We start from the raw sequence: 116,758 nt of genomic DNA, 5'->3' as shown, positions 1-116,758 counted from the left end.
CTGCAAAATGTACCACCAAACCTCTTTCAAAACTTTTAACTTCTATACTCACAGCTGTCAAAGAGGGTTTGCAGTCCTACCACAACACTTTTTACTACCGTAGTGGTATTAATTCAATGTGGATCCTGAAAAATTCGAAAGATCTTTTGGAGACAATCAGTTCAAGACTACTATCAGAATATAATAGCATTAAAACCTATGATTTTTCAATACTGTATACTTCTATTCCAGTTAAAATCACGACTTAAAAACATTATACATCGTTCTTTTTTTAAAAAAAAGATGGTACACCTAGGTACAAATATATAGTTCGTGGTAGAGATTCCTCATACTTTGTAAGACATAATTCCAAATCATCTTCCAAATATACAGAAAAAGATGTTTACCAAATGCTGGAATTTTTGATCGACAACATATTTGTTCAGTGTGGTGGACGCGTTTTTCAACAAACGGTCGGCATTCCAATGGGAACAAATTGTGCTCCTCTACTTGCTGACCTATTCCTTCACTCTTATGAGGCTGACTTTATAGCTAATCTTATCCGAAAGAAAGAATATCGTTTGGCTAGATCCTTTAATTTCAGTTTCCGCTATATAGATGACGTATTTTCTTTAAACAATCCTAATTTTGGGGATTTGATACATTGTATCTACCCCAAAGAACTTGAGAACAGACACTGTGAAGTCAGTCTCATATCTTGACCTACACTTAGAAATCAATGGAAAAGGGAAACTATTGACAAAACTTTACGACAAACGTGATGACTTTTCATTCAAAGTTGTCAACTTTCCTTTCATCTGTGGCAACATCCCTTCAGCACCTGCGTATGGAGTGCTCATATCACAAGTCATACGTTATGCCAGAGCTTGCCGAGACTACGCAGACTTTTTGTATCGCGATAGAATTCTAACAAATACGCTTCTGGAGCAGGGTTATGTTGCTACAAGATTGAAGTCAACACTACAAAAGTTTTATGGTCGTCATCATTAACTCATGGATCGTTACAGCGTATCCATCTGCGCCATGGAAACTGATTTGTTCAACGTGTCATAGTTTTCCTTTCCTCTTTCGTCTACCCCGGACTTGACGTTTAATGAGCAACTCGGTGGGTGTTTCTAAAAAAGCAGAGGACGCTTACCCTACCGGTGCACCTGGTCCATTCTCCCAGTTTTTAATGGAATCCGAGTTGCTCATTTGCTTTCGTTACTTTGTATGTATGATTTTAGTTACTTTTTGTTCTTTGTTGTGTATGTTCATCAACACACACATTTTGATGCAATCTCCTGTAAAAAAAATTACAAAGTTAAAGTTACGGACACAGCATCCACAATGACATTAAAATTTATTTCATTGTCAATATATGTCAGAAATTTCTAAAGATTTACTAATCGTAGTCTGTCCATATTTTTAATGTCAATGTAATTTATTGTAATAACTTACATGATATTTCATTTGGACTATTTCGATAGCAAAATCAGAAACTTAAAGGGAAAGACAATGTTGTGAACGTCATAAATATCGAAGGTAATCTGTTGAACTGTGACGTCACGAAGTCGGTTTGTAAAGTGAAAGTTAGTAGCTAATTGATTACGATGTCCGAAGAAATCGCAAATTTGGGACTTTTCCCCTATAATTTCAACCCAAAATAAATAGAAGAAGAGATTGAGTCACAACATGTATTAGCAAATGTCAGACAGCATCGACGATCAACGGGATTTGCAGCCAGATGACTAGTACTTGTAAGGAAATCGTATGGCTACTTCCGAAGAATGTTCGTGTTGCTGGTAAAAAAAAACTTTTAGAACATTTCTCTTTTATCATTCGTGCAATCGTAAGTCTGACAAGTCATCGTGTTTTAGTGATAAGATATACATGATCGTAGAAATATTTACGGAATATTCTTACATATTATTTGCAGTACTTGTATCAGTACAAAACCAACTTAGTGACGTCACAAGCCAATCGGAAGCTATCGGTAAAAAATCAATAAAATCAATCTGATCTTCCTTCAGATAGAAGAGTTCTGCAAGATGGCTCTATTCTTATATTTCAAGGATTTCGAACTTTACATAGCCTTGAGCATTTTATAAAAGCGCATTTTGCATTAAATGTAATTTATTTTTGTTTATGTGGGTATGATTTATCATAAGAGCCCAACTTAATGCAAAGGTGGTCTTTCCCTTTAATTAGATGGAGAGATATATTTTTTTTAATAAGTCTCTTGCAGAATGAATTTAAAATAACAAATACGCTAAATTTAATTGATTTGTACCTTGCAATATTTAAAAAATACATTGCAAATAAATTTTAAAGTTCATGAAAAAAGACATTATAAATATATATATATATATAGAAAGGTTTGAAAACTTCCCAACGATGTTAGAACTGTCAAATTTGCGATGCAAATTTTTGGTCGTTCCCTCCGCGGGACTCGAACTGGTACCGCGGTGACATCTATGGCATCACGGCCTGCACAAAGTCCAGCGCCCTAGACCACTCGGCCAGCTAGGCTATATAAAAATATAGCTTCCACTGGCCGCTCATTCCTCCTCGTAGTATTAATCTAGGGCTGTAACTTAGTACACGATATATGGTAGTACGGGACAGTTCATTCAGATGTTATTATTTAGGATAGATGATCAAATTAATGATGCATGTCACAACAAATCAATATTATACAAACGTCTCAGAATGTGAACTCTATTCGCTACACTGCTCCATTGGATCAAATTCATACAAGGAAGATAATAGAAACTTATTGAGGGTCTGAAAAATTTCCAACGATGTTAGAACTGTCAAATTTGCGATGCAAAGTTTTGGTCGTTCCCTCCGCGGGACTCGAACTGGTACCGCGGTGACATCTATGGCATCACGGCCTGCACAAAGTCCAGCGCCCTAGACCACTCGGCCAGCTAGGCTATATAGATAATATTGGTGATGTTAATTAACTATTGTATACAGTTCATATATTTGTCAAATAAAGTTCCAACACAACCAGAAGTTCCATATTAATAATTCACTTGTACTTTCACGTCTTCATAGACGATCTTCAGGTAATAAACTACAGTAGTATCTAAGTAACATTTCAGTGACGTCACAGATATAGAACGACTCAGTAACGTTATAAATAGAGTTAAAACGAAACTGAAAGTGTAAGCTAATACATATAGTAAAAATTGAATTTAACGTCCGTTTAAGATAGATTTAAATTTTTCAATAAACTTTCGTTCTTTCAATTCCCTTAAAGTGTCTCTCGGAGATTTCATTTTATAAAATGGAAAAATAAAAAAAAATTTCCACCGCCACAAGTTTCAATGTGTGCACTCAGCGGTATTTGTCTATATGCGGAATCTCTGACTTGTTGACGGTGTACCCTCATTCGTTCTGATAATGCATTTCCAGTCTGGCCGATATATATCTCTTCGCAGTTCGGGCATTTAATACAATATATTAAATTGGCACTTTTGCAGTTCATGTTTGCATTCGTATAAATTTTTGTTCCATCCCTAGAAGAAATTTCGTGACCGGAATGTATGTGTTTGCAGATGCCGCAACGTTTGTCTTCGCATGGTGACAATACGGGATATTCATCTCCTTGTGAATCAAACCTGGCTTTGGTTAATAAACGTTATAAATCCTGTGGCTATCGCTTACTTTGGATAAGGGTATTAGGAGTGATTAAATCCTTCAATATTTTACTTGTGTAAATATTGGTAGGTTATGTTTCGCTACATTGAAAATTTTCGGATTGGCAGGGTTGTGCTTTACGACAAAAGGGATTACATCATCGTAATTTCCAGATGTTTGTGTCCTGTTGTTTGTAGTCCGTAAAGATTCTATTGGTATTTGCTTCGCACGTTCGATTCCATTTTGTATAATATTTTGTGGATATTTCTGTTTTAGAAGAAATTCTTCGTCTTTGATCTCTGATATTTGGATCTTTAATTACAGTGCATATTTTTCGTGCCAGACAGTACGGGATATTCCATTTCGTGTGAGATGGGTGGCATGATTTAAAATTCAGATATTGATGGGTGTCTGTATTCTTATAGTAAATATCTGTGGTTAGTTTGCCATCCTTAAGTAGCACTGAGATGTCCAAAAATGGTAATTTTGTATTACTGACTTCTTGAGTAAATTTAATCCATGGATGTAAGTTGTTAAGCATTTCCGTTAATTCGGTTAGTTTGTCATTGCCATGTGTCCAGATTATAAAACAATCGTCAAGAAATCTTTTCCATGATTTTTCAAAATCTCTTGTGAATTCTAGCCCATACTTTTTGTTCAATGTTGCGGTACAATTTTTGCTCTAAATAACCCATGATTAACGTGGCATTAGTGGGAGCAAACTTAGCGCCCATCGCTGTTCCTTTTATTTGTATATTATTTTTAATGCCAAAGAAGAACGAATTGTTTTCTAAGATAAGTCTGACTGATTCTAAAATAAAGTCTTTATCGAATCTATCTGGAATAGCTCCTCTGTGTTTTTCAAGCCAAAATTTTACGGCTTCTATTCCGAGATCATGCGTAATGTTGGTATAAAGACTTATAACGTCGTACCTAAACAAGAGTGAATTTGGATCTGAGTTTATTTAAGGCATTATTTTATTATAGTTAATTTACATTTTTTGGTCGTTCCCTCCGCGGAACCCGAACGCGAATTATATGAATGTTGAGAAATGTTCCCTATTATCTCACAATTGAAGAGCTGAAATACCATGATTTCCCGCAATACGTCTGCTCTTTACCTTTAATACAAGAAAAAAACCAGAGATTCCGAATGGAAATGGTACGACTGGTACTGAATATGAGACTTACCATATAAAGTATTGAATTAGCAGGGAACCAAAAATATGGCGGGAAATCAAGGTATTTCAGCTCTTCAATTGTGAGGTAATAGGGTACATTTCAAAATATCCATAGAAACAGGATGGCGGATAAACAATACGCTCAGTGCAAAATTCTGGTAGGAAAAATAAATTTGAATTTTTTTCAATCTCGGAGGTAAGAACGAGAAATAATTGTATGAAAGTTGTAGTACAGAACGACATGAATTAAATGGCAAGTTTTCAAAGGAACTTTTGAGTAATAAAAAAAATAATCTAAAAAATCTGCAAACAGGCTGAGGTGAATTCGACTATAGATGTGTTGGCTCCAAAGTTGACAGGACCATTTACCTCAATAAAAGATGGATCTTCTAGTGAAAAACGTTAAACCATAGTCCTCGATTTATAGGGGCTCCATCGTCAATTTCCTGGTCGGAATCTGTATCGGAAACCGCTACATTAGAATCTATATCCGATCCAAAATCAGACACGCCATTGTCGGCCATATTTTGTAGATCCATCTATACTATGACGTCATATACGCAACGACGTCACAATGCGACGTCGTCATACATTTTCAAACATACAGTAGCGGTAGGACAACCGGAAGCCCCTGTGAAAATATCTAATCACAGGTGGTTGCTGAGGAAGCCAATATGGCCGCGTTTTTGAGGAAAATTTTGGGACCCACATTTTTCCAAGTTTCAAAATTTAATAAGATAACTCAGACATAATGAATATGTAACATAAGAGTATTGTCATATATACACATTAAGTACTACATTCAACGTAATAAAATAATAATATGGTATTCACAATAACAATAGACAATATAATTATGCACGGTTTCAAAATAATGCAGCTATTCTTTTTATAAAAATACAAAGTCGTTTGTAAACCTCAACGTTACGAATTGATAGAAAACTTTCCATTTTAACTAAACTTGGATATTTGATATAGCTATCTGGTAAAAATCTATTTCTCAGACTGACAACTACTTCAGATTGACATATAAATAACAGATGAAATTCATCACCAATACCATTTTCACATAGAGAACAAAACCTTTCGTATATTTTTCCACCTTCCTGTTTCTACAGGAATTCTCAAATTAGAAACTCTAAAGTTTGTTAACCATACTCTATTTTTTTCATTCAATCGAATTAGATATTTCTCTAAACTAAATTCATTTTAAAAGATTTATAAAACTGTCCCCTAGAAGATGTTGAAATTTCATTATTCCATCTTGCAATAAAAGGATCTGATAAAATCTGCTTAAAATACATTTTTTTTATAAAAAATCTGACTGATTCAGAAAAATATACCCAAGACCAGTATTGTTAAATAACGATTTTATACAATTAACCCATTATTCCCAGACTGTTACTGCTTAGATAGAAAATCGGATCTGCCTGCTAGAATATCATAACATGGTACATCAGAGAGCTACAACTAGGTCAGTATAAACTCAGTAGCATAAGAATAATCTTTTAATATCTGACTAAAATTGCATGCCAAAAATTAGTATTTTTTTTTTATTTGGCAAAAATCGAAGCGACGACGTTTTGTGACTCGTAGGGAGTATTTTGCAATGAAATCTTCTGATTTCAAAGATTTTAATGAGCCCGTACTCGCTTAAATCCTTGAGGTAACATTTTTTTTTACCTAATTTGAAATATGATCTTTTTTACGAAAATGTACGGGATTTTGGGACCGTCATGTCAGGAACATTTATTTTCACCTTCTACCTTTCCCTTAAATGTTGTCATTTTGTCAGTGAGCGTTAGGTATCTTTCCCATGCAACTAAATAACTTGATAGCACTGAGTCTATCAGTTTTCAGTGGCAGATCCAAAGTTTAAGGTAAGGGGGCAAAAAAGATTATTGACAGGATCACCGGTGGTGATCATGAAGTAAGTGTTTTTCATGATTAAAAACACAATTTTTCAACAGTTTTTTTTTCTAAGGGGGGTCTGGTACCCCTGGATCCACCATTGGTTATGGGTGCAAGTATTCAGCTAATGGTAAATATTTTTAATGCATTGCATGAATTTGGATTGCAACTACACACATTTGACACGAGTGGTGTATACATGTACATGTATTTGTAGACACTAAACATATTTATTTACATGAGTTAAAGTTTGTCAAACAGGGATAAATGTCCGTTAACCCTCCCCCAATAAAAAAAATAATGGTAGTTCCCTAAGGATTTCAAAACTATATTTTATTGATTAATCCTTTTTTGTAGGATATTTCTTTGCATTTTTCACCAAACTGAAAAATAGAAGGCAACGAATGGTAGAAAAGGCTTATATGTATTTCCATTAATGTGCCCCTCTTAAACCTTGCTAGCAAGGTATATACATGTACAACTAACTAAGACGCCTTATCCTATTTGAGGGACAAAATGTTTTGGATAACAGCTGGTCTCCCTCTAACTACCATATATCTCATTGATAGTTATTTTTTTATTTTTCTCAATGATTATCTCAACTTCTGTGACCTTTCATTACAAATTAAAAGTTGTGAGAATAAATACACAGCACAAACATTTACACATCTTTTCACAATTATTGTTATACAATAAGGGGAAACCTGACTGAAATTGTACTGCATAATTAGTTCCTCTTATAAAATGAAATTTACATGTACATGTAGGTGAAACTCCATATCTAAAACCTTTTTTCAAATAGTTTTCCTAGCAAAATTGAATGCATATTGCATTTGATTAACTGAAATATCTAAAGATGTCAATACTATAATAATTAAATATGTAATCTTTGGTTAAGTTTTGAGTATGTAGCAGAAAGAATAATAAATAAGCCTATTTAAATTTGGCTTAATTATATTTACACTTCTCAAATGTACACTGTTCAATAACCTTTTATATGACTATATATACTAGATAAATTTAAACAAAATGCAAAGTGTTTGTTGAATTTACCATATACTTTGTAAGGGTCTGGCATATTTTGACAACTTATTTAAATTAAACTTTCCCATAAAGAAAGAATAGTGATATAGGATTTGAACATTAAAAACAATTAAAAGCAAACCTTCCAACATAAAAAAAGTGCAGAGGTTGGTTATCATCCCCATACAAAGAGATGAAAAGGGTGAATCATGTTTGTCAACAGCCAAATCTTGTATTCTTTAAATTACAGAGCAGATACATCATTCAACAATAGTTTTGTTGGCTCTCTCTCACAGCCTTACATGGTGGAGCTGCCTTTCTCTGGTTTTTGTTTTAACTTTAAAAGCATGCTTTGTTAGTTTACGACCATAGGTATTAGGATGACATTTGGAATGATCAGCAACTAAAACTATTTTACATACTGAGGTACAGCATGTATGAGTGTGTTTTACCAGTACAGTAAAAGATTTGATTTTTTTTTTAAATAAATGTTGTCTACAAGTTTTGCTTTGTTTTGGTTTTGTTTTGTTTTTTTTTTTGTTTTTTGTTTTTTGTTTTTTTTAATAAATCAATTTTAACAAAAATAAATACAAAAAGGTGGCAAAACATGACAATATTTACAAGTAACTGTAAACAATACTAGGTACTGCATGACACATGAATTGACTGATGAGAATATTCCTACATACCTGTTGGAACAACTTTGTCATAATTCAGGCTGTAGAAACAACGCGTACTGTGTCCATTTTAAAAATTTAATTAACCGTATGTTCGTTTTTCAAATCTATACAAGAAAAGTATATAGACAACTTTTAAAAGATCTAAATTTTCAATGGCGTAAAAATCATAGCTTTCAATTAAGTGGGTGCAACACAGTAATCGCTTAAACATGACATTGTCATTTTCAACATCATTTTCCGAACGGCCAATACACACGAAATAGCCCAGACGTCGCGGAAGGTCACTGTTCAGGACGGATCACATTTTTGGTCTAAAATGCACTACCGGTTGTCCTACTGATGTATCCGTTATTTTCCTAACGTTATACATGATATGTTAGCTTAAAACATGACAGTTTCAGCTTTATTTATTGTTTTAGTAAAAAGTTGTTAAAATGACAAAAAAATCGTTTTGGCGTTCTAGTGGTAAACGACAAAAATGTCGCTTTGGCGCGGAAAGTTTTTTTTAACTTCGATTCCGTAAAACACACCAATTTAAGTCAAGTATTACTTATTTATGCTTTTTTTTTTTGGTTTCTGGCTTATATATTTTGATTAACGACCTCATAGGCATCAATCATTTTTATGAGGGTGTGGGCTGGGGTTATTAACCCTTTGACTGGCAGAGTTTCCTCTAAGAGAGTGCCAGACGTATTTTCAAAAATGTTTTCCGAGCTGTAGTTCTATGACCTTTCGTCGTGCAACGATTGTATGACGTTACAATGCTGCCTTAATAAGAGGCGTCAAAAGGGTGGAATGAATACCACTCACTTGTCTCCGATTACCATTTTTTTAAACTGCTTTTCCCATGATAGGAAAATATTGACGGGGCAGCTAAGCTAAACATTAAACATTAAATATCAATTACAAAATGTGAACGTAAATGAACAAAAAGCAAACGACACTGCCGACAGGAAAGAATAATATATATATATAGAGAGAGAGAGAGAGAAGCAAATTTTGGTCGTTCCCTCCGCGGGACTCGAACTCGTACTGCTGTGACATCTATGGCAACACCGCCTAGCTGGTCGAGTGGTCTAGGGCGCTGGACTTAGTGCAGGCGGTGTTGCCATAGATGTCACAGCGGTACGAGTTCGAGTCCCGCGGAGGGAACGACAAAAATTTGCTTCGCAAATTTGACAGTTCTAACATCGTTGGGAATTTTTCAGACCCTTCTATAAGTTTACGTTATCTTCCCGGTATCAACCTGTATCAATTTGATCCGATGGAGCAGTGTAGAGAATAGAGTCGTCACATTCTGAGACGTTTTTATATATATATATGCTACCGACTTTTGTAGTAGACTTTTAACTTAAATTGTACATTTAATATTTTTTTTTCGAAAAAAAAAACATAAGAGGGGCAGTGAATATTATCGGACAAATATGATTTCTTGAACAATACATTACTGTTCACCCGTTACATATAAAGACAATATTTTATTTAGTTGTCATCCAATGTCCTCTCTCCATTCAATAGAAGGTTTAGGAGGAGTTTCACCTATGAGCTACAAAATATATGTAAACTTTTATCGAAAGATCTCTCTTTTGCAGGCATCCATGGTCAGAATTTCACTGCGTCTTACACACAATCACATGTAATGCAGTAAATAAGGACTTCTAGTGCAATTAAAACATTGGAAGACAGACATGATACATGCATGGCGAGTCCTTCCCATCACACCATTTTTTTTTTTTTTTTTTGTGTGGGGTGGGGGTATAACTAACAAATCAAGAAAGCTTTTGACCGATGTTAAAAATACATTATTCTTCAATCGCTTAAATGTCCAATCCATTTAAAATACGGACAAAGACAACACCGATTTGTCTTTTATTGGGCGAACATTTAACATTTTTGTTTTCGCCAAAAGCGTGATTATTGGGATAGAGGCGATTAAGTTTGACAAAAAATGGATGTTCAATGATTAAAAAAACTTACCATTTCTATCATTGCTACCACTTTATTTGTGTCTTGTGTTTAGATATAGTACGTACAGTTGTTAATCTTATTGACTTATGTGAAGTAAATTATGATCTGTGTATGGAAGCCTATATCGGCCACTGTTTTTAATTAAAAAAAATCAAGACAATATGTTGAAAATTCAAGTTTAAAAAGATTGGCCAATATAGACCCCCGTATCTGTGTATCCATTGGTGTTATTTTTTATTTTATTTTATCACTTTATACTCTCACTCAACGATATTGAAACTACTTTGTCCGTCCGTCATCCCGTACGATTATCTCGGTTCTCAATGGATGGGTTTGTTTCAAAATTTGGTGTGGCTTTATAAAGATTAGGCATACGTTGAAAGTGAATTTGGTTGAACTGCGATATCAATTTCCTGTACGAGTGTGACATGCCTAGAGCAACACAACGCCTGTGGCATTTTTTGGATGAAGGGATTAGGACTAGACGCGTGGCCATCGGTTCTGTAGAATAAGTGATAATAATAAAAAAAATATTTATTTATTAATTTATTTCTAGCATCTGATACTTCAAATAACTACTGAATTGAAATCGTAAAAGACAAACAACTGATTAGAAATATAGGTTCATGTTAGCCAAAGATCATATATTTAAATGAATGCATGTACATTGTTTATTGAATTCATTTAACTTCATGACTAGCCCTAAGGGGTATACAAGCATTTCATAAAAAAAATATGTTTTAATAATTATGATAACCAATACATGTAACATGAGAAACTCCTTGTTGTTAGGCCCGCCAATCATCCAGCCAAGTAAATTAAAAATTGATGAAATGACTGACGAACTACCAATATTTTCTTTTATGGACCCTCCCTTTTTTAGGCTCTCAATGTCACGTTTCGTCGTCACAAAGGCCTTGCTACCGTGACGCGAAGGAAACAACACGTTTTTGACGGGGCCGATGCATCGGCCCTCTGGCACTGAAAGAAGTATTACTTTGGGCCGATGATCGACCCTGTGGCAGAAAACTCGTTAAAAAGAAGGATTTCAAAAAATATATTTCAATATCCCCCCATTATTCAATGAGGGCTGATCAACTAATTTTTCTTAATTCTGAAATGAATCATTTTCACGCTCGTGCGATATATATATATTTTTAATACAACATAGATCCCAGCCCCACTCTCTAATTAGTGTATGACCAACTGATCTAGACGCAGTCAGCCTTATTGGCTGACTTCGAATGTACTCCAGTGGTGGATCCAGGAGCGGGTGCAAGGGGTTGGCACCCATCTTTTTTTATTGGAAAATTTGACATTTTCATGTGTAAAGAATGACCTAGCTTCTCCCTTTTTATTTCGAGGATTCCCGGCTGGCACCCTCCTTTTCAAAATGTAATCAAGGAAATCAGTATTCTAGCGGAATCAAAAGAATGTAATCCGGGTACAAAAATCAGACATGGAAAACAAACACACACAACAAAGAACATAAAATAACCAAAATAATACATACAAAGTAACAAATGTAATTGAGCAACTCGGCCTCCACTAAAAACTGGGAGCATGGACCAGATGCACAGGTAGGATAAGCGTCCTTTGCATTTCTAGAAACATCCCACAAGTTGCTCATAAAAAGTCAAGTCCAGTGTAGACAAGAGAAGAGAGGAAAACTATGACACGTTGAACAAATCAGTTTTCATGGCGCAGACGGATACACAGTAACGATCCAAGAGTTCATGGTGACAACCATAAAACTTCTGTAGTGATGATTTCAATCTTGTAGCAACATAATCCTGTTTCAGAAGACTAATTGTAAGAAGTCTAGTGCGATACAAAAAGTCTGCGTAGTTACGGCAAGCTCTGGTATAACGTATGAGTTAGGATATGAAAACTCCATACGCAGATGCTGAAAAGAAGTTGCCACAAATGAAAGGAAAGACGACAGTACGGATTCATCGCGTTTGTCGTATAGTTTGGTCAATAGTTTTCCTTTACCAGCGTAGTCTCAATGTCTGTATTATCCTTTGTCTCAAATTCTTTGGGCGCCGGGTAGATGCGTTGTATTAAATCCCCGAAACTTGGATTATTTAACGATAATATGTCATCTATATGGCGGAAACTGAGTTTAAAGGATCTAACTAAACGATGTTCTTTCTTTTGGATCAGATCAGTTATAGGGTCAGCCTCATAAGAGTGAAAGAATAGTAGAGGAGCACAATCTGTTCCCATTGGAATGCCGACCTTATGTTGAAAAACGCGTCCATAACACTGTACAAATATATTGTCAATAAAAAATTCTAGCATTTTGAAAACATCTTCGGTACATTTGGCAAAGTGTCTGGATTCGCCCCTGTATTCTCTGTAACTTTTATTTACATGAATATTAACATGAAAATAATAAGAGAGAGTGAATATCCATGTGATCACTAGTACCGAAGAACGCCTAGATTTAATGAGTGTGCGGAAGACTTAGTTGTTCCGCCCACGAGTTGTATCTTAATGACACTTATGATTATATTTTGGTTATTCATAATAACAAATTGATAATCCTATTCATAACATAGGTTTTCTCCATAATTTAATGTTATTTCTACACAAATTTTAAATTTTGTGATCGGCGGAATGATATTCGTATTGTGACGTTTTAGCGAGAGAAATGAATTCATTTCACAATGCGAATTATCATGTTTTCACACATTAGCATTCGATAAATAGCTGCTTTCTATTAAGTACCACATGTACTACATATCGATATATTATATGCAATATATTAAAAATGCACGTATAAACAGATTCCCAAGATTTAATCAATGATATCATATGTGTTTACACAACTGGTTATAGTTCATGTTGCAATAGTCAGAGCTCAAATGGTAATTGTAAACACGGTAGTTAGAAAATATCACATGCAACCTAGCGCACCTATGCGATTGGTAGTTTTGAAATGTTGTACGAGGACTTGTTAGAACCGATGATGAGACGGGAGAACCATTCTGAGTCCAAAACCAGTTTCCATTTTCATCTCTCTCCATGTCTGTCCAATAGTATTTATCTAAAAGAATGAATTCCGATATTTGAAAACCAGAATGTAAATCAAGGAAACTATCATGGGTCTAGTCGTTAGGCATTTGATAATATGACTGTATTCAATTTTTTCCAACGGATTTGTACTTTTATTTCAATTTTATTTTTCAGGGCTACCTTAGCCGTATACGTATATCGGGCTTCTTTAAATTTTCGAACAGGGAACCCTACTTCTCAGTATAGATTACTGATAAATTGACAATTTTGTTGTACATAAATGACAAAATAAACAAAATAACTTTATAAAAATCCATTGTCTTTAGTACTCTTCTCGCTTTTATAAATGACATCACTTCTCTATGTTAATTATGCGATTCATCTGTATATAGCGTTGGTATACTTCTCACAAAAAATGGTATAAATCGTTTGTTAACCAAATCTGTTTAACTGTATTAGGGTCTTCTCCTAAACTAACGATACACCGAAGTTTTCGACTTTAAGACCCGACTGTTTGCTTATTCCTAATTGAATGATTTACTTTAAGACACACGGTATTTATTATATCCTTGACATTGTCCAACCATTTTTACCATAGCTAATGGCCCTGTCCACTACAACATGTTAAACATTTCTAAACTTGTTGCCAAGGTTTTTTTTAAAGTTAGTCATACGACAGACGTACGCCAGAGGTACATGGTACAAACTTTCAACGCTATATAGTAGTTTCTCGCGCGTTGTAATGTGTTTGATGGACACGATATATAGCAAAGCTCGACTTAGATTAGACGTTTCGGGGTCTTTGTAAGTAGCGAGTAATGGGTCTACCTCTTCCTGCAATTCTGCGTGACTTAATCCATGACAGCTTTAATTCAAGAACTTTAAAGAATATGCTCCTACATATGCACACACATGAGTCGATTTCCTTAACTATAAAAAGCACACACTTAACAGGTTTCTCGAAATGGAAATACGAAATACAATCTTATGAGGCTATAAAGTGCCACCAATTAGTTTTAACAGTGAGGACATTCATACGGCTTATACTGAACTTTATTGTTTTAAAATAATCAATCATAAATAAAATACAAGCAATAATGTGAAATACAAATGAATTTAGATGAAATTTCCCTCCACGCAAATTTCTGTGAAAATCAATTACATCCATGCTAATTTTTTATTACATTCTAATACAAAAAAGTACGGGTAATCAAAACCAGTTTATATGAGGCCTCCTGAAGGATTTCTAATAAAAACATATTTGGGATTGAACAACGCACGAATCAATGATCATAAGCTTCTGTCTGGTTTTAAGGCAGAGCTATACTTATGTTCAGCACCGGTGCGTTATATTTCCGGGAATCGACATGAAGTTTCCGGAGATAAATACGTTTCCGGGATTTGAAATGTACGTTTCCAGAAAAAAAGACATTTTTGGGGGAATAAAAAAAAACCAAAAAAACCCACTAGTTTATTTAACAAAAATGTATGTGAAAAGTTACTAATAATGCCCTCGTTTGTCCACTATTCAACAACGGGAAAGTGGAAGTTGGATATTCATTTAATTTTATTGAAACAAAAAGTGTAGCCTGAGTCAGCACTAAATTCACCTCTAATGTGATAATTTAATAAATTTACTAAAACGTAAAAATTAAAAAGTCGAATGTTCAATTAAACACTAACGAGTGACTTTTATAGACTGTTCCTAAATATCAGTCCTTGCAAAGTTCTTGTACCCGACGCGTCGTTATAATCTACACTGTTATCGATATTCACAAGTTGGCGTATTAATTCCCATTGCTAGGGGGTTGATTTCATGAGCTAGATCAATAAAATTGCAAAAAGTTTCAGAAATTTTATGGGTATTACTAATGAACTCAAATCCCTGTGACGCAAAAATAGAACGCCCAATTTCCTGAATTTCAATATTCATTAATTTCGGAAATGAAACTTTGAATTTTCTGAAATGTAGAACTATTTTTTTTTAAATCCCGTAAACTTAAAGCGCCAATAAACGCCAGAATTATGAGTTATCCGAATAAAATTCTTGTAGCTCTATAAGGTTTTATGTTTGTTGTTAAAATAATAAATTCGTCATTTCAAATAACTTGTTAACTGTTAACAAGCTTTGCGATAATACAATGTACCTATTCGATTCTGACCATAATGATGAGCAAGAGTGTCCAGTACACTTTTCACCTCCTCCATAGAACTAAAGCTAGTCAAAGTACCACAATGTCTTCTGCAAAAATACTGAAATAACAATATTGATTACTATTACCGTCGTACTGCCAAAAGGTTCTTCAGACTACTATCAAAGTCAAGTACTAGTCCACCATACATCTGCTATATTTTTTGCACGATATAACGAGCAAATTGTGCATCTGCACCTTTGTACAAAGAAAGAAAAATGTATAGGGAAACAATGGCATTAATCCATTAATTGCATAACACGAGTTTTTGTTTATTTTTTTCCCGTGACATACAGTATAAAACAGAACAACAGTATGCATTGGATAATGTTTTGGGCCGTTGTCGTTTAGTGCTTGAAGATGTTCATAAATCATTCCAGACATTTTAGTATACAAATCATGTGTTGTATTGATAAATCGGTTCTGTTTAACACATAATACTGATCTGACGCACAGAAAACAAGTTTGATTACTGTGGATGTGGGTTTATAACTTTAACTCATCCGATATCTCAAACTTCTCCTAAATATCTATATTAATATTACTAAAACAATAAAGTTGAAAAAGATAGCACTTTCAGTATATCTGTTACTCAATGATTCCTTTTTTGAAAAATGTGTTGAAGACACTGATCTCCTGTTTACGTGTATGTACACAGTATAGCTTCAAAGGGCAGTTTTTATATGCATCCCACTGATATATTTACGAAGAACTCGATCGTCCCATGCGCAAATTTTAGGAATTTCTGAATAAAAATGACATTTTAGGCAGTTCGTGTTACCTAGGGGTATACAAAGCGGTTAGTTAATAAGGTGGTGAGTAAATTTCCTTTTTGATATTTTCTATTTGTGTTTCGATAGCTAAGTCAACATTGTTTTAACACAAGTAATGTCTATATTTTTGTAAGAGAGACCTTCTTATACATTATCAGTAGCAACATTTTAAAAAATATAAGCTAAACGTCGGTACCCTCTCTTCGTGTCAATAGTATGGGCAATACTCCCAAGAGAGGTTATGCAAGTAAAAGGGGTATAATAAGATGGTCATAAACTGTTGTATATAACTGCTATTTTTCGTTTTTTTCTATATTTGCGTTACAATATATAATTATGTTCCCCCAACGAAGTTGGTGGACATATTGATTTTACTTCTTTACAAAAATTCTTCTTTTTTCTAACCTTCGTCTAGTCTGTACATCTCCTTAAATACAGCTAAATGGTTTGAAACCAAACTTGGCACAATGTATATGTGCAAAAGGTTTTAAAATTTCGAATCTGGCCGCCATTCAAAAATGGCCGCCGTCCAAACTCCAAAATGGTAAAAAAAAAATCAACAACAAAAATCGTAGTAAGTTCATACATATGTACTTGGTTTAAAAATTGGTCATCACATGGGTTTCCCATCGACCATATCAAAATTTAAAAAGTGGCCGCCATTCCAAGATGGTGGATATTCAAAAAAAATCATGGAGTCATAGAAACTAATTCAAAATGCTCCTGTGACAATGATGGAGCTCGGAGACAGCGTAACAGTTATATCTAGTTTTTATATCAATATAAAATCAAAGACTGAAGTCTTCAAAGTCGCTAATCGTCAAATATTCACTGTCACTGATTTTGGCATACATTTGTACTTTAAACATCCGAAATGGTATAAATGCAATATGCTCTGAAATCGAGGGACTTCTGCAAAAATCGAGGTTCCCTTGAGATTATTGCGTACTCTTTCGTAACCGTTATGACCCGAATGGCTGTATAAATATCGGTGTACTGATAATATATATAACCTTTATATAATAAATTGTAACGAACGCCAGTGTTTGAATCGGAAACTTGGTAATTTTACATAAATTCAGTGCTAACCGATCATTTTATCTTTTAATGTAAACTTCCCGTTTTAATACAAGCAAAAACACGAATAGACATGTCTATGATATGTTTTAAAAAGATTCGTTGTAGCGATCTATGGGGCGCTTATGATATTGACAGGGAAACAGTTTATGAACCAGATTAAGCAGCTGGCAATGAATATTCATTAATATCGAGGCGCGCTAATGTATATAACCTATAAAGTCTTGTGACTAGCCTCAGTGTCTGAATCGGAAACTGGGTAATGTTCAAAGCTAACTGATCATTTCATGTAAACTTCCACAAGATTTTCCGGTAATTTTGTTCACTTTGTATTAGCACAATCCATATTTGCAAACCATTGCTTTTTTGATACACACGTCTCTTGCCGTTATATCACAATTATGAAATAAGTTTGATAAAACCAGAACTATAGCTTATTTACTGATTGAACAATACATGCATTTCAGTGATTTTTGCATTCAATTCTGTCTGGAAATCATTTTTTAACATAATATTAATCCCATTTTGGGCCATATATCAATCGTGCAAATCGGTTTATAGAATGGTAAATGTCGGTCGGGCGGGCGGGCGGGCGGTTGGGACAATATTTTCGTGAACTTTTTCTCAGCAACTATTAATCACGTCTCGTGATGGTTTTTTTTAGTTTGCACATGCTATAATAAAATCGATGAATAGAAAGAAACAAAATGGTTTTCAACAGATTTTTTTTAGTTTATTTTGATTTTTTATTAGACCCTAGCCTGTTTTTTTTTCCAGTTTAAGATTTGACATGCACATGATCATACCGATAATCGCATTGATCTTACAACAAGCTTAGTCCCATTAGTTTTGAAAACAACACTCTTTCTCACGATTATTCTGTATCTCTACATTATAGTAGGTGTTATTAAGGGGACAAAACTCGCAAAGCTTAACAGTAACTGCAAAATCATCAAATTTCATTTTCGCATCAACTGAAAGTGAAAATGGCCTTTGGGGTCAAAGGAATTAGTAACACAAAAAATATTTAAAATCTCAACACAAAATATTAAACATTAAACCTTACTAAAAAGTTCCTTTCACATTTTCGTTTGCTTTATACATCTATAATACACCCTACGAGATATTTTTATTTATTTTCCAGTATCTAACGATCCAGTATTGATGACATGGGAGATAAATATTCACATTGAGGCTAAAAATAATACATTAACTCTGACTAACTAAAAACTTACAACTATATTTTCCCATCTTTAAGTTTCTTTGTCTTCTTTTCCTTTGAGATGAAACATGTCAGACAAAGGAAACATTTATAAGAAGTGAACATTCCATGCACTTTAATGTACACCTTTCAGCTTTCTTTCAAAGTTATAGGATTTCAAAACTTAAAGAAAGGGATTCCTATAGAAATCGTATTCCGTGTAATTCGTATTTGTAGGATTCTGTTTTAACTGAAGTCCTGAATAGAAACATCGCACTAATCTAAATAATTATACATTAGTTCCTAATTATAATAGTTAAGTAAAACAAAATCAACAAAAGCATTTGATATACCCCGCCTTTGACCCATCCACATCTACTAAACTAATTGTAAGCAATTGTGATTGTGAAATGGTATGATGCTGTTGTCGTGCATAGACACTTTGTTTTAGTTATTGGATAAAACAGTGGGCATGGACCGTAGGTCCATTGACGTTGAAACTGACCCAATAAATATTCACGGTTCTACAGTATTAAGAATGCTAAAACAGCCAGTTAAAAAAGAATATTCTTGGGAAACGGGATTCGAGCGGTAATCAAAAGAATATATTCCAAGGATAAAGACTACATAGGGAAAAAAAAGGACAAAGAACATAAAATTACAAAAAAAGGAAGAAAAAAAGAAGGTATATGTTTCCAACCCACAAAATTGATTTTGCATTTTATGGCCCCATCCGTTTCCCTAAAGGAGGTCAAAACAAACATTTCATATAATTTTATAAAACCGCTTAAATTTGTAATTAATTTATTTTATGTTGTGATGCTGTCGTTGTTAGATTGATACACCAGTCTTTATAGACGCGATGTACTATGGTAAACCGGTGTCCCTCCGTCTCGCATTTACTTTATACGCCCAATAACTCAAACATGCTGTCATTAATGTTTATGAACTTTGGTGAATTGTTTCTTACTATGGAATTAAGATCATTAATCGATAAAACCTCCTGGAAGTTGAGGACTTTAAGGGATGACACCAATTCCAAATAACCATTAGCGGGAAAGGTAGAAATAGAATCATGGATAAAATAGAAAATGTCGTCGCCAATATATGATATACATAAATCATGACTTTCACACACATTGTATCACTGATTTGGCAGAACTTCCTGCTAGTGATCGACGAGAGGCAGCTTAGGACATCCATGTCCAGATACTTGACGCAGAAAGCGACGAAGAGGTAAAGAAAGAACGGCCTAACCGATCTTAAAATGGAGAGACCTCCAGGAGAAACTGTTCACGATCATAGAGGTTCGGTAGATCAGAAGAAAATGGGGGAGGAGTCTTGTCTTGACGCCGGATAGAAACGGGAAACAGCTTAAAGAATTGCGTGCAATATGACGAGGGAGGACTGGGGACATTCCGGCTGAGCAGCTGGTCAGGGCTGCGGCTAATCAACTATGAAATGAACTGGACTGGTTTACCCGTGGGTCGATGGGAAGGTCGTCTTAATCGGTGAGGTAAGTTTGCATGCGTTTGATGGTTTTCAGTGTCACGTGTAGGTACTCTAAATTCTGTAATGTCGTGAGAAACTTCATCCCCGGATCGACATTTGGGAAGAAATTGTAGATGACGGATTGCTGCGTCTCATTAACATAGCTTCCACAGATGTTGTCGGTGTGTTGACCAGAATGCTGTTGATGCCGATAATCAAAGTTTTTGGCTAGTTTTTGAGTGACTCTCAGCGTCGCGCGATTGTCACCGCGGCTGATTTTGGCTTTGTATTTATGGAGCTCCAGTTTACGCTCGATCTCATCGCTGATCTCATGAATCCCGAAGAAGCCGGTGCTTAACGTGATGCAAAACCAATTTATATCCTTGTCGGGCGAACCCGAGGGTACATTTGTAGCGCACTCCATCGACAAAGATGTTGTCTCCGTCAAAAGTGACGGATGAACCCCCGATCATGATGAGTTGTCTTCCAACCACAGTCAAAACGTATGGTCTGCTTGTGGAGTCATACTGAGCTATAGATACTGATTGGTGCATACCCTCCTTTACCGATCCAGAACATTTATGCCTAGAGTTTGGTTGGTTTGCTCGGCCTATCAATTTGTTTTAATCCATGCCGGTAGTTTCAAGTATTGCCGATGTTTGTCAATTTTGACGCGAAGTTAGGGTTTAATCAGTCTTCTCCGAGGTCCAGTGTGGAATCTTTTCCTCGATCTTCAGCTCCATTTTCCAGAGAACTTCAACCAGGTCCATACTCTTCGTGATGATATGGTTTCCGGGGTGGAAGTGATTCTCGTTTTCGCCGCTTTTCTTCCCCATGTGATTAATATTTGCAAAAGTGCAGTGCAATACCAAGCTTACCTTAGCCCCTTCAATCTCCAATCTTCGATGATTTCTATGCATGGCAGCCCGATAGCTCAAGGAAGGTCTGAATATCCTCGTCGGCTATGGTATTAATCTTCCAGATTGTAAATGACACTTTCAATGCTTTTTGTGGAGGGTGTACTTCAATCCCCGGCCGCATCCCTTTCCCTCCTGATTTTTCCTCTATCGTTTCGATCAACTCGACTGGCTGATATTTCTTCATCCTAGAGTACTCTCCGAAGCGGTGCTTTTTGGTGATACATTCTTTTGATTAACGCTAACCTTGTTTCCGTTGATTACTCTTATTGTATCCAGGTGTCTCAACCCCTGCAATCTACCCGAAGAACTACTTCGACGAGAAAGATCAGCTGCGTCAGCTTTGGATCCCATTTGATTAAGCTCTTGCAAACCAAGCCCACACCTTCTCACATGTAACTTTCCAATGGGAGTGTTTTTTTTTCTCCTATTAGAAAGTTATAAATGTCTGCCGCATGCTAGGTTATTTCAAAGTTGAAGAAGTTGCACCACTCTTCTTTGCCTTCTTTATTTCATAGATGATAAGCAGTTGCACCAACTAGCTGCTCCGCCAGAATGTCTCGCTTCATCCTATCACACAACCATATCTTGAACTGTTTTCAATTTCTATCCAGCGTCCATATTTAATTCTCCCCCACTTTCCTTCGATCTCCCGGACCTCTGTGATTTCTCAGGGAGGTCTCTCCATTTCAATTTTACGATTGGTTCGGACTTGACCGTCTTTTCCTTCACTCTCTCCTTGCTCTCAGCTAAAAGTATCTCGACAAGGTTGTCCAGTGCTTCCTCCCGCCTGTTGCTAGCAGAAACTTCTACTAATCGATGTATATAAAGTATGCGAAAGTCATCAATAAGTCATGATTTGTGTATTTATCATATGTTTGCGACGTTCTTCATCGTATCCAGTTGTCCTTTTCAATCTTTCCAACTTATGGTTCTTTGGAATCGGTTGAATTCCAGGGGGAGGGGAGATCATTAAATGGTGTAGACCGAGGCCCTCAGCGAATGTGTTCCTTTTTTTTATTTCAAACGTTGCTTACTTTTGGCAAGTGTGGCATATTTGTCATATCTATACAAGTTTATGCCACGCCCCCTAAACAAATTACTACTATTAAGTCCTATATTGATTTATAAGTTCAAAGTTGACATTATTATACTGAATCACTTTATGAAGATCCTTGATGCATTTTTCTATTAGATTTCAGATATCTCCTACATTTTTTAAAAATTATAATGGACCAAAGGGCCACATCCAAAATAAGACTTTTTAATCTTTTTATCCGATTTTGATTTTTTTCCTTTGGATTCCTTTTTATTAGCCCCCCCCCCTTTTCAATCAGATTTCAGATAACCCTTATGGTTTTCGAGTTAAAAACGACCGCCAAAAAGCATTTTTAAAAATATTTGAACCGATTTTTATTTCTTTTATTAGATTCACTATCAAAATAAATAATGTTTTAGTTACAGGGAAAAAGGAATGGTCGTTGACTTTCATCCTTAAACAACACTTTGTTCACCTTTAATTGAATTTCAATGTTGTGCTATTTTGTGTACTAACCAGTTGGTGTATGAATAATGATCCGAAAGTCCTCATGCTAAGTGTTTCAAAACTGATATTGTGTCCACACTTGTCCCAAGTGAACTACTGTCGTATCATGAAGCGCTCCGTGAAGGCCTGATTTTATTCTTGTAAGCTCCTCTATAATTTAATTTATTTATTTTGTCTCAAATATATAATCAAAATTTAGAGCCTTATCAAGCTTAAACTTTGTACCCATTTTTTCATATATGGTCATGGTTCCACCTCTGCAAGCGTATCTCGAAAAGGTGAAGTTGCATGAACCTTTATGAAAATTATAAAACATGTTGCCATACCACAAAAGACAAGCTGTAATTGATTTGGGATGTTTTTACCTAAACCGTTTAAGTATTATTTTCATTGTTTGTTTGTTTGTTGGGGTTTAACGTCCGAGCAGCAATATTTCAGCTATATTCAGACGATGAACATGAAATTGATGATAAAATGAACATGAAATGATGATGAAATGAAAAAGGGATGGGACACAAGGACAATGGGGTCGACAAATTTTGATTGCCACTGGAAATAGGGAGAGGTGGGTAGGGTCGGGGAATTTAGCCTCCTGTGGCGGAGCCCTGTGGTTCCTACTCCTATCGAATACCACAGCAGGGTTCTTTAATGTGCGAGGAACGTGGCATCTTTCCCAACACGGTGCACCACTATGGTTTGCGGTCAGGTTTTCCGTATTATAGCCTGACAACCCCAACATGTAACACGCCAGGGGTACCCCATTCCACCACCTGGGGCACACATCCCAGTTGCTCTGTGAGCAGAGCGCCTAGCCCCCGGCTAGGTTTCTGAGCACTTTTTAGTCGCCTTATACGACAAGCTTAGCGCTGCTGCAGGCCTATTCTTTTAACACCCGGACCAGCACGGGGCTTATTTTCATTGTATCCGGGCAATCACCTGACTATAAGCGAATGGATCTATTTGAAATTGTACCCATGCCATCAATAATGGGAAGGTCGGGATCGATTTTGATGACGATATATATTCTAAGCCAAATTTCCTCCTTTGGCATTACCAGTCTGGGTCAACACTTGCCCCTCTAGCAACACCAATCTCTCTCCACACTTGACCCTCTGGCAACACCAGACTGTGTCCACGCTTGACCCTCAGGCAATACCAGTCTGTGTCCACACTTGATAAATACTTATAAGATAGGGTGCAATTGAAATTGGCCATAATTACCTTCGCAGATTCATGAGTTCTTGTATTCGATGAATCAAGATAACATGTGTGGTTGGTATATCTGTTGTAGTTATATGGACAATGATTTTGTTGATAAGCTTCGTTGTGGTGGCAACCTGAAATCAAATCCAAAGTCGATAACTAGAATAAAGGAAATAGCAGAGAAAACGGAGACGTGTCAATATTATTCACAAAAACGTCTGTGTACTTTTTTGAAGGCGCGAAATCAGTATACCGTAAATTCAAATTAATGTCCTGACGCTTGTTTCTATTTTAAAGCTTTTCCATCTTAATCTTATTTGATGACCTAGGACCGCTTCCTGGTGCACTACATATCACTTCCCTAGCTTACTGAGATGTAAATCTTTGACATATCGAATATACCATCTGCGTAGGAGATTGTCAAACTGTTTCAAGCCTAGTTAATAAACACAACATAACACTGGCATGTCATGCCTTTGTATATGGATGAATACTTCATTGTATAATTTTTGTAAAACCGGTCAATACTTGCTGCTTGGAACTGTAGGATAAGACGTTGATTGGTCTGTTGTAACTGGAACGGTTGTTGTCATAGGAACGTCTTTTGTTTGTGTCACTGCTGTTGTAGTTTCCGTAGTTGTTGTTGTGGTGATCTGGTCTTTCAAAGGACGAGTATTACACCTATCACCGGAACAACAATACCCGGCAAGGGAAAAATCTCTTTTACCAAATATGTGTACTGGGGTGTTTTGGAGGTCGTCGCATTTCTAAAATTTAGCCATAAGTGTATCTTTGTGTCTTTATATTGTTATATTACTTTTAATTTGGTTTTCTAATATTGTCATTGTTCTGTTTCCGTTGTTCGTTTAATGATTTCATTTGCTCAGAAATGAACACAAACTAATCTATGAACAATGGACATGGTTCATACCTGCATGCGCTATACGCATAAGAAGAAATATTAACCGAACGAACGAAAGGGGTAATTCGCATTCAAAACAATGTATGTTGGGTACACAATAGCACAAAAGACACATATCGCATTCAGGAACTGCGAACTACACACCGAATAATACAAACAAACAAAAAAAAACAATCAACCAAACAAACAAACAAACAAAACAAAAAAACAAAACAAAAAAACAAAACAAAACAAAACAAAAAAAACAGGGACCTCAATAAAAACGAGAAATCATGTACGTCTAGCGAGAACCAGACCTTTCTGCTCTTTAAAGGCAATCGCAAAGCCGGTTAAAGAGGTAAGAATCTATGATGATGGATGTCGTTGGTCAATTTGGGACGGACACTAAATATCGGTTGATCAATGACGACCTTAGACCTAGAATGACGATTTTGCTATACGAGTTGTTTTTATCCTTGACCTCATAATTTTGAATTCTAGTCTAGAAAAAACTGGTGTAATGGTTTTAACACCTATTAGAGTCTCTAGAACATAGAAGTTGGTGCTGGGACGCATGTAGCCAGAAATGATGAAGCAGTGTGATATTTATTTCCATGGAGTGAACAAAGGTCGATGGACAAAATTTAAAAAAAAGTACGAGATTGAACAGTGAACATATCATTTTATACTCAGGAAAACAGAGTAACATTGTGACAAAAGAGACAAAATATATTGCAACAGTGCAGCTATAAACGATCGATTGATAACAGCTATGTTTTACCAAAATATTTGTACGCTGACCATATTACAATACCAGGCCAAAAAAGAAAAATGATTCGGATGAAAAACGATGACACGAACATATATGAACTGCTTCAGACGATTTCCCCCAAGATTCTATTTCACTGTATACATTATAGTCATCGAAGTGCATTAATTTGTTCAGAGAACACAGCAGTTTAACTAGTCATAGGAAAACATTCGAAATTAAATCGGTAAAAAAAAATATTTGATGTTGTCTTACTAACGACTGTGAATTATAGCCACTATCTTTTTGAATAAGAACTTCCATAACTAATCTAAAATCACAATATGATGATACTAACTCCCCGTGGGCAGATGCATACGACAATCAATATGTGATCAGTACACTATTCTTCTGAAGTTAAACAGTCTGAACTCAGAAACGTCAGGAAGAAGTGTGTATACCTCTATTAAACATACTAGCAGTAGTAGGCTAATTGAAGAAAATCCTTAAATCAATATCACCAAAGATTCCAATGCATTTAAGGACTCAGAAGATCAATAGATAATATATTACTTTCAGTTAAAGGGGCCAAAGTATGGTAGATCAACATATCTTAGACATTAACTAATAAATATTTTAACAAACTGATTACGCCAAAAAAAAAAAAATAAAAATAAATAAATAAATAAATAAATAAATAAAAAATAAAATAAAAAAAATAAAAAAAAAATAAAATAAAAAAATAAAATGTTTACGAACCCTGAACTAACCTGTATTCCAACAAAACCAACAACAGAATTATTCAATTGACAATTTTTTCGAGTAAAGGTGTTGGTGTGCATGCTAAATAACATATTCTTACTTGTTGATCTATACATCCTAATTGGACTGCAGGTCGAAAATCTAAACCCAATTTTTCTATACCATAACATTTCTGAAATATATTATTATATAAATTTTCCAAAGTAAAATGTTTTTGTTTGTACTTTTACCCGAGATTTTTAAAAGACAAAATATTATGTACGAAAATCTCCAACTTTTGACAATTGGAACTTTTGCAATTTACCTGAAAAATATTCTTATACGCTACCGTGCAAATGAACTCGTGTAACATCGAGATGCATGTGACCGTGATTAAAAATCAGTGCTTGTTACTTTATAACTATTGATGATCTATATTTCTTACAACGGAATCATGCCAATGCAATGATTCAATGCTCCTTTTTGTTCGAAGCATTTAAGACTGGAGCCATATGTTCACATATTCCAAACTGTATTTTTTTTCTGCTGATCTTTAACTTGATTGAGATAGACACACGTAGCAACGTTGCTTGTATTTCAAGTGAGTGCGGAGTGTGTGTAGTATATTTTTCACTAATAGAGTTATGCAATGATTTTATTCATATTTTCAATAACAAAAAGAAAGTCAAAATTTAAACCATCATAACTGTCTATAAATAAAAGAAGTCAAATATTAAATGTTTAGCAACAATAAAAGTTTTGAATCAGCAGTTTTCGTATTAAAATTGCATCTCTTTAAAAACTAGTCCATTGTTTAGATATAAACCATGAAGGATATAAATGGTTTCCTACAAAGTGTCTTGAGTGAGTATATCTTTTAAGTTAAATACAATGGATTTATGGCTTTATACTAGTTTGTATTAGAAATACTGTTCTATCAATACCCGTAAGTCATGTGTTTAGTGGATTTGCTACATGTCGCTGATAAAAATAGTTTCAAAGCATTTCTTGACTATCAAATATTTATAAAGAACAACAAATAAAATTATAGTTAACATTCAAGATTAGTTTTACTCATTTTCAAGAATAAACATGTGTTACAGATAAACTCACAGACTATTTATTAGTTTAGTTACCTTGCCAAATCCACACACTGTCGTTTCTAAGCACTTATCCGGACTTGCTACTTCATTGCAGTTAAGACATGTGACTAAATCAAGGATAACTGATTTTAAACAGTGGGCAAATGTGACAATTGCAATGATTTTAAGTAGTCAATTCATTTAAACACTTATAACAGCACTCTCCGGGTTTACTTTATGACAATTAATCATATATGCGTCAAAAAGGTATGTTATTGAAGTATATATATACAACGTCTCAGAATGTGACGACTCTATTCGCTACACTGCTCCATCGGATCAAATTGATACAGGGAAGATAATATAAGTATAGAAGGGTCTGAAAAATTCCAAACGATGTTAGAACTGTCAAATTTGCCAATTTTGGTCGTTTCCCCCGCGGGACTCGAACTCGTACCTTTGTGACAACACCGTCTGCATTAAGTCCAGTCTAGATAACCGCGGTATGTAAGAAATAACAATTATGAGCTTTGCGATATTCTCTCTCGAAAAACGAATTCAACGTTTCTTGTTGTTCTTTTTGTGATTACTTAATGCTGTTTTGTACGTTTTTGATATACGAGATGTAAATGATGCAATCATCGCAAGATTTCAAAATAAGGAATTTGTTTTTTTTTTTGTCTGTGCAATAATCATTTGTTGCTTCCAATTTTAATTTTCATCTTTCCGAACCATGCTTAGTGAACACATTTGCAAGTTCAAAATATATATGCATAGAAAAAATGTCTACAGATTTTACATTTATTTTTTCCTACATTTACTCACAGCATTTTCCGCACATTTTCGGACAGATATTAGCAGCAATACAATCATCTGTACAAGGGTCAGTCAAGTAGAGAGAGAGACGTGTGCATACATCATCGTTTTGATTGGAACAGCTATTAGTATCTAGATGAGGGGCTAGTATGTGACATAACATAGAAATTAGTGTCAGTTTTTTTAAGTTTAGAGGACGGAGCAATAATACTTATGTCCACTTCCCTCGAAATATCAACTTAAGAATTTAAAAAATGAACAAGTGAATGAAAATGATTTATAACAGAGGTCCTTTGTCGGCTATAATTACTTGGACACTTCCGATTAATTTGCTTTAGTGTGTCACTTAGTATTAAAATTGTGTTCTAATCGTAAGTCATGTCCTTTTTTTTTATTTTTCTAAACTAGGCTATAATAATGTTTTTAAAATCCATCATTTACTTTAATACATATTTTTAAAGATACCTGTATATGTGTTGTTTTGCCCAGAAGTAAGTTGTAGTAGAGTAGCTGGCTTATTATTACATTTATCCTGATTACAGCACCCAGCCTCAACCCTCCCAACGTTGGTCCCTGTTGATGATGCGTACTGAAGACAAGTCTGAAATGTGAAAAGTTTAGGTTTAATTCATGAAATTGAATAACTGTATTAAAACGTAAAAATTTTGAAACCACGATGTTAATCATTTGACAGTGTCCTTGTTCAGATTGTTTCTGCGTACTGAAAAGAAAACCTAAGTGTTACAAAAAAAACAAAACAAAACAAAACAAAACAAAAACAAAAACAAAAACAAAACAAAAACAAAAAACAAAAGAAAAATTGCAATTTATGTTTCAATTGAGAAAATGGGAAACCATCTGTAAAAGACAAATGATTATATTTAGATATTTAGATTTTTAATTTAGTGCTTACTAAAACACATAAAATCATATATGATTTCCTAACTCATGCATAAGCCATTATCATTTGGTCCAAAAAGTCTCGTGAAAAACATAGATATCATATGTTTATTATTACTGTTTTTTTTTGTGTGTTTTTTTTTTTTGTTTTTTGTTTTGTTTTTTTTTTGTTTTGTGAATGAATCCGAAAGTGATCATTAACAAATGATTATATTTCATGATAGTACTAAACATACAGTGGGCGCAACGCGGATTTTAATTTCTCACCTAAACGCGTTAGAGGCGGAGTTGCGTTGAGAATTGTGCCTCCGCGGCAATCACCGTTTCGCAGTTGAGTCGCGGCTGAGCGCTGGTTGATAATCGGTGATGTGATAGCGTTGAGAAATGATTTATCGTTTAACCAAAATATCCATTTAACGTAATATCAATGTAATAATTAAGAAACACTTCGTTTTTAATATAGGTTAAATGTACTTGCGTTTCACCTCAACTTACTTATTTAATTAGATTGTATACTCGGCGTCACATAAATAACATACTGTTAAAATTTGAATAAAAATATTTTCTACGACTTTATTGACACCAACCGTCGTTTAGATTGTCTTCAATGACTTGCTCATTCGTTTAGCCAAACAACTTCTCCCTAAACAAGTCGCTTATTAGCTTAAATCATGCGTAACAAATCCTTACGGGAAAATCCCATACTAATATCCGCCATGTTGGTTTTTACGGGACGATTTGTTTACAAACGAAGTTCGTAAGTTCCCGTCGAACTCCGGTGACAATCGTATGCTTGATCAACTTCTCGGTATTGTACGTTGTTCGCGTAAAATAAATCCGAGATATCCGAAATAACGCCGAAATGCATTCTGGGTTCTTCGGTTTTTGGACAAACCATTTAAACGTAAACAACATCTCCTAGCAACTCGATCACTGTAAACATGGCCGACTTTTTACAATGTAAATATTAGCACCGAGAATTAAAATCTGACCGGAATTTAACGATTCAATGTGTAGGGAGAAGCCGTTTGGCTAAACGAATGAGCAAGTCATTTAAGACAATTTAAACGACGGTAGGTGTCAATAAAGTCGCAGAAAATATTTTTATTCAAATTTTAACAGTATGTTATTTATGTGACGCCGAGTATACAATCTAATTAAATAAGTAAGTTGAGGTGAAACGCAAGTACATTTAACCTATATTAAAAACGAAGTGTTTCTTAATTATTACATTGATATTACGTTAAACGGATATTTTGGTTAAACGATAAATCATTTCTCAACGCTATCACATCACCGATTATCAACCAGCGCTCAGCCGCGACTCAACTGCGAAACGTTGTTTGTATGAATTCTTGTGAAGTTTAGGAATCCAGTACATAGACGGTAAATCACAACCGTCGCCCCTGATAGAGAGTCCAAAAGAGGATAACACAGATTTTGTCATGTATAGTAGATAATGTTTTTGATACATCGGGGTCTTTGAAAACTGATATAGCCTTGGCACTCATTGACCTATTTAAAACTTTCATTTCATAAAAACCTCACGGCCTTTAACCACTCTGACAGAGGATCAATGTCTTCTTGTTCTCGTTTTATTCATTTTCTTGCATAGTCCTCTACGGCATCCATAAGAACTTAAAAGTTATAATTCCAATTAATGGAGCGTGGTTCACGGTACTTGGGACCTTTAGAAAGGATATTACGCAGAGATTGGTTTTCGATAATGGTTAAATCTCCCGTAACGACGTGACCAGAAGGACCATATTTGAATGGAGAGGTTTTGCAAGAATAGTCAGGTGGTTTAGCCTTGAAGTCCTCAATCTCGAGGTTCTGCAATAGCCTTTTATAATTGAAAATTATGGATGCGATGGGTGAAGTATAGGAATATGAAATAATTGGTATGGATTTGTCTTTGAAATATGGGGGAATTTATACTCGGCGTCTCATAAATAACATACTGTTAAAATTGGAATAAAAATATTTTCTACGACTTTATTGACACCTACCGTCGTTTAAATTGTCTTAAATGACTTGCTCATTCGTTTAGCCAAACGGCTTCTCCCTACACATTGAATCGTTAAATTCCGGTCAGATTTTAATTCTCGGTGCTAATATTTACATTTTAAAAAGTCGGCCATGTTTACAGTGATCGGGTTGCTAGGAGATGTTGTTTACGTTTAAATGGTTTGTCCAAAAACCGAAGAACCCAGAATGCATTTCGGCGTTATTTCGGATATCTCGGATTTATTTTACGCGAACAACGTACAATACCGAGAAGTTGATCAAGCAGACGATTGTCACCGGAGTTCGACGGGAACTTACGAACTTCGTTTGTAAACAGATCGTCCCGTAAAAACCAACATGGCGGATATTAGTATGGGATTTTCCCGTAAGGATTTGTTACGCATGATTTAAGCTAATAAGCGACTCGTTGGTACTAACACGTCATGCATATATGCGAACTATCTTCATATTAAGTATAAGAGAGACAACTCTAGCGGTAAGTCCCGACGGTTTAAAAAGTAGAGCTTCAATTCGAAAATGTATTGTATGTGACGTCGAGTATTGTTGGTAACGTTTTTGTGATGGAGGATGTTAGCCAAATTATTTGCATCTATACCTTTGTTGACAAACGGTAGTGGAAGAAATGATCGTTTTTGTTCATCTTGACTTTTCACACAAACTGGTTTAAAGAGTGTGTGGAAACCAATATCCAAAATGATGGCAACAAGTCTGTATAATGATGAGGTGGGGTCAGTGTCAAGACTTGTTTTGTAAAGGGAGTGTAGTAGAGTGAGAGGTATAGAATAAAGTTTAGTTCTAATGTGATGAAGTCCAAGAGATTTTTGTATGAAAGGAAGGAGACCATCTATGGAGACATCATGTAACTTAGGTGACGTATAGTGGCGATGGCCATGACTCCTTTCCCGTCTTGGATTTTTGTCAAATAAATTCATCACATTTATGCTATTGTTATATTGGCTTGAAAGGTTTCCTATACTTTTGATGTTGTCATTGCATCCGTAAGGTATTGCAGTACCTAGTCTGCGTATCCAGTACTCCTCTCTTTCCCTACGATAGTTTTTACTTAGAACGGGACTGTTCGTAGGATGGTAATTTTTTTTTCTAAAATACGAACTTTCATGGACAATCAGCACGCGGTGTGTGCTCGAGGTGTGTGTATTTGTTGGACATTACACAGCTTACCTGTCGGTTCTGTCAACATACGTAGTAAAGAATGCTATTTGAGTCGTATGTAACAATGCTTTGCCATATCACAAAAATGTACAAGATGTCTTACTCAGCTTGACGAAGAAGCTTACTGAGACACTAACATCGCTCTACACAGCACACGTGGCGCACTGGAAAAGGGGGGGGGCAACTGGTGCGAACTATTTTTCTATTTTTGGACACTGTAAACTGCTACCACATTGGAAAGGATTACAGGCTTCTGTTAAATAAATTCACTTACTATTATTTTATTATTAGCGGATGAAGAAATTTTATATGAATATAATATTCATACAACTTGAAATAACAAATATTTAAACTCCGTACAATGTTTGATCCTGAGCTTGTGTGAAAAGCAATGCATACTTAACATTACTTCCGACCAACATATTGCCGTAAACATGGAACCCCCCCCCCCGTATTTTCAGTATTTAGGTAGAATTTAGTTAGCCAAATCGCCCAGGCAATTGTCGTGGTTGCAATACATTACAAAGTTCTTGTTATATTATGTTTCTCGAATAATAAATTATTATATATAACTAATTGATGAAGATATTTATGAAGCAGCGCACGAAGTGTGAATGAAATAAATTCAGTGGCGGGTTTCGTAATTTCGCATAAAATTAAGGTATTATAGGCATTTCAAATTAAATGAAACGGCATTAAATTGGTATTTTCTCAAGCAATAAATCACCTAAGTCACAATAATTAACTATTTAATTCACGAAATGCACCCGATCTACAACAAATATGAATTATTGGTAACAATAACTCAATCTTTTAGAGTACATTTATTTTGAATATTACTATGTTTGGTTCCAACCAAGAACTCCACGGAAATTACAGGTCTATTGTGTCAATAATGTGGCTCTTATTATATATATTTTATTCCGTTGGCGCAAAAGATCCGGTTACAAGGAATGAATCATGACATCTCCGGCTCTTAACTACGCGCGTGTGATTTCAGATGTTGTTATAACTATACTAGATTTATTGAACTTCGGAATAATGAAATTAATTACAATTTATCTATACTTTGTAAAAAACAGATGTTTTTATATGCAGAACATTCTCAAACAAATAATGTATGTATACAACCAAAATCTGTTTTAACTACACTTAAAGTACCACAAATAGAGTTGCCCCGCCAAAGGTGCGCGATTCAAAATAACCAAGTAGCTAGGGGACTACGGGAATAAACAGTACCTCGTCGAATTGACTTTTCATGTACTATATTAGTTCGCGCTACAGCTTCTCATTGATTAAGAAAAAAAAATTAAAATAAAGTATTGACCGTAAATTTGTTTAGTCACCGTTTATAGCATTATTAGTCAAACCGTCCAAATACTAGAAATTTACGTTTTTCAATAATATTAGTTGAAAAATCAGCCATCTAATTTGTACCCAGATTCGTAATTAAAATTTAAAAAAAAAACTGTTTATAACTACAATCTTCCCAATAAAGATCAAAGAGTCAGCTGACCCGTCTATCGAAGTCGAAATTAATTGTTAAACAAACAACTTAGCTACAACGTTCACACACCGGTAAATTGTAGATAATTGAATATTAGCTGAGAACAAATCAGTTTCCTGTCATTTTAATTCACGCTTCAATTAACAAACGTTTATGTCTGCACATAGTTTGAGAATTGGTGAATAAGTCTAAACCGGCACTCATCGTTTCTCTGCTGATCGCCGCGACTCCGTTACCGCGACTCAACCGGTGATGGGACGCGCGGAGAGCGTTGAGAATGCAATTTTTCTCAACCGCGTTTAGGTGAGAAATTAAAATCCGCGTTGCGCCCACTGTATGAAAAAAAAAAACATATGCTTTTCAGATCATATTGTTGCAGTTCTTGAAAAAAAAAACGTATGTCGCATTTGTTCCTGTTCATGAGCTGTGAAATGCAATCGCTATACGCTGTTGCAGCTGAAATATTATGCATAGAAATAGATGCTTGAAAAAGGTGAAAAGTCATAGTTGATGTTAATTTATTAAGTCTCCTAAATGGTCTATGAAAGAAAACTGGTGTGTTTGTTGTTTCTTTAATTCTTAACTCTTTTGGGATAGATTAGATGATAATCGACAAATCGAGGTATTAATGTAATAAATACCCGCAATCTTCATGTGACAAAAAAAAAACAAACAAACAAACAAAAAAACAAAAACAAAACAAAATAAAAACAAAAACAAAAACAAAAACAAAAACAAAAACAAACCTCTTTCACTAATTTGACGTCAATTTACTTTATTAAAAACATGATAAGTATTCTTGTCATGTTTTCACTTTAAATAGGGCAGAATAAAATGACGTCGAAGTATAGTTTTTGTCTCAATATTCAGCAGGTTTTGCAATGAATGGTACACCAGAATGTGCTTTGCAAATTAGATTTACATTAGTTATGAGTCAGGATATTAGTTTTAACTCCCCGCTTAAAAGCGATACAAACCTGTCTCATATCACAGGCTCGTCGGTATGGCGAAAATAACCTCTCTTCTGTTACAACCTAGTCTGGTTACATGTACAAAGATCATATATCGATATTGTACATTTCGGTATACTGTACGCGTGTTTCTAATCAGCAGGAGTAGAACCAAATTGTAAGGAAGTTCAATTCAAAACTACATTGTTAACAAGAAGTACTAAAAAATATCTTGAAATAGGAAGTCAAATCCAGCACCAATTCGATCTAATAGAGTATGCCTAAATAGCTACATTACTGTTGCCCATGTTGAGTGATGAAACTATAAAGGTAATGGATATGGTGAGTCAAAAAGATGACGATCTTACCGGCACAACCAGTCCTCTGCCACGCAACAGCTTGGTGGAATGATGATGCCTGTCTGTCTACTTTCACACACTTTATTTATACGAGCAATACGCTGCCTGACCTGTATTGCGATAAAAACTGGCCTTGTTGGTATGATGATATTAACTTGCCTACTGCCATAACTTTGTCGGGTAGGCCATTATTGACTTGCCTACTGCCCCAGGTTTGTCGGGATGGTGATACTAACTTGCCTATCGTCACAGCTTTGTGGGTATGTCGATACTAACCTGTCTACTGCCACATCCTTGTCTATATGCCTCGGTGAAATGAGTAGTGAATGTTTGTGCTGTAAAGCAGTACTGTAATTCACAGAAAAATACAATTATATAAAGATGTTTGTTTGTTTGTTGGGGTTTAACGTCCGAACAGCAATATTTCAGCTATATTCAGACGAATTTTATATAAAAAACATACAATCATGAATAACGTTTCAAATATTGCGAACAGAACTATAATATTTAGGTAATGTCCTTTAAGGAATCAGTGGACAAATATATGCAAAAATGAAAGTGCATATCACTAATGGTAATACATGATTAGTGTATTTTATACACGTGTAAAAACTGATATGTGGAGATATCAAAATGCAAGAGCTTGCGACTGCAATAGAATTTACTGCAAAGGTATTATCTTTACTTGTAAATGCACAGTAACTCTTATGCTTGATAGTAATGATTATTTTATTCTTGTTTGATTTGCGGCTGTAATTTCCACTTATGTTTCAATGCCTTCCAAAAACTCTTACTCAGAGAATGAGTAACGAAACAGTTGAATGATTAGAATCCACTTTTTAACATTTGAATGAACTCACATCATTCGGATTGGCACACTCTACTACTTTGTTACAGTGTGAAACATCGGCAATCTCATTACATTCATAACACTGTAAAGCTGATGGCAAAAAAAATATTGGCTTTTAGTAACAACATTGAAAAACTTTCGTTAGAAAAGAATGCAAAGGAAATGAATTGTGTTACTGTTGCTTGTTTATTTTTGCGTTTTAAAAAAATTAAGTTCTTTACATTATTTGTGCTCGGTGCACAAAAACCAAAGTTCAAAATGGCAAAACAAAACTTACTATCTTTAATTTGTTTAAGATTTGTTCCCTAAGAAATTGATCTTTGATATATTTCTTTAAAATCTATGACGTTTTTGTTTTAATAATTCGTAGACGAAGTCACAGTTAAAATCCATTGACGGATGATGATTCTAGAAAAGTGACCTAAGTATTAATGACGGACGGAAGGCAACGTTTTTTCCTATCTTTTACAACGTCGTTAGCGATCGGATCATTACGATAAAATAATGATTTGTAATTCAGGTTTCCCAACGTTAAATGTAAAAAAAAACTTACGACAAATGTTACAGCTCCGTTTGCAGTATTTCGACAAACAAGGGTCTCCACAAGTATGCGGTGCCTTTTCAATGAGATAAGTGCACAATGCAGGGTCTAAATCCGAACACAATTCTGTGTAGACATAACCTGCTATCGCCATAAGCACCAGTAAATGTCCAGCTATTTGCCATAAATTAAAAATCAAAATATATACAAGTAGTTTTAAGACTGTTACTAAACTTCAAATAAAGGTCAAAACGACGTCGTGATTAAAATCCACACTCACAGTTGTTAGAGGAGATCGGCTTTTTAATTTACTTTTGTGTTTTGTACGTGTTATTTTGGTTATTTCATGTTTTTGTTGTGTGTAACTGTTTTTCCTGTATATTTATTATCCTTGGAATATTTTCTCGTTTCCCTTGATAACTCATGAACGTAGAGGGGCAACGATACACAACAAGCAGTTGTAAGGTAGGAAAACATTTATACCTGTATTGCAAAAATAAATAAACTCAAACGGATGTAAATGCTTAAGAAAATGTCAAAATTCAATAAAATCACGTCGGTTTCATCTTTACATTGCAATTACCATTACTAATAAAAATGCAGCATTTTGGTCAACTATTTACATTTCTAATCATAATTGTAAAGAAACAAATGTAAGAATAAGTAACTAAACCCATGGTAAAACATTTGGAAAACAAAAAAGAACTACAATATGCACAAAAACGAACGGCATGGTCCCAACCTGGGAAGATAGTCCTACCTCGGAAAGTAATACGTTCCTGTTTCTTATATTGCTCTTGGAAAAGCCTTCGATTGTTTTAGAATCGGTCAATCAAAGCATTTTGGTGACGACCATAGAGCTCGTTGGATATAGACTGTAATACACGGTGAAAAGTCCTTGTCCCAGTAGTTTTTGTGTAAGTTGTATAACATTATGAAAAACAATGTTTAGGTCGTCATTTCTGTACATAAAAGTATGAGTGGAGAGACAAATACTTCATGCACTGGAGCAGTTGTACTTAAAATTTAAGAATTGTTGGGTTTTTCTTTCTTTTTTCAAAGGTGCAATGATAGTATGCTAGTTGTTAATACGCATATTTTTAGATGCAAAAACGCAAGTGATTTTCGTCTAAGATTCTTTGTAGATTCTTTTGAAATTTCCTAAATCCACAATTTATTGATATGCCTTCTTGTCTATCAAGTGTTACAAAAAGTGTTGGGAGACAATTTTAATATGGGAATGAACAGCTATGAAATGAATTGGTAGTACACTTCGTTGATCCAGCAAAGAAACAGTTTTGTATGAACACTAAGGAATTTATACGTCATGTAAAAAGACAGAAATTACGACCTCTGCCTTCCATAAGAACATTTAAGGACATTAACACTAATTTGCGAAAGATGTGCATGGTAAAATGTCTTTTGTAGTTCCTGTTCAAAATGGTTTGATAGAATTATCAATCAAATGACTTTTAAGAAATAAAATAATAATTCGTTATTGAATAATGGATCCTACTGCTTTCTTCTATTCATGTAGGGCGTAAATTATCATTGCACTATAATAATTCGAATGAATTAACAAATAAAAACAAGATTTAACAAATATGTATTAATGCTTGTTTCATAACTTTAGATAAACTCAATTGTATTGTGTGCGTAAGTCTAATCGTGACACAAAGTCAGCATTATAGTTAGATACTAACTTCCTCGGACCCTCATAAATGAACCTAGTCGCGGGTATCAATTTTTGTGATATACATTGTATAGTGTTAAAATTAATTTTTCATTTCTCGGGTACTATTTCGCATGATTTTCTGTCGACCACAAAAAGAAATAGCGAAAAAAGTACGTTTACAGTTTTGATATTGATTGCAGAATGACATTTTACCGGCTAATCATGACAATATAGCAAATAAACTTAATATAGATAGATAGTAGCCATTATATTGTATACTTACTAATACTCATTTTGAATCCCTTTTAAATGTGCACTGATACGACCTTCTTATCGTTACCAACAGTTCATAACAATGTAACACGTTTAACTCTTATAATAACCTCTGAAGGTTAAAGGTTGTAATTTTCTTATTTTAATTCATAGTCATTATAATATTGGATACAATTCCTCAGTACTCAAGGCAAACATATCAAAATAGGAAGACAAAAGCAAATTGGACATCATTGACGCGTGACCGCTTTGGAAGGGTAACAAATACATAATTTGGTAATGAAAGGAAATTTACGAAAGCATTTATCATGCAAATTGTAGAATGTGAATCGAAAGCGTATTAAGTTTTGATATTACAGTAATGACCAACTGTTTCTAGTCGGATGTAGAATAATCAAACATGTCGTTTGCCATTTTGATAGTATAGTTTCAACTTGTGGAGAGAATATATTATGAAAACGTTGTAATAATAATAATGACTACCCTACTTGTTATGCTCATATTTAATTGAAATCAAGCACATTCCTTCAAAGAAAAACCGATGGATTTATCAAACAGCCTTAATAGATTTATTCGTTAAGAATACGGTTTTCAAATCGTTGTCTTTAAACTTTGAATTTGTTTTTACAGATACAGATATTCGACAGCAATGTGAAGTTGGTTACTTATTCGATATTCGTTTGATATTCATTTGAAATTCATTTGATATTCGTTTGATATTCATATGACTTTCGATAGAAATTAATTTCTTTTTCATTAATGTCCAATTTCTATGTAAAAAGTTACTTCATAGTAAAAATAAGAATTCTAAAAGATTACAGATCGAAACACGGAAATCGCTCACCGGCTAAAAAAAGCCACTATGTAGGAGTGCAGTACTTGAATAAGGCAACAATCGACCGCCAATCGATACTCCATTCCTAGAGATTGAAGTCGTTCACCGGGGCTCAAAAGTTGGCGGTCGGTGCGATTTTGACGCAAAACTTGCATATTTATATTTGCAACGACTTTTGCCCCCTAAACAGTCTATCAGAAATCTACTATATAGAGGTCGTCGTAGTACTCCAATTGGGCAGCAATCGACAGCCAATCGATACTTGATTCCTAGAGATTGAAGTCGCTCACCGGGGCTCAAAAGTTGGCGTTCGGTGCGATTTTGACGCAAAACTTGCATTTTTATATTTGCAACGAATTTTACCTTCCTTAACCCGAAGCGTATCAAACAGCCATTATATAGGGGTTGTAGTACAATAAATAAAGATCACAAATAAGTTATTTGATCGGATCTCCGTCTTGTAAATTATGTCTTGACCCATCATTGACTCTTATATCGTAGCCAGGGGGTAGCTCCCTATACGCAAAAACACACTTGCGTACACATAAAAAAATCAGCAATAAATAAAAAAAATAAAATAAAATAAAAAAAAAAAACGTCTTTTACTGCAGAATACCAGTCTAAGGTTACATCCTTTGAATTTAAATACTAATTCATCTAGGTAAGGTTATTCTTTCTTTGACATATTTTTTCTTCTATGCCAATAATTTCCATTCCTGTTATATTCTCATATTAAATGTCATCAATGTTAAAACCGGAATTACGGATTTCAATCCGCGTACGCTTCTTCATTTACTAACCTTAAGTTTTATATTGCATAAAGTTCAAAAATGGAAAAATAGAAAAAGAAGGTTTTTCTCCATCTTGTCCTAACATATATGAGTCTGACTGACGGTGAAAAGTACAGGGTAATGACAAAAATGAGGAAGAGTTCACAATTATAATTAATCTACCATGTATGGATCGATCTAATAAAAATAAAATATGTGTTAACCCCATTCCTGTAATTCATTCATGAGATGTAATAAATGGAACATTGCCCAATACAGATGTAAAAGAGCAATCAAGGAAACCAAGATTTTTGCGGAAATCAAAAGAATGTAATCTAGGGACATATACCAGACATGTAAAACAGACAGACACTACAAAAACATAATACATACAAAGTAAATGAGCAACTCGGACTCCATTAAAACTGGGAGCATGGAACAAGTGCACCGGCAGGGTAAGCGTCCTCTGCTTTTCTAGAAACACCCACCGAGTTGCTCATAAAAAGTCAATTCCCGGGTAGACGAAAGAGGAAAGTAAAACTACGACACGTTGAACAAATCAGTTTTCATGGTGCAGATGGATACACCGTAACGATCCATGAGTTCATGATGACGACCATAAAACTTCTGTAGAGATGACTTTAATCTTGTTCGTATGAGATAAATATATCTATTACAAGAAAGATGTATGTTTGTACGTAGCATCTTCGTGTCACGTTCTTGGTTTCGTCTGCCTGTTGCATTTACCTTTATACGCCTGTCCCAAGTCAGGATTGTCTGGTTCCTCTGTTATTTTTTTTTCTACTAAAGTCCTTTTTCATGTTGCTAAAATAGTCTGAAAATGCATGCACTAGTACAATGTATTTCGCTGGGCCTGCGTGCAATGTTATCCTTTGTCATGAGGCTTTCCTCCGCGTGGCCGCCGTTCATTGAAGACACGTCATGTTTCTTGTCGTGGATTAATATTTTACACCCTGGTTGTTCGAAGCTACAGGCCATGCAGGGGTGAAAACATTAATCGATGAAACAGCCTCGGAGCTCATGATAAAGGTAGTTAAAGTACACACCATTTAGGCTTAGCTACGCCCCTGGTAGCTATGCACTTAAAAAAAGTACCTCGGTACCCGAACATATTTATAATTAAAAATGGTTTCTTTTTTTAGTAGGGTATTCCGAGGTGCACGAGTCATAACGAGGTTCAATTTGTTGCTAAAATTATCTCTCTTGAAAAGAAAATCAAAAGCAGAAATGTGAACACATTATATCCATTTTATTGGAAGAAGTTTACCTGATAGAAAGTCTTTGTAGTTAGAATAATCCTATTTCTTACGCTTACTCAGTTTTAGACAGATCTTCCAATAGCTACTTTTATCTTGATATGTTCATATTTGACGTTGTAGAAGGAATTTCTAGCATAAGGAAGGTTCGCTCAACACGGGTGTACAGTGGCATGTAGACAAACGAAAGTACATTTTAAAATTAATGTCGACTTTAATAACACGTTTGGTGCAGTACGTGGGCTGAAATAACCCCCGTGCACCCAATCACTTATCAACTGAAATATGATTTTTAGGCACCTCCCATTTACGATTTTTTTGTCGCAAAAAATAAAAAATAAAAAAAATAAGCATTTTTTATTATTATTTATTTGGGGGGAACTTTTAATACATCGTTGAGGCAAAAATAATTTTTTAAAGTTTTTTGACATATGAATGTCTACAAAACGAAAATAAAACTGACATATGTATATATAATAATGTAGCCCAATGTCTCAGCTTCACAATGGTACCCGGAAAATTGTGGTAACACTTAGGGTTTTGAGGTCAAACGAAAAAAATGTACCCCAACTCCGCCGCTTAAATTGACATATTTTTCAATGGCAAAACCCCTCTGTAAAAATGTTTTTTTTTGCTATTTTCTGTTTAGTATTATCACAACATTTACTTCTGGGGTTCTTTTGGCGATTTTCGTAGTCAGAATTGACCAAAAAAAATATATATATAAAAAAAATTTAAAAAAAAATATAAAAAAAAGCGAAAAACGGAATTTCAGATTTTTCTGTCAAAACTCATATAAACTCGACTCTACAATTTATTAATCAACAAAAACGCCCCTACCCCTAGAAAACTGGTATCAGTATCAAAGAGAAATCTCATTGACAGAATACCGACATCGTAAAACTCATATTTTAGGCATTAATAATTAAGCTAATAATGTTTCTAACATATCTGATCAATTTAGGCGCTTACATTTTCTTTTTGGAGTAACAACCACCATAAAATAGTAAAATGGGGAATATTCAGAATTTCAGAATTTCTTCTATATCATATAATTGTCTTTTTTTTTCGGAATACCGCAGTTTAACAAGTTTTTGATTGATACGATACACTAATATAGTCTCTTAGCTTCAATATTTAAACATTTCTCAGTCAAGTTGAGTGGAAAATTGACATCCCCACGCATGGAAAAAAATGCTTTTACATGAAGTATATGATAACTTTTTGGATATAAACGTTGTAAAATATACATACTGGATACTATAGTTTAAATTATTGATGTATCCAACATATATTTTTCTTTCAGGCGCGTATTTTTAGTTTCGATATGACAATAATGAGCTTTTCATAAAAAGGGAAATTTTCACATTTCTTCATTGGCATTTTGTTTTATCAAGTACCCTACTTCAAACAAGCTTTTGCATATACAACCACATCTATGTAGCATCTAAGTTTTCTAATGAGCCAAGGTAATGCATACTTTAACATATTCCAAGCCATATTGGCGAAAGAATATTTACCCTATATCCACTAAAATGTCAGTGAAAAATCCACAATTTGTATGTTGTAGTTTAACATTTTAATGATGTTGGATACAAATATGTCAATCATTCATCGTAGTTACTTATGTGTATAAAAATCATGATAGCAAACAAAATCAAATCATGTTAAATTGTGATATTTTAAACAAAAAATATATACAATTTACGTGCTAAAATGCATGATAATTTGTTTTATTCTGAAATTTCCTTTTTTCAATATTTTGTCGTCTTCGGGACAATAAAAGCATAATTTTCCTTGACAATATGATAGATACAAGAATATCTCAATAATAAATACCAGACAGACATTGAGCACAGTTCATGTATACTATAAACGATAATTTTCTTTCACATTCGGGCAGATTTTAGTGGGTAGGGGTACCATTCTTCGTCCAAATGGCCTGGAATACGTTTTATTGTGCACTGCCTTGCCTCATTTGAAAGGTAAGATGCTACATAAATGTGTAAATATACAAAAGCTCGTTTGAAGTAGGGTATTTGAAAATTATTGCCTATTACAGGTGAAATGGAAAAAAAATATGAAATTCCAAGAATTCTCATAATTGTCACGTTGAAACTGACAATAACTCCCCTGAAATGAAAAAAAAATGTGTCGAATACATCGCTATATAAAATACAAGTACACAATATGTCTTTTTTACATTGTTGTATGCTGAAATTAACATTTTGCTTTATGTGTAGGTATTCTTTTCTTGGGTGGGGATGGCAATTTTTCACCTAATTGGACTTGGAAAAGTTCAAATATTTATTACTTGGGCTATTAGAAAGCTAAAACAATATAAAATTGTATTCAAATATACAAAAGCTTTTTTTGAAGTACGGTATTTAAAAACAAAATGCCAATTATAGGTAAAATCGAAGAGAATAGGATATTTAAAAAAAAATCCACATTTTTTATGAAAATATCATTATTGTCACATTGAAACTGAAAAAATATGCGCCTGAAATGAGAAGACATGTTGGATACATCGATGATTAAAACAATATTTCCAGTAGTAATTTTCGCGGTGTACTAATTTCCGCTATTTTCGTGGTGGGCAGAACAGCGCGAAAAACATTACCCGCGAAGTTGATTTTCAACAATTTATAACGCTAATCATTTTTTTTTAAACCACGAAATTTACTATCTGTGAATATGTTTATTTGATAGAATCCGCGAAAATTAATACGTTTACTGTAGGTCTTATTACTGTTGTTTTTTTCTGCGTCTTCCTCTGATAATAAACATGGGATGTAATAAATTTGGCAGACAAAAACAATGTTGTTTTGGGTTTCGTCATAATAGACAATAATGTTTTTACTCCATCGGGGTCTCTGACAGAGAATCAATGTCTTCATGTTCGCATTTCACCCCTTTTATATGGAAACTAGTAGTTTCGAAAGGCGTTTGGTAGTACATTTTGCAGATCCAGCTATGAAGCGTTGTATATATGGATTTTTGTGGAATTTGGAATTCAATACATGGGCGAAAGAATATAGTCATCGTCTATTTTAGAGAGAACAAAATATACTTGTTATGTATCGTAGTCAATGTTTTGGCTACATTGGGATCTTCGAAAATGGATGTAGCATTGGCACTTAAAGACTTGAAAAAGGCTTCATATAATTAAAGTTTTAACACCCTACAGCCGTCACCAATTCTGACGTCGAATCAAGGTCTTCTGGTTCTCGTTACATACATTCTATGTCATAGTCCATCAGCATCGATAAGAATTTAAAAGCTATAATTCCAATTCATGAAGCGTGGTTCGCTGTATTTGGGTCCATTAGGCATTTGATTGAAAAGAAGAAGGCCATCTTTCCAGACATCACGAATCTGAGGTGATATATATTAGCGATGGCCATGAATCCTTATTCGTCTTGCATTGTTGTCGAATAAATTCACCACATTTATGTTATTGTTATATTGATTGGAAAATTTTCCTACATTTCTGATGTTTTCATTGCATCAGTAAGGCATTGCAGTACCTAGTCTGCGTATTTACTATGCCCCTCTTTCTCTACAGTAGTTTTTACATAGTACACATGTAGATAGGAGACTGGATACAAAGAGAGTAATGTCATTGTCAAATTGTTCGGAAATAGTTTCAGTTTTTGAAAAGAAGTATAATTAACATTAAAAATACAGCTCTGGTTTCTTACTAATGGAAAACTGTATCATTTTTTTTTCAATTTGACAACCACTTTTTTTTTAAGTACAGATTTGCAGAACTTGACAGCTGACTTTTATAAAAAAATATAAAAAATAACAGAATGTTATTTATGGCATTATGTTATTTATAACGTTTAAATAAATATAGTTTCGGTAAGCGCTATTCTTCTTTTCCTTATTGAAAGTTATTTCATTTCTTGTAGTATATTATTGTGTTTTTTTTCGACAAAGCTTTATTCGTATCCCTAGGAACTTGGTCTTGCTTCAACTTAAATATTCATAAACAACCTATATAATACATCTAGGATTGTTTGTTGATAGTTGTAGGAAACATTCTGGTTTTAGTTGTGATCATATTTATTTTTTTGGGGGGTATTTAAAACATTATTGTTGATTCCATTTTTATATTGTTCTCTATGTGCTTGTCAATGTCACACATGTTTACACAACTGGTGATGAAACCTGTTGCAGAACTCCGTATTTAAGTAGAACGACTGTACACGACCGTAGCTAAATGTGACATGCAGAACAGCACACACGTGTGATTTGATGTAGGACAGGTGTTGTGAATGACGACTACCCAGGACAGAAGATGAAACTGGGGAACCATTTTGGCTCCAAAACCAATTACCATTTGTATCTCTTTCCATGTCAGTCCAGTAGTATTTATCTGAAAATGCAAGGATTTTGAAACTATTGCGTTATAAGGCAATCACGTTATTATAAGTTAATCACATTAATATCGGGGACCTGTTTATCGGGGAAAAATATTAAGAAATGTCTAAAAGTATACAACTACGGACACTATTTAAACTATCAAGATATACATTCGTAACCTTTCAAGTAAAAAGGTAGCGAATGATCTTATGATTATCAAGCCGAAGAAGGGTAACAACAAAACTACAGAACACCAATCCGATCCATAATCAAGTCAAGTCCAAAACAAATCTGGCAAAATATACATTACACCAACGGAGCACCTGGTACCGCAATCGTCCTGACTTGGTACAGTAGTACGTGGGCTGAGATAACCCCCAGTGCAACCCCACTCAACAACCAAAATATGATTTTCAGGTACCCGTATACCCCAGTGCAACCCCACTCAACAACGAAAATATGATTTTCAGGTACCCGTATACCCCAGTGCAACCCCACTCAACAACGAAAATATGATTTTCAGGTACCCGTATACCCCATTGCCGAATCGTTTTGTCTCAAATAAAAATAAAAAAATTGAATCATTTTTGTATTTTTTTTTGGCTACATATTTAACCCCCTGGTATAACTCGCGGATCGTTATGGTGTATCCATCGGCACCATGAAAACTGATTTATTCGACAGATCATGTTTTCCTTTCCTCGTTTGTCTATCCCGGACTTGACTTTTTATGAGCAACTCGGCGGGTGTTTCTAGAAAAGCACAGGACGCTTACCCTACCGGTGCACCTGGTCCATGCTCCGAGTTTTTAGTGGAGTCCGAGTTGCTCATTTACTTTTGTTACTTTGTATGTATGATTTTAGTTACTTTATGTTCTTTGTTGTGTATGTCTGTTTTCCATGTGTGGTCTTTGTCCCTGGATTAAATTCTTTTGATTACCGCTATAACCTTGGTTCCCTTGATTACTCTTATAAATCCACTAGTTTAACCTTTTTTTATTCTTCGAACTTCTACTTTCTACAAAACATATAAAGTCCCATAACTTCGACTCTACAAGTTATTGCTTAGCTAAACTAAGACGTCTCAAATTTGGTGTCGTTCCAGTTTTCAAGAAAGAATTTTCAAGAAATGTCATTTTTTCAGTTTCAATGTGACAATAATGAGTTTTTCATAAAAAGAGAAATGTTGGAATTTCATATTTTCTTCCATTTCACCGGTAATTGGCAATAGTTTCAAGTACCCTACTTCAAACATGATTTTGCATACGCAAACAAATTAATGTAGTAGTTAGCTCTCTTATGAGCCAAAAAGATGCATAATTGAACGTATTCCAGGCCAATCTTGCGAACGAATAGTACCCCTTCCAACTAAAATCACTAAACTGTTGCCATAGATTACACAGCGGTACGAGTTCGAATCCCGCGGAGGGGCGACCAAATGATTTGCTTATTGCAATTTTGACAGTTCTAACATCGTTGGGATTTTTTCATACCCTCCGCGGGACTCAAACTCGTACCGCTGATGGCATCTATTGCAACACCGCCTGCACAAAGTCCAGCGCCCTAGACCACTCGACCAGCTAGGCTATATAATGATATAGCTTTCGCTGGTCGGGTCATTCCTCCTGTTAGGATTTATCTAGGGTTGTAACTTAGTATACGATGTGTCGTAGTACGGGACAGATCATCTAGGTGTAGGATAGGGGATCAAATTAACGATACATGTCACAACAAATCAATATGATACAAACGTCTCAGAATGTGACGACTCTATTCGCTACACTGCTCCGTTGGATCATATTAATACACGGAAGATAATGTTAGCATAGAATGGTTTGAAAAATTCCCAACAAAACTTGAACAATCAAAAGTTTTGGTCGTTCCCTCTGCGGGACTCGAACTCGTACCACTGTGACATCTATGGCAGCACCGCCTGTACAGAGTTCAGCAATCTAGACCACTCGACCAGTTAGTCTATAGGAAAAATTTAGCTTTCGCTATTGAAATAAACAAACTTTGTACGGGAAGCTCCAAACGACGTGACTTCCTTTCAGTCTGAAATCAGGCTCTAAATACTTCCAAGCTATGATTTTATTTCGCATTTAATACTATTATGAGGACTTCGTCCTCTACATTATGTTTTTGTAGTCTGGCACTTTCTTCACATTTCGAAAGAGTCCTATATGATTAAACATAACAATGAGAGACTAGGACATGTTGAAGGCACATGTACTTGGAGTCGGGAGTTTTATTTTGTTCCTGACCCAAAGTACCTGTTTTTGAAGGCTGTTCTTAAATTGTTGATTATTTTGTGTCGATTATTTTTATGTTACAGTTATATTTGTTTGTTTTTGTTATGTTTTGACATGTTGTATTTGTTCTGTTATAACAGTATTCAGTGCGGAATAAAGTGATAGCATTGGGCGTACTGAGAGCATGATTTCAGTGTAACAGGAAGTTACGTCTTGTAGAATTTCTCATACGAAGCTTTAGTTTAGCATCTTCTTCACATAAATGCGTTTATTATATGGTCTTCAATAACTACTTAAATTCAGAAACTTAATACCGGTCTCACTAATTAGCGACAAGAAATGTCAAGAAGGTCAAGGTGCATAAAAAAACGACAAGAAGAAAAAACAACGGCAAGAAGTTTTTTTGAATAAATATGTGTATTCAATTTGTTCGTTACAGGTTACACCATCCTTATGCTACTCTAGCACTTTTGTTTGTTACTTATTTTATAACACTTTAAATAATACATGCTCTGGCTATATAAAAATACCTGTATGCTGTTGACGATAATGGTTTCCGATAGTGTTCAGTAAACTTGAAAGCTCCTCCATTGTATCAAAGCTAATTAAGTTCCCGCAATTATCTCTGCATACATGCTGGAACATCAAAAATACTTAAGTCAGACTTAAAACATTAGAAATTTATGAAAGTGAACAACTTGACCTTGAAGCAAAAACACAACCTTAGTTACAACTATAATGTTTTTTTTCGTAATTGGGATTTCAATTACTCCTTTATTTACTTTGCTACGTATTATCGACGTATCGTGATCGGTAAAATTCCTACATCTCAACTTGTAAACAGGGATATAAATATCATATTTGCTTCTCGTACAAGACATGATACTTGTAGCCTAGAATCGTTTTGTCATATTCTTGAGCAAAAATTGATTTAAATAAGCTTTTGTTTAGATTTATACATGTAATAATATTATTATCATATAAATGCTGTTATGATGGTCATTTGAATTATTTACCGTCGATGAATCTTTTGATTTCGTATGTTGAGATTCAAGATAACAAGTATGGTTTGTGAAAATATGATAGAAGCCTGGGCACTCCCCTTGTTGATATATTTGATTATGTAGACAACCTGAAAAACAAGATAATATTTCATATGGAACAATTGAGAGACAAAAATAAAGAAACATACACACGTTCAAAGACTTAAAGTGACAAATTATCACAAATAAAACAATAATTATGTCTTAAGCAAAACCTAGTAATTGCTGTAGTTAGATATGGTATCAGAAATACATATGCATGTAGACCGTTAATAAACTTCTAAAAATGGCTAGCTTTATTTAGACTTACTGCTTGGGTATATAGTGGTCTTTTCAGTTACTATTGGGACATATGTTGTCTTTTCTGTTGCCGTTGGGACATCTGTTGTCGTCTTGTCTACAGGTTTCATTGTTGCTACAGTAGTTTTGTCTTTCAAAGGACGTACATTGCACCTCTCACCAGAACAGCAATATCCGGCAAAGGAAAAATCTCTTTTACCAAATATATGCATTGGAGTATTTTGGAGATCGTTGCATTTCTAAAATTTAAATGGAATCAAATTGAAAGCATTATGTCAATTACAGATAAAGGTCGAAAACATGTACATATTGTATTGTATTATTTATTTCGGTTGTATCACGTATAATCATTTCTACGTTTGCTTATTTTGTAACATTGACTGAGCTTCCGATTTTATTTTTATCATATGGAGAAAGGCTTGGACTCAGAAGAATATGCAAAAGGAAATACATGTTGGATTGTAGGGCTTGTTCTTTGTTTTATGTCCTTTTTTGGTGTTCCCTGAATTTGTTTGTTAACGGATTATTCGTTTAAATCTACGTTTCTTGGTCTGCTTTGAGACTCACCTGTTGATCTATGCAGCCTAGTTGTACTGCTGGTCTGAAATCTGAACCAAGTTTTTCTAAACCGTAACATTGCTGTGACATATACGTGAATTATTGTTAAAATATACATACAAGTGCATTTTTATAATCTAAATCAATCAGTTAAGATGTAGTAATAACGAATATTTGTATTCCTTAGTCATCGTTAATAAACATTAATCTTTATGAGTAATGCACATGATCTAGAAAATCAACAACTATTGTCTCTGCATTGGAAAAAAAACATCGAGGTTAATGTCTACTTCCACGTATACGAAAAACACAAGAGGGTACTCTGTTTAATAGGAAAAAATGAACTTATAGTTAATGAAAATTTTCGGAAAGAATAGATGCCAGGGGAGTGCTACTCCTAATCAGATCAATAAAAGGATTTGTAAATCTAAACTACGTATTTCTAAATACGCTTGGACCGAAAGTGAAATTACTGTAAGTTTTGACATCGTATGTAGAAATTTGTAGTATGGATTTACAATCTTTTTATTGATTTGATTAGAAGTATTTTATGGTGATACTTGTGGTTATTTATTAGATTCACCATTTGCCAGGTGATCGCTGAGCACTCAATACTAAAATATTCCATTTTATTTGAAAAAAAATGAGCTGAAGCAAGGCACCTCCAAAGCTTTCATAACCCTTTACGTCTTTATATACTAGATGGGCTGCATATTTGATAGTGGAAGCAAACGCCTCTGATGTGGGAAGGTATTTCAGGACATTCGATGTTCTGAGTACAATTAGCAATCTAAACAGTTGATCATTTACACCATATTTCATCAATGATGTAAACTTATTGAATCGTCTTATAGCTAAACGTTTTCAATGCTAGCAAAATTGATCTAGTAAAGCTTATAAGATAAATGTATACAGACAAGTGTAATATGAACTAGTAAAGGAATGATTTTATATTTTCATCTAAAATGTGAATTTGAATTACCTTTCGACCATGACAGAATGTAAGTTAATAGTTTACCTTGCCGAATCCACACACTGTTGTATCTGTGCAAATCTCTGGACTTGCAACCTCATTGCAGGCGAGACACTGGACTAAACAAATTTAAAGTGAAAAGTGGAAATATAAACACACACGCGTAACGAATTCTGATTTTATCATCGTTTAGTGGTATTGAACACGATCTAAAGTGGACCAGAATTCGAATAGAAAATTCGGTAAAAAGATGTTCGGAACCAGTTTTCGGTCGCGAGCAGTGGATACTTTTGATCTTTTAATATGACCCACATGAATCAATTAAGAAAAAATGAAGAAAAAAACTACATTTTTTGGAATGAGGTGACATACTTTACATATATATTATTTCAATAAGAATTATTCTTTAAATAATCAAAAGGCAGAAGCATTCTGTATAAAATATACTGAGGAATTATTTTTCTCTTAAAATCCATTTAGGTAAAGTTTCTGTAACTGTTCATTTTTCATTCATTGATTTGTCTACCAGTAATTGTTGTGGTCGATGTGTTAGGTTTATTCCTGTGTGTTCAGAAGATCTCAGATGGCAGCTTTGGGTGGTTTAGTTTATACATGACGTCTAATCTATGTCCACCTATTTGCCTGTAGATATGTTGCGTCGTCTCCTGTCGACATACTACCTGTCAAGCTTTACACTGTGACAGGCGTTCGTGCCCTCTCTTACTAGCCGCTGCAGACAAGCCCTTCGAAATTCTCCAACATTATTCAAGTCAAACGTCGATTGATAATCAGATAAGGTCGCTTAAATCATTCACTTTTTCCGACTGCAAGATCTTTGCATTTTCTAAGAGGGCTGGCAGCAGCATATAGAGTGGAGTTCTTACAAGGTTATCTTCTACACTTTTATGTCTACCGAAACCCGAAAGAGGTGTTTTGGTTAAGAGTTTGAACGTTTAAGAATTGCTTTTCAAAGTAATGTGTGTCTCCTGAGATAGGTTCTTAAAAGCTTAAAGCTATAACAAAGGAAATATTCCTCATACTTTGAAAGAAATAATTCCAAATCATCGTCTAACTATACAGAGGAAGATGTTTGCAAAATGCTGGAATTTTTAATCGACAACATATTTGTTCAGTGTGGTGGACGTGTTTTGCAACAAAAGTCGACATTCCAATGGGACCAAACTGTGCTCCTTTACTTGCTGACCTATTCCTTCACTCTTATGAGGCTGACTTTATAGCTGATCTGATCAGAAAGAAAGAATATCGTTTGGCTAGATCCTTTAATCTCAGTTTCCGCTATATAGATGGCGTATTATCTTTAAACAATCCTAATTTCGGGGATTTGATACATCGCATCTACCCAAAAGAACTTGAGATAAAGGCTAGTACAGACACTGTGAAGTCAGCCTCATATCTTGACCTACACTTAGAAATCGATGGTAAAGGGAAACTATTGACCAAACTTTACGACAAACGTGATGACTTTTCATTCAGAATTGTCAACTTTCCTTTCATCTGTGGCACATTCCTTCGGCTCCTGCGTATGTAGTGTTCATATCACAACTCATACGTTATGCCAGAGCTTGCAGAAACTACACAGACTTTTTGTATCGCGCTAGAACTTTAACAAATAGGCTTCTGGAACAGGGTTATGTTGCTACAAGATTGAAGTCATCACTATAAAAGTTTTATGATCGTCATCATGAACTCGTGGATCGTTATGGTGTATCCATCAGCACCATGAAAACTGATTTATTCAACAGGTCATAGTTTTCCTTTCCTCGTTTGTCTACCACGGACTTGACTTTTTATGAGCAACTCGGCGGGTGTTTCTAGAAAAGCAGAGGACGCTTACCCATCCGGTGCACCTGGTCCATGCTCCCAGTGTTTAGTGGAGTCCGAGTTGCTCATTTGCGTTTGTTACTTTGTATGTATGATTTTGGTTGCTTTGTGTTCTTTGTTGTGTATGTCTGTTTTCCCTGTCTGGTCTTTGTCACTGGAGTACATTCTTTCGATTGCCGCTATAACCTTGGTTCCCCTGATTACTCTTCTACAGACGATGTTACGGCAGAGGCTTTAAGTTCATTTAGTCATTAGCCACGAGGCATCAAATGACCAAATAGTTTAACTAATCGCTTATTTGCGTCTCTTCTGATTCGTAAATGCACCGAATTCGGAGAGGTTGGCTATGAGGTATGAGGTATCCTGTTTTCAATTTGCTATTAAATTATTCGTAATTGCAATAAAATTCTAATTTAAACAATTGGTAGCATGCATGTGCTAACAATCATGCTAACAACATCCACTCTTCAAATCTATACATGATGATTTGTATTACAATAGCTTCTTCAGACGAAAGTATTTTTCATTTCAAGACGCTAAACGCTATTCTAAGAGTTTCAATCTTTAAACATACTGATTTCAGTAAATAGAAACAAATATTTTCCCTTTACGCGAAAAACAAATTCTTATCCGACATCAGATCCCAGCCCCCTTTTTACGATAAAAATGGCTTATGCCTAAGTTCAAAAGTATTAAATCCCAATAAGCTCTGAATATATACAATTTTTATACTTATATACATTTATTAAAGAATGATCGGTAAGACTTTTGGAAAATGATACCATCGTATATTTCTAATAAAAGTATAATTATTATGATGTCCACAAAATGCACAAAATGACATAACGTCAACAGCTACGCTCTTAAAAGAGTTGTTAATTGTGGAGGTCGAAAATCATACATGAAATTTTAGACAGCAATATGATTTTTTTTAAGGAATGACTGTTATATTTCTATGGTCTATGAAGAAATAACCTCAATCAAATGGTGCACTCTAAATAAACTGATATTGATGTTAATTCAAATAAACCAAACAAATATCATTTTTATAGTTTAATTTAAGTATCAATATTCAACGAATAAATCATTAAAAAAATGATGAAGTTTCTATCTGAACTTCTTTTTTCAATGGTCGCTACGTGGGATATAATAAGATAGTTGATTAAAGTCTCAAATCGGTTTACTTCAATTATTAAATCACTAATATTTTTGGATAATAATAAAATAGATTCATAGGTGTGATATTAAAATTCATTTCAATATTCATTATTCTATATGTTGCAGCAAATATCGAATGACCTAAATGGACTCGAGACGTAAATAGAATCCATGTCAACATTCATTCCTCAATTCCTAAAATTGTTGGATTGAACTTTAGACATTAAAAATGGTCGTGGATTACCCCTTTCTGTGTGTTTTATTTTTATTCCATTTTAACATCCGGGTTGCTTATTTTAACATATGTCATTTTTTAACAGACTTGAAAACTTCGCCAATCATCTCAAAGGTTAAAAATACAGGCGAAAATTACTGGTTCCGGCTTTTTCACCAAAAAAAAAAAACCAAACAAACAAACAGAGATTAAAACGTTGCTTGTGTTTACTACATTTTTCTTATGAAAACAGAGATTAAACTGGGGCCACTGGTCTCGGAAATTCGTTTAAAGAGTTAAAAAATGCCACATTCTACAAGTTCTAATGTTATTATAGTAAACTTGTTGAATAGTCATGGCGGATCGGCTTGAGTATGCACCCATCAAGCAAAACTATTGAAATTATTTTTTAAAAGATGATTAATGTGCGACACATTTGTCAACTACATTTCGACATCATTTAAATCCTTGTTGGTCATGCTTACGATTTATTTATACATTATCATATGCTGCACAGCCTTCTTATGCTTTTTACCTCTTTATTTTACTGAGTCTTATTCCAGACAAATCCAAGTTCGAAAAACTACACAAAAAATACGGACAGAATGACATAAGCCTTTCTAATCTTTAAAGTTTTCTTGCATCCTATACTCACAGCATTTCTTGCACATTTTCGGACAAATATTAGCAGCAATACAATCGTCCGTACAAGGGTTAGTCATATAGAGAGAGAGACGTGTGCATACATCATCGTTTTGGTTGGAACAGTTTTTCATATCAAGGTCAGGCGCTTAAATGGAGAAATAAAAACTAAGCAATTAAGTGCAAAAATGCAGAAGGCACATTGACATTGCAAATATTATGGATCTTTTACTGCTTTTGAAACAAAAATTATATAACCAGTTTCATTCTTTACTGCATTTAATTGTATTTTTAATGTTTCAGCCTTACATTTGCACTAATGGTCAATACGGTTGACTTTGTAGACTTCATTTGCGACAAGTCAAGTCGTTCTCTTACCTATAGCCTTATCAGGTCATTTGCTCGTTGTACGTTGGTATCGCTAGGCTATGCTGCTCCTGAAATTAGCATTGTTTTCTCAAAAAAATTAATTGGCGTGCTTATTTCTTTATCATATATCTGACAATTTACATCAACTTTGAACTTAAATGCAGGATAAATAATTAACCTAATTTACCTGTATATGTATTATTTGATTTCGAAGTAAGTTGTAGTAGAGTGGCTGGCTTATTATTACATTTATCTTGATTACAACACCCAGCCTCTATCCCACCAAGGTTGGTTCCTGTTGATGATGCGTACTGAAGACAAGTCTGAAATGTGAAAAGCTTATGCTTTATTGGTAAATAGGTAACAGTTTTATAAATGTATTAGAATGTAGACTATTGAACATAGTACATATTTCACAATGTAGGAGGTTAGAATGCATTTTTGAATTTGTAAATACAAAAATATACATTCATGAATATGAACTATCATAATATCTTATTTTATTTCATGAAATTATTATACCCTTATACCCTTATCATCATGTTTTCACTTTGAAGAGAACTGAATGTACTGACGTCGAGTTATTATAACTCATGCCAATATATAAACAGGTTTCGTTATTAATAGTATCCAGAGTAATATAGCTTCATTAAACCCATGTGAGATTCAAGTAAATGTTTTGTGTTTCATATATTTGCAAATTAAATGTAGTACAGTTTGGAAAATATGGTTTATGAATTTCTGCCTTTATTTTTGAATCCCCTTCTTTTTTACGATAATGATCTGTCTATTACAAAAGTCAGGCGGTATGTCGATACAAATTATGTTACTGCCACAGCCTTATCGATATGTCGACACTAACCCACCTACTACAACAATTTTGTCGGTATGTTGATACTAACCTGCCTACTGTCATATCCACGTCGATATGACGAACCTAATGCCACATCCTTGTCGGGATGGCGATACTGACTTGCCTACTACCTAACCTTTGTCGGTATGTCGATACTAACCTGCCTACTACCACAGCCTTGTAGGGATGCAATACTCACCTGCCTAATGCCTCACAAGTGTCGGTATGTCGATACTAACCTGCCTACTGCCACATCCTTGTCTGTACGCTTCAGTAAAATGAGTAGTGAATGTCTGTGCTATAAAGCAGTACTGTAACTCAACAAAAAATAGAAAACATTACAATTATACAAACAAAAGAATTTACAACCACAAATACCGTCCGTAGAACTAGAACAGTACTATAATTTTTTGGTAACGTCCTTTTGGGAATCATTGGACAAATACATGCACAAAATGAAAGTGCATAGTACTAATGGTAATACAGGATTATTGCATTTTATACATAGGTGAATATTGATTTGTGCAGATATCAAAATGCAGGACTTTGTGAGTTCAATAGGATTTACTGCAAAGGAATATGATCTTTACTTGTAAAAAACAATTATACTCTTAAATACTCAATTATAGACTCTTATACTATATAGTAATGAATTTTCTCTGATTGTCTTATATACTGCTGTAATTTCTGCTTCTGTTGAAATATCTTCTAATAAACTCTTACTTAGAGAAGGATATGAGGTAACGAAACAAATAAATGATTAGAAATCACTTTTTTAACATCGTATGAACTCACATCGTTCGGATCGGCACACTCCACTACTTTGGTACAGTGTGAAACATCGGCTATTTCATTACATTCATAACACTGTAAAGCTGACGACCAAAGAATTGTTAGTTTTTTTTAGTAACAATATTGAAAAACTTTCGTTTGAGTAGAATGCAAAACAAATTAATTGCATTATTGTTGTTTCTTTATTTTATTCTTTTTTACTAAAATCTTTTAATTATTTGTGCTCGATGCATGAAAACCCAAGTTCAAAATAGCAACGAAACCTTGCTATCTCCCATTTGTTTCGGCTTTGTTCTCCGTGACATTGATTTTTTATATATTACTTTAAAATCTTTACACTACTAAGTGTTCATAGATTTCAGTTGAAAACAATTGAAGGATGATGATTTTTGAAAAATGACCTAGGTATTAAGGACGGACGGAAGGCCGTGTTCTTTAAACCTTTTACAATCGTCAAAAACTTACGACAAATATTACAGCTCCGTTTGCAGTACTTCGACAAACAAGGGTCTCCACAAGTATACGGTGCCTTTTCAATGAGATAAGTGCACAATGCAGGGTCTAAATCTGAACACAATTCTGTGTAGACAGAACCTGCTATCGCCAATACTACCAGTAAATGTCCAGCTATTTGCCAAAAATTAAAATTCAAAATATTTGCAAGTAGTTTTAAGGCCGTTACTAAACTTCAAAGGTTAAAACTATGTTGTGATTAAAGTCCATACTCCCAGTTGTTAGAGGAGTTGGACTTGCCAATTTACTTTTGTGTTTTGTATGCGTAATTTTGGTTATTTCATATTTTTTGTTGTGTGTAAGTATTTTCCCTGTCTATTCACTATTCTTGGATTATGTTCTTTTGATTTCCACTCAAATCTTGGTTCCTTTGATAACTCATAAACGTAAAGGGGCAACCACACACAACACACAATTGTAAGGTAGAAAGAGTAATCAAGGGAACCAAGGTTATAGCGGTAATCAAAAGAATGTAATCCAGGGACGAAGACCAGACATGGAAAACAGACATACACAACAAAAACATTAAAGTAACTCAAATCATACATACAAAGTAACAAAAGTAAATGAGCAACTCGGACTCCACTAAAAACTGGGAGCATGGACCAGGTGCACCAGTAGGGTAAGCGTCCTCTGCTTTTCTAGAAACACCCGCCGAATTGCTCATAAAAAGTCAAGTCCGGGGTAGACAAGCGAGGAAAGGAAAACTATGACCCGTTGAATAAATCAGTTTTCATGGTGCTGATGGCTACATCATAACGATCCACGAGTTCAAGATGACGATCATAAAACTTTTGTAGTAATGACTTCAATCTTGTAGCAACATAACCCTGTTCCAGACGCCTATTTGTTAGAGTTCTAGCGCGATACAAAAAGTTTGCGTAGTTTCTGCAAGCTCTGGCATAACGTATGAGTTGTGATATGAACACTCCATACGCAGGAGCCGATAGGATGTTGCCATAGATGAAAAGAAAGTTGACAATTCTGAATGAAAAGTCATCACGTTTGTCGTAAACATTTAAATCTGTATTGCAAAAGTAAATAAATTCCAACGGATATAAATGCCTCAGAAAAGGGAAAACTTAATAAAACAACGTCGGTTTCATCTTTATACTGCAATTACCATAAAAAATAAAATACAGCATTTTTGTCAACTATTTATATTTCTAATCATAATTGTAAAAAAATAAATGTAAAAATAAATAAACCCATGGTAAAACAATTAGAAAACAAGAAGAACTTCAAAACACACAAAACACAAAAACAAACGGCATGGTTCCCACTAAAACCTAGGGATATAGTCATACTTTGGAAGATAATTAGTTTCTGCTTCTTATATTGCTCATGGAAAAGCCTTCGATTATTTTTGAATCGGTCAATAAGGACATTTTTGGTGACGACCATAGAGCTCTTTGAATGTACACTGTAATATATGGTAAAATATCCTTGTCCAAGTAGTTTTGCGTAGGTTGCATAGCATTATTTAGAAATAAAAACAATGTTATGGTCCTGGTTTCTGTACATAAGCGTATGATCCAGGAAACGAAAACTTCATGCACTGTAGCAGTTGTCCTTACGATTAAACATTGAATGAAAGTGTAAGCTTTTGTCCTTCTATTTGCGAATGTGCAAAACTTGTTGTTTTTTTTTTTACTATTGGACATTTTGTAAAAAGAATCATAATTTGTTCTTGAATTATGGATCTTACTGCTTTCGTCCATTCATATAGGGCGTAAATTATGACTGAACTATAATAATTCGAATGAATTAACAAATAAAAATATAAAATTTGACAATTATGTATTAATGCTGGTTTCATAAACCCAATTGTATCGTATGTGTAAGCCTAATCGTCTGACAAAAATTCAGCATTATGGTTGGATACTTTTAACGTATAAATTTTCGCGGACTCTGATAAGTGAACCTAGTCGCAGGTATCAATTTTTGTGGATATAGCATTTTTAGTGTTAAAATTAAGTTTGTGAGTACTATTTTTCGCGGTTTTCTGTCCACCGCAACAATAACAAAAAGTAGTACGTTTACAGTATTGATAATGTCTTCTATATTGCATTCTGGCAGTTTACCTGATAATACATGAATCATGAAAATATAACAACTTAACTTAATATAAATAAACAGTAGCCATTTGGTTGTATACTTACTAATTGTCATTTTGAATCCCCTTTACATTTGTACTGATATGACTTTCTTATCATGACCAACAGTTCATTCTATTGCATCACGTTTCACTCTTATAATCATTAAAGGTTAACGATTGTTATTTTCTTATTTTAATTAATAGTATTGGTTACAATTCTTCGGTTCTCAAACAAAACGGAATATGAAACCAAATCCAGAACCGTGGAGTTCTACTAAGTGCAGTAATGGCAAAGAAGCTTCAGTGTGTAAACCCTTTTGAATTTCGTAAAACTGAAAATACGATAAATTATCTTAAATCGTGTAAGGAAAGTATGACTACTCAACCCTACAGCATTTATTTCGATAAGAGTATTAAAATAATGTCACAACATATCGTTTCAAGGAATAAAGACCACATACCTCGACATTATTATCTTAATGTCATGAAACAATAGGCTTGGATATAAAAAAAAACAGTACATGTTTGCAAAACACTTTGATGTCCCAAAAATTAATTTTTAATGTGTTAAACAAAGCTGATAATACGCAATTTATTGTATGGAACCTCAAAATATATTGCATCACAAAAACTTCACACAATATGTTTGTTCCTTCAACAATGTCACCTTGACTACTAAAAAATCTCATGCAAGGCTATAAAAAATACTTGTTAGCTTTGGTACATAATGTTATTTATTTTATCTATTTCACATGAACATTTCATTGTTTTTAGAAAGGAACATGTACTGTGGCCGTATGAAAAGAAAAAAAAATCATATTGTAGTAAGTGCGATTGACGTTTATGAATAATTCTAGCATCTCTACCGATATGTCAAAGTCGAAGTGCAAACATTATTGTCTTAAAACAAAAGATATTGCCATTTTATGTGTCTGAAATTAACATCCGTGCAACAAGATTACCTTAACTTGAACAAACACTTGTTTTTAAATTAATGAATTTATTAGCTATAAACAGAAAGGGATATCAAGCGCAATCACAATTTAAGCACCGACTAAAATTTAACATTCGAAAAAAAATTCTAGAACAGAAAAATGAATATCAGAGAGGATCCTTAACAATAAAAAGTGAAATGAAAAATCTAGACGTCAACGTAATTTCTGAGATCATGTAACAGATAAAGCGGTCGGGTAGGGTTCTCTGAACTTATTATTTATTGATAACAAAAGCGAGGACTTTATAATGCCAAAAATACAAAAGAAGCTAGCTGTGACGATAGTAACAGACTTGGCATTGTGATAAAGACTCTTAGAGCAATACTGCATATACAATGTAACGACCACAAACTCATCAATTACCAATATAAAATCGACGAATTGCTACTGATTTGAATAAGGATTGGAGATGGATATGTATTACAGATGAGATGGTGAATCACTACTACATATAAATTGAAAATTCTGAATAATGTTACCATCCTGATGCAAATAGTGCAATCATTACAATTCATAATAAAAGTATTTTGTATTTTTTTCTCATTAGCTTAATATGCAGATCTCATAAATATTTTGTATCAATATTATTGTACTTTCAGTTGATTTGACGAGAAAAGACGTTAGTCCGAATTAATGGTTTATCAATTGAAAAGCTTAGAGCATTAGTTTTGTGACAAAACTTTCAAGACATTTGTTGCAGCTTTTTAAGTTGTTTTAAAATCCTTTTTGTCTTTTTCTTTTAAGTGTAATTATCGCCGTTTCATCATATGATGTCAACTTTTTTTGCCGTACTAGAATGTTTTTTTATTTCAGATATCATTATATCAAGGCATAGTTTCTTTAGAATGCAGATTGGACATCATTGACGCGTGACCGCTATAAAAGGGTATTATAAATACACAATATTAATGTAGGAAAATTTACGACTGCATTGTAGAATGTGAAAAGAAAGCGTATAAAGTTTTGATACTACAGTTACATGTATGACACACTTTTTCGTAGTCGCATGTAGAATAATTAAAAATGTTGTTCGCCATTTTGACTGTATTGTTTTAAGAACTGTTGAAGAGAATATATTAAGAAAAACTGGTAATAATGATAATGTCACAAACTACCCTACCTGTAAGGTCACAAACTACCCTACCTATTTTGCTCATATTTTTGATGAAGTGTAAGATTTTACTAAAAGCAACAGATTCCTCATGATCACAGAAAAGCTGCTACACAAGAGGTACCGATTTCGCAAACTTCTTAAATCATTTACATAGTTGTTTCACCGTTACAAAAGTTCGATACAAAAATAAAATAGCACTTGCAGCGTCTTGATGGTTTTGCTCACCCAGTTTTGTTATGGGAATATAGTATATAAAGTACATTCTTTCAAACAAAATCCGATGGATTTTTCAAACTGCCGTTAAAAGATTTATTCATAAAGGATGCTGTTTTCAAATTATTGTTTATTTTTTAACCTTGTTTCCAGAAATACTGATATTCGGCCCCTAATTGCAAACATACTTAAAAAAGTCATTTTTCAGTATTTCTTATCTTACATGTTATGTACTTGACGTTTCTATTCAAAATCCAGTCTACTTAAATTGAAGCGCCGGTTCCCAGTCAGGAGATGTTGGTCACTAATGAGTCTTTGTGTCGTTATTTGACTTTTTAGTTTATTTCAACATATTTATATTACTCTAATGTTTGTATGCCAAATTCTGGAGAGGTAAGATTTATTTAATTCTCTACCAGAAGTGGATGTGTTTGATAATGATTTTGTCTAATCATATACAGCAAATTTCAATTTGTATTGGCTTTGCTCTTGTACATATTACTATTCCGTAGCTTGACTTTTTCAAAACATAATTTATCTTCAGTTTTATTCTAATATACTTAATTAACTAAAATGCTCTTAAACCATGTCCTATATGTGATGCACGACTATCCTTATGCAGTTCCGGCTATAATAAATGTTAATATTTCAGATTTAACTCGTTTTCCCTTTATTTTGTTTCTTTTAAATTTTTCTAGTAATTTTTTGGCCATATACTGTTTATGGACGACCGATTTATTGCTTTGTGATGCCAAGTTCAGGATCAGATTCAAAATTTTCAACAAATAATTTAGTAATGTTTTTGGTGATTTCTCGTTGCCTTAATCTAATTTCGTCGATTTCGAATGTTTGTCCATAAGTTGTCTGTGGCGCTTGCAGCATGATACTTGGTGAGAAATGAATAATTCGTCGTAATGTCAATGTTGATCTTAAATGTGTCTTCGTGTCGTTATTTAACTTTTTAGTTTATTTTAAAGGAGTGTCATCGTTGCGTTACCGTGGATTGCATTACTTTTGTTGCCGGGGCCTTTTAGAGCTTACTTGAAGGTGTGTTTAGACTTATTAAAGACCCTTTTTTTGGTGATCTTTTTAAGTATTTCTATATGGGTTTAACGGTTGTGCTTTGTTGCATTTCACCATATATGTTCCTTTTTTATTGATATCCCAGCCTCTAAGAATCGTATAAACATTGAAGGTTACATAGTTCAAAACACAACGTCCTTTTACTTAACAGACATTTACATGTTTGATTGTTGGGGTTTAACGTCCGAGCAGAAGTATTTCAGCTATATTCAGACGATTTACATATGTAACACTCCCCATCCTCTATCAGCTCTTGAAACTAGTTATAGTTATTTCGTTACGTTACGTCATTGCCCCAGATAAGCATGGCTTCTACTTTACCGATATATAAAGACGACCTTTAAACTTTTCAGTTATAAGATTCTTGATTTTTTTTTTGAATAACCGGTGTTTTCCTGTTCCTACTGACCAGTTGTAGGTCGTCAAAAATGGTAATTGCTATGCATAGAGCATTAGTTTAGTATACAAAACTAAAATCATATAGGTGTTGCTATAATTACAGAAACCTATACCTTGACATGAGTGTACACTATGGATTGTAAAAATTATGAAAACATTATAAATTGCTTTACCTGTGTACAATCTTTTCAATTTTATATGAAGTAAATGACAAAAAAAATAAATAGGAATTTGCACAAATAGGTTAAGGTTTTTAAATCTTTTAATCAAAGGTCAGAATTCAGGATTTGCACCAAAATGATCACCATTTAGATGTAGTTTGACTCTCTGACTAAAGAAATCATTCTATAGTTGTGTTATTTATAACCGACTTTATTCCGTGTCTTTTATTCAGAGCACATTTTGAAGATCATAAGACAGAAAACGCCATGTTAGTTTTTATAATCAGAAATGGAATTCAATGATAAGGTAAAGTTCCGTTATTCATTTTTGTAAAAGTTTGCAGTATGGTTGTTATATTTAATCCTTAATTATGTGCAAGTTATCAATGCGGTACTTATATATATATATATTATAAACTGACTACATATGATGGTAGAATGATGTTAAGAACACAAGTTATGTCAAAAATATAAATAAAGGTCTTTCTGTAACAAAAAGTTTTTAAAAATGAGTTTTGATATACAAGTATTTCCTTTTTTATTTCATTCTATATTTTGCATCTTCACCATAACCCATTCTTATAAAAAAAAACCATTTGATTCTTATGCTGCTTATGAGAAGTTAATCTTTGAAAGACGTGTATAACATATCGCTATTTGCAATATTTATATGTTTGGTTTGTTTTATTTGAACCCAACAATTGTCTACCTTTTTAAAATGTAGTTTGTTTTCTATTGAATATTTAATTCAACATATGTTTTACTCATCAAATTCTTATTTATAAAAACTAAAAACGAAAGCGATTCATCATAGTAGTAAGACTTAATGCATTAGCGAATACAGCTCATAGAATCAATTTACACGAATACATAAATTATCAGAGGAACGAAAATGATGAACAAATTATAACTAATATGTGCACATCATCATGATTTTAAATATTTTGTTTATACCCGAATTAACAATTATCAAAATTGATAGTAGATTACTTTGTGTCCGATTAGAACAGTATGATACTCGACAAACCAATTATCACCTTGTGCAGTTCTTTTGAGAGACGACTTACAAGACTACAAGGTCAGCTTTAATTGTGTAATATTTTTTCAACAGTGGCCAGATTTTAAAGGGGGGACGAGATCACGACAAAGTACTTTAACCCCGCCACAATTTTTGGGCCCGTTCTAAGTCATGAATTTCTGGCCTCTGTATGTCTTGTCTTGTTTTCACCTTTAATTTATTGTTTTATGTTACTTGAGACAAAAGTGCAATTCTTTCGCTGTACCTGTGTATAATTATATTTTTGGGCCAGCTGTAGACTGTCTGTGGTGGTAGGGTTTCCTCGTCGTTCATTGAAGACCAATGGGTGAGCTTGGGTCGACATTTATATCCCAGTAGGGTTTTTGTCGCTTTGACATATACCCCATACCTATTCTCCATATATTTAAAACTATCAATGAAGCACAATTTACAGATTTGGATTTATAGCACATGTGGTGTGTAACTTTTAAAAAGACCAACGAAAAATAAAAAATTAACGTTTTAACTATCATACATATGTGAAAACTTAAGCGATTATGATAAAAAAAAACATGCGTGACATTCGTAATTTTGCGTAAAATGCCATTTTAAATATTTTGATCTGGTTAGATATGAATAACATTTCTTCAAGTTTGCAAATCGAAATATTTTTTATTATTTGAAAAAAACCCACATAATTCTTACATTGTGAAATATCAATTATTCATAGTGGACTGAGGTTATTTCAGCAACCTTTGATCCATCCAATTAATAGGTCAGATGATTATGAATCTTTTTCTATCTTCGTTGTATAGTTAAAACATCCGTGAGAACAGTGTTCAAAGCTTCAATTACTTTTTTCATACATATTATTTATTTTTTTTTTGTCGTTTTCAAGTTTTGTTAGTGTACTTTGACTTGGTCAGCATATTGACAGTTATGTCAAACATTTTCTGATTCTTTAATATTCTCCATATATGAAAGCTTAATAATACATTTTAGCTAACAGCATTAGCAAAGCAGTGATAAGAAGCGTTGAGTGTCTACCAGCTAAAAAGCAAAATTCGTCAAAATGGAGCATTCAACTCAATTGATCTTGAACATTTTAATGATGTTTTCGTTATGCATCCCTATATATTTGGCTAATACTGATTTGTGTTCTGCCGCTATTGGTCTAAGATGTGAATGTCCGTATATGACTATGATCAACTGTACAGGGAAGTCTTTTACAAACATACCTGCTTGGGGGATAAGAGACAATGCCATTACGATGTAAGTATTTATGCCTTTTTAAAAATTTAGATTATGAACCTTGTCGTAACTGTGCGATTTATACATATATAAGACTAGATAAGAGTTGTCACATTCTAAGACGTTGTATAATATTGATTTGTTGTGACATGTACCATTTATTTGATCCTCTATCTTACATAATAAAACCTGAACTGTCCCGTACTACCATACATCGTGCACTAAGTTACAGCCATATATTAATCCTAGATTAGGAGGATTGACCCGGCCAGCGAAAGCTACATTTTTATATAGCCTAGCTGGGTGGTCTAGGGCGTGTATTGCCATAGATGTCACAGCGGTACGTGTTCCAGTCCCTCGGAGGGAACGATCAAACATTTATATTGCAAATTTGACAGTTCTAACATCGTTGAGAATTTTTCAGACCCTTCCATATATATTCATTATGTCGGTATATCTGTGTAAGAGTTTAAGACTCAAGAGATTTGCAAAATAGTACTAATGAAAATGAAAAAAAAACTAATTGGTTAAAGGTTATTGACATTTGCGACGATCTACACATAGCCTCACGCAATGCAAAATATTGCGTTTATAATTGTAACTCAATAAATAATTTCACATGCTATTTTATTTGCAGTGATTTAAGTCGAAATGCCATTACAAAAATAGACAATGACAGCTTTAGCGGTTTAAAATATCTCCAATATTTGTAAGTAACAGATGTAAACTTATAACTCATAAATAATGAATTCAGTTTCAATAGAAAATGTAAATCAACATTAAAGTGTAAAGGCTTGTTCTTACTTGCTTTATTAGATTATTATTATATTATATTTTTGTTGAGCTTGACAAGAGCTAAAATTAGGACATTTTCCACATAAGACGTATCTGGATCATTTTAAAAGCTATGCTATAGGTCTCACTAACCACTTCCGGGTCTAATGGCCAACTCCCCCCACCCACTCCAGCCCCGCCAATTAAGTACCAAAAAGATACTGACCCCAGACCTTTGCATTGCATTATTTGTGTGTATTCTGATTAGAAGTAGTCAAAATAAAGCTGAGAATGTATACTTTAAAATCATATTTATAATTTACTACAAAAGTGAATCAAGGGAACCAAGGTTATAGCGGTAATCAAAAGAATGTAATCCAGGGACAATTACCAGACATGGAAAACAGACATACACAACAAAGAACATAAAGTAACTAAAATCATACATACAAAGTAACAAAAGTAAATGAGCAACTCGGACTCCACTAAAAACTGGGAGCATGGACCGGTAGGGTAGGCGTCCTCTGCTTTTCTAGAAACACCCGCCGAGTTGCTCATAACAAGGCAAGTCCATAACGATCTACGAGTTCATGATGACGACAATAAAACTTCTGTAGTGATGACTTCAATCTTGTAGCAACATATGAATATTGTTTACATGTGTGAGTAATTTTCCTCCTTGCAGAAAATGTAAAAATGTGGATTTTCAGTATTATTCATTCAAGTGAATTTTATGAAGAATTTCTACAATTATCGCACCATTAGCATAATGATTTTAAAAGCCTTATTTTCCCTGCTTCTCCATTGTATGCAACTTTAAGACGTCACTTTGTCCCGGAATTCACAGCAGAACTTGGAAAATTACTGTTTTAAATGTAAAGTAATGAAAACGTTTGAAGTGGTTAGTCTTTGTTGTATATTCCTTAGGTGTTTTGACTGACTAAAACAGTGAACACATTTTGCCTACACTCAATAAATCTAAACTTGACTTCCATATTTAAACTTTCAGGCATTTACAAGAAAATTCCATTGAAAACATTGCGTATGGATCATTCAAGACGCTGTATCAACTTAAAGTATTGTATGTAACTTGTATACTAGATACAAAACCAGACTCGAACATATTTGTTGTTCTATTTGAAACAGCACTATGATTTTCAAATTAATATATGAAAATCCTAAAATTCAGTTTTGAGAATGCAAGAAAAAATAATAGAATTATTTTTTAAAAAGTGAGCATACACGAAGAATACAGTAATGGTGTCTCTATAAGATTGTTATTAGTATAATATTTTTCTTCAGAAATCTTCGTCAGAACAGTCTTACAGAAATCAAATCGGAGATGCTTTACTATCTTCCAAATCTAGTTACCTTGTAAGTTAAGTGTCTGTTGTGTTGTTCTACTTGTCAACATATTTTAATTACATAGTGGTAAAAGTGTGCTTTAATATGTTGATTACCTGGCGATTGCAAGGCGCCTTAAAACACACATATATTTCTTTAAATTTTGCTTGCCTACATCATGATGCTGCATTTTGTAACATTGTCTTATAATTTTTGTTCGATGAGATATAGCCATTTCAAACACATTTAGTTTGACAAGACAGGAACTGATTACTTTATACTGTTTCATACTCTTGAACATTTTGTCGTAACCAACACAGTTGAATGTGTGAATAATTAATAAAGATTTTTTATTTCACTGTTGATATAAGTTAAATTATATGGAAGAAAGTTTATCAAGTTACTAGCTAAATGACTATGGTTGTCCGATTTGATTAGATTTTTGGCTTCCAAATTTGAAAATACTAAGACGTTGCTATTTATTATTGTTAATATTGCCGCGTTTTTCGTTTAAAAATTGCTTGTTTTTCTTTTTAGAGATTTTTCGTCCAACTCCATAACCACTATTCAAAGGGACTTGTTGATGCAGTTACCGAAGTTAACACAATTGTGAGTAAATACTATATTCATGTCTATTCTAACGCTTACAAAAACTGGATGCCATTATTACCAACATATCTTCAATGGGAATCAAGAAACCAAAAGGAGCACATAAAAAGATATGACAGGCAATCTATCGGGCTTTCACCACAAAACTCGTTAATATGTTAGTTGTTGAAATTGATACAGAACGATATTGCTATAATTTTACCATACTTGTGCTATATATTTGTGGTAGTTACCAAACGTGGTTTTGAATCTATGTCCGTCAATTTTGTCAGTAAGAACTTTGATAATTATGATATGTGATAAAATATATACTATGTTAACATTATATTCGTGATTATTATCAACAAGTACATATTATTCCAGAGTGTATAATGATAATCCACTTCATTGTGAATGTGAAATGAGAGCCTTTAGACAGTTATTGGATGCAAGAGTGGGTAATTTGTCGATTGAATCAGGATACTGTGCCGGTACAGATGTTAAACTTACAGACATGGAGGATGCACAATTTGGATCCTGTTCGGGTAATGTAAAAATGCGTTTGTGGTCAAAGTCCATGCACAAAGGTGATGTACTTTATACATAGCCAAAACTGCCACATATAATAACAATGTGTTCTAAAATCGTTCAAATAATAATCATATAATAATTAGGTCATGTTAATCATGTGATAAACATTTGATTTTCATACGCAAAAATTGGTTACCAAAGATAATCATAATCACATGTAAACTGTTACATAAGTTAATCATTACATCCTCGATTCATATGTAACATTTTATATGGTTCTCACGCCTAAGACTTTTGGCTGTGCAAAACATAAAATGAAGAAGAACAATTTCAAACCTTAACAAAATTCATACAAATCAAATAAACAAATATCCAATTAAACAAACAGAATTATCAAAGTGTTTGTACTATGAATCGTTGATTTTACTACGGTGATATACAATCTGAGATGAGGCAGGTCTAACCTGTAAGAGGACAATGTTCTTATAATGGTAGTCATTGCAAATTCAACATTTGACACTAAAAGCACTGAGAGCCCGAAATCAGTCTGACAGAATGTTAACTATAATACAGGGCAATTCGTAACAGGTTTGGCGATTGGTCCGTTAGATAAGATTGCCCTCGGTTTTTTAATATTACGTTCCTGTACCAATTAAAGAATGAACGATAAATTCATTACAATAAATGTGTTTTCTATTAAGCAGGATATATAGCAGGATGATATTAACCCCTAGTGGTAGCAGGCTTTGCCTTTTAATGACAATGCAAATTTGCTCCGAATTTATACTTTCGAAGTTATTCATACCTTGGTTTATGATAACGATTACACGTAAGCAAACGCAGGAACCTTGGCTCATAAAATGTCCCTGATATTATATCATAATTGAAAACGGTCCCTGTGGTTCTCTTCCATGAACTCTATTTCTATAAAACTTAAAATATCGTCTAACGTTTCCATTGTTCCTGTGTTGCTATGTGAAATGATGAGATACGTCACTACAAGTAGTCTATGGCCCCAAACATCTAAAGGTTTAAAATATCGGAATAAATATTGAAACTGTTATCATTCTAGGATTCAGTATTTGAATATTTACATAAAACAATATCTAGATCAACATATTACTTAAACCTAGCTTGAAAACTTATGAAATGGCATCCCTAAAACCCGGAAGTGAAAGTAAACTTTTACAACGTCATTCATAAATATTGAAGACGGTGCCATGCTACTTGGTTAAAAAATATACTACAATAATCAATATGAAGTTTTGATAATAAATCAACTCATATTAACGCAGAACCCAGAACAGAGTTACATCACAAATAGTGTTTCTTGGGTATATGCTTGATGTCTGTTGAATGAACTTGAATCATTCCCAATTTTGTTTATTTTAATTATCACGTTTACTGTTGTAAGGAGACCTCATGCATAATACAGTATCTTTAAAACAACATTTAGTACCATTCTGTGTAAGAACAGGCAATAGGTGGCATATCATTGATCTCAATTATTGTTATTTCACAATCTTATACACATTTTGCCTGATTCTTAAACAGAAAAGCTCTTTTAAAAATGTTCATCAGTAAAATTTAGTTTTCTTCATTATTTAACAAAACTGTAAAATAAGAGCTATACACAGATTAACAATTTTTTTTTGTTATAGATACGAAACTAGTAAAGATTCTTACTTGGTTTTACTGGTTAACTTCTTGTCAGACTAAAAACTGCTCATTGGTGCTTCTAAGGTCAAAGAATAATTCGCATTGATTATTGTTGAGTTGACTTCATCCTCTATCAAAACCGATTCAAAACATTTGTGTTTTGAGAAAATTATTTTTTCATCATTCTTTTTCATCTTCAGTTTAAGCGCCCTAAGTTAATGATGGTTCTAGTAGCAGCCTAAAAAGATAGTTTGTTGATTAACGAATGGATAATTAATTGTTCATTTTTGCAGTGAATATGTTAGAGAGCTTTACGTGTTTGAATTGTCAAAATGCTAGAACTACAGACGGCTGTTTAAACCAAAATCGGTTCACAAATTGTTCTGTATCTCAATATGCCAGAGTAAGTAAACGTAGAAATTGACGCAACGCTTTGTATGTGCAATTATAATAAAATCACTTGCTCAAGATTCAGACAGAAATATCTTCGACATGCGTTATAAAGCGTGAATGAACTGAATGAACAGCAGTAGAACAGTGGCAAAAAAATGAATCAAGAATTGATATTCAAGTTCTTTTTGTACATACTTTCCAAAATAGATATCAGAAATTTTGGGGCTAGTATAACTTGATATCTTTTTTTACAGCGAACCATAAAAAATATAAATCAACTTTACGCCTCATTAGTTCAGATTACAATGAAATGTTCTATATGGCCTACCACTTGACACTGTGTTTATTTAATATGAATGCACATGAAATCAAAATTAGCAATATCAGTCTATCGCGCACCAATATCATGATGCTGTAATCCTTCAAATCCAAATGTGTTAAACTGTAAATGTAAATGTTCATGTTTATTAATACTCATTATTGGTAATTATACCAATTGGATAAAAGCATTGTTAAGTCGACTCGAATCTATTTAGAATTTTCACTAAACAGATGAATATAAACGCAGTTTGAGAAACGGAGGTTTCACATCTTTGTTTGTGTTTGTACAAGGTTTGGTTACACGTTGCAGACCTGGTGGAAACCATCAATTTAAATTTCATTGTAATTTCTGTGATATTTGTAGCTTTTGCTACATTTCTCCATATCCTTTCTCTTTATATTGATTATATTCTTGTTAAATATATTACATAAGAACTAATTATCCTATTGTTTGAAGAATATAAAAATGCAAAATGAAGTTTTTAAGCGCTTATTTTAGGCAGAAAACACATATGTACATATATACATAACTAGATGGAGTCTTCCAGGGAAGACGTGTCGCCTGCTTCCTAAGTGTTCATTAAACAAAAAGTAGATGAGCCACAGTCAGAAAAACTGTACACACACTATAGTACTATACTTGAGCGAGGTTTTATATACTTTTTGCTTGTAAGCCGGTAGTGTCGATTTACCATTAGCCCGGTCATACAATCGGATGATACAAAAAGTGTTCGCCTACGTAATACTCATGCGTATGTCGTATTAGGATTCTGTGAAGTTTTTCCATACTTTGATGAGATCAGTACCTGTTTGATTACTGGTTTACAAATTCGTACACGTCCATTGCTTTAATTTTTGCCAGGGAACCGATCAACACCGTAAATGGTGGTCTTCACCCATTGACATGCCTAACGCCGTGACGTCAGACAACAATCACTTTGAACTGTGAATTACTTGAAAAAAAATAAAATAATTCAAAATTCCGGCAAATTTCATGTAGTATACTTAATTATTGAAAAGTAATTATTTCCCTTTTAAAAGTTTTATAAGAAATTTTGAAGTTTATCATTAGTGACAGATTTTTTTCTATGAAATTACATTGTTCCCAGGGTCAAAGTATTTAAAAAAAAAATTTTTTTCAAAACTAATCAGATATCGAATATTTTTTTTTTTTATACGTAACAGTCTAATTCTTGATTATAAGATAATTGTATCAGTAAAATGAACATGTACATGTTGATAAAAGTAACTGCACGGGCGCTGATTCATAGGAGGCTACGACCCCCTCCTAAATTTTTTAGTTTTTTTTTTGGGGGGGGATGGGGTGTTGAGAGTCTAAAAACGTGACTTTAACCAACACAATTTTCTTACCTCGCGTTTATTTACGCCTCCTAGCCTGAAATCTGGATCCTATCCAGCTTCGTATTCGATACACTTAATGTATTTCTTATTTTTCATAACATCATTACAAACTTATAACTACGCCATAGTATATAGACCTATACGTATGTTCTATTATTACTTTTATTTTTTGCACGCAAAACATTGAGAATAGCGAAATCGAATTCGCGTATTTCAAATTTGTTAAAATGTTTGATCTTGCCTTAATATAATGAATGTTTATGATTATTATTGACGGCTAAGTTATTGACCGCCAGCTGCGGGCTGGTATCGACGACTAGCATCACACTGGTACATGAGTTTACTTTGCATAAAGCATTGATCTTGTAATCTTGTTTCTGAGACAAAAGTAATTTTATTTGTAGCTATCTATTTGTGTACTGCATGTAATATTAAAACAGTGTAAATATTGATATTGTTATAATCGTATATTGTATTAAAGTAAAATAATTAAAATTGTGTTAGCATCGTTTTTGCATGATTGTGTTTAGTTAATTATAAACGCTGAGCATTTTCACATTGTAACAGAAATTTACTTGCACGTACCAACCCACAATTTAAAGGAGTAAGAGTAATTTCGATATAATAAGCTTAATTGGACTATTCTTTCTCAAGCTGTATCTGACTTAATCAGCAGTTTTATGTTTATGTTTTTTTCAACGCAGTCGGTATTAAGATCGCTTTGACATCACGTGATATCCATGATGCCTAACCATGGCAACCTAACCGATGTTGCTTACAATCGGTGTCCGGAATATTTCAGTCACTTTTATATATTAAATAACTGGAAATATTTTTTTTGTTCAATCGATAGATAATTTAAATACGAAACATGATAGCTCAGTGATCACACAATCTTAATCAGATTTGGGCATTAACAAAACCAGAATATGCGTCGGCTGTCTTTCTTAAAAGATTTAAAAGATAAAACTTGTTTTTTTATGTTTTGTTTTGTTTTGTTTGTTTGTTTGTTTTTTTTTTTTGTTTGTTAATTGCTTTTATTGCTTGATATTTTCTATATCAGACTGCTGCGTAATACTTATAAAGTGAAAAGAGCAGCTATTTCCAATGGTAACATTACGTCAAATCGCTGAATTCAATATGTATATAGCTACTTATCACTCCGTTTACTTCTTAGCTCTTCTGTCCTGGGTTTGAAAATTTAAACAAACATAAGAAAAACCATCCTCATTAATACTGCGGGTAGAGTTTACGGTAAATCGTGTTTATATGCACATATATGTCTAGAGGTAAAGTAGTGAGCATGACAAATGTTTATGACATAGCGAATGCACCTATCATGTACCTGTCTGCAAGAAATAAACACGATACTGTTTTTCATTATCCATTATTCTATGTTGTATATAGCCCATACCAAAAATTATGAGCACTTAGAATGCGATAGTATAAACGTTCAATAAAGAACAATGTATAGGATATCGACTTATATAGTTCCCAATAGTTTTTTTCCTTGATTCATTTACCCCAAACTTACCTTGAATATTTCAGCCAGTGTGTTATGAAGAAATAGAGGAAGTAAGTTACAAGGACACTGGTATTGGTGACTATTACCAGTATTATTTTCGTGTGAACAAAGGCTGTAAAGACTACAAGCAGTGCTTAGAAAGAGAGAAAAATAATAACGAAAACCTGAAAACATTATGTTGTGTTGGTGCACTCTGTAATGGAAATGCTCTTAAAGGTAACACTATTGCAATCCGCCTACGTTGAATGGTATTATGATTCACGATTGAAGTCTTAATCTGCATGTTTCTTCACGATTGAAGACTTAATCTGTTACATGATCTTCTATTGATCTTCTATGACGCACGAGACGTGTTAATTTTTTTAAACGTGACAATAAAATCAAGTAAAACCAATATGCTTAATGACATTTTCTTTCTTTTTCATTTTTTTTTTTTTTTTTTTTTTATTTAAGAAAACAGCCTATTCGATTATTTTTAAAATAACATTTAAATTTTTTTCGAAGCATGCTTGTTTCTTCATTGATAACTTATTTGTCACAATTCGAGCTGTTTTTCAGCAACAAGTTGGCATTCCTATGGGAACTAATTGTACTTTTCTCCTAGCCGACTTGTTTTTGTATTCATTCGAAAATGAATTTCTCCAGAGTTTCATTAAGAAGAAAAATATAAAAGATGCTTTATCCTTTTATTTCACATACAGATTTCTCGATGATGTACTGCCCATTAACTACTCTTTTTGGACCTACATTCCAATTCGACAACAGTTGTCATCCCAGTATTAAGATTTATGATAACAGAGACGACTTTAGTATTAGAATTATAAGTTTTCCTTAAATTTGCAACAATAAATCTTCATCTTCTGCATGGTGTTTATATTTCACAATTAATTTGCTACGATATAGCAAGTACTAACTACTTTGATTTCCTTGAACGCCATAAATATCCGAGTAACAGACTCCTGAACCAGGGGTATGAGGAAATTTGTCTAAAAAAATTGTAAGTTCACGCCACGTGCCGGGAAATTAAAATGTCGCGTGAAGACTCCCACGCTTACATCGCTCACATCGCTTACCATGTAAACCATGTTTACAGTTGTTATTCATATTGTTGATATGCATATCGATGACGCAATGACTTGATTTCTAGAAGGGAGGTCCTTGATGACGTAGTTGATGTTAAGATAATTTAGGGTGTTGTTTAATTATTTTTTTTGTGGTTTTATTTATGGGAGAAACAGATTTTCCATCATTTCTCTCAGGGATTAAAGGATTTCTCCACTCTCGATAGTTAAATTTTAGATTTTAACTATCTCGAGTGGAGAAATCCTGTAATCCCTTTGAGACTGAAGGGGAATCTATTTCCCCCATTCATAGGCTTCATTCGCACCGCACGAGTTAGGGATTAAACATTTGTAGTTTCCCGCCACGTGCCGGAAAATTGAAATGTCGCGTGAAGGTTACTTACCACTAATTCAACCAATGAGGTTTTAGAACGTACGCAAAAATAGTCCTACACAAGTTTTAGAACACTTATGTTACTGTGGAAAAAGTGCACATCAAATCTGCACAAGTGAGATTGTGTTTGGCAGGGAATGATATTTCCTTTATATCTACATAAATGGTCACTGTAATTTACTGAATTAAATATTTTTTATGAGTTCTGCATTATAACCCCTTTTTGAGAAATGTAGGGGAATTCCCATTCTACTTTTAGCTCATTGTCTTCTCGGAGCCGGTGTCGCACTGCAAGGTAGTAAACCCTATATATTATTTTCAGGGCTATTAGTGTACACACTGCTTTTAGGTTATGTATCGTCTTCCTCGGGTTAAACTTAAGGTAGAAGCTCTATAACTCATTGAACTCAGTCAAAGTAGTATTGAAGCCTATGGGAAGTGACATTAGTGGTTTGTAGCCTGAAGTTCCCACGCTTACCATGTTTACAGTTTATATTCATATTTTAAAAGATTAGTTGGTATGTATCAACTAATCATAATGGTAGTGATATCGATCACGCAACGACTTAATGACTGGAGGGGAGGTCCTTGATGACGTAGTTGATGTTGGGAGAATTTAGGGTGTTATGTAATTTATTTTCTTATGGTTTTATTCGTGGGAGATACAGATTCTCCCTCATTTCTCTCAGGGATTAAAGGATTTCTCCACTGTCGATAGTTGAATTTTAGACTTTAACCAACTCGCTAAAGCTAGTGATTTAAAATTTAAGTATTACGAGTGGAGAAATCCTGTAATCCCATCGAGATTGAAGGAGAATCTATACTGACTTGATTACTAATTTACATATTATAACACTATAGAATGCAAATGCTATGTAATCACCACTGGTATATTAACCATTCAATGGATAAGGGAGGTTTGGCGTGCTGTAAAACCTAGATTAAACCCACCATTTCGTTTGATATGGCTGTACCAAGTCAGGACCATTGCTGTACCCGCTAATCCGGTGATGTAAATTATATATTTCTTTCAGATTTATTTTGAACTTGATAATGGATCAAATTAGTATTCGTTAGCAATGTTGTTACCCTTATTTAGCACTCTTCTTACTGCAAAAGGTATCGAGCATGGGTTCTCTTATATTGTGCAGAAGTTTGTGTAAAATTCATTAATATTTGTCCTGTTGTAAAACATGCTTATCTTAATTTGTTGACTCGATGTCTCATATGATCAGATACAACTACAAGCATTACTAATATAATCAGTAAAAGAAAATGTGTCGTCTAAATAATAGGGTCTAGTGAAAATGTTTCAGAATGGCAATTTTGAAAAAGACACGGGTATCGAAATCCTAAGAAACATTGCATTTGTGACATCAACATTTATAGAGAGAAAAAACTTTCGACTGTTGAAATAATCCTTATGATTAGGCATACAGAAGTTTCAAACAGGTATAAGATTTGTAGGATAAAATGCAACTCCCTTTAAAAGAGACAAACACTTATTTTTTGCAATGTTAAACCAAAACTAATTCTCCTGGAAACATAAAATAGGGGACATTTTCATTAGGGAATCGCTTCCTATGATAGGGCCTAAAAAGTGTTAGAACGACCCTTTATTTGACTTATAGAAAAGTGGAAATGATGTTTTTTTGCAATAATATATGCCAGCACATCGAAAACCATTATAGATAAAAGAAAACTTTGAATTGCTAAAATGATCCTCATAATGAAGCATGCAGATGTTTTTAGCCAATATATTGAAAGCCATTTTCAGGTAAAAGAAACCGATTTTTATAACAAAACCTACATTTGTTTTGTCAAATTAGGACGACCTCTTGTTTATTTTGAAAAGCGAAACCGGCGTTTTTGCAGCATTTTATGTTTATGTGAAATGGATGCGTACTGGTTATGGTTTTGTAATTATGTTTGACGTGTTCCAGCAAGTAATCCGATTTATTCTTCAGTCATATATAACGTCCTTAACAGGCTTTTTCAGACCACAACTGTGATCGATTTTCGATTGCCATATGAGCAGCACGGGACTTATTGGACATGACATTGGGCGAGGCTTGTGTGTTTGTGAATTACTGTTCAATTTAAATATGTAAACAAACACACGTAACACTCCGATTTGTATCAGCTGCTTTCATTCATTTCAGTAACGTGAATGAACGTCAAATTCATATTTGATATTTAATAATGATATTAAATGTTATGGTTTAGAAAAGCTATATCATATTCCGTAAACATTACTTACACACATACTCGGTAGCACTCGCCTCGTGCAACGTTTGCCATCATGTATGAAACCAAAACTGACATAGCTAGCGTAAAGTGTACAGCCAAATTTTGACACATATGGCGCGTCTAAAGTGACCGTAATAGGTCACGAAAATGTAAAAAAATTTACCGCTATTGTCCTATTATAATCGAAATAAATCACAGAAGCTCCATTTTATCGCTGTCGCTGGGGGTAAAATAATGCGGCATAAATGGTCAGCCCGTGGAAAAACAATGATAAAATGAGTTTCCGTGATTTATTTCTTCAATATGATATGGAATAATTGTAATTCTAGGTGGAATATACGTGACTACATACTTGGCAACAGCATATCTAGATGCGACATTTAGTGCTACGAATAATCTTGCTTGGAATTTTGATACCATCGTTAATACGCAGGTCAGTAGATCATAGTTTAGCGGTTTAAGGTAAAAAAAAAGGTACTGATCATTTTAAAATGCAACAAATTTTCAACCGTATAACATATATGAAAATAGTAAATATATACATAGATCACCAAAAGGTCCTCCAAGAGTGTAAACACATCTTTAAGTAGCCCTGAAAGGCCCCGACAACAAAACTAATAAAATCCACGGTAACAAAACGATGACACTTCACAAATAAACTAATAAGTCAAGTAACGACACTAAGACAAATGAATGACCAACATCTCAAGACTGTGGACAGGCGCATGCCTGCGGTGGGTTTAAACTAGTTTTGCAAGGCCTGAATCATAACCCTTTGGTGTAAGGTCTAACATGAACTGAAACAATGCACAAACACATCGTTAAATTCACGCAGTAATACATCCAATTCTCTTCATGGACACTTCAACATACAACAAATAGATCAAATGAGATACCCAATTTAAGGACGCTAGCAGTTACTGAAAGCTAGCTAAAGATTGCTCATATTTGAAATAAAAGTAAGATAGATTGATTGATTGTAGGGGTTTACATGTAACGCCCAAGCAGCAATATTTCAGCTGTATTACAATAAGAGGAATATAAAAAAATGACTTAAAATAATAATTTTATTTGAAACTCGATTGAATGTTTTGCCGATAAATTGCATGTCTCATAATAGTTAAAATTATGAAAAGGAATGTTGTATATGGAATGAGACATCTTGGTTGGCGGTTATTGGGAAAGTTGTAATGGAGGATAAACATGGAGGGCCTATACAGAATGTAGTGCGAAACGTAGCCGATATATTTTGGAAATTAGCAAAAACATACATTGTCAGCTTTTAAAAGTTTTGAATGTCAAGATCGGCTTTTTAGCAACTAAATATTTTATAATTGTATCTAGACATTTTGTCAACTTTTTCTAAAAAGAAAAATAATAATACGGTAGTGAATATTAGTCGCGAGGCTTATGACAGATAATGTCAGTGAAATTAATACACATTAAGTTTACCACAGGCGTAAAAGTAAATTGTAAAGTACAAACTTAAAAAGATGTAAATTCTACAATTCGTCATCTAATATTATCAACTCTGATTCCAATTTTCTTCAGTCGAAACTACATTTCCTGTCCCCTTAATGTTTATATACTAACTCAGTTATAATTAAATAGCGGATTTTTCTAGTCCTCTTAATTTTAGTTTTTCAAACCTTGTATCAATAATCCAGATAATTTTGTTTTTCAATTTAAAAACAAAATAACTAGATTCAATTGAATTCGTTTCAGATAACAGGAGTACTGAACAATGTATTAAGATATGAAGACTATTTTGTTGAGGTTGTGGGTGCGAGGTATTATTTAAATGAAATATAGTATTTAATTCTTTGCATATTTATACATGTAACTCAACAAAAGAAAAAACACCAACGTTTTGGATGTCCTTCTTATAGTTCAAATCCAATTAAGAATTGGCTATCGTAAAAATTTTGTTTATTGAAAATAACTTAAATTGTCCATGTGCATATTGTTTATTGCACTTCGCACAATAAACAATATGCTCATGGAAAATTTATGTTACTTTTCAATAGACAAGATTTTGATCATAGCCAATTCTTATAAATTAATTTTAAACATAGTTTTATCTTTAAACATGAGAAAAGTAGCTCTTAATTTAACTGAATAAGGGGGTGTCAATATTTTTTTATCCATTGAGATATAACAAAATTATTTTAAACAATCAGATCACAGTATTTACCTCAAATTAATTTATGAATAAATATGCAAAAAAGTAAATTAAATAAAATTCTCGGACATACTTTTTATTAAAAATACAAACGAATAAAACTTCACTTGTTTCTTTGTTTTATTATTATTATTATTATTATTCGTCCATACATGTATGAATATATGACAGTTTTACATTCTGGAAAAGCGTCGAGTGATTCACTTCCACGAAAACTTTTAAACTGTAAACAATGTTTGACAATTAAAGCTCCAGACGGCCTTCTCAGATTTGGTGAAATGTAAATGATTTTGTTTGTAAAACGGTCCCTGATTTAAGTTGAGGTGTTCGAATTTTCAAAAGTTTATCTAAAACTGTTACAAAGAGAGAAAACGAATGCCCATGTCTACATAGAGCTTGAAAAGCACGAGTCTTTGCTTAATTTATCAATTGTTGAAATATTAATCGCAAAAAAGTAATGCAAGATATTTGTATTTGCAGTTTTAAACACATTAACTAATCTAAATGTCAAGTATCTAATATATGTTTATAATTCAGGGGACCCGAATTAACAGTTGATGTGCAGATAAACAGGATGACTCTTCAGGACAAATTACCGAATGTCAATGATATAACTTTTTTCATCAAAACAACAATTCTATCACATTACATGTTGTACACATTCATAATTAAGGCTGTCGATGTTACTTTCATAGGTAATGGATTAAGTTGATGTTGCTGTTTGTTAATGTTAATAACGGCATTGCCCTTAAGTGATTGAAATGAGCAAATGTTTGGTATTTCTTTCTTTGTATTTAGTTTGAGTTTTTGTAAAAAATCAAAGACGAAATGTGACAAATTGGAAACATGCATGACAAACCCCACCGATCTGATAGTATAATTTCACTCAAAGATGCTTTCTCTATTTGAAAAGACCAGTATTTGATCTCTGCATCACTGGAATAATTCAGAAATTTTCAATATAATGTTAGAAAAATGAGGTTTGTGACATTGTTATTGTCCTTGACATGTTTATTTTTAGTACATTTTAATGAAATTATAACTCAATTTACCAAAATGATATTGAAAATCTTATATTTTTCCTTGATTATGATGGTGCAGATTGGTGTCTTTTTTTCATAATATGTTTCACCCACTACCTGATTCAGAGACAGACACTTAAGGTTTTTTTTCAAATTTATAAATTGTATTTAAAAACAATAGTTGTTTTATAATAAGCAAAAACCAAATAATTGTAAAAAAACAATTATAGATATTTAGACAAAATGCATTTAAGTTTTGCGTTGTAATTTCAAATCAGCATTGACTCACGGCACAATTTAAATCTTTAAATTACTTTTTTTTTATTTTTACATATTAAGCTATTTACAAATCTTCATTTACGTTCAACCTAGGAATAAAATTTCACTGAAAGTTCAAAAATTTATATTTTATAAGACATAAAGATAGAAGTTGTCCATCATACACGTTTTAAATAATGTCTCTTATTTGAAGACCAAAGTTGTCCTTTGGAAACAACATACAGTGATAGGGGAAGGTTTGATTGGGAGCCTGTGAACATAGGGTCGAACAGAACCGCTGTCTGCCCAACACATTCTTCATTTATGGCAACACGAAAATGGTAACTATCATACTTCCTTGCTAACAGCGAACCCAATACTAACAAACATTTATTTTAATATTACGATAAAATTTAGAAAAAAATGAATGGGACAGAACCGTAAGTATAAAAAGCAGCATTGCAGAAAACACAGTCATGATAGAAAATAAGAGAGATGACGTGTTTTAAACATGCTCATATACTTTCCAAGTGTGATTCAATCTGTGGCATTCATTACATTTTTTTAAGTGAATGAAATTGATGAAATGAAAATATTGGTGCTTGTATACATGTACTGCTCCTAACAGTGTTCGGAGTTTTCTTGTAGATGAAAGGTCTTTCGTAAACTCCTATTTTCAGCTCTTACTTTGTCTACAGAAAAAAGTTGAATCTGTTTATTTAATTTCTTTTTTTTTCTTTGGAAGCAATTTGAATATAGCTAACAATGCCAGCTATGCTCAGTGGGGGTTACCAGATTATTCCAGTTGTCCGAGTACCAGTAAAAGAAACACGACCTTAGAGGAGCTGTCAAAAACTGACATAACTAGCAGTAAGATTTACAGTGACCTACCTTAAACAGATAATGACACATTATATGTATAGAGTAATCACAGTTAAATTTTATGGTATATGGTAGCTTCCTTTTTTTTCATTGGCATATCAAATAATGTGCTATTAAATAACAAAACAAATAAGGTCAGGGTCGGTAATGATAAAGTTTATTCACCCTTTACACATATTTTCCTTTGCTATCCAGTTTAAATGAAACTTAATATACTGGTTGTATTTTCTAACTATGTCGATTTTGATCAGATACATAATTTGAACTAGAATTAAGATGTTTCAGAAAACTTGATTTATATCCCATTTTTAGATGAAAAAGAAACAATAAAATGAAAGTAAATTTCTCTTTTCAGCGAACGCAGCAACAGTTCAAACCGATTTATTGGCTTTAACAAAGGATGCTCCTACCTTCAATGATACCGAAGTATCTTTATCTATGAATGTCATCGAAAATGTTTTGAATGAAAATTCTATTTTTTCAAACGAACGAATGATTGATGAAATGGTTGAAAGTCTAAGTAATTTACTCAACTCACCCGATGATGCATTTTCACAAAACATAAACAAATCATCTGAAAGGTATGTTTCTTTCAAAAATACAATAGTTAACAAAATTTTCAGAATCTTCAGTATAAAACGACATGTTTCTCCTTTATGTGTGTGTGTGTACTTCAGATTTAACATTGTATGATTGTTGTCAAAATTGGTTTTGCTTAGCAATTCTTTGGAGAATTTTCTCCAATTACTTTAACATTTACTTTACCAAATCAAGAAAGATTTCTGAAGGTGTTTCAACTAATTTATTTTACTTAATAATGCATGTAGTTATAACAAAAATAATAAAAAAGATCTCTACGCTTTCCAAATACTTGCCGCTCATTAACATATACGACTTAATATTACGAGTGAGTGATAGTTTTTACACCCCGCCACACGAAGTGGCAAAGAATTATGTGATATCTTCCGAAAAAGTTCATGCCCGTCTGTGTGTCTGTCCCCCCAGATAATTACTTTAGAAGATATTGAAAAAAAACCTTATTCAAACTTTGTTCCGTTATTGAGTATTATAAAATATAGATCAAAGTAAAATTTCAGGCTTTATGAATTGGAGTTATCTTATTTTGAATAACAAATCACTTTGTGTGTTATAGATGTGGAGTCCAAAATACACAACTTGATCATGAAATGTCCCATTAGATGCCCTATTATTGTTGTTACTTTTATAATACGTTGGTATCGGTTATAATAATATTTCAACCGTTATCATAAAGAAACTAATCGCCATTTATATATTGAAGAGGCTTCACAATAATAAGATGGACGTAAGAAATTCTTTTTAGCTCACCACTTGGCTTCCGTTGTCGTCGTTAATAATTTTTCAAAGCTTTTCTCCTCTGCAACAACTGGGACATTTTGAACCAAACTTGTCATGAATGTTCCCCAGTGTATTCTGCATAGAACTAATGCGGGGATTTGTGAATCTTTGAAAGAGTAATCAAGGGAACCAAGGTTATAGCGGTAATCAAAAGAATGTAATCCAGCGACAAAGACCACACATGGAAAACAGACATACACAACAAAGAACATAAAGTAACTAAAATCATACATACAAAGTAACAAAAGTAAATGAGCAACTCGGGCTCCAATAAAAACTGGGAGCATGGACCAGGTGCACCGGTAGAGTAAGCGTCCTCTGCTTTTCTAGAAACACCCGACATGAAAAACATGGTCGCCCTTACTATAAATAGGGAATATCTCCAAAACCGTTTGGCATAGGCATATCCTGACATAGGGTACGCGTTTCTAGCATGAGATCAGTGATAGAATTTTCCTGGAAATAAAAGCCATGTTGGAGTTATTGCCTGTTTTCGACATTTTCCACCCTTTTTAATGTAATTTATTTCAAAAATTTTCTTCTCTTACACTATCGGACTTATTATAATCCAACTTGGTATGAATGTTCCTTAAGGTGTTCTGCATAGAACTGATGTGGTGATATTTTTTCCTTGGAAAACATGGCGGCTATTTCTAAAATAGAATGTAATAATAATTATAAGTGGTCAAATTTTTGTGTAAATCTGTTCAGCTATGTTGGATCTATTGTCCAATTTCTACGTTTTTTCTCCATTTTTAATGTTATAACTTTTATAAAAAATTCTCTTCAGAAATACTGGACGGAAATTAATGAAAATTGATACGATTGTTCCTTAGGTATGACCGTTGGGAATTTTTGTCCAAGACAAAACTTGGAAGCTTTTTTTCAAAATTAAAATGTTGCGTATCGAACCAGTTGAGCGATTCAAGCTCTTTAGAGCCTCCAGTTAACCTGCATACAATTTGTTTTTCACACATTATTATTCATCAGTACGGGGAGCTACATTTTATTACATAAAGACTTACTTTCATTCAGAAGCCAAAATATAAAGTCACGCGTCAGTTTATATAAACTGAAACGGTTGGATTTTGGTTACTTTATGTTCTTTGTTGTGTATGTCTGTTTTCCATGTCTGGTCTTTGTCCCTGGATTACATTCTTTCGATTACCGCTATCACCTTGGTTCCCTTGATTACTCATTCACCGCGAATGGCTACGCTTTCTTAGTCATACCATAAATACAATAAAATTGAATTTATTGTACTAAATTTCGAACTTAGGAAGTGATTTTAATTTTAGAATTATGAATTTCCTTTACATTAGTATTATTATATGTGTCTCGGTTCTGAAGGTATGCCAGAGCGGTATAGAAGCCGTTATTTGACTCTTAACGAGTCATCGTTGCCTGATTGACAGACTTTTGGACCCTATATTATATAAAATGCGTCTCATATGCTTCTTAAGCTTAATATCCGATATTAACATCTTATTGATAAATATTTTGTATTTACAAAATATCATAAAAATGGGTTTTTATTATTCCATAAAGTCCCCTGCAGGTCCCCGTGTCAAAAGAATAGGCCTACAGCAGCGCTAGGCTTGTCTTAAAAGGCGACTAAATAGTGCTCAGAAACCTAACCGGCGGCTAGGCGCTCTACCCAGGTGGAGGAATGAGGTACCCCTGGCGTGTTACATGCTGGGGTTGTCAGGCCATAATACGGAAAACCTGACCGCAAACCATAGTGATGCACCGTGTTGGGAAAGATGCAACATTCCTCGCACGTTAAAAACCATGCTGTGGTATTCCATAGGAGCAGGAACCTTTGCGCTCCGCCACAGGAGGCTAAATTGCCCGACCCTACCCATCCCCCCTTTTATCTTGTGGCAATAAAATTTTGTCGACCCTATTATCCTTGTTTCCCATCCCCTTTTTCATATCATCTTCATTATTTCATGTTCATTTTATCATCCATTTCATGTTCATCGCCTGAATATAGCTGAAATATTGCTGCTCGGGCGTTAAACCCCAACAATCAATCAATCATTACTCCATAAAAATATTTCCTGTAAATTTTAGTTGTGTTTAATTATTTGGTCTTGAACTAGACGTGTCTTTCCAACAAAGATCAAGATCAATATATTTACAATTTATATGTATTTAGTTTCTTTTTTTTTATAAAAGCGACGTTTTCCAGTTGTAATTATTTATATATTCTGTACAGATTTTATCAGCTTTACTTCTGTGATAATTTGATACTGCCTGTTTAAATTGCTATATAATTAAATGTAGTGGGAGGTGAAGTCTTAGTACACTAGTAAACCTCGTTTAACCCGTCATTTATATCGGGAATGCATGTACCAATTAAGTCAGGAACATTGCAGTGGTTTTTTGCTTGAATTTGCCAATGTTTATATGGACTTTCTTTTTTGTTTAATCCATTTGACTATTGACTATCTTTTATCAATTCGGTAACTATTTATTACTCTAGATTTGTTACTGTATGCTTTAATAGGTTTGTGAATTACGTTGAACGTCTTGGTAACAATATAATCTCGTCAGATAGGACTTTTTCATCAGTACATGAAAATCTAGCTATGGTCGTGCGACAGGAATTTCCAAGTAGTTTTGAAGGGATAACAGTTAATGCTAAAGTACAACCAGATGAAAAACTAACAGATGATAAGGTATGGGTGATGTTTACTAATTAAATAAACCTTAGGGGAAGAACTATGCATTTTCACTATATATATATTTACAACTAGCATAATTGGAGTATAACACACATCTTCGGAAATAAAAGGTGATTTATAAATCCGATTTATATATATGTTTCTTACTTCCAAATAATAATTACTGAATAACCTATGAACGTTTCAATATATATCAATTATGAGATTCTATTGTTAATGTGATATTCAAACATGAAAGCAATATGACTGATATGAAGAATATAGCGGATTTTTATGACACGCGAAATTTAACAAAAAAAAAAACCAAAAAAAAAAACACCGTTATCAGACGCATACAAAATAAATCCTCAAAAAGAATAACGAAAATGATTATCTGAATTCCACAAATGATAACCTAGATTTAAAAAAACCTGCTGGTATGTATGATCACAGCCATTGCAAATGCCTCCTGTAGGAGCACCTTCCGAGGTATTTATTCGGACTTAAATTATATTTAAACACATAAACCTTTGAAAGAGTAATCAAGGGAACCAAGGCCACAGCGGCAATCAAAAGAATGTAATCCAGGGACAAAGACCAGACACGGAAAACAGATACACACAACAAAGAACATAAGGTAACTAAGGAAACTCGGACTCCACTAAAAACTGGGAGCATGGACCAGGTGCACCGGTAGGGTAAGCGTCCTCTGCTTTTCTAGAAACACCCACCGAGTTGCTCATAAAAAGTCAAGTTCGGGGTAGACAAACGAGGAAAACCTATTTGTTAGAGTTCTAGCGCGATACAAAAAGTCTGCGTAGTTTCGGCAAGCTCTGGCATAACGTATGAGTTGTGATATGAACACTCCATACTCAGGTGCAGAAGGGATGTTGCCACAAATGAAAGGAAAGTTGACAATTCTGAATGAAAAGTCATCACGTTTGTCGGAAAATTTGGTCAATAGTTTTCCTTTACCATCGATTTCTAAGTGTAGGTCAAGATATTAGGCTGACTTCACAGTGTCTGTAGTATCCTTTATCTCAAGTCCCCGAAATTAGGAATGTTTAAAAAATAATACGTCATCTATATAGCGGAAACTGAGATTAAAGGATCTAGACAAACGATATTCTTTCTTTCTGATCAGATTAGCTATAAAGTCAGCCTCATACGAGTGAAGGAATAGGTCAGCAAATAAAGGAGCACAATTTGTTCCCGTCGGAATGCCGACCGTTTGTTGAAAAACAGGTCCACCACACTGGACAAATATGTTATCGATTAAAAAATCCAGCATTTTGTAAAGAGTGTTCTTTTTTAATTGTAGATTATCATAGAGAATGGTGAAAATATATCAATTGTGGACTCAGGTGTTGTAGTTCCTGCTACAATTTTAAATAAAGCCCAGAATATCCCACATAAATTATCTTTTGCCATTTATAGCAACAATAAAATATTCAAGGTAAATATAATATTTTTCAAATCTCCGTGCTCAAATCAAATATATCACATCTATTTTTGCTTATCCTATGCATTTTTGAACGGGTAATAATCTCAAAGTAGAATATTGTTTTGCAATTCATTTTATATCTCCAGATTAACTAATTAATTAATTCTTCATAAACTGGAAAGAAGAAAATTGTAAAAGATTGGTTCTTTAAAACTCTTTTTGTTTGAGGTATTAAAAAAATAACAAACACGTCTCCTGCGTTGACGCCAGAGATACCAAGGATAATCAAGTGAACCATTATGAAATTAAAAGGATATATTCCAACTATAGACTAGACAAGTAAAAAAGACAAACGCAATCAGAGCATAAAATAACAAGAATAATACTTACAAAGACACAAGCAAATGCTAAACCCGGTCTCAAATAAAAACTGGGGGTAAGGACCAGATGCATTTCTGGATACACCGAGTTACGCATGAAATGCCACGTCGTCTGAGATAGAAGAATGGGGAAAGAAAAACAATGACACAGTGAACAAATCTTATGGTGCAGAGAAAAACACAAGGGAGTAATGATGCACGAGTTCATAAAGACAACCATAAATTATTTGTAGTGATGCATGTAGCAACATTACTATCCTTGAAGCCTAACTGTAAGACGTGTGGCACAGTACAAAAAATCGGCATAGTAAAGGCAAGCTCTGGCATTACGCATGAGTTGTGATATGAAAAGTTCACATGTGATGGTGCTGAAGTGATGTTGCGACAGTTGAAAGGAAATTAGACAGCTCGAAATGAGAAGTCTGTTTTTGTCATATAGTTTAAGTATTCATTTCCATTAATCTTTAAGTGTAGGTCAACAAATGAGGCTGACTTCATATTGACTGTAGTGTGCTTTATCTCAAAGTCTTTGCGGTAGATGCGATGTATAAAATCGTCAAAGAGTAATCAAGGGAACCAATGTTATAGCGGTTATCAAAAGTATGTAATCCAGGGACAAAGACCAGACATGGAAAACAGACACACACAACAAAGAACATAAACTAACTAAAATCATACATACAAAGTAACAAAAGCAAATGAGAAACTAGGACTCCACTAAAAACTGGGAGCATGTACCAGGTGCACCGGTAAGGTAAGCGTCCTCTGCTTTTCTAGAAACACCCGCCGAGTTGCTCATGAAGTCAAGTCGGAGGTAGACGAAGGAGGAAAGACAGCACGTCATCTATATTTCGGAAACTGAGACCAAACTGAGATTAAACTGATATCAAGCTGAGATTTCACTGAAATCATACTGAAATTTATCTATATGTTTATTACCGTTTTAGATTTGATTCAAAATAAATAAAATTTTGTTTTTTATTTGCAAAATGTAAGACTTCTTTTATTTACTTTTTTTTCATTCATGAAATCAACATTAAAGTAAAAGCGTTTTGAAATACCAAGGACAATTTATTCACATAAATTTTAAACAGGGTATAGATGCCACAGATTTACAATCATCAAATGCAGATCAGCAGATAGACGTTAATGGACCGGTAATATCAATCACTTTACAGAATACCAACAACTTAAAGCAGCCAGTTTTGTTCAGATTTAAACATTTCAATGAGGTAAAGTTACTTTAAACATAAGTCTATTAACAATTTAGTTAAATTGTCGCTTACAATATAGCCTCTGCTTATCCTTTATTTTGTCAGCTGCTTTTAAATCTATATCTTAAATATAAAAGAAAATATAATAATAATTGAAGTGAATTTCTGAAGCTGGTCAAAAGATGCATAGATAGAGCGCTCAAAATTGCGTCATTACAATGTATAAATAGTAAAGTAAACCTAGCTAGCAAGTTAGCACCAAAACAAATCAATACTGGTTTCAAAATAGTTTACATGTTTTATTTCAGAATTCTGATAAACCACGGTGTGTTTTCATCAAAACAAATGGGTCACTAGAGTTTGTATGGTCTACAGAAGGCTGTTATGTGAGGAGCAGTATTTCTAGAAGTCATACGGACTGTGAATGCTATCATTTTACAAGCTTTGCATTGCTGATGGTATGTAGATCAAAGTTAATAAATAACAGCTTCATCTATCTATATAACATTTAACAATAATGGTATAATGGATCAAATACCGTACAAATCATAATTCGTCAGAATATCGGCTAAAAATACTGAAACGTCAGCTTTTGGATGATTTAAATACGTCAAAACTCCAAAACATGGCCTAAACGTGAACACAATAAACAGAGACGATCTACATACACAATGTAGTGGACGAAATAAAACAAAGAGATATAAACTGAAGAAAAGGGAATCAAGTCATACAAAAAAACTAAAGCACTAGCAAAATGAACTCTCACAAAAATCGGGAGTGACATCATGTGCTTCGGAAAGGTAAGCATGTCGTCATTTGACAGTGGATTCCGGGAATAATCTAGCAACAATAACACGTTTTAAACACTAGTGATATTAGGGCAAAAACATTCATTTTCAGGAAATAACATGTTGTGAACGTAGAAGATAATTGAAAAAAAATAGATTACGATAACGAAAAGTTACCATAAAACACACGCCATTACAATTATTTTAAGAATTTTATCTTGATCTTGATATCACAATTATGACATCATATGAACTCCGAAACAGGTAACAAAAAAATTCCTTTCACAGAAAAAAGTTTGTCAGATTCTCGTGGGCAAAACGTTTCATCGTAACAACGTTAACTCGGGGATTGAGTGGTCATATAAAAGAAGTACCGAAGATGAACTGGCTTTTGTGCTTGTTTAGCTAACATGTATCAATCTCCATTTAAGGTTTTAGAACAAACAAGTACCATAAGCAGTTTTTTGTTACGTTTATTTTTATTTTGTTTTATGTTTGTGTTGCTTTAATTTTGTTTTGTTTTTGTTTTTGTTTTGTTTTGTTTTTGTTTTTGTGTTTGTTTTTGTTTTTTGTCATTTCAAATTTCATTGAAATGGGCATATTAACTTAAACTTTTGCGTTTGCGATAATAAGGTTCTCTTGTTCATAATTAAAATTTAAGGTTGTCAAAGCTCAGTGAGTTCGTCTGAATAAATAAATATAGTAATAATTATAATAAATGTAAAAAATATTCCAATAGTCTTTTATTCATTATGTTTAAGAATTTAGATACACTATAGTAATTTATGATTAAAACCATGTATTGTTACCTAAACATAAGTAAATTGTGTTAAAATGATAATAGCTCATTAAATAACAAGGCCCAGATAGAATGTTTGATATTTTGTAACCTTAACTAAAATTATAAATTTTATTAATTGTGCTTCACTTTGGAAGTACTAACTAGTATTTTGTTATTCTCACGAGATTAGGGATATTTATTTTTAGGTTTATTTTATTTCTCCTTCGTAAAATAAATAGATGGAGACCGATCTGTTAGGTGATTTTGAATATTTAGTTTTAAAATTACATTGTGAATGTAGGTGAAGAATCGACTCATTATTTTAAAGCATCACTATTTAAAACCAATTTTAGTATGATCATTTTTTTAGGATATTTATCAAACAGGAGAAAGGTTGAGTAAGATCAATCGTCTTGCTTTGACTTATATATCCTTCATCGGATGCGGTGTTTCTTTGTTAGGACTGGTGCTTACTTTGATAACGTACCTAATGTTCAGGTGAGAATATATTTCACAAATAAACAGGTGTATCTAGTAAATTGACAAAATATTATATTTTTCCGTTCACTTTACTTTTGTATTAAATATATTAATGACTTATCGATTTATTTATTTTGATTTGATTTTGATTTACTTTTTATGTTACATTTTATTTTGATTTGATTTCATTCTTTTACAGAAAACTGAGGACAAAAAAAACATCAAAGATATTGATTCAATTGTGTTTGACTTTGATTTTAACAAACACCACATTTTTAATTGGAATGCAGGAATATACTCTAGACCATGCCATTGGTTGTAAGGTATTTAATTTGATACATTTCGTAGATAATAATCTTGTTTTTCAATCAATCAATCATGGTTTGAGGAGGGAACCATTTTTAGAATTTTTGTCACACATTTTTATCAGTAATTTAACATGTTGCTGTTGAAACTTAAAAAAAAATCATGACACTATTGTAATTCATTCAGAAATCTCTATCATTTTGTTTAAAACAAAAAGTAAGTTCTCACTTCCTTTTTCATGTAATGTGTTCGGGTAAAACATTACATCGGTTAGTTCTGATAAACATTATTTTTCTTCCATATTCAGACAATTCGATTTTAAGTGCTTCTCTAGTTAAATTATTATTCCAACACGGTATGTAAGAACATTGTCGATGCTACAAGCGTATACGGTAAAAATTATCTTTACTGAAAATGAAATGTGTCTGCGACTTATTATTTCTTTCTCAGAATAATTTTTAAAGACCGGAACAGCTGGATTGACGCCCTGAAAGATTCATAGAATGTTTTCATAAAAGGGAGTCGTACATACTTTGGAAGTTATGAGGTGTAATGGGCTTTCTACTGCAGTTAGCTGACTTTTTGTACCAACTCGTTACGAAGTTTAAAACACAGTAATATGTTTTTGGTTTATAATTGTAGATAGTGGCAGCTTCTCTCCATTATGTAACACTTGCTGCTTTGTGCTGGATGTTAGTTGAAGCTTTCTACATGTATCTTGCTCTTGTGAAAGTGTTCAATATTCACTTTTCCCACTTCCTATTGAAATGTTGTCTTTTTGGCTGGGGTAAGTGAGATGTGTTCAATATTTTACTTTTATTTTACATTAAATTTATTTGTTAACCTTTTTATATTACTTACTCATAGCAACTTACTCGGCAATTAGTTAGTGAACGTTGATTATGTTACATTTGATAAGCATTTGGTATCCATGTCCTGCTCTGCCAGTTTCACATGTCACATAGAAAGTGAGTTAAATTCGATAAGTTCGTTGGGCTTTCAATCAAGACCTGAAATCGAACTTTAGAGTTTTGATTCATCTGTGAGATAGAATGTGTATACTGGTGAATCCAATTGTGATAACGACCATAAAACTAACATCTGTAGTGATTATATGAACAAAAGATAAAACATTCTTGTTTAAGAGGCTCATTTGACAGTATATTTGCGCTATGAACAAGGTCTGAAGTATTGCTCTCTGTCTATTGAATAATTTGTTGTTATTACTTCATGGTAATTCAAAATATTATTACTAATTGCCTAGTTTACAAATTATCTTAAAAATTGACAAAATTTCATTAATGCAAGTCTCTTTCTATCTTCTAATTTATATGTCTGTGAATCAATTATCTGAACCCTGTTATTTTATACTGTATATCTCTCTTCAACTTGTAATGTAGGTTTTTTTTTTAAGGTGTTCCATTGCTTGTTGTCGTAGTGACGTTGGTTGTTAACTCCACCAATAATTATGGTAAACAGAAAGGAGGAATGTATATAAATTTCAAACACTTCAGATATCGCATTTATTCTGTTAAACAGTTAATTCTTTGTAACTTGTATATGCCGCTTGGATGCGAAGTATTAAAACTGCACGACTTTGTTGGAGAATTATAAAAAAGGTTAAATTGTTTATGTTTTTACTTTTTCATCACTCGCTGCAAAAAACATTTATGAGTTTTACATATATATTACTAAAATATTTTTGTGATCATTAGGAATTTGCCATGTAAATTAAATGCACACTGCAATTTTGTCCAGTTAGTTTAGATTTAGTTTTTGTTTTGTTTTGTTTTGATTGTATGTTTTTTTATGTTTTTGTTGAGCGGTTTCTTTTTTACCTTTTACAAATATGCATAAATTGTCTATTTCAGATGTTGGTTATCGCCAAAAGCTTTTTATGCCGCATTTCTGGCACCAGTGGGAACTATTCTTATCCTTAACTTTACAACATTCATTCGTGTTTTTCTTATTATCGCCAAGGGATCGAGGATAACAAAAGCAATTAATGATGACAGTAAAACCAGTGTAACAAAGCGTTTGAAAGGAGCTATAGTTTTGGTTACTCTTCTTGGGCTCACATGGGCCTTAGCGATATTTGCAATTGGTGATGGCGGAATAGTAATTCAATACCTTTTTACGATCTTTAATTCCTTGCAAGGATTGTTCATATTTATATTCAACTGTTTGTTGAATACTGACGCACAGAATGCATGGAGGAGTTACTGTCAAACTCACCAAAAATACGACGATTCTTCTATCAACATTAAAAGTAATTATATTTTGGAAAACAAATCTTGAGAGGAAATAATATTTAAATTAACAAGAGAAATAAATAGTTGATAAAAGTTTATTTAATAAACGACGGTTAATACTATTATTGAAATAAGATTATCTTGACCCGTCAAAAATGTGTCCTTTCTTTTTTTGAACGAACTATATAATTAATTTGTTATATTGTACCCTGAAGAGAAAAAAACATCAGAGATATGAAAGAAGCAACAAGTACTGCTAGCATTCTTTGGTTTCAATTTTAAATATTAACCGACAAAAACACATCCTTACAGGTTTTTTTCGCAATGTATTCATCAATCGCATTTTACTTCAGAGAGAAGTTGAATATTTTTACATTTCATGTTTATAGTGTAAAAATTAAATGTCGGTCCTTTCTTGTTCAAATGCACTCGTATTAATCATATAGATATTGCAATTGTTGGTATATAGCACACGAGTTTGAAGCAGGGATTATCGAGAGCAGCATACGAACCACATTTTAGAAAGTTCAAAATAAAAACAAAACATGTTTACAGGAAGTTATAAAAAAAAGTAGAAATCGGAAACACTGATTCTACCAGAGTATGCCAAATAATCTACATTATTGTAGTGAAATACAAGAACTGAAGCATCAGTATGGGATTTCGAATTTTGTGATACTGCACATTTCGGTAAATAAGGGTAACTACAAAATTGACGAACATTGATCCGATTCATAATCAAGTCCAGTCGAAAATAAATCTGACAAAATAAATATTACACCAACGGAGCAGCTGGTACCGCAATGGTCCTGGCTTGGTACAGCCATTTCAGACGAAATGGTCGGTTAAGTCTAGGTTTTATAGCGCGCTAAACCTCCCTCTTCCATTGCAGCGCGATCATACCAGTGGTGATTAAAAAACATTGGCATGCTTTTGTCATAATCGGTAAATCAGCGGACACATCAGCACAAAGAACATTTCACACACATACACAAAAAAAAATCATTAGTCATTGTGTTAGAAGGTTAGAAGAAATATGTGCTATATAATTCTTAGCCAGAATTAATTCTCAGATAAATAAGTTGATAGAAGCTCGGACAAACGGACCAATGAAAAGTTTTTTGACTAAACGTGTACTTTTTTTATTTACAGAAACGTCGTCCAAGAAATGCACATCTGATGAAATATACGAAAAGAAGGATTTTACTGATATATCAAAAGATAACGATACCACCTGTAAGTTAAATGTAATGCTTAGGATTGCTTAGGATTAAAACGTTAACTCCTTATATCATATACTCATTTTTTGTACATTTTTGTATATTTGACAAAATGACGGCAACATTCTGTGTTTTATTCTCTTATTCTCTTTGACATAGCTCTGAAGTACGGAAAAGTAAAATTTGAACAAAAGAGGTATTAAATATCACTGAAATAATGAACCCTAGCCTGTGCGATTTGACCTTTTAACTTTTAGTCTACAAGGTGGTACCTTTGTTATTTATAGAATAAGAATTGATTCCGTTCATATAAACATTAGCTTAAGTCCTAAGAATACCTGTTCAGGTACTTAGTAGAATACAATAGATTACAATATACCGAATGTCTTTAAATCTAAGAGAAACAGGGTAGGCTGCAGCTATTATAATTACTATTATAAGCGGGTACAGTAACGAAATAGTTGCCCCTAAATAATCCAGCAACATAAAAATAAACGGGAAGTGAAAACGAAACAATACATACAAATGCCAGAATTCCTGATTTGGGACAGGCGCAATAACTGGGCGGGGGTGCAGTACTTTGGCGTGATCACGACCCCCCGTTTTTAATTCAGGTCACTTTGGGAAAAAACAACATTTCACAATTAAACAAACCGAAAGGTCGGAATCCCTTACTAAAATAGAAACAAAAGAACTGAACTTAGCCTTTATTTTAATTTTCAGATGCTAATTTACGGAGTCAATTTGCAGATAACACTAAACGTTTTCCGTCATACTCAGGAACAGAAATGTGATAATCAAGTATTACCTTAGTAACCAAAGCTTTTCTAGTTGTATTATCATTCCAATGTGGAAACAAATTGTCTTAGCATCAAACAACCTTTTTTTAAGAAAAAGCCAATAAAACAGAAAATAAAGTTTACAAAGTTTATTTGTCGGAAAACACTTGTTTTGCTTCTGCGCCAGGTCTTCCAAAGAACGTGTTGCGGATTTGTTGTTGAATGTTGAAAACAATTGTTTGTTTTTGTTTTTATTTAATTGGTGGTAAATAATAATTCCGAACCAAACTTTTCTTATGATGCCTTAGTAGTTGTGATAGTTCATGCATATTTATAATATGATGTGTGTATGTCTGTATTTAGTTTTTACTTTTATTATAATTATTACTATATTTATTTATTATAATTATTATCATATTTATCTAGTAAAATTATTATAAGTAAACTATAATATTTTTATTATTATTATTATTATTTTTATTATAAAAACGTCTTTTTCTCTATAACTGTAGTAAAACTCGACTGACCAATTAATTAGCCAAGATAACAACTAGGGAATAGTCGGATGTATGTTGTACATTTTTGTACGTTTTCTTTCTTTGTTATTAGTTTTTTTTTTTTTCATTTTTGTTTCATCATTTACGATCATTTTGTTTCAGCATCAACACAAAGTCGGACGTCTTTGATTTGAATTTGAAGATCTTAAGTTTATTACTTTGCTTAAAAATTCAAAAAATACCTACCACTGAATTTAGGGACGTATAAAGATACTTATAATTCATGGGAGAAAAATTCTGTTTTAAAATGTGATGTATATATTGTACAAATCTGGGGTTGATGTTTTACATGAGATAAACCATCTGTGGAGAGTGACATAATCCATTTTGTAGATTTTGTTATTTTATGTTTCGTGTAGAATTCATAAATAAATGTTAATTCTTTATATTCTTACTATTAAATGATTCACAGAGAGCATATGATGTATAATAGTCTCGCCAAAATATTTTTTTAAAAATTTTGTATCTTTGGGATGATTGGTCTTGTTATTGTCTCGAGACCAATCACACTATTTAATCTCAACGTGGATTATCTATTGAATCTGTTCAAGAGTCAACTTGACATTCAAACTAAACTTTATTTATAAAAACAAATATTTCATTCAATGTACAATATTATACTACATACAATAAATATGAAAAACTACTATAAAGTTTATCTAAGTAAAACTAAAACGTATACACAAAATCACAAACCTTAAAACAAAGTCTCTTTGGAACATTCGAAAAGCAGTTAACACGACTGAATAGTTTCTAGAACTACATAGCATATGTAACACACCTTCTATCCGAATAACTAATACAGGAAACAGTAAACCATACCATTTATCAGATTCGCTGCTAACTACAAATTTTCCTGAAGTGTAGATTTTTCCAGAGGAGAGTTGGTTCAGGAGAAAAAAAATATATATAATTCCTAATTCAGTTATTAAATATCTAGAGAAACACAAATAAATATGTATTAAATTGCTAAACCTAAAATTTACAAGATAACGGTATGTGGTTTATAGAACAAGGCATTCCGTTAGCGTTCAGGTCTTTAACTTTAATTGTTGCAATATGAAAAATCATATAGCACGAATAAAACAAATGGAATATTTTCAGTATGAAGTTGAAAACTATACTTTTTGTATGACTGGAACAAAGCAAAAACAACATAACCTCGTTGAATTCCTGAGCGTAAAGTAAAAAGTGATGAAACGCAACATGTCAAAAATAAACGCCAGGGTATTTATGTTTGAAGAAAATAGGGGTGTAGTGAAGTTAATCACGAAATGACGTAATACAATACATACCTAAATAGATTCGAAATACACAATATATGTTTTATTTGTCTTAAACATGCAATATGACTAAAACATAAATCTTGTTACTTTTGAACGTACAATATCTACTTTCATTCTAAAAGCTTTTAAACAATAAAAGTCTAAATATGTGACGACTTATATTCTTATACTTATATTATCCATACATAATTTTGAATATACACTGTATAATGTATAATAAAGCTAATAATTCTAATACAATGTTTAATAAAAAGATATCTTTAAAATGAGGCATATAACTATATACCTGGTGTCCACATAGAATGAATCGTCTTTTTTAGCAGTAATGTTAAATTAATGTCCTGTGTATTAACGTTACTTGAATTATTAACGTTTTAAGATAGACATGTGTTATACATATACCTTGCAGTTACCTTAATTCTAACACAAATTGAAACATTCATGCTGTTTAAAAGTATACACAAACTAATGAGCAGATATTTCTAAGGCGAATCTCAGTTGGCCTGACCCTTAGTTGGAGGCATATCCAAACAGGAATAATGTTCAATCTTTCACTTTTTAATTTCCATCCGATTTATAATGCTCCATCTCAGTATCTTTAGTATCAGAGGCTTTATACCCTTGTGCATGCCTAAAAAAGATGTTGAATAACACGTGACTCTTAATGTTTCATTATTCAGTAATTAAAGAATGCGACTTAATGAAATTTTCATTTATTTCTTAATTATTATTTTTGTTGTTTGTATTAGACTTTATAATTCCTCTGATAATTCATCGTCGGCACCAGAGATTGAGATTCAAAATGGAACGTAAAGTTGGTTACAATAATGGAACTTTATAAAAACAAACATTTGCACAAACCACTACTTTCAACTTACCTCCGTCTTCTGAGCACAAAACACAGAATGACAATCAATAACAGGACGACCATTACACCAGCAATAATAACAAAAATGATCGTCATTGGAGGACGTTTGTGTTTGTCTTTTGTTTCAGTTTCTAAAAGTAGTTATTACATTTATAACACATAATCAAAGAGTAATCAAGGGAACCAAAATTCTAGCGGAAATCAAAAGAATGTAATCCAGAGAGAAAGACCAGACATTGAAAACAGACATACAGAACAAAAACAGAAAATAACCAAAATAATGCATACAAAGTAACAAAAGTAAACGATCAACTCAGACTCCACTGAAAGCTTGGAGCATGGACCAGATGCACTGTTAGGGTAAGCGTCCTATGCTTTTCTAGAAACATCCACCGATTGATAAAAAGCCAAGTCCAGGATATACGAAAGAGGAAATAAACTATGACAGTTTGAACAAAACAGTATTCATGGTGCAGATGGATAGACCGTAACGATCTACAAGTGCATGGTGACGACTATAAACTTTTTGCAGTGATGAATTCAATCTTGTAGCAACATAACCCTTTTCCATAAGTCAGCCCCATAATTTGTTCCAATTCGAAAGCCGACCATTTTTGGAAAAACGCGTCCACCACACTGGACAAATATGTTGTCGAAAAAAAATTCCAGCATTTTGAAACCTTTTTCTTAGGTATATTTGAAAGGTGATTTGGAATTATTTTTACAAAGTATGAGGAATCTCTTCCAAGAACTACATATTTGTATCTAGGTATTCCATTTTTTTTTAAATAACAATAGTGTATAATGTTTTTTCTCAGTCGAGATTTTCACTGAGTACGGAGAATGGATGAAGTTTCATATATGTTAAATGAATACTAATAAATACATCACACACAGTATTGCCTCACACTTACAATTGACCAGTTCAGAAATTCAACTACCTTGCATCTTATATCTAGAACATCTTGATCAATCAGGAATGTCATAAATATAGCCAAATCAGAATGGAATGCAAAGTTAGACTATTTAACTATTACGAATTCTTTAAAAATCGTTGTAATTCAGGAAATATTCAGGAAATACACGAACAAAACATTCGTCTTACCTTCAAATTGACACGATGAAGCATCACATGGCAAGCAAACTCTTGGAGTAGTTAGTAATGCTTCTTTAGTATCTGACAATAAGGTAAAGAGAAACTAATTAAAACACAAAGTTATGATTTCAAAACTTTTTAGAGAAAAAAAATTAATGCAGATATAAGATATAGTTTACAGAAAAGTGAAAAACAATTTCACCCCGGTTGTGGTGTTGTCTCTTCGACATATTCACCATACCTTTTTTCGTTATATATTTTAAGTATGAATTTATATTGTACTGTTTCAATTGTAATCTAAACAGTTTTTGTAACATGCTTAACCTGCATCTCTTATCTGTAATATATAGAGGACATAAAAATCCCACTTCAGATGATATTGCGGCTACATTGTATAAGTTAAAATAATGAAGTAACAATTTTATAATGTAATATGCGTGTGCATGTATGTATTGTTTAGACAGGACAGTGTTTCCTGCTGCTGTCTGTTATACGTATACGTACTTTCTCTTTGAAGTAAATGATATTCTGAATCCATAGGTGGTTCTGTGTAGTTACAAAAACTACAGATTTGGTTATATTCTCCCGAATCCGTCTTAGGAATGTAGAGCTTTTGAGGGGGATTTATATCAGTGTGTGTATCTTAAACAAAGAATAGTGAGTCTTTACTAAAGCGTAAACGTTTATCATTAATTTGAATATATAAAAATATGAATTCTATTGTTATGAATAAATGTAAGAAAATATAGGTAAAATATAGGCAAAACATAATATCAGTAACATATAGATTCTGAAAATATAAAAGCATCAACACTTTACTTTGATTAAATAAGGTTAAAAATTTTTCTACTGTAACAAGAATCCAATGTCATAGTGGGGAAAATTATATATATATAAAAAATAAGACCTATTTCGTACTCCGTAATTATCAGTATGTCTATATAGTATCACATCTTTTTTTTATATTTCGGACTTCCTAATAAAATATTAAAGATACAAAGACCACTGTTTTCAATACCATTGATACGGTTGTCGAAATAGCGCAAATTAGCATAAATGGACAAATTTATAAAAGACTACAGAAAACAGTTTAGAAAAAAAATGTGAATGCTTTGAGAAATTTCAATTCAAAACAATATTGGAATATTTTATATCGTAAAAGAGAAAATCTAAACCCAATATTTCAACAGATATACTTTTTGAATTTTTCAAAAATCTTAACTCATCAGACGATAAAAACGATCCTCGAGTAGAAAAAAGATGAGGCGTCTAAATAAAATGAAAATTTATTACTGCAAAAATGCATTAAAGATTAAAAAAATGGAAAGGCAAGTGGTGAAGATAAAATAGTCAACGAGTATATTAAAAGTTACATTTATATTTTGCAATATTTTCATACCATTTTATGTAAAACTATTCAATTTGGTGGATACTAACCATACATTTGAAACTTTCCCAGCAGTAAATACCAAACAAATTGTTGATAATTGTGGTTTGTCTTTTATATTGAACAACCAGACTTTTGATAGTAAAAGATGGCTTTAGAACACTATAAAACAGTCTCTTTAAGATCAAATTACACAAACGTGGCATAATTTGGTAGAAACCTCTCCGAAACCATTAAACTACAAGTTATGCAAGGAAAAACTGGAATTTGAACACTATCTTAAAATTTTAGATGCCAAAAATATCAGATATTTTTGCCATTTTAGCACCTGAATATGAAATTGCCTATTGAAACAGGTAGATGGAAGAATATAAGTAGAGAAAATAAAATATGCAATTTATGTGATATCGGCGATTTGGGGGACGAATTCCATTTCTTGTTTAAATGCTCCCATTTCAATATAAGCAGAAAGCAGTATCTCAAGACCAAGTTCACAAATAGACCAGATATCCTTGCACTTAAAGATATAATGAACTGTGATCAATTTGTAGAATTAACAAGCATGTAAATTAATTAAGATTATTGCCAATAGGTTATACTCTCCAGGGAAGCAAATGATATATCATCATCTATGGCTAAACTTTCATGTAACCATTTGTTATATATAGTATGTATGTAATTATGTGTATTATGTTTATTATTCTCTATACCACGTGGTGATAAAGAATAAAGATATATAGTAACGTTACGCTGGTTGACCTAAATGTACACTATTGTGTTTTATTACTTTATATCTTGTATGGACTTGTTTGTGATGGATTACACTTGGATAAAACTCGAATACATAACGTTTTATCCAACTACGACTTCCTTCTCACATATATTTAATGCTGTGCCCGATAGATGTATGAAAAGGAAAGACGTTAGAGCTGATCATAAAAAGGCAGTTACTAGACATTTACGGAAAACGAAGAAGAAAGTGCCGATTTGTTAGAGACTTTACTTAACGTTACCAAGTGTAACGTCACTAGTTCGCGCTGTTTCTTCCAATGGTATTACTGAAATACATAATACACCAACCAAAATGTGCCTAAATAGATAATTTTTTAAAAGATTCGAACACTTGAAAGTAAATATATAGATTTGGCATATTTTTTTACGACAGACTGGGAACTATAAATGTACCTGTAAACAGTACCTGTGTCAATTTTAGGAGGCAAATCTTGCAACTTAGTAAACACAAAAATATACATACTTACCCGATAGTATGTAGAAATAAAAGAGATTTTCTGTTACATTAGTTATTTTCATACAAAGGTAAACTCGTTTATTACCATCTCTAAAATCATAGAATTGGGAATCACTCCTGCAAGTTTAAAATAATTTTCATAAATTATCTGTAAAGGAAATAGAGCAGAGTCAGCAGTGGGATGATTCAATACTTCAAAATCCAAAAACATGGCCTAAATGTGAACATATATAATAAAAGATGATACACAATATTGTCCGAACCGAATAAAATAGATTAAACATTTAAAAAACTGAAGATAAGGAAAACAAGAAGTCTCACAAGGGAAACTAAAAATTAAAGCACTAGCAATAAAACGTCCACGAAAAATCGGGACTAACATCAGCAAGGGTATGTATGTCCTGCTCCGCCAGCGGCGTCCGACATCAGGTAAGTGAGTATAACCTGGTAATAATCAAGCAATAATATTAAGGCTAAAAAGTGTCTGTTTAGGGTTACATTCCTCCCAAAAAGAGGGTAGGTAGGTAGGCCTTTTCTTTTTTTTTTCTCGACTAAAGTTGAGCCTACATTTGTAAAATAGCATCATGTTTTAGTCATGAAAGAGTAATCAAGCGAACCAAGGTTATAGCGGTAATCAAAAGAATGTAATCCAGGGACAAAGACCAGACATGGAAAACAGACATACACAACAAAGAACATAAAGTAACTAAAATCATATATACAAAGTAACAAAAGCAAATGAGCAACTCTGACTCCACTAAAAACTTGGAGCATGGACCAGGTGCACGGTTAGGGTAGGCGTCCTCTGCTTTTCTAGAAACACCCGCCGAGTTGCTCATTAAAGGTCAAGTCCGGGGTAGACAAACGAGGAAAGGAAAACTATTATCCGTTTAACAAATCAGTTTTCATGGTGCAGATGGGTACACAATAACGATCCACGAGTTCATGATGACGACCATAAAACTTCTGTACTGATGACTTCAATCTTGTAGCAACATAACCCTGTTCCAGAAGCCTATTTGTTAGAGTTCTAGCACGATACAAAAAGTCTGCGTAGTTTCGGCAAGCTCTGGCATAACGTATGAGTTGTGATATGAACACTCCATACGCAGGTGCCGAAGGGATGTTGCCACTAATGAAAGGAAAGTTGAATGAAAATTTTGAATGAAAAGTCATCACGTTTGTCGTAAAATTTGGTCAATAATTTACCTTTACCATCGATTTCTAAGTGCAGGTCAAGATATGAGACCGACTTCACAGTGTCTGTACTATCCTTTATCTCAAGTTCTTTGGGGTAGAAGCGATGTATCAAATCCCCGAAATTAGGATTGTTTAAAGATAATACGTCATCTATACAGCGGAAACTGAGATTAAAGGATCTAGCCAAACGATATTCTCTTTCTTTCGGACCAGATCAGCTATAAAGTCAGCCTCATAAGAGCGAAGGAAGTGTATGGTTTTAAGTAGAAAGTTAATTTTTAACATACACACTATTAGTCATGTCTTTTATTACAATAACTTATTTTTTGTAGGAATTTTGAACAAAATATAAGTACATTGTATTTTAAAATGTTACCTGCAAATATATTTTAAAAACTTACACATTTCTCTGTTCACTGATGTATTTTTGAAAGACAGTGAAAAATGCATATTTATATGAATAAAATGTTGTCAAAATGTTCCATTCATTTGTTTTATTAAACCTTGAGTATGAAGAACATCTGACCTGTATGCTATAGATGTACAAATGTATGTCTGGTACCGTAAAATAAGTGGCAACAGTTATTGTAAATGTTTTTCTGTCAACTTCTTCATGATAGAGCTCAAAAAGCTCCGTAAGTACAATTAGTCTATTTGGAAGCGCTGACACGAGAGATTTGCTTTCTTGGTGACAGAATTTATTATATTTTAGTGCCACGATACTCGTGGCTTCCATTGTGCTCATCACCAGTGATAGGCTTGGATTTACGTGATATAAATCAGTCTCCTATTCAAACGCTATTGTGACCTGGTTTTAAACGTGCTTTCGGTTTTACCAGAAATGATCCATATTATACCGGAAATTGGCGGAAATTACTGATCTTGCTAATTTTGGAGAAAAAAAATGCATTAGGGTCGGAAGAAAAAAATAGGATCAGTCGGGAAACCCGAAACAGACATATTTTTTTGGCCTAATGCAGTTTCGTGACACGTGTCAAACATCAGTACTATTCCCAATAAGGCGAAATCATTCATTTCAACAAAGTATCATGATGTACACATAAGAACTAAGTATATATGTGAGAAAAAAAAAATATCCGAAATGCTCAAAATTAGATAAATGCAAAAAAAAAAAAAAAAAAAAGAAAACTGATAAAACATTCGCCATTATCATGTTTTAAACCACCGGAAATTGATATGAACTTACTATTACAAAACAATGAACTAACATCGAGTTAAAACATTTCTTAAAGATTTCAAAGAAATGCAATGAATCTCTGTCTCAACGCAATAACACGATAACACGTCGTTAAAAAAGATAAATAAAATTAGTTGAATAACAAAATTAATATTTATTTTAGCCAAACCAGCGTACACCCCTTTATCGATTGATTATTTCTCGATTAAAGGAGAAGACTATGTTATTGTGCAAGTCATAAATATCGAAACTAATCGTTTAGATGTTCATGAAAATCAGATTGAAACAAAATAATTTCTTTTCGTTAGCTAATAAATTTGATAAATAATGATTTAATAAAAATGTTCGCATGCATTCAAAAAACTTTTAGAAAATTTCTCTTTTATCATTCGTGCAATCGTAAGCTTGGCAATACAATATGTTTTAGTAATTAGATAAACAGGATCGTAGAAATATTTACGGTATATTCTTTGTTTTCATATTATTTACAGTACTTGTTTCAGTACCAAACGGATTTTTTGACGTCACGAGCCCCTCGGAAGCTATCGGTAAAAATCAATAAAGTCTGCTAATCTTCCTTCAGATAGGAGAGTTTTGCAAGATGGCTATCTACATATATTTTAAAGATTTCAAACTTTGCATAGCCATGATCATTTTATAATAGCGCATTTTGCATTCAAGGTTATTTATTTATGTTTACGTGGGTATGATTTATCATAAGAGCCTAACTTAATGCAAAAGTGGAATGTAGATGTATAATGCACCGTTATGACAATGGCCGTCCTATTTTTTGTGAATCTAAAACTAAGATAGGACAAAAATAACAATGCATGGTAAATATTTATATCGAAAAATATGACAAGCCAAAGTAGACAAAAATAAGTGTTTTCTAATATTAGAATTGATTTTTTAATAACAAAAAAAAATATTTTTTGATATTAAAAACTCAATTAATTTCTAATATTAAAAAAAAGATATTTTAATATTAGAATTTTTTTTTCTAATATTAGAAAATGAATTTGTTGTATTCAAATTACGATTTTTTAATATTAGAGACTCATTTTGTAATATCAAAAAATGTGACTGAATTTCCAATATTGCAAAGTAATTTTTTGATATTAGAAATTCAGTTTGTAATATTACAAATTCATTTTCTAATATTACAAAATGTGTGATATTTTATATTACTAAATCAGGAATGTCTATTATTAGAAAATGAATTTTTAATATTACAAAATGAATTTTTTATATTACAAATTGAATTTTTGATATTAAAAAATCATTTTCTAATATTACAATTGTAAAGAAAGTTGGTTAGGACCATTTGTTTAACCTTTTTTTAATTACCTGAACAAAAAGACATTGCCAGAATTAGCAATGCAGGTGAAGTCTTTCATTTCATCTCCTTGTATACTCAAATCCCACCCTGTCATTACTGTGGTGCCGAACGTAAGAAGTGTATTAGTTTTGGTATCATTCCATTTACTTTTCTTCAGATAGTCTGGTAAAACACAGTTACCTGCTGAAACAATGATTGTGTACATCATTAACAGTAATAATATCCAATGTGATTGAATATCGAAGGTAACCTGTTCTTGTAGCGAGTACCGAGCAAAGGATTTCGAGGTTTTTAGTGAACGTATCCTAACACACAGCTACAATATATCTCTGAAAAGGTTTTTTGTCGTATTTTTAGAATTGCTTGGTCGTAAAAAAGCTTATGTTTTATTAAAAAAAAATGCAAAAACAACAATAAATGAGTATTTCAAAATCAAAGAAATTGTCATCTAAAAAGGAATCTACATTTTAAAATTATATCAAAATTGTTATTTAATCTAGTAAAATCTTACCGTAATTCATTTTAACGTTACCTTCGAGAAGTTCTCTTGAATCTGAGAAAAAAACCGCATAATTTTGTAATAAAAAAAAAAACCCAAAAAACTACATTTTTGGGATTCCGCATCAAGCGAGTAGTATTTTTGTTCACGATCTGATGTTTGCCAAAATTTTCAAAATGATTTGTTGCCTGTTGTAGGATGTATGGTCCCTGATACATTTTTTGTCGTAATTTTTTAGGGTTTCCTCCACAAACTGAACATTTAATTTTTTTTATTAGTAAAAAAACATGGCCGTTGTTACTAAAAATAGAACATAGGGACAGAATGCTTTTTTGCTATTCTTTCTTCAACTCTAGAAGAATAATGAAAATCAAAGCTACCCATAAGATAAGCATGATATTCGAAATGGCTGCCATTTTACAATAATTTTCACCAGTTGAACATATTCCATCATTAATAAACTAGATATTTTATGTTGAATGGTAATGAAGAAATATCGTTCTGGGCGGCCATATCCCTCTAATATTTAAACTTGCTTTGATTTCAACGATAATTGGTTAAATAGTAAACATGGTCTCTTGATATAAATGGTGATGATGAAAATTTTGGATAGCCTTGGTTTAAATTCATTTTATGTTTTTTTAGCAAATGTATACTTGGCTAATGCCCCTCCGACCTTGTAGAATAACATGACGTAGGGGGTACCCTGCCTAAATTTTTTTCAGAGTTTTGAGGTTTGAAAAACACTTTTAAGGCATTTCTTACAGTGCTTTAGGTACATTTTTGAACATACATTATCAAGATATACTTTCTTTCAACGAAGTTTTGTCAAACGAGATATGTTTACATACTCAGTAAATTTCTTTCAGTTTTTCCCCTTTTAGTCAGACAAACAAACTACGAATATCTTTGTCTGAACCTAAATCAACGCAAGAGAAAAGTCGAGGGCAACTGGCAACCTCTCTTGGCAGATTAAAGCATATCACGCAAAACAACAAGGGTCCATCGGAAGGGGGATATTTTTTTTGTTGAAAACAGTAAAGTAAGTCAGCATTGAGAATAATGACTGCAAAAGTAGAGACTTATGGTTTATTTTTTCATTCTTATCTCGGATATTAATTAATTAGTGACAAATTATTTATGCCCATTTTTAAGATTTCTCCATTTTTACCCGAGGATTTTGTTTTTTGATGATATTGATTTGGATTAAAATCAGTGTAAGAGGACGGCCCATGAAACTCCTATACGTTGTATGCGGCATGCAAAAATATTTTCAGGTATTTCAAGACACTCTTGTTACCTGATCGAACCTCAAAGGGATCAGATCCAGACCTATATTGATGTCTTACACAGGAGTATGAAAACTAGCACGGCACAGTTGAATTGCTTTCCTGAAAGAGCTTGGTAAACAGTAGTGCCTGCATATGAATATAAATCTACTGACAGATATCAACGGACTCCCATTGTCTAATGATGAAATAAAACACCACAGAGTATAAAAGCCACCAAGCCGCGGGATTTGTAACTAAAAAGCAGAGGGTCCAACCAATTTGACCTGTTGAACCATTACATACAATTGTATGCACAAAAATTGTTGATATGTCTGCTCGCATATCAACACACCTCGTCATTGGTTACAACATGATAAGTTATACTGATTTTTAATATATGTTTGTTGAACACAGTCAACAAAAGAAGCTGTCTGTCAATCGTAGGTAATTACATAGTAGCTCAACAATATTTCTAAATGATTTTTATTTTGTTTATTGGCTAGATCTTATTGCCTTGAAAAGTATTGAATGTTTATTGCGGCTTACCTCCTCACAAATACTAATGATGTACTAACTATTGAGTAGAAAGAATCCTTTCCATCAACTGTTTTAGCATTCAAGTCAACTTTGACATCATATTGGCGAAAAACAATGGGGACATAGGTAAAACATGCAAGGCTTGTCAGCTACCATATAATTTCGTGATATGAAAAATAAATACTATGAAAGTGTAAGTCTCAATTAAATATGGTGAAATTGCAAAGGGATGCAATAAACCCTTTGTATGCAATGACAAAATCCAATTGGACAAAGCTACACTTTTCCTTATATATTCAAAACAAATTCAAATAAATGTTCTTTTGTCTACCTTGCTGTAAAATTTATCATCCAAAAGACATGAAATAAACCCTATCGATAAAAGACAAAGTCTCCAAAGATTTTATCAGTGTCATTTCTTCGCAATAGGATATTTATTGAAGAACAGCATTCTTAATTTTGCGTCTTAGAACTAAAGCTTCCAAATATAGTATATTGGTTTCGTTGGTATAATTTGTTTGTGAAGATGACGCAGACATCCATAGTATGCATTCTTTTTCAGCTTTGGAACTAACAGCTAGCTCAGTGTGCCTAAGACTCGTAAAAAAACTACTTTATACAAAGTTTGACTTCCCCTGACCATGATGCAAATCAACAAAAATGTTGTCCCCGAAATATTGAAAAAAAAAGAATTTTCAGTTGAAATCTAAAAGAAACGTCTCGAAATGGTTTGTTTGTTTGTAGGTCTGATTTGTATTTTTCCAGCATGAGGCAATTGTTTTTTTTTTCAGAACGAATAATTCTACATGTATAGATTAAATAAGTGACGTGTAAGCATTTCGTAAAAGTGTCAAAATATATTGGGTTGAATTTCACTTTTAATTACAAGCTTTTCGACATGTCTTCAATCTCGCTGGATTATAAGAAACGTGACCATGGGAAACTTTTATGACCAATCAAATCTTATGCTATGAGGATTTTTCTTTCAATTCATATCTAATTTAGCTATGTTTCAGGTAGGCGTATTAAAAATCTTTTTTTTCAAATTGGCGTTCGCCTATTGATTGATTGGATAACAAATCTAACATACATTATTTTTCCATATCACAGTAACGTCGCCAATTTGTTATGCTTTACTCGTTTAACCATAAAGCTAAAATTGAATTAGAATACATGTCCTGTTTCCTTAAAGTAACCACATTACCCGTATTGCATACTTGCAAATAAACTGTTAGTGCACCACGTGATTAAATCGAGTACAACATATATAGAAAATCTCATTCCTTGAATAAGTATTAAAATATCTACATGTATATATGTTCAAGGTGAACCAAATGTACATAAAACATGCTACACAGGCAAATGTGCTACTCATGATAATCATATAAATCGAGCACCATTTGATCATCATGTATGGCACATTTAGCTGTATACGTGAGTTTCGTAAATCATTATATAGCAATCCATAAAAGGTTATCCACATTTATTACATATTATATAAACGACAATAATTGCATGTCAAAAAGTCGATATTTAATTTTATTGCTAATGATGAACAAAGCAGATGAACATAAACTTTTGGATTAAGTTAGTAACCGAAAAATCTGATAAGCTACCTGCAATTTTATTAAACCCGGCTCTAAAAAATTATGCAGAACATTAATGTAAAATCAATACTGGAGGAACTTGGCTTTTCTGTTGTTTGAAACGAAAATAATACCTCCTAGACATTGTTGTAAATCAATTAAAGCCGAATTAACCATTGCCAACAGTCATTGAGTGTAACTGCGCAAGCTCACCTTATTCATTTAATTTTAGATTGTACAAAGAAGATTAAGCATTGGGAAATTATTTCAAATTTTATCTGACAATAATAGATTTGGAACCCTCGATCATAAATTATCTAGTGAAAGAATGTAGAATAGTAAAATAAAATGGAACATGTTTATGTATGTAACTCGGAAGATATTTGGGAAGAGTTCTAATATTTGTTTTCATGTGTACATGCATATTGTTTAACCAAATATTATTGTATTGAAATATATGATGAAAAACTCTTGTCGTTAATGAATCAAGTAAACTTATATGCTTTTGCCTTTTTGTTTTTTTTTTAATTAAATATGTACAGCCCTGGCGACTTGTTGTATGTGGCATGTACCCATAAATGTAAAATGATGAAGTTAATTTTGTTCTTTATAACATTGTTTAATGGTGTTTTAATACTAAAACAATTACACAGGATTTTGTAAAGTTAAAATGGATCTCAGGTCAAATATTCTGGTTCAAGGGTGGTTTTGAATTTGTATTTTACTTCAGTACTTGAATAAAATTAAGTGAAGCTTACCAACAACAGGAGGATATGTTAAATATAGAATAAAAATCAATCCAATAAGAGGAAGTCCTGTATTGAAAATCGAACACATCCTTGGTATCGCCCTGAAAACATTTGTTTATAAGAAAATTAATTAGAAGAAAAATCAGTGGTATGTACTATCATTTACCCCTTTATAATGTCAACATTAGATTTAATTTGAAGCTCGTAGTCATTCCGTTAACGTTATTTTTTTACTTTCGCCACTTTGTTGATCGTTATCGGAGATGAATAATGTTATATCTAGAAATTCTGTATTTTGATTGATAAGTAATTTCCTTAGATTATACTTACTTTCGATTGATTTCGGTTGTGTCAAAATAACCCAATTTAAATGTTATATCATCACCATTAATTATTTTGTTCTTTACATATTGATAATTCTTGTTAACGATATGTAACATGTGTCAAATATAAAAAAAACACATCAATAGTTCTAAATTTAGCACAACACCTGTAACACTATTTATAATATATATTTCAACATGAACAGTTCTTTAAATAGCCTTTTTATTACTGAATAGACAATGATGTTATAAAGTTATATTCTAAATGTCAGTATTTATACTGAAAGAGTCGTAGTGTGTGCTCTTTATTTATAGAATTAGATACACACATGGTAAGTTGCAAATGCTCTTATATTGCATTTCAAAAAGCAAGCATAGCAAAAATGTGGGCTTACCTTTTACACCAACAAAGTTGAATACGGTAAACTGACTATGTAAGCGACCGATTTCTATTAAAACTGTACTTAATTGTGTTATATAACAACTTCACATGCGTGGTTGCGTATTAAACCACTCATAACATTGAATGACATGCTATGAGTGATCAAACGGATGTGTAAAATAAGTCCAGTTTACAAATTTGAAATGCAAGTTACTTACGTCAAAAAGGAGTTTTAAGTCATATTTTTGCTCTGTGTAACAAATGGGTGCAGAGAACGAGTGGGGAAAACATATATCTTTAAACTCAGAATATACATTAAAACCACAATTCATTAATGTAATAACTCATTTTCATCGTTCGGTAGGATTGTTTTATGCCTTTTCAATTTTCACTTTCCTCTTTATCCCATTCGTTAACATATTCCTTTGACTTCTATAAGCATAACATGTGCTTTATGGTGTTCTTACTTTGTCTATGACACAAAATGCGGTTTTGTGTTGCTGTCTAAGTTCATTTCTTTCCTTCAATGTTCATTTAATATCAGAAATTTGTGTTGTTCATATGTAGACCTAGAAATGACAGAGTGACAGTGGACATGTCTACTCTCCGACATTTAATCACACTCTGCAGCATGACTTAGAGGCGTAAAATATCAGCAATAAAATACTATAGGACAATTCAGAGACATTCAATAGCAAATCTAACTACATGACCAAAGCGTAAAAGTTGGAAACAGGTATGCACCTACATAGAACACACAACAGATTCAATTAACAATTACACATAAAAACTAAAGATGAGGAAAACAAAACAAAAAATAACCCCAAAACCTTAAGCATTTGCCAATGGAACCCCCTACCACCCACCCAACCCCACCCCCCCCCCAAAAAAAAAAAAACAGGAATGGCATCATGTGTTCCGGAAAGGATAACATGTCCTGATCTACCAGCGGCATTGCAAGTTCATAATTATTGGGTCAGCGTCATGTTCGATACGTTATCAATCCACAAAGACGTGTAATCAAACAAATATATAAAGGAACTTAATATCGGACAAATTGTGGTGAAGATCAGATAAGGTCGGAATTTATTACATCAATAAAGTCAATATCCAAGCCTTAGAAGCTCATTAGACAGTATTTTTGCCATGCTAAGAAAACCAATGTACAAATCACATGCGAAACAGCAATAGATCATAGGCTTTGGATGTTTTATTTCGACTAGATAATGGGAAATTACAATTGGAAGGTCAAAATCATCATCTTTGGCATTAAGTTTCGATTTTTAAGTGTGCTGGATCATCTGTGTAAAGGTAAAAATCTATACTTTACGCCAGTTTGCATCCATTATTGATTTAGCCATGATTTTTCAATCGTCATATTCTGTAATTTCAAGTTTCTGTGGGGAGATCCGGTGTAAGTAATCCTTGAAAATACGATAATTTAGAGAAAACACGTCAACTTTACAATATAAATTAAATTTAAAGGCCGAGGTTATTCGCTTCTCTTTTTTCTGTAGAAGCCCTTGTAAAAATATATTCATACTAAAAAAAGAAAAGATCGACATAGATTGGCGAACAGATTTTTCTTATAGGTATTCCAAATGTATCCCGGCACATTTGTCCCCCTCAAAAATATTGTTGAACAGATATTCCAATAATGTAACAACATTACAGTCAGAGTACTTCCTGTAAGAATAATTGTGGGTTTTACTAAATAGTTCACGCGGCTTTTTATGTAATTGAACCTGTTTTGGTATCTTAATTGGCTCGAGACATAACACTTATCGTTCTTATATATACATTTACCAAATATACTATAAACCGGTTTCTGTGATCAATCTGCTTTCGCGCAGATTTTAATTCCTGATCATTCCTTAAATTGTGTAATACATTTTCACGACCATGTAATTTTCGTTTCACGGGTCTTATCACGAAAATACCAAAATTAAAAGTGGCGCGAAAATTTCACGGTTAACAGTATATAACATATATTAGATAAACATTGCAGTTTTGTGGAGAGAAATAGTTATTACACATATAATTTTATCTAGGCCTGTATTTGATCAAATAAATTAAGAATTCCAATACGATTACAAAACGGTTTGAACTCAAGTCAGACTCTTTTTTTATTTGTGTAAATCACTCTCATTTGGATTTTGATTCCAACAAAAAGTAAGTACCACATTCAGCTAAATACTTTTAAATCTGTAAATCGTAGTTTGAGATCATATACATATATATATATATATATAAATATATGTATATATATATATATATATATATATATATATATATATATATATATATATATACATATATATATATATATATTGCAATAGGCATTGAAATCACAATTTTGTAATTTTTTCTTGTTAACAGGTTAAGAGAGTTGAGTTGAGGATAATTATACCTCAAGCTCATTTCTTTCTCAGAAAATGAAAGTACATGTATAAGAATGCCATAACAAGAATCACTATGAAGTCAATTAAGATCTTTTTTTAGTTTTGAACATCACAGTTTCAAATAGCTGTAAAAATTACTGCATAAAAGTGTATTAGTGAATGCCTGATATTTGCCAACACAGAATACACTGTTCTGTATAAACTACTTTCAGAAAATACAACATAATGTTTGAGAAAACCATGTATGGGCTAACAAAAAAAAGTATATTAACATTATCAGTCAACTTTCTTCAACTTTCTTCTTTTTGCAAAAAACACAATAATACACATGTAGCTATATTTAAGGGGGGGGCATATTTTAAGCAACCATTAAATTACTAGTTCAAAGTGTAATACATGTACTTACAAACAGAGGCAAATCTAGTAATACATGTACTTACATACAGAGGCAAATCCAGTAATACATGTACTTACAAACAGAGGCAAATCCAGTAATACATGTACTTACAAACAGAGGCCAATCCAGTAATACATGTACTTACAAACAGAGGCAAATCCAGCGGTTTTGAAATGACTGAATTAAGTTATTTGCTCTTTTTTGTTAAGAATTGACATGAAACAAAAACATTTCTCATGAAAAGTTGGGTCCAAACTTTATCCTCTCGAACCCCTCCTCCCTTGTACTGGTATCCGCTATTACTAAGCTTGTAGTACATATTTATTCATTAATCTGTAAAATGCTTTCCTCATACTTTGCTTAAATCATTTATCATGAAAAAAGTTACCTGTTTTGAGACCATAGTAATATTCTCTATAAAAACAATAAAGAGATACATAAAAATAAGTAAACACAAAGTTGTATTATCAATGTGATGTTTAGATTGCAACAATATCGATTTTTATGAGCGGGATGGGGCTAGGATCACATTTGAAATAAAAAAAAAAGCAGAGCCATGAAAAAAGCAGGACACAAAATTTGACTCTAGCTCTCTTTTCCCCCGATGATTAAAATGGATTTTCATGGACCATCAAATATACTTGCATTATTGATTATTTAATACATATCTATAATGTGAATATTATTTGCAAATTATTATATTAAGTATACCGGATCAAATACATCTAAAATATAAAAAAATTGGTATGCACGTGGCTAGTTAAAATATTTTTTATGCCTCGACAAAGTTATGTATACAAATGAAATGAACATCTCGTTAGCGAGAACAAAGCGTTCTTAGTATATTTTCGGGCATTTCTATAGAACCCCGGGCTTTTCAGAGTGGACATAATAGCCATTTTCTTACGGCATGTTTTCTGTTTCCCTCCCCTTCTCTTAACTTTCCCCTGTCCCAATATATATGATCGGCATTTTTGTATTTCATCCTGATTATTGTAGTCTAATGCGGATGGTGAGAGGAAACTCCTTGAAACACGTGTGCAGCATTCCAAAATTAGCAATATGTATATAATTGATATTTGTGAAGTTATAAAAATGATGCAAAACAAGGAACGAAGAAATAACGAAGAATGTGACATATCTCAGTAATTTAGACAGGATAAAGATAAACATTTTAACATTATTTGCTTTTCAATCGAAAAAGTTATTTCTTCAAATTAAAACATGAAAACTGATTACCACCACTATCACTTAACAAACGACCTCCCCTAATTCAAACTCTTTTCTTTTCGATAATAATACTTCAATGTTTCTGCTTTCTTCAGGCAATAACAATCAGAATCTAGATAAGTAGAAAGAAATATTAAAAATAATCAAAATATTTACTTCGTTCAAGACAAAATCGACTAATCATACTTATGTGCTGATACATGTAAAAAAATATTCGTAGGTTTTGAATAGACCAAATTGTGTAATACAAAATAATGTTGGTCAACATATCACATTCTTTTTATCACAATCTGATTGTAGTGTACATTGTGTTCTCTTATTCTGACAGAACAATGCAACAAAACTTGAATATACTATTACACATGAATTTCCTTGTCTTTTGTTGGCAAATACAAAGGCGAGGATGCGTTTTATGTGAATATGTCACGCTACAGTTTTTTCCTTTAAATCTCGACATCTTCAGTTTTAGGATTTTGAAAATGGCCACAATCGTCCGTGCTCAGTGTAAAGAGTGTTTAAAGGAAAATGGAGATCTATTCTGCTTTGAATGCGAATACATTTTGTGCTCAAACTGCAAGCCCGTTCATTTAAAACGTAAAGGATCTAAAAAGCACCACATTGAGAAAGCATACTCAAATCTTTTGAGCAGAAGGCCAATATGTCCCCGCCATGGGAAGGAAGTTATATTTTATTGTGATTCTTGTTGTCTATTGATATGCCCTACGTGCATGCTTGAGAAGCACAAAGACCATGATGTCCAGGATATCGATGATGCAGTAGTGAGAAAAACAGTTGAAATCAAAGAAAAAATTGCTGCATTTGAATCTAAAACCTCAAGAATGAAACAAGTAATAGACGATTTACAATCTGCTATCGATTCATATAAAGTTGATAATTCTATTCTTGCAACCAGAGTAAAAGCTAGGGTTGAAACACTAAATTCAGCGATAAGTAATCAAGCCAGCGCCATACTTCAGGAGATTTCAGATGAGGAATCAGCAGAAATAAAGTTGAAGACAGACTATATCGAGAAACTCAAGGATAAAATTTCAATATGTGAATCTCAGAAATCAAGGTTAGAGAATAACCTCAACTTAACATCAAATATTGACCTATTAATGACATACACAGACGAGAACACCGATTTGTGTGATATGGGAAATACAGAAACCAATATGCAACCAATCTTACAAATTAAATTTGTTGAACCAAGCAATGACAATGAAGAGATCCCGGGAATGTTCGGTAAACTTGAAAAAGGATGCATGTACGTAATATATTATTTCCATTGAGGAAATAGAAATTCTTGTTCTTTTCCATTATAAGCAATTTTTAAATGATGTTAAAAAGATTTAGTATTTTAAAGACTAAAATTTGATTAAAATAATTAAAATAAATGTAAACTTGCTTTCAATTATATTTTTAATAATTGTTGTACCAAATGTAGTTTTAATATCAACTCTGTTGTAATAACATAAAACTTAACATTTTTAATATATAAATATAAAGGAAACAATA

The 116,758-nt window shown here is 33.1% G+C and overlaps 4 protein-coding genes across 15 annotated transcripts; 1 reads left to right on the top strand and 3 right to left on the bottom strand.

Annotated features, from left to right (window-relative positions):
- Positions 1-13,179: 13,179 nt before the first annotated feature.
- On the bottom strand, positions 13,180-38,428 carry LOC148614829 (uncharacterized). The gene is made up of 12 exons (XM_088586206.1): positions 38,366-38,428; positions 36,420-36,581; positions 35,877-35,956; positions 35,293-35,364; positions 28,565-28,700; positions 28,109-28,243; positions 27,338-27,411; positions 26,323-26,394; positions 24,344-24,578; positions 23,830-23,945; positions 15,559-15,664; positions 13,180-13,442 (listed from the first exon to the last, which is right to left on the bottom strand). The coding sequence occupies exons 1-12, from the start codon at positions 38,373-38,375 to the stop codon at positions 13,207-13,209; spliced, it is 1,434 nt and encodes a 477-aa protein (XP_088442332.1). The 5' UTR covers positions 38,376-38,428; the 3' UTR covers positions 13,180-13,206.
- A 3,162-nt stretch (positions 38,429-41,590) lies between these two features.
- Positions 41,591-59,367, bottom strand: LOC148614828 (uncharacterized). Of its 2 annotated transcripts, XM_088589247.1 has the most exons (12): positions 59,279-59,367; positions 57,069-57,230; positions 56,607-56,686; positions 56,051-56,122; positions 55,146-55,281; positions 54,603-54,737; positions 50,779-50,852; positions 49,770-49,841; positions 49,213-49,441; positions 48,876-48,991; positions 48,390-48,495; positions 41,591-45,621 (listed from the first exon to the last, which is right to left on the bottom strand). In XM_088589247.1, the coding sequence occupies exons 1-12, from the start codon at positions 59,286-59,288 to the stop codon at positions 45,383-45,385; spliced, it is 1,431 nt and encodes a 476-aa protein (XP_088445373.1). In that variant the 5' UTR covers positions 59,289-59,367; the 3' UTR covers positions 41,591-45,382. The 2 variants fall into 2 exon arrangements, with proteins under 2 accessions (XP_088445373.1, XP_088445374.1); XM_088589248.1 differs by lacking the exon at positions 49,770-49,841.
- A 3,959-nt stretch (positions 59,368-63,326) lies between these two features.
- LOC148614827 (adhesion G protein-coupled receptor G6-like) lies at positions 63,327-96,627 on the top strand. 5 transcript variants are annotated; one of them, XM_088589231.1, is made up of 26 exons: positions 63,327-63,486; positions 65,207-65,469; positions 66,086-66,157; positions 67,232-67,303; positions 67,525-67,596; positions 68,104-68,175; positions 68,539-68,699; positions 70,638-70,747; positions 73,969-74,161; positions 77,980-78,083; positions 79,376-79,440; positions 80,370-80,527; positions 81,327-81,453; positions 81,858-81,982; positions 82,350-82,575; positions 85,884-86,055; positions 87,362-87,496; positions 88,959-89,096; positions 89,387-89,536; positions 91,018-91,145; positions 91,327-91,450; positions 92,076-92,220; positions 92,848-92,923; positions 93,305-93,702; positions 94,838-94,921; positions 95,629-96,627. In XM_088589231.1, the coding sequence occupies exons 2-26, from the start codon at positions 65,270-65,272 to the stop codon at positions 95,697-95,699; spliced, it is 3,378 nt and encodes a 1,125-aa protein (XP_088445357.1). In that variant the 5' UTR covers positions 63,327-63,486; positions 65,207-65,269; the 3' UTR covers positions 95,700-96,627. The 5 variants fall into 5 exon arrangements, 4 of the variants coding, with proteins under 4 accessions (XP_088445357.1, XP_088445358.1, XP_088445361.1 ...); XM_088589232.1 differs by having other exon boundaries at positions 65,200-65,469; XM_088589235.1 differs by lacking the exons at positions 94,838-94,921; positions 95,629-96,627 and having other exon boundaries at positions 92,848-92,904; positions 93,305-93,570.
- A 172-nt stretch (positions 96,628-96,799) lies between these two features.
- Positions 96,800-111,378, bottom strand: LOC148614826 (uncharacterized). 7 transcript variants are annotated; one of them, XM_088589244.1, is made up of 9 exons: positions 111,225-111,378; positions 110,516-110,607; positions 106,376-106,417; positions 105,873-106,047; positions 102,138-102,244; positions 99,996-100,133; positions 99,501-99,572; positions 98,406-98,526; positions 96,800-98,158 (listed from the first exon to the last, which is right to left on the bottom strand). In XM_088589244.1, the coding sequence occupies exons 2-9, from the start codon at positions 110,592-110,594 to the stop codon at positions 98,086-98,088; spliced, it is 807 nt and encodes a 268-aa protein (XP_088445370.1). In that variant the 5' UTR covers positions 110,595-110,607; positions 111,225-111,378; the 3' UTR covers positions 96,800-98,085. The 7 variants fall into 7 exon arrangements, with proteins under 7 accessions (XP_088445370.1, XP_088445364.1, XP_088445365.1 ...); XM_088589238.1 differs by lacking the exon at positions 111,225-111,378 and adding an exon at positions 110,837-110,983; XM_088589239.1 differs by lacking the exon at positions 111,225-111,378 and adding an exon at positions 110,837-110,983 and having other exon boundaries at positions 105,873-106,044.
- Positions 111,379-116,758: the final 5,380 nt, after the last annotated feature.

This window comes from Perna viridis, chromosome 6 (assembly GCF_037379345.1).
Source record: "Perna viridis isolate PV_CMFRI_1.1 ecotype Kerala chromosome 6, ASM3737934v1, whole genome shotgun sequence".
Classification (NCBI taxonomy): domain Eukaryota; kingdom Metazoa; phylum Mollusca; class Bivalvia; order Mytilida; family Mytilidae; genus Perna; species Perna viridis.
This window is presented reverse-complemented; position numbering and strand designations above follow the sequence as displayed.

Excerpts from the sequence above, each read along its gene's own strand:
- LOC148614829 (XM_088586206.1), bottom strand. Across the intron at positions 35,365-35,876 it reads AGTGTGCCAATCCGAATGAT|TACTGCTTTACAGCACAAAC; the intron begins GTGAGTTCATTC and ends TGTGAATTACAG. Across the intron at positions 23,946-24,343 it reads TTATCCTACAGTTCCAAGCA|GTTGCCACCACAACGAAGCT; the intron begins GCAAGTATTGAC and ends ATTTGATTTCAG.
- LOC148614828 (XM_088589247.1), bottom strand. Across the intron at positions 55,282-56,050 it reads AAGGATGTGGCAGTAGGCAG|ACTTGTCTTCAGTACGCATC; the intron begins GTTAGTATCGAC and ends TTCACATTTCAG. Across the intron at positions 50,853-54,602 it reads GAAAATGTGCAAGAAATGCT|TCCAGTGTCTCGCCTGCAAT; the intron begins GTGAGTATAGGA and ends AAATTTGTTTAG.
- LOC148614827 (XM_088589231.1), top strand. The coding sequence starts at position 65,270 with ATGGAGCATTCAACTCAATTGATCTTGAACATTTTAATGATGTTTTCG. Across the intron at positions 68,176-68,538 it reads TTACCGAAGTTAACACAATT|AGTGTATAATGATAATCCAC; the intron begins GTGAGTAAATAC and ends ATATTATTCCAG. Across the intron at positions 81,454-81,857 it reads TTTATGGCAACACGAAAATG|CAATTTGAATATAGCTAACA; the intron begins GTAACTATCATA and ends TTTCTTTGGAAG.
- LOC148614826 (XM_088589238.1), bottom strand. The coding sequence starts at position 110,946 with ATGTTACATATCGTTAACAAGAATTATCAATATGTAAAGAACAAAATA. Across the intron at positions 106,418-110,515 it reads AACATATCCTCCTGTTGTTG|ATTCAAGAGAACTTCTCGAA; the intron begins GTAAGCTTCACT and ends TTTTTTTCTCAG. Across the intron at positions 100,134-102,137 it reads TTATTTCTACATACTATCGG|ATACACACACTGATATAAAT; the intron begins GTAAGTATGTAT and ends TCTTTGTTTAAG.